The 122,833-nt window shown below is 42.9% G+C and overlaps 1 protein-coding gene and 1 long non-coding RNA gene across 6 annotated transcripts; one reads left to right on the top strand and one right to left on the bottom strand.

Annotated features, from left to right (window-relative positions):
- Positions 1–66,266: 66,266 nt before the first annotated feature.
- On the bottom strand, positions 66,267–81,396 carry LOC111946936 (uncharacterized). 2 transcript variants are annotated; one of them, XR_013653505.1, is made up of 3 exons: positions 81,231–81,396; positions 72,273–80,405; positions 66,267–68,472 (listed from the first exon to the last, which is right to left on the bottom strand). It is a non-coding gene; the product is annotated as an uncharacterized LOC111946936 (long non-coding RNA). The 2 variants fall into 2 exon arrangements; XR_002872766.2 differs by having other exon boundaries at positions 72,273–72,424.
- Positions 81,397–81,830: 434 nt separating this feature from the next.
- lmo3 (LIM domain only 3) lies at positions 81,831–122,181 on the top strand. Of its 4 annotated transcripts, none has more exons than XM_078941656.1 (4): positions 81,831–81,958; positions 84,786–84,999; positions 115,311–115,436; positions 119,612–122,181. In XM_078941656.1, the coding sequence occupies exons 2-4, from the start codon at positions 84,794–84,796 to the stop codon at positions 119,715–119,717; spliced, it is 438 nt and encodes a 145-aa protein (XP_078797782.1). In that variant the 5' UTR covers positions 81,831–81,958; positions 84,786–84,793; the 3' UTR covers positions 119,718–122,181. The 4 variants fall into 4 exon arrangements, with proteins under 4 accessions (XP_078797782.1, XP_078797784.1, XP_004083043.1 ...); XM_004082995.4 differs by lacking the exon at positions 81,831–81,958 and adding an exon at positions 82,825–82,956; XM_078941657.1 differs by lacking the exons at positions 81,831–81,958; positions 115,311–115,436; positions 119,612–122,181 and adding exons at positions 82,825–82,956; positions 89,133–89,322; positions 90,851–91,135.
- Positions 122,182–122,833: the final 652 nt, after the last annotated feature.

Raw genomic sequence — 122,833 nt, 5'->3', positions numbered from 1 at the left:
TTTTATCAATTGTTGTTTCCTTATTAGCAACTTAGAAAAAGAAATGTTCGGGATTTTTAAGTTTTTTTTGCTGTTTTGTAAACATATTGAACCGAAACAAAAATGTGTCCCTGATTGTGCATCCCTAGGTTTTACGGTAATCTAAGAAAGTTGATAACGAGGGCAGATTGTGTGACTTTTACAAGGCTCAGTGTGGGTTCTTAAGCGAGACCCTTCACGCTGCTGCCTAACTGGATCTTCCTGTGCTTTGAAAATACAGGCTTATGTCGGGAAGGGAATCCCGCGTAAAAAACTCTGCCAAACCACCTGTGCAAATAAGTGAAAGCTGATTCGCTGTGGGCACCTTGAACGGGATAAGCTGCAAGGTGAACAACAACTGCATCACTGGTTTTGCACTGCACTCTGTGTGCCCCGCACCCCCGCCCTCCTGGGTTGCCAGATCAAGCTGATCACGCCAGACATGGACAAAAATAAACGCACAAACAACTCAAGATCAGAATCATTAGCAGCGTTTACATGGACAAAAGTAATCAGAATGAACACCTAATCATGGAAACACGCCACTCGGAATACTCTAACCCGATCAGATGCATTCAGATCTAAATTTCCTTCCGATAGTATATTTATTCTGATTGTGGGTTACTACTGTGCTGGTTTTTACGTCACGCGTAGATGGTGTGTCGCTCTAGTGGAGGCTTTGGAGCGGGAACAGGACTGGTCGGCTGCTCCACGTGAGTGAACCATGTCTCGGACAGGGCAGCCGGACTCGTAGCTTCATGTTTGCGGGGATGGGAGGTTGCTTTCTTACAGTGTGGGCTCCGGAGGAGGTTTCAGACCACAGTCCGTTCGACCACTCTGCTTGAGTGAGCTGCCGGACTCAGGAGAACCATTTCTCCCGGGAGTACTATGTCTCTGAGCAGAGGAGCAGCTTTTGGACGGCATCTGAGCTTCCGGAGGCGGCTTTTGAAAGCAGAAATACTGACCGCACATATTTAAAAATTATGAGCGAACAGGCCCTTAATAATAATCATAACAAGAATATCACCTCGCTCTATGGCGCAGCTTTGTCTGTTGGCAACTGAACTCGCTATTTCTTCTTCTATGGCCGGTGCCGGTATTTTAGATAGCTTTGCGCATGTCAAAATGATTTATTCTGATTGAAATTGTGGCGTATGTACGTTTGTTATAGTCAGATGAAGTTTTTCTTGGCCCATGTACACAGTTCAATTCCTATCCGACCTTTGATCCGATCAAAGACACATGTAACCGTAGCTATTGACTCTACATGAGAACTGGACTGAGGGACCCCTCCCCCTGTATCCACTGGTTCCAAGAAGCCAAAATCCCATAGACTTTTATGGAGAAATAAACAGCTGTTACACAGTCATTCTATTGATCACAGCCCCCAATTGCCATTTATAACCTTTTTTTTTAAACATGTTTTTGATAGTTCTAATTTTTTTCCAGGAGATTTCATGTTGCCCACTTTTGAGCTCACTCCTGATTGGTGAGAGTTGTCTCAGAAACAATGACTTGAACCAATCACTACATACTGACATCATCTAGTTCAACTGTATTCCGACAAAATGAGGACTGAATTGACTTCATTGGAGCCATAAGTAAGCAATTTTCTATGGATAACATCACACCCACTTGGTCCAGATCTATACACACAGTCAATGATCAGAAGGGAAGCCTCAAACACTGTAAGTCTGTTTGTCTTTTTTGCTCTTTTCTAGCTCTTTCAGCTCGATCTGACTGTTAGCTACACTGTGTTAGCCCAAGTCATTGGAGACTGAAAGTTAGGCTTGGCTTGGTTGCACTGAGGTCACAGAAGGGTTCATCTCACCATCCTCACCACAGACGGATGGATGTCTGTATCCTTATGGGTCTTAGCAGCTGTGATCTGTCATGAAACTAAGCGTTTCTCTGTGCAGACACACTGTTTTAATAGCTGTATGGTATTAGAGATCATAAACACATTTTGAAGCATTTTGTTGAGTGAAATTTCTTGGTTAAAATATTCCCCTTTTGATATGATTCTTTCTGCTGTAATCCAGAGAGTCATCCAGTGTTTGAAGGAGAATCTCCACTCCTGTTGGTCGGAAGTCTGCTCCCCATAAGTCATGAAACCCCATCTTTACTTTATTACACCCATTTTATTCATTGTTGAGACTAAAATATAGGTTATGCCTGTTATTTATATTCCCTTTCTAAAAGGAATTTTTCAATAGGAAAGGTCTGTGAGCATTCTCAGTGGTCCAGGATGACTGAGCTTCAGAGCAGCTGCATTTTATCAGTCAAATTAATAAAAACCTGTAATGAATGACTTTGATGAATTCCTCCAATATTTTAATCCAAAGTGTGGCTTACTAGAAATAAAGATTTGAACCAATTTAGGACCACAGTGACAACCTTTATTAACACAAACACAGAGACAGTGATGATGAACGTGACACATGTGAGACAAAGTTTGCTGCACCTCGTGTCAATCATGTCCTAGTAACCAATTCCCCCAAAATCTGAACTTGAAACAAAAAAGAAAGAAAAAAAAATCAAAGTGGAGCAACTGTTATTATGAATGGGAGCTTCTCTGTCATTACAGATGGGATCATGTTATGTTGTTCAGTCTGGACAATAACAACAACATTAAAACCTAGCACTAAATAATTTAAAGCTCAAACATTGGCCCAGACTTTGGAAAAGCAGTCGGGTCAGCCATAGAGTCTGGAACTGGCATGGCAAAATCTGGGTCAGACCGGCAATCGGCCGGCATGGAGGAACCGGAGTCGGTAGAGGCCGGGCTGGGGCACCTCCGGGGCCACCACTGGAACAGGTAAAGAAGCGAATAACCTCAGCTGTTGCTTCCAAAAACTGAGGTATGTTTTTAAGGTATGCTTAGTTCCCATAGCAACTCATGCTCTGAACATAACCTGGTCTGGAGCAGGTTTAGTTGAAGGTTAGTTTGTTTACAGAGAGGTGAAGCAGCATGGCGTGTCCATTTGAAGATGATTTAGTGGATGAGGAAGCTCAGATAATACTTTTTCCACCGTGAGAGGGTGATAAGACCACATATGGACATTGGAAAGATAAACTTTTTACATTATTTTTTTAGTTTAGTCATCCTAAAAATAACACATAGTTATCAGACAGTTATTTGACTTTCATTCAAATGAATTCAATTACCGTATTTTCCAGACTGCTAAGCCGCTACTTTTTTCCAACGCTTACAGCCCTGTGGCTTATTTAGCGATGCTGCTAATTTATGGATTTATTTGGTGGCCGACTTGAGCGCTCCGTCGTTATCAGAGTAGAGGTTGAATACATGATCCAACTTACAGCAGTAAGCCAATTTGTTTTCGACATACCTATAAAAAGCCATACAGCATGGACCTCACTTCAGGTCTTAGACACTTCAGTCATGGTTCAACAAAAAGAAACTCGCCTGCCCAGCAGCATCCCACAATCCCTTGGTGCCATTAGACCCAACGTGCACGTGACCGCCACAAAGCCGCTGTGTGAGATGGAGACATGGTTCGCCTGAATTCGGCTGCTCGTTCACATAGAGCTGTGGGACAGATGGCAGTCTGAAGGCTCCCACATGTAACAAAGCATCCTTCCCTCAAACACAAAACTTATTAAGTCCGATTGTTCTGCAGGTACACGGTTCGCTCCGTCCCCCTGCAGCCGCGCCCCGCGTGCAGGGAACGGACGTCAGTGGGCACGAAGCGCTCCTTCCTGGAGCCCCCCTCCCAAGGGTTGTCGGAAAAGATAGGAAGGGAGAGACAAGTAGCCCGCGGGGAAAGGGCAGAGCGCAGAGGCGTCCATTCTTTGAACTGATGAAACCAAAATCAACCTCTACCAGAATGATGGTGAGAGAAAAGTATGGAGAAAGGCGTGGAGAAGCTCATGATCCAAAGCACACAACATCATCAGTAAAACACGGTGGAGGCAGTGTGATGGTCTGGGTGTGCATGGCTGCTAGTGGCACTGGGACACTAGTGTTTATTGATGACGTGACACAGGACAGAAGCAGCCCAATGAATTCTGAGCTGTTCAGAGACATACTGTCTGCGCAGATCCAGGTAAATGCAGCCAAACTGATTGGGCGGCGTTTCATAATACAGATGGACAACGATTTCCTCTTGTGTTGTTGTTTTGCATCAAACCTGGAATTTAAACTCAGTAATTAAAGAGATGGTGGTATGTCAAGAAAATGTAAAAACACAATAGATCTGGGATGTTTTTTTTCCATTTTTTTCTTTATTATCGTTTATTGTGTAGTAATAAAAAATGTAAGAACAATTTGAGGTTAAAATAATTTAATGAGGTGCTTCCCTGTCAGCAAAAATCTTTTTCATATTATTCTGTTTTGTGTTGCTGTTGTGCTTCTGAAAGCTAGCTGAACACTTGATAAGATGCCACAATCTTTCAAACAACTTGTGAGTTGATAACTCTGTAAAACTTGATCCTGACATGAGCGAATACCAAAAGGTCTGTAACAGTTTGGTTCAGTTTGCTTCCCTCCTTTACACCATAAGTTGGCTGTGTGAAGGGAGAGATTGGAGATATGTGATTGAAGCCACATGGAAAGGGTTTTACAAAAGAAAAGGTCCAGCTCTTTTAAACTTGGTGGCTTTTTTTGGTTCCAGTTTTCAAGTTTTCTCCAAGACCTCACATAAAATCACTGCCCTTTTGCTAAAACTGTGAGTGAAGGAATATGAAAAAAATTGATCCAGATTAAACTGACAGGGACTGAAATTACTTGGACCTGACCCATGCCAATTTGCATACAGAGCAGGTCAGCAGGAGATGCTATGGGTCTTTACACAACATCGCAGTTCAAAAACATACATGCAAGGATGCTCTGAGTTTTAGTTTGGCTTTTAAGACAATCTGACCAAATAAGCTCCAACACGAATTACATGAGGCTGAGCTCAATGCCACATTATGTTACTGTAGTTCTGACATTTTAAATGTATCTTTTATTTTATTTTTTTTCTTGGGTGGATGCAAGATGTTAATTTGACAGTCCCATGCTCTGCATAACTGATATAATATTGACAACAATAAAATAAATTTGATTCTTACATTTATAAATTGTGGGTAAAGTGTTTGTTTAACACTTAAAACAGCTTAAGTCTTAGTCACGTAGGCCTGTCTGGGGGGGTTGACCCGTACAGCAGGTGTGGGTTTTTGGGTTATCTGGAGGGTCATACAGGGGAGCAGCTGCATCTTAGGGGGAGTGCAGGTGTGTCTTGCAGTTCGCTTGAACCTTGTGCAGGCACTCATGAAAATGGAACATAACATCGTTTTGCGTGTGGTAACTGTATCGTGAGGTATACGCAAGGATGATATAAGTTAGACGCAGTTGTGACGTATGGATAATGTTTTCGTACGGTGTCCTTACACCACACTATAGTCTTTAGTGAGGTGCGAGTACTGGCTCCGTACCGCCGCACCTACATAACACAAGGCCTTTGACATATCATAATTTCTCAATTGTTTACACAGTAAATGTGAATTGGCTGATTCTGATGTGGAGAACAGTGACTTTGCACTGATATGCATCTTATTACTAACATAAAGTGTTGCGTATCAGTGCTAGGCTGCCTGTCTCCAGTTCAGAATCCAATTGAAATCTGTGAATTGCCTAAACAGTCGAAAAGTTACAGCAGTTAACCCTTGTGCTATCTTAGATGACCCCACCCTTACTTTGACGTGTTCTCCCTACCATGACAAAGGTGGATAAAGGTGGAAAGATTTCATGTAATGCATGGACACCAGTGAAGATCACAAATGTTTGAAGAAAAAAGGTTCAGAGCACTGTCTAGTGGGTCTAGATGACCCAATTCCCAATGTTAAAGTGCCTAGGATAGCACAAGGGTTAAAAGAATGTCAATACAATGTAAGGCGTTAAAGTAAAGGTAAAACAAGATTGTAAATCTGAACAAACGAAATGTAGAAAATTTAAAAACAGTTTTAAACTAAGTATTGTTGTAAACTTGAATGAAATATTAAACATTTTGAAATCAATTGTACATTAAAAAGTTTATTTAAATTAGAAAAAAATTACTGAAAACTTGAAAAAAAATCTAAAATTAAAGAAAATAGCTGCTGTTTTGTATTAAATTTTTATTTTTGAACATGTTTTACTTTTATCCCTCTTTGCTTTCAGTGCTTCATTTTTAGTTTCTATTCGGACAGTGTTTTGGTGCTGCCTGTGCCATCTCACCTCTGATGCATCAAACTTTGGCAGAGCATTATTACTACTTTACACCACAGACAGGAGCAGGCAGCACAAAGATGAAATCATCACAACCTCTATCACTTCGTGTCAATCATGTCCCAGTAGCCAATAGGCTCATAGCCCCACCCCCACATAACATTAGGCTCAAAACTCTATTCTATTCCGTTTTATCCCTTTTGGGATCACAGGGCTGCCAGAGCCTATCCTGGCCACTTATGGCGAAGGCAGGGGGACACACTGGGCAGGTCGCAGGGTAGAATGTTCACAATCACACACCCATTCACTCTCACACTCACACCTAGGGACAAATTAGAGTTGCCAACTGACCTATGAAGCATGTTTTTGGACGGTGGGAGGAAGCTGGAAAGCCTGGAGAGAACCCACGCATGCATGGGGAGAACATGCAAACTCCACACAGAAAGGTCCCCCATCAATGTTCTGTTTCAGGTCCCCCAGCCGGGATTTGAACTGGGGGCCTTCTTGCTGTGAGGCAAGAGCGCTAATCACTGCGCCACCGTGCAGCCCTGGCTCAAAACTCTAAAATTGTAAATTAAAACCATTGACTGTACAAGAGAACTGGACTGACAGGAACCATCTGCTGGCTCCAAGAAGCCAAAACCCCATAGACCTCTGTAGAGAAATAAACAGCTGTTACTCAGTCATTCTATTTGTCAGAATAACCATTTTGGCTTTGATACCTTTTTTTTTTAAAATCATTTTGACGTGATATATATCGATACATTTTTCTCATGGTATTTTTCTGTTGTTCAAGTTATTCAAGTTATAAACTGACCAATCAGATGCCTCAATAAAACTAGGTGGTCTCAGGTTCAACATTTGAAGTGTCTGATTGAAAGATTCTCCCAAGCCTGCTTTCAGTGAAATGGGTGTGGTCTCCCAACAAGCTCACTCCTGATTGGTGATAGGGGTTGCCATAAAAATGTTGAATCAGAACCATTTGGACCAATCACTGCTTAATGATGTCATCTGGCCCTAACCTGTCGGCGTCCATCTCACTAAAAATAATGTCTTTTACACTCAATTAAAGAGAGCGGCAAAACTGTCAACCAATCACCACCTGGTTGTGAGTTAGATCCTCTGGCGGGGGGAAGAGGCCTGAAAGACTTGGCAGGCCCAGACCTTCTGTAAGGGTTTGCTGTGAACGTCTAGCGAAGTCCTCCATTGGCTTTCATAGTAGGTCACAGTACCACTGGACTGGGAAACGACCTTGATCCAGGAGTGTGACTCCTCAGTCTCCTTGGAAAGTGTGGTTTCTGTTCTGGTCGTAAAAACAGTGACCCAGCAAAAAACACTCTTCTAAGGGGTTCATGGGTGATTTGGAGAACGTCCGTAACCCTTGTGCTATCTTAGATGACCCCACCCTTACATTGACGTGTTCTCCCTTCCATGACAAAGGTGGATAAAAGTGGAAACATTTCATGTAATCCATGGACACCAGTGAAGGTCACAAATCATTGAAGAAAAAAGGTTCAGCGCACTGTCTAGTGGGTCTAGATGACCCAACTCCCAATGTTAAAGTGCCTAGGATAGCACAAGGGTTAACAGTGGTGTCCAGTGGAAGGTGCTCTGTAAAGATGGGGTCTGGGAAGACTTACTGAGGTCTACTGTAGGTCTAGAGCAGGAACACTTACTGATGATCATGAGCTTCAGATCCAAATGAAAAGAATGAGGTCCCGGATACAAGCAGTTGAAATGAGTTTTCTCTGCAGGGCGGCTGGGGTCTCCCTTGCAGAAAAGATGAGGACTCAGCCACCTGGGGAGGCTCAGGGTAGAACTGCTGCTCTTTCACATTTAGAGGAGCCAGCTGTGGTGGCTCAGGGGATGGAAATGTCTATGGTTCAGAGACAACCACATGAAGAAATGTGTTTCCCCTAGGATCACGCTACTTGCAAAAGGAATACCCAGCCATAAGTCACTACGGCTTCCCCCTAAAAAAACACCTTGGGACACCACTACAGCTTCAATGGCCCCTACAGTTGGAGTAATAGCGAGGAGCCAGAGGGGTAGGGAAGCAAATTGGATTTGACCCACATCTTTTCACCAGCCTTGGATCACCTCAGGAGTTGTAGGGAGTGGCTGGAGAGGGAAAAGTTCTTTGTTTAGGACTGCTTTTCTTGTGAGTCAGCTCTGGATCAACAGATGAATCAAAGGGTTATTTGTTCTGCTTATGCACATAGAGTCTGTCTAGTCTCTATGTGAACCTCTGACCTGTCAGTCCAAGGACAGGCTGCTGTTTTGTAGGGATGGGGCTCACAAATTTTCTGTGTACTTATAGGACATGTATTCCAGTGCAAAAATTGTTTCTCTGCAAGACCAGGTAGTGAGGTAAACAGTGGGTTTTTCATGGCCTACCTACTGAGTGGAGTGCTCTGATTCATTTATTTTGATTGCTTTTTGACATTTGGAGAGCCGCTTCTGCAGCGACTGTGCTCTTTGACCTGCAATTATTTAATTATACATAATAATGAAAGTCCTTAGTTTTCTTTTACCTTTTTCTTTGTGACAAGGCTGTACCGCCTCTACAAGTCACTTCAGCCGTTCGAGCCTGTAGTGTGCTGAGGGCATTTGTCAGGACCACAGCAACAGAATACAAAGAGGGCCTGTTGTTTGAGTGAGCTGAAACTGTAAATGTCTCATACTTGAACGACAACAGCTTTGACTGGCTTCATGCAGCAGCACCAAAATAAGTATATTTCTAAATAAAAAAGCCACAAACTGGATAGATTTGCTTGTGTGAAGTGCCGTCACTGTGGCGGTTTGCACAGCTCACTGTAGCTCTGAGCTGCCTCTAACTGCTGCTTGTTCAGTTTGTGGTGTATTTTCAGGGGGCCAAGTCTGTCTCCCACCCAGTTTTAATCACTTGGAGAGGAAAGTTTTCTCTTCAGAATGATAAATCACAGCACTTCGCCTCATGCTAATTGACATGTGACAACGTCATTTGCATAATGATTAAGAACAGCTCCAGGGGAGATGCTGCAGAGAAGGGATATATTATGGATTTGCTAATTAGTCATAGTCAGTTCTTCTGCATTGTTGTTGTCATTAGTCTAGCGAACTGACTGGATCAGACAACCATGGCTTTATGACAGTTGTCATGGCTGTTCAGTCATTGTTGTTGATGCTTTTTCTGGCAGTTGAAAAGATCCTGCTTTTATGAGTTTGTCAAGATGTCGTGCTGAAGTTTTCAATCAGAGCATGGATCACTGTCCCACTACGCTTTGGCAGATTTAGTCTGACTGAGGTGACACAGAAAGAATCTCGGAAGGTTTGCAATGTGGAAAATAGGATTTCAGTCAGACAACTCTTGCAGTAAGAAATATTTATTTCACATACTTAATTTTTACACTTTTTAAGTTGGCATTCACATCTTTTTCGTTTGGCATAAGGCTCCGTTCAATTCCATGAGATAATTTTCCATAAAATTTTCGGGTAACAAAAACCCCCGTAACGGAGCCCACCGGTGGAAGCCGGGGAGGAGGGAGGGGCGAAGAATGAGCGTTGGAGGTAAGAAAGAATGAACAACTGCGCACCTGGGCTTGAAATGGACGCTGAGCAGGTGAGTTAATTGACTGAACCGCCCGAGGGGAGTGACCTGTAAAACACTGCCGAGTGTGCCTACCCGAAATTTCGACTAGTCGCCATTTCAAATGCAGTTGAAGTTTACATCAAACTCATTTGTTTGACTGCAGCACCTTTTCTCCGATCACTTGCAGTTGAATGTCAGTGTTGGCTGCAACTAACAGCTGATTTGGTGTTAACTAATCTGCCAGACTTTTTTTTGTATGTTTCTGATTTGAAACTTCCAGAAAGAGTGACCAGAGTGTTTGAGTCCTGAAAGGACAGAAAAACACCAAAAACATGCTCTAAAGTTGAAAACTGCTCAACAAGACACACAAAACGGTTCAGCTATTGAGTCTTTTGTTTGTCTAATACTGCTGCATAGGACTTGATTTAAAAAAGCTGTTTACAAGATCTTTGTAGATGAAGCAAAACCATCAGTTTTCTATCCTTATTGAATGACTTAGATGTGTTCATTTGGTTAGTTTAATTTGAAAATGGTTTTATCATGCGGGTGAGTGTGTGTCAGCACATTAGTTTCTTTTTTTTACCAGATGTTTTTGCCTCTTTCAGCGAAGAGCTTTGATGTTTTTCTGGTGCAGCTTCTAAGTATTTTGTAATAACAATCTTAAGGATTTGATGCAGAAAAGATATCAGGAAAAACCTCTTACTGCACATTTATATTTGTAGTAAATGACTGTAATAGCTGGCTAAAAGGGATAAAAGTCTCCAGTAGGAATATTAAAGACCCACTCTGATGAAAATTGTGTTTTGGGTGTTTTTAACATGCTCTTGTTGCATCTTGTCGCATCCTGTACAGTTTGCCAGTCAGTCACAGGGACACACAGAGACAGAGAACCACGCACAGTCTCACATTCACACCATAGGAAATATTGAAATACACCAATTAACGTATAAATGATGTTTTTGCAGCATCTGGTAGTTCAAAAAATGGACCACCTGATTATCTAATTATGGAAGCATTTGAGTAGCATAATTTAAAAAAAGTCATAAACAGAAATACTTTTTCATTTTCAAAATGAAGCTGCATTTGTTGACTCAAAATTAAAATGAAAAAGCAATCCACCAAAATTCTTTTTCATTTTCTTCTTCAACACCGCTTATTCTGTCACTAAATCAAAATGATAAAGAAAATGGTTTTTGACATTTCATTTTCAAAACGTTCTCTGGTAAATGTGTAGCAAAATTCATTTAGAAATGTCTAATTTGACATTTAAAATGGATTAACAGAAATGCTTTTTGATTTTCAAAATGTAACTGCATCAAATGACTCAAAATTAAAATGAAAAATCAATACTTCAAAATGCTTTTTCATTTTCTACTTTAAAACCGCTTATTGCTGTGTCATAATTAAAACGAAAATACAAAGATGGTATTGCTTTTTCATTTTCACATCTACCCTGCGAACAGTGTCGCATAATTCAATTTGACTTCGCATTTTCAGAGGGGAGGCGGGGCGATGACGTCAGTGCTTTCTCTGTCTGTCCGGCTTCTAATAGACACATGCTAGGAGCAGTGCGGCCTAGCATTTGACTTTTATTTTTAATTATGCTACACAAATGCTTCCATAAGCTAATGTACAATTGGATAAGGTACGACATCATATCTTCGTCTCCATTTCTTTTCGTTTCTCCATTAAAACATCAGACTCTGGGTTTTTGCTAAACTCAAAAACCTTAAAGAACCTGTAACCTTTATAATATTTTCACTTAACTTGTAGTATAAAATTGCAATAGTGTTACTTTCCTTGCTAAAAATGATTACACTGAATATTGTTTGGAGAAATAAAGTACTTTTTAACCACCCAACATGAGTTCTTTCCTGCCTGGGGAAACAATGACCAAGCATACATTTTTTTAAATGTGTGATTTATTTCTGAGTTTTATTTGCCAGCAATAAAATCTTATTAAAAACAATTATAATAAAGTGCCAGAAAGCTTCAAATAAACTTTAAAGTTTCTAAAAAAAAAAGTTTCTGAATCTGTCTTTGGGGAACTTTGCTTTAGCCAGCGGGTTTGACATGAAACAGTGAGCTTGGGGTGGACCCTAAGCAGCTTTTGAAATCAAAATAGCAGCCAATGTATGGTTCTCCAACCACAGAGGATCAGTGGAGAATAAATGAATCCATTCCCCACAAAGTATGCTGCTTGTGGACATATATTTTGTAACTGGAGATGGACCCCAAAAGAACTTGCCTGACCGGTCTTCTAGTCATGCAACAGTACCCGGAAAAAACGGTGGCTGATGGTATTAAAGCCTCACACTCCTGTTCACACCCTTAAAATGTCAGACTGAAAGATCTTCACTATGACTAAAGAGCTGTTCAAGCACACCAGAAACAAGACCAAAGACCTGAATAAGACTGAGATGGACCAATCTACTACAACCAAACATCTTGGTGAGCAGTGATCAACTGTTGGAGCAATGATTATAAAAATGAAACAAAGACAGGATCCCTGAAAAATCTGTGGATTAACTGATTAGGAGCAGAAAAATCTCCATAATGACAAATTGAAGTTTTACATGATGAAAATGAACTTTCTTGGCCAAGCTGTCGTTCCATTAAAAAATGGCTTCCCGCTCTCTTTTATATTTCACTGCCAGCTCTCTAAGTGATGTGTGTAGTGAGTAACAGAAATCAGAACAGAAATCCACCATCCCGTGTCATTATTGTTTAAGGTGGGAATGGAAATGCACCAGGTGACCTTGAAATTTTCAATGTCAGTCCAATCTATCTTCCACAGCACAGAAATAAATTTAAGAGTTCTGTCGGAAATATAAAGTAAAACTACAGAAATTTCATTTCCTGTAGACTCTGTGGTTTGTTTAAGCACTGAAGGAAATTTAGAAGCTAATTCATTTAGTGAAACTTCTAAGTTACTCCCTCAATGCTACAATATCTGAAGAATCCAGCTTAAAAAAAAGTAAAAGATATATTTTGTGCAAATCATCTATCAGTTTTGACAAATAATTTAATATTTTCTACAATTTTTAAAATTCCTTTAGCCACAGTCACAAAATAGGCAGAAGGGTGGTTTCAAATGCAGCAGGTTTAATAGCTCAGCTAAAAGTTCACAAAGCTAAATCATGGTCAGGCAGGGGTCAATCACGAGCATGAGAGCATCAGAGAAGAGACAGGAATAGTCAGGGTCCAGGCGAGAGTCGGGCAGGCAGCAGGCAAACTGAGTCAGAAACGGGGTCAGGAAACAGAAGATCAGATCCAGATATAACGCTCCGTAATGAAGGCAGGGTGGCAAAAAAAATACTTCACGCTGAGTGAGGCTCAGTACAGTTTCAGTGTGCTGTGAGTGATTGAAAATGAGAGTCAGGTGTGTGGCATCCAGAAATTGTGCGCTGGGTTTGCTGGGAGATGAAGTGCACTAAGAACTCTAAAGACTGTTCCCGCCGATGACCAGAGGGGGAGGCAGAACTCTGACTTCTGACACACCCAATTTAATTCAACCAAATATGCTATAGGTGTCATTCAAAAGCACACTGATTAAAATGCTACAATTAAAAACATAAATGTTAAATTCAAATGGTAGATCTTAAAGGGTTTATATCATGTTATTCTTAAGCTTTTCAAAGTAAATTGTAGTAGGTTTAGGGGATGTAATCTGGACTTGGTTTTTAAAGTTAGAAGACGTTTCGCCTCTTATCCAAGAGGCTTTGTCAATTCTGAATTAGCTGGTCTAAGAGCTGGTATATATATGCATTCATGGGGGAGGAGTCAGACCTGAAACTGGAGGTATTGTCCACTTAGCCTACATGGTTTTGGGTCGTTAATAGTCCTTTGTCCTCAGCTGGGGGTTGGGGAGCCAGTGACTCACTCTCCAAATTGGTCCTCTCTTTCAGCGGTTAACAAATCAAGTGGAACTGGTTTGGTTTGTTTAGGTTTCAAGACACTGCCGTAGATGGATGGAAGAATAAACCTGAGACCACCATTCTTATTAAGAGAAGGTTTATCCTTCTTGACAAAGATGGCTTCTTTCACTCCTCGCTCAAACCATCCTTTCTCTCTGGCTAGAATTCGGACTTTACTGTCCTCGAAAGAGTGGTTTGTGGCCTTCAGGTGGAGCAACATATCCACCAAGCCCTCCGAACTTGTGGATATCCCAAGTGGGCATTCACCAGATCCCAACATACAAGAAAACAAGACAAGAAGGAACAAGAGCCGAAACAGAACAGTATTTCAATTCCGTATATCTCAGGTTGGTCGGAAAAACTTAAAAAGGATTTTCAAACAACATAACATCCCAGTTCATCTCAAACCAGTCAATACCCTCAGACAAAAACTGGTTCATCCAAAGGACAAAATTCCCAGCTACAAACAGAGTAATGTTGTGTACTCTATCCACTGCAAAGAGAACTGCAATGAACAGTATATAGGAGAAACCAAACAACCTCTACACAAGCGGCTTTACCAACATCGCAGAGCCAACCCAAGTGGACCTGAGTCTGCAGTGCATCTCCACCTGAAGGCCACAAACCACTCTTTCGAGGACAGTGAAGTCCGAATTCTAGCCGGAGAGAAAGGATGGTTTGAGCGAGGAGTGAAAGAAGCCATCTTTGTCAAGAAGGATAAACCTTCTCTTAATAAGAATGGTGGTCTCAGGTTTATTCTTCCATCCATCTACGGCAGTGTCTTGAAACCTAAACAAACCAAACCAGTTCCACCTGATTCGTTAAACGCTGAAAGAGAGGACCAATTTGGAGAGTGAGTCACTGGCTCCCCAACCCCCAGCTGAGGACAAAGGACTATTAACGGCCCGAAACCATGTAGGCTAAGTGGACAATACCTCCAGTTTCAGGTCTGACTCCTCCCCCATGAATGCATATATATACCAGCTCTTAGACCAGCTAATTCAGAATTGACAAAGCCTCTTGGATAAGAGGCGAAACGTCTTCTAACTTTAAAAACCAAGTCCAGATTACATCCCCTAAACCTACTACAATGGAACCAACCTGGATGAATGAGAGTCTTCATAGACATGTTTTTTCAAAGTAAACTAAATCCATATACAGTATTTAAGGTTGAGGCTTCAGTCTTCATGACACATATCTGCCATCATGCTAACAAACCTCCATTTTAACTCATTTCATTGGGAGAATTAGACATGGATCCAGCTTTGCTAAATGAAGTGAAAGACTTGGAGTTCCTCAGAAGTCACAGTTCTGGTCTGAAGGAATGAATCACATCGCTGCGCTACTTTGAATCTCACCACTTTGTCAGCATTCAGCCTTCATCACACTGCGTGCTGCCGCTCTGCACTGATCTATTAGCACAGCGGAAAGCATCCGTTTGAAATGTCTGTGTGAGCGCCGGATGGAAACACAGGTCTGGGGGGCTGCACAGCTATGCCCCCATTATTGCTCTCTGGTAGAGCTGTCACAGCGCTGCTCTGGACACAGCTCTCTGACAGAAAAGCGCAGCTCAATTATTGGTATGGAAATACACACAAAAGCTCACAATGGCCCGCAGACCCGGGTACATATGCTGTCTATGAAATAACCTTGATAAAAGTAATTGAATTTGGTGCTGATAAGATTAAATAGTGGAGCAGACGAAGCCTGGCCTTCTCACAAAAGAATCGTTCTGGATGACAGCTGGAAAAAAAAATGGACCTGCTCTTTCCATCGCAAAAAAATATGCTCAAGAAGAAGACAGCGATGAGGGAAGAGGCGGTGAAATGTGCCTCTCAGCGGCTAACGCACCTTCTGAAACAGCTGCATCCTAATTAGCATTCACATTCCCACAGTTCTTTTAAATGTGCTGAGATTAGCTTTAAACAAGATCCAAGGCTTTAAACCCCAGCAGACTTAATTAAGGGTGGGACCCAGCACACGCACACTTAAGGGGGGGGCTGGATCTGGGGAAGAAAGCGCCTTGAGGTGACTTGTTGTGAATTAGCACTTTCAAAGTAAACTAGTGGGGAAATTGTGTAGGTGTTTGGCTGCGAGGGGTTGGTGGGACGCCGCAGACCAACCTGCTCCACCTGGGGCCGGCAGCCAAGCTCTCCATGTTCCTGAACATCAATGCAGGTTTGCAGATCACTGCGGAAAAACATGGCTGAGATAATTATCCTCATTTACTTTGGGCTGTGAAAATGTATGTACCGAAAATAAACTCTGCTTTCGATTGGTTATATTTACTTTTAAAAAGTTTAGATGACCTATATGGCTTAATTTTAGGAATTTAAGAAGTCTGATTTCTCACCTTTTAGCTGTTTGGGACAGAAGGCTGTCAGTATTTTCACTCTCTCTACTCTTTTAAGGCCGTATCACAGCCACTATATACATTTTGTGCATATTGCACAGATGAAAATTGGTGATACATGAATATACCTGGAAAAACTGAAAAAGTTTTTGTACTTACGGGAAATATTCACAGATGTACCACAAATGAACCACGTTAAAATCACGAAAGAAGTATGAATAAACCTCGCAAAGAACACGTTAATCAACGTAGAACACGAACCGTCCGGGATTGTTGCGCTGTTTGCAATTTAGTAGTGATTCGTGTGTCAATTACGTAATTTTAACATGTGTGCGCCGTTTACGCAATACAAAGATTCTACATGGCACATGCGTGAAAAGTCTGTTGGACATACGTGGAATGGTCATGCAAAGCCACAAATTAAAAATCACACACAATTGTGCAAGATTTATGTATAATTGAGTATAAACTATGTAAGATACGTGTAAACTGCGTGATTATCAATCGGCGAATCACAAACACAAGAAACACTTATGAAATACATATATCACGCATGTATCATGAAAAATGCACAAAATGTATGCAGGGGCTGTGTGAGACGGCTTTTAGCATGAAGTTTGCAAAAGCTTTGGGCTCAGATTGGCATATTGTACACAAAAACAACCTTGACAGCAGACGGGTATTTGACTTTGTACCTTGACCATCTCTCCAGAACAGGAGCTCTGGTTTCCGTGGTGACGCAGGAAACTCCAAAATGGCTCATCAAGCCTTTGTGAACTTTGTAACACATACTTCTGTCCTGAACTGTGCTTTAGCTCCCTTTCTGTTCAGAAACCAGTCAACTTCTTGCGTGAAGAGCTTTTAACCTTTGATCAAAAAAATATTCCCTCTCTTTGAAATTTAGAAGGTCTCTGTGTCTATGCCCTCAAATTTGCCCCATAGACATAAACCTTGTGTACTGCATTTCAGTGTCCACCCTGAGACTGGAAGGTCGTGAGTTTAAAATTTAGGCCAAGTCATACCAAAGACTCTAAAAATTGGACCCAGTGCCTCCCGGCTTGGCTCCTAGTTTAAAATCCACCTTTTTTGTCACAAATAAAGATTTCATCAGCATAAACATTCGGTTAGTTATGGTTTCAGTCTAAAGTGTCTTGAAAATGTTCACAGTTGAATGTCTGATAGACTGCCGTGGGGGGAGTGTGTTTGTGTGGTTTCAGCTGCACTCATTCACAAAGCAGAAGCTAACTTCACTCTGAGAACAAAACAAACAGACAGGAGGGCAGAAAAATGTACCCTTTATGAGATTAAATTATGTTTACCTTCAAGAATGTCCCCAAAGAAGAACAAATTATTGCAGCATTCATGGGGCTGGACAGCTGAGGGGGTGGGGGGAGGGGATCTCACTGCTGACCAGCACAGAAATCTCAAGTAATTTGAAGGTTAAAAATAAGATTATTGCTCCCTATTGAATCCAGCTGGAAGACATGCAACCTGCAACAGATAAAGACCTGATCCAATCTGTCTTTTCTCTTTCGGAGCCAAAATGGTCCACAAGCGGGTCAAAAATGGGGTCACATTGATATTTCAAACCAAACAGTGCTTCCCTTCCCCGCTTGTCCCCACTAGATTGCATTTTCATACACAAAAGGCCTCTTTTTTTGTAAAGACCAGTACATTTACTCAGACATTAATAAGGGCCATGAATGTAGAGGACGACTCCATCCAGGAGAAAACATGGCTTTTAGGAAAGATGATTTACCCTGATGCTCACAGCAAAAATATCTGCTTTTTGTTACATTTTGGAGACAAGTTTGAAATGTAAAAATGCAGGAAAATTAACATTTATTCCAAAGGGGTTTAAATGGCATTTGACCCATCCCCTGGGGGAGCGGTGAGCTGCAGACACAGCCTCGCTCGGGAACCATTTGGTGTACTAAACCCCCCCAAACCAAACCCTTAATGCTGAGTGTCAAGTAAGGAGGCATTGGGTCCCATTTTTAGAGTCTTCGGTATGACTCAGCCTGGACTTGAAGCTGAGCTGGTAGAAAAAAAATTCACCTATATGTGCTGCATTTACTTCACATTTTGTCAGCATACCTGTGACTTTAAGGAATGTACTTTTAGAACCAAAATACAAATATTAACAATTCAATTAAAGTGCAAAGACCTTCAGGTTGGTGGTAGACAGTCAGGTGTTGCAGGTGAACTTGGTAAGTCTCCAAGTGTCATCAGCACACTTGCATCACCACTCAGAACTGCAGTCTGAGTTTTTGACACACTCAGAAGTTGAGCCCCACCAGTGACAGACCACAACCATGACCAGAACCTAACCCCAGACATGGTTTAGCAAACGCCACACAGCTGCAGGCCTGTTTACCAGATGTGAGGGGTATCAGGGTTTCCAGAAAAACCATTCACACAACTCCACCGCTTTGACTGGAATGACAGACGATCATTGCAGGTGACTCCACTGACACCAAGACACCGCCGTGAATGTCTGCAATACGAGACCATGTGACCTGGACAGTGCAGCAACAGTCTACCGTCCTGTTCACTGATGAGTGTCGGGTAACCTTACATAGATATGATGGTTGTTAGCGTTGCTGGAGAAGGCGAGTTGAGCAATACCCCAAAGTCAATACGGTGGAGGAGAAGCAACAGTCTGGACAGGCATCACCAGTAAGTACAAAACTCAATTGTTTCTTATAGATGGTCCAGTCGCTGCAGGTTCTTATTTCAGAGACGTTCTAAAACCGTCATCGTCTGTTTACTTTAGTTTAGAAATCAGCTATTCTTTTTTACAACTTCATGTTTTGTACAAGTGTAGCCTACTAAGACAACTGTGTTGTAATATTGGGCTATATAAATGAAACTGAATTGAATTGAATAATCATCCTCCAATTCCACCAGAACACCCCTAACTATCTGTTAATGGATAATAATTGGGCGTGGCCTCATATGGTATGACCAGCAATGACCTCTGACCTGAACCCCATTGAGCATGTCTGGAACCAGCTGAAGCAGAGACTGGATGATCGAACCCCTTAAGGGATTTGGTAGAACTACATGTAGCATTTGCGGATGAGTTGAACGCCTCAGAACATCATGAGTCTGGTGAGGAGCAGGAGATGCCGCCGTCAAGCTGTCATTGGTGGAAATACCTGCTATTGACAGGAGCAATGTTTGTCTTCATTATATATATATTACCAAAAGATGGGAACATCAGGAAGAAGGAATTTGAGAAACTGGAGAAATACCAGGGACTCAAAGAAGAACTGGAGAAAGCATGGAAAGTGAAGGTGACAGTGGTGCCTGTGGTAATTGGAGCACTTGGGGCAGTAACCCCCAAGCTGGAGGCGTGGCTACAACAGATACCTGGAAAGACCTCAGAGCTCTCAGTCCAGAAAAGCGCAGTGCTAGGAACAGCTAAGATACTGCACAGGATCCTCAAGCTCCCAGGCCTCTAGTAGAGGACCCGAGCTTGGATGTGATATATATATATGCTGTATATATACTGTGTGTGTATATATATATATATATATATATATATATATATATATATATATATATATATATATATATATATATATATATATATATATATATATATATATATATATATATATATATATATATATATATATATATATATATATATATATATATATATCCTCCACAAAGGCAATGTAAATAACTATATAATAACATTGTAAATAACTGGGTTTGTTATATTCAAATGTTTTCATTTGACTCACATTTGAAGGTTTTGCTGCAAATGTACTTTTACACGACTATTGAATGGGAAATTATTTGTGATCTCTAGAATCTGTATAAGCCTCCAACTCTTAGATACAGCCCCCCTCCTTCCCTCCCTCCCACTCACACACTCATACAGACACAGTGGTGTCCCTACATAATTTATACTTAACTTCAACCTGTCAATTACGGAGAGAGAGGGCAGCTGAGAAGAAAGAAAGAATGAAAGGAGAGAGGGACAGCGAAAAGCAGAGAACTAATTAGGCAACTGTGTAATTTTAATTAGCTGTTTTGATAATTAAACTAATTAGTTCCCTTGTGTTTCCACAATGTGCAGCTGACTGGAGGCTCTTTATTTATTTATTTCTATGAAGGCCTCAGAGCCCCACTCGGTTGGTTAATTAGTCACTTTTGCATCAGAAAGCTGTATTGATAGCCTTAATTTGCAGTTGAAATGAGAAATCTGCTGTCAATAATTTGGATAATTGCCTGCCGTTTGATTGCAGACAACAAAAGCAAGCGGCCTCAGTTTGACACGATCGCAAATCCCCCGAGCCGCTTCCTGAATACTTAGGCTAGATGATCTACATATCAGCAGATCCGCTGCTTTTCCTCCTGACCTCACGAACCAGAAGAGAATCCAGCTAGAAACAACAGATTGATCAGCCACACCCTCTGCCATCCTTATTCCCAAAGCATCCGCCGGAAAACCCACCCAGAGGACTGCTGGTGGACCCCCCCCCCCCCCACTCATGTTTGCTAACTTTAAGTGCTCTGCATGTGCATTAATTGGAAAAGAAGGCAGGGGAGGAAAAAGGAGAAGAAAAGTTACTGCTTGCTTTGTAGCTAATTAGTGTCCTTGGAATTAAATGAGTAGCTGGCTGTGCACCTCCAGCTCCTGCGGCCGTGTTTGTGAATTGAATAATTGATTCTCCTCCACTAATCAGAGAGCAACATAATGAGCCAGTTTAATTAAATGGGGAACTAACCTGGCGAACACTGGGAAAATATTTGCTCATTTACGGTTAATCAGGAACAGCACAGCGAAGGGGGAGGGGCTGTGAAGGATGGGGAAGAAAATTGGCCTGTAAGTGTTCACGCTGCTACTGCTGCTGCAGACGGCTGAGCTTCACTGAGGCCTCCGCAATGTAAAATGAACATGCATCCACAAAGCTGTGGGAATGCTCTGCTTCGCCGCTCTATTTCCTATTAGCTCATTCTGACCTCAAACGTCTAATAGCGCTGCTTAAAATGAATGAACATGCCCAGAACAAAGTGTGTGATTCAAGCATGTAACTGAGTGTTCTGTTTGTGAAATAACCAAAAAAAAAATCTAGATTATGACACAATAAATGGAGATTACTCAGATTGAGAAATTGTGTTGGCATCTGCAGTGGTGAGGACTTTTATGCCTCATTTCCACTGAGCAGTACAGTCTGGTCTAGTCTGGTCAAACCTGATCCAGTCTACAAGGTAAGTGGAAATATTAGTGACCAATCAGCATCCACCTTCATGTCCATGTCTGTGATTGGCTGGCTTTTGTGGCACGTTTGTAACATGGATGTTATATTCTGCACATGTTTAATTGGTTTTTATTGGTGTTTTCCATTTTCCTTCTGTGCAGGCTGACTGTGGCTCCTCCCAGCTGATCCTCACCTGATCTCTGCAGAGGAGTGCACAGCTGTCTGTCCCGATTTAAGTTGACTGCTTTCTGCATCAGTGTTGATTCATTTTGTATGTTCACCCTGTGTTTGTCAGTCCAGCTTGCTACCTTTGGTTGAGCTTTTTTCCTCTTTTTTGTTTTTTAATCAGTAGACTTTTTGATTTGTGTCTGAGTCTCTTTCCCTACATCTGGGTCCTCGCCGACCAGCCAATGACAGCGGTGCCCTTTCTCTAGAGAAAATTGTTTTGTTTGTAGATATTTTTCAGTTTCAGGTGCAAAATTATTTTTTGTGTTTGAGTTTTATCCTCAAGATGGGGAGTGTTGCGGAAGGAATAGTATTGCTGATAGTTTGGAGCAGGAAGCTTGTGGCCTGCCCAGCGTATTTTCTATGTCACAAATACAATCTTTTTCCTACTACGTTTTTTGCATCTGATTCACAACAATGTGAATAAAGAATTGCTCAGTTTTAGGATTCATTTTCATGATGTATGTCTTACTTTGGGCTGCATGATGATGCTGTGATTAAAGCTTTTCCTTTACAGTGAGAAGTCCCAGGTTCAAAACCCAGTTGGGACCTTTCTGTGTGGAGTTTGCATCTTCTCCTTGCATGTGTGGCTTTTCTCCAAGCACTCCGGCTTCTCCGAGAGACGTGCTTTATAGGTTGATGGGTGATTGTGGCCCTGTGACAGGCTGGCAACCTGTCAAAGGTGTTCCCCGCCTCTGCCCAACAGTAGCCAGGTTACGCTCTGGCAGCCCCGTGACCCCCAAAAAGTGGGTTAAAAAAAAATCATCAAAAAAATGCCATGAAAACATGTTAAAAAAAACACAATTTTTATCTGAGCTCAGCTAATTTCTTATTTGCTTTCTTTCCAACGTAATACATTTCATTCTGCTTTTGCTCCTTCCTGCTCAGTTTTTAAATGCTTCATGGCGAAATCATGAGTCTGTGCTGGTTATCAATGGAACAACACGGATTAGTTGACTTCTTGCCATTTAGCATCTGAGCAAATTTGGCATCTGAGCAAATCCGAGCATTTAATCATCACAAACTGAAGTTTTTCAGCTAGTTTTGCTGCACTGTTACTTCAGTTTTACATCCGTTTTTGGGCATCACAATCCTGAAGAAAACACTTCCAAACAAAATTTGCTACCATCAGTTTTTCTGGTTCTGTTAAACCATAGAGGCGATCCTAAACTCACCGTGTCTCTTAATGAACACATCATTTATTTGGAATAATTTCACTTTTGCTTCTCTTCGATAACATCTAACTGCGTCTGCTTCAAGTGATTTCAGACCGCCAAGCAGGCTTTCAGAAATGAATCATTCATGATTTGCCTCAGTTAACAGATTCATTTGTACAGTCAGTCAGTCAGTGTGGAAGAAAATGCAATCTTTTATCCAGAGCAGAGTTTCCAATGAGCTCAATGAAGCATCTAAACGTTAAATGATGCACACTGAAATAAATCCCTTTTAACGCCGTCTCAGTATTTGACCGTAATCTGCTCAGTGAGCAAACGGTTTCAACCAGTATTGGACGGTGGCAAAGTAAATGAAATACAGTATCGTTTTCAGTATTAGAACTTTACTTTTCCTTTACTGTAATCTGCTGGGTGGCCTGGATGAACTCTGTGTCACGTGACCAGAGGAAACCAACAGGGTTGGTTCAATTTAATTATGCTGTCGAGTTGAAGTTTCAGCAGCAAACCAATTTGAGCATTGAGTACATTCAGTTTGGAATATTGTGATACAGAGACCTGTGCAGAAATTAAACACTCTCCACCTTCTTCCCAGGGTCTTCTTCCTCCAACAGCGACTGCAGACTTAAATAGATCGGAAAACAGCTACAATCTATTGTCTGTTTGATAAATCCTATTTATTGTGTGTATTGTGTTGGTGTTTTTGCGTCCACTCTTCACATGTTTTGTGGGTCCTGGCAGAAATGTCGCAAATGCAAATATATGGAACGCAAGCACCAAAGAATGCATTGTGCCTGGAATATTGACCTCTACAATATTGAATATTCCAATTAGGAAATCCGTTAGTAAACCTTTCAGACACCGGGAGCACTTAAATATTTGAAGAATTTTAATCTTACATTTGAGGAAAAAAGTATTTAAACCCTCTTGCTGATTTGGGAGGTTTGTCAACTTCAAAAGAAATTGACAGTCTGCCATTCTAACGGTAGGTTCATTTGAACTGTAAGATGGAAAATCAAGAGATACACTATTTATATACAAGTTATATACATTTATTTGAATTTCATTGAGGGTAGCAACCATCAGGGGTTCTGGTTCACACAGACCAGTCACCCCAAACTTACACCGGTCCGTCTGCAGTTGCCAGAGGAGTTTGTCTCACAACCGTCAGTTGTACTAGCCGCGGTTACATGGGCAAAATATCTTGATCGGATCAATGGTCGGGTTAAAATTCAACTGTGTACATGGGATCAGAAAAACTTTTTCCGATTAAAACAAACGTTCACATGGGCCACACTCTCAGTCGGAATAAATCATTTGGGCATGCGCATTTGTGTTGAAAATACCCTAAGCGGAAATGAGTCCCGTTGTAAACAAACAGCTCCCACAAAAATTGAAGACAATCTTCCAAACGTGCTTTTTATTAATGTAGTGAATATTATGAAGCGCCTGTTCGCTCATCGTTTTATTTTTAATCCGTGTGGTCAGTGCTTTTTTTGTGGAAGAACGGAGCTGGAAGAAGCCAGAGTTAGGAGAGGCTAACACACGGGCTAACATTAGCCTGATTTGATCATGGACACAAAATCCAGGACCATGCGGGAAAAGCTGCAATCTGTATCTGGGCTGCATGTAAATGTGTGGGAATAACATCAGCCTTTATTCAGTCGGGACACAACTTGAAACACAAATCCACGTGATTGTTTGAACGGTTTCTTAGCACTAAGAGAGGCATTTCTGCTTTGAAAAGTTCGCACACCGCCCCAAAGCCGCTGTGTGAGCTGGCGGCCCGAGCTCTGCTCGGACACACGGTTCTCCTGAAGCCGGCAGCCACTAACCCGGACGGTTCGCAGTCCAAGTCTCCCACACATAACAAAACAACAAAACGCACAAGTTACAAAGCATCCTCCTCCCTCCCCTCAAACACACATTATCCGGCTGCTCTGCTCAGAGACTCGGTCCTCTGGCACCCGAGCCTGAACAGAGCGCGGGTGCAGGGTCCCGACGTCACTGGGCACGAAGCGCTCCTCCCCCGCATCCCCGTCGTGAGGGTGTAAGATAGCGGAGAGGCGAAGAGCCAGCAGGTTGAGGGCGGAGCGGCGCTTTTCACGGGGCGTCCGTAGAGCAGCTGGTTGGTCCCGTATGCGCTCCAAAGTTTCTCTCAGCGAAACATCTGTCTATGCATGACGTAACCCAGAGAAGAAGTGACACACGATCGGAATGAACCGTTTACATGACCAACGATCGGATCAACAATCGGCATAACCCACCTATCTCGATCGGAAAGAAATTTTGATCGGAACGAGTCTGATCGGGGCAGACTATTCCGAACGGCGTGTTTACATGATGCATTTTTCTTCCAATCAGGCGTTCTTTCCAATTACTTTTGCCCATGTAAACGCGGCTATTGACTCCGTTGCGTCTCCGGTCCGTCCCCCCTCCTCCCTGGATCGCGGAGAAGTGGTTTGGCCTGTCACCCCCGTGTCAAATAGTTCGTCCCGCTCTCTTTGCTCACCTCACACTTGAACGATCAAACCCGATCCTCTCTCCTTCCTAACTGAGTCCTGGTAAATACATGCTTCATGTCATATGATGATGTTATGCCTTTGTCCATGGTGTCATCCCCAGTGTTATTTCCTCCACTGATTGTCCTCACCAGTTTCTAAAAATTGTTGTTTTTTATTTAAAATAAACGTTGAAATTCTAACAATCACAGAGGACGGCGGACAGCTGTGCTGTAACAGTGAACCAAAACATGTTTGCTGTGCAAATATGTGTACAAACAGACAGGATTTCATCTGGAACCAGTGTACTGTGACGGATCCACAGAAGTCTGAGGTCACACAGAATGATGGTCACTATCATGACTCGCATGTTCGGCCCGCTTGGTGCTGCCGGGAACGGCGACTGCGGTCGACTCCAGCCCTGAGCTCCTTCTTCTCCGAGTCAATCGTGGAAAAATCCATCGGCCTGTTGCAGTGTGAGGAGTAAGCTGACCTGGAAAGGCTGGCATGATTGGTCCCACTCTGTCTGCACTGAAGCACAACGGATGCAGGGAAAAGCTGGGGAGGGATTGCAGCCTGGAGGATAACAGGCAGCGGCAGAGCTTCATCCTCCCGCTTCATTAGAGAGGAGGAGTCCTTAACCTGGAGGGGAGAGGGGCTATTCCCACCACGCCCATTCACTTTTTAACAAGCACTAGTCTGAGGCACAGTCCACCATGGATTTATGCAGCCCAGCGATCCGGTTTGCTTTAAAGGTAACATCATATCTTACAGCTCTTCTGAACATTTGATCACAAAACTTTAAACTTGAACTTTCAAGCAACATCATTGGTGACAAAACGGAGTCCGGATATTTAGATGGTAAAAGCTGAACAGGAAGGTCTTCAGCTGTTACACCTGTTCCCTTTGAATAAGTTCAGATTTGCTGATGATATTTGTTAAGAACACTGATGATTTTGTTGCATAAATAAATCTAAAGGGGAATTCAGAAGTCGGTGTCTGTTCGCGCTGCAGGATCTCATCTGCAACTGTTAAGGTGGACGGGTTCGAAGGGATAAAGAAGCTTAATTATTGTGAGAGATAAGTTTCATTTTCTTCTTCATTCTCAAGTATATTATTTTAATTCATTAAAAGTCTTATTTTTGAAAATGTGTATTAATCCAGATGTGTTTAGTGTGGTGACCCTGAAGTGCAAATCACACGAGCAAACATTTTAAAGATCACAACACCAATTAAGAAAAGTAGAACAAATAATGAAAAAAAACTTACATTTTAGAAATCAAAATGAAATCCTATTAAGTGAGACGAAAAAAACAGGAAAAGTAAGCATTATGGGAAATCACTGATTAGATGATGACTGAGTTTTTAAGAAGAAGGAAAACAAGGATTTTTTCGCCTGAACTGTGGTAAAGAGTTGCCTGAGCAAACACCCTACTATTTCCCTTATTTACGTGGATCAGGGTCAACCCCCTGAATGGTTTCTGCAGGCTTTTGGGTTGTCTAGACCTGTGGAGGGTTGTAGAAAAGAGTGGCTCCATCTTAAGAGGGGCACAGGTGTGTCTTGAAGTTCCTTTGAGGCTCGTACGTACCATTGTTGTGCGTGTGGTAAGTGTATCGTAATCGTATCATGATTAATGACATTCTTTTTTTCTGTGTTCCATTAACATTTAGGAAAATCTTTCTCTTAACTCCTTTACAGGGAGTTCTCATGGCTGATCTTACTTGTTGGTCAATCTTACTCCAATAGCCCTCACAACTGAACTGAACGAGCCCTTTTTGGACAGAAGGTGCAAACAAGGTAGGAAACTCCTGAAGGAAGGGCTCAAGTAACTCAGAGAGACAGGGGAGGAGCCAAAGAGGAGAGGTGGGGCTTCATGAACCACACATTTTGAACACTGTCATTTGTTGACACACAGTAGACCAAAAAAGTATTTAGTCAGCCACCAGTGGTGCTAGTTCTCCCACTTAAAAAGATGGGAGAGGCCTGTAAATTTTTTCATAGGTATACCTCAACTAAGATATGAAAAATAAAGCCACAAAAAAATCACACCGTCTGATTTTTAAAGAATGTATCCATAAATTATGGTGGAAAATAAGCATTTGGTCAATAACAAAAGTTCAACTCAAAACCTTTTTATATACTTTTTGTTGGCAATGACAGCGATCAAATGTTTTCTGTAAGTCTTCACAAGGTTATCACAAACTGTTGCTGTTATTTTGGCCCATTCCTCATGCAGATTCCCTTCTAGAGCAGTAATGTTTTGGGGCTGTTGCTGGGCAACACGGACTTTCAACTCCCTCTAAAGATTTTTTTATGAGGTTGAGATCTGGAGACTGGCTAGGCCACTCCAGGACCTTGAAATCCTTTTTACAAAGCCACACCTTTGTTACCAGGGCAGTGTGTTTGGGATCGAAAGATCCAGTCATGTTTCATCTTCAATGTCTGAGCTGATGGAAGATTTTCACTCAAAATCTGACGATAAATGGCTCCATTCATTCTTTCCTTTACACGGATCAGTCGTCCTTTGCTAAAGAAACAGCCGCAAAGCATGATATTTCCACCCCCATGCTTTACAGTAGGAATGGTGGTCTTTGGATGCAACTCAGCATTTTGTCTCCTCGACAAGTGGAGTTATTACCAAAAAGTTCTATTTTGGTTTCATCTGACCATAGGACATTCTCCCAATCAATCCTCTTCTGGATCATCCAAATGCTCTCTAGCTAACTTTAGACGGGTCTGCACATGGACTGGCTTTAGCAGGGGGACAAGTCTGGCCCTGCAGGGTTTGAGTCCCCTGGCAGTGTAGTGAGTTACTGATGTGTTACTTTGGTCCCAGCTCTCTGCAGGTCATTGACTAGGTCCCCGGTGTGGTTCTAGGATTTTTGCTCACCATTCTTTTCATAATTTTGACCCCATTGGGTGAGATCTGGCGTGGCGTTGCCTTTAATACAGTGGAGGATACTAATGAGTGGAGGGCAGAGTATCCTCTTACAGAAGAAGTTACAGGTCTGTGAGAGCCAGAAAGCTTGTTTGTTTGTAGGTGACCAAATACTTATTTTCCACCACAATTTACAAATACATTTTTTAATAATCAGATAATGTGATTTTTCTGGATTTCTTTTTCTCATTTTGTCTCTCATAGTTGAGGTATACCAGACATTGTTTAAGTTCTCCCACTTAAAAAGATGAGTGAGGCATGTAATTTTGTAATCACAGGCTGATTAAAACTTTTTCTGTCTGTTCCAGCTTTACTAGAAGAAACAAAAATCCACTTAAGAACACAGAAGACTTATTGGTGTGTTTGACAAAACTCAGGAGCCGATAACTACTAAAAACTATGTAGTGCCTTGGATTTTAGACGCAATTGAGACATCAATTTAACCTTTGTGCTCTCCTGGGAACTTTAACATTGGGAGTTGGGTCATCTAGACCCCACAAGACAGTGCACTGAACCTTTTTTCTTCATGATTTGTGATCTTCACTGGTGTCCATGGATTACACGAAATCCTCTTCACCTTTATCCACCTTTGTCATGGTAGGGAGAACACATCAATGGTCATCTTGACCCCATAGGATAGGACAAGGCTTACACAGCAAATATGACATCACCGAAGTAAAAACCTAATGATTATGAACATTTTAAAAGTCGAATTCACCATGTTTTGATAATAAAAACTTGGATGGTTTATAAAAAAAAAAAAGAAAGAAAGAAAAATTGTTTGCATGAAATGTTCTTTAAACGGAATGTGTTGTCGTCTACATTTGACAGTCTAGTGAGCAACAATGCTCACTCGTTTTTTACAGACTTTAGGGATATTTCTAGGGCACTGGATTTGGAAATTGTAGATTCAGCCAGCTCTACAAAATGGTGAACACAATATATATAGTGTACTATGTAGTGAAGGAATTCAGACACAAGCGATGTGTCTGGAATTGCAAGTTTGATTACTTTTACCTCTTCAAGGAGCAGCCTTTATTGATCCTATCGGAATGTCCTCTGATCCCCTGCAGGCCCGTCAGCCTGTGAATTAAAGTGGATTTTGTGGAGATCCGGCCTGTGCCATCCCTGCAGTGAAAACTGCTGCTAGTTTTAGCTCAGCTGCTAATCAGCAATAAAAGTTGACTGGCACAGAATATTGCTTACGATGAGCTGAAGGTAATTTGCTGCTTAAAATGAACTAAACCAGCTTGTCTGGTGTCCAGAAGTCTAATTAATGCCTGCGGGTAATGACAGTCACTGAATGGAGATTAAGACCAGGCGAAAATGGAAATATGCCATAACGCTGAAATGAGCTGAGTGTGGCTGAGTCTTGTGCATCCGCTGTACCCCTCCCCCCACCGTGGAGTCTCTGTTTCTGCAGGACAGCATCAGAACCGACACTTTGGAGGTGCTCTTAGTCGTACGTCTTTGACGATCCAGGATCATTCATGCGATTGATGTGAATTTACTGATTCTGAAGCTGAGAAAAACAGCTTCTTGAACCAGCTTTGCGCCGTTATGTATCAGCTGATTTACGTTGATTGTGTAAGCGCTGTGTTGTACATGAGTGCAAAGCTGCGTTTATAATGTAAATGGTCGAAGAGTAAACACTAGAGCTAAAGCTCTGGTGGTAAGGGAGGGAGGAGAGCACACATGCATGCAAACCTGCAAGCACAGCAGACTGTAGGTTTCTAATCTAAACACGGTCAAAGTGAGCGCTCCCCCATAACTTTCAACAAACTCTATGATCATCTTTGATCCAAACAGCCAAACAACCACAATGTGGTTTATGTGAAACCCGAGGGCTCACACAGAAACACACACAGCGTTTTGGTTGCTGTGATAAAGAGCTCAGACTCTTAGTTTTAATGGCGGAAACAAAAATGCAGTTCATCAGTCTGGTCTGTCCAAAACCAAAAAAATAACTCTCCTGTTCATCTGTAGACAATCCAAACTGTTTTTTTCAGACAGTTTTGGGAACGTTACTCTTTACAGGAGGTGCAAGAAAACGACCCATGTGAACAAAAGCGCCATCGTCAGCCTGCCATGCTGCAGACCACTCCTGGTGTGCACGTGTGGGCGTGAACGTCTGTCATCTGCATTTCAAAGACCAGAATGGCTTCAAACCAAAGCGTCCGCCGGCAGCTGTATGCTGGGCTGGTAGGAGTAAGTGTAATTATCTCCTATGTTAAACCCCAATGGTTGGATCCCATTGCCATTCAATCAATACGTAGTTATAGATTATAATCATATGAAGCACATAACCACCTAACACCTATCAATTATAGACAGAGAGATAGCAAGGGCCTCCAAATCCTGGCCTGCAGTCCTCTTCCTCCTTGGATTAGGATCTGAGATTGGATCAGGATCACAGGGGCTGCGCCCAGGCCAGCCAGATATCAGATTAATGACCACTCCAGGGGCGCAGAGTCCAGCCAGCAGTTAGAGTGAGAGGGAGCTGCGAGCTCCAGCCAGATAAATAATACATTATTTGGTCTGGGAGCTGCCATAATGATCACCTAAGACACGGCTCTGTGGTCTGCGCACGGATACCCGGTCTGTTTGGCAATTATTACCCTGATCCATCCAGTCTGATGCAGTAACAGAAGACTTCATTAGCTCCACTCGCTCTTCAGCATCTTGTCTGTGTTCGAACAAATGATTTTGTTGCTCATCAAAACCTGCTTTCATAAATGTTGCATGCATGCAGCAGGTCAGACAGATGAGCTTCTGCGGCTGTGTGCAGCTGCATTCACTGCAGCAAGCTGCACATGCGCAAATTCCAATTTACCTCGCACTCCTAAAATTTACAAATACATTAATCTGAGTCTTTTTGAGCCAAAAAGGGCATGTGGTTCAATTTCCTTAGTTTAGTTTGTTAGAGGATTGGTAGGCTTGTGGAGTCCTATCATGATCACAGCAGGTTTCAGTTCTCGACCTGATGGCAGCCTTCCATTATGTGGGTCATTGTATCCTCAGCGGTTGGACCTATTGGTACTCTACATCAAGTCCAGTCATCCTCACGCTCATCCTCTCAGAGCAAAACAACTCCTTTTCATGAACAGTCACCAACCTTGGTAGGATTCTGGACTCACAGCCTCAAAACCCACATCAATCTGTGTAAATCCTTTCATTTCTGGGTAGAGAACGGCACCAAACTCCATCCCACCATCACTCTGATGCAGAAAAGGGTCTTCTTGCATCTCATTGTCTCCTCCAGACCCAACTCTTGCTGCAGCCTATAAAATATTCAAAGACCCACTCCAATGAAAATCCTGTTTTGGGCGTTTTTAACATGTCCTTGTGGCATTTTTCTCATGATGGAGGACATATTTGAAGAAAATTAAGTCTAAAATTGCATTTCAGAGTATTTCTTTTTTTTAAATGTTTGCAAATAAATGAAAGAAATTTTTTTTTTTTTTTTTTTAAAGTTGTGGTTGTTGCTTACCAACTACAATCGGCAGACCACAAGCTCCCTGCTCCACTCTATTCCTATGCATCAATGGTCAAGACTGCATGTTTGAAGTCCAGTTGGACACATACGGAGAACGTGAGATATTTCCACGGCCAGTTGACGAGGAGGGATGAACTTGTGATGTTAAGAAAGCTAGGGTTTATCAGAAAAAACTTTGGTTATAAACTCACAAGAGATGATGACAGTTTCAGGATTGCTTTGGTTGCTAAGGGGCTGGGATCAGATCCACAGTTCAGAGAAGAAACACCAGACATTTAGACTGACAGAGAGCGCACGTGAGAGTGCACATGGGCCCTTTTCACGTACATATCAGCTGTTTTTAAAGCGGATGACCAATTTGTTCAAATGATCTAATCTAATCTTTAAAGTGTAAATCATGTTGGAAAGATGTATTTCTGCAATTTTAAGTTACATTTTATTTATCTGAAGGTTAATTGATGAACTGAACATATTTGGTGTTTTAGCATCTTCTCTGATGATCTTAACATCATTTTTCTGATGATGAAGGACATGTTTGAAGAAAGGTGAATTTAAAATTGCTTTTCGGAGTATTTCCTTTTTAAAATCAGTGTGCGTCAGGAGCAGACGAAAAAATGTCATTTGAAAAAGATTGTATTTGTGGCGTAGAAGCTACAAATATCGCCTAGCCTCAAATTCCCTGCTCCATTCCATTCTGATGCATCCACATGCAAACAAATAGATCCATGGGCGTCTTTGTTTTCCTCATCTGAGCTGGAATCTGGATCAAAACTGTACGGCTGGATGGCTTCAATTTTGCTCACCATTTTTGTTGCACTGCTAATGTTAGGTTAGGGGTGTGAAGGGCTATGAGCTAGCAAGAGACTGTAAGGATAATGGGAAGGGCATAACAACGTTTCCCAGCATGCTTACCGGCAAATCATTGGCCAATCATTGGTCTTGTTGTTAAACCTTGGTCACAGGGACACGGTGATTGGCCAATGATTGGCTGCAAAGCATGCTGGGAAACGTGACGTACTGCTATTGTTGTTATGCTACGAGCTAAAGGTAAGTGCATTAGGCGAAGCAGCCAGCTTAATATGATATTTTTCAGATTTTCATCGAGACAATAACAGATCGACCATTCTTGCTTTTATTTTTACCCCTATTGAATGCTCACAGAGACACAGAAGTAGCGGCAGGAAGCGGCTTTTGCAGCAAGATGACCGGAGGGCGTACCAGATCATCATCATGTGAATGAACGTGAATACGATGGATGCTTTTGTGCTTTTTAAAATAAATAAATCTGTTCTCTAAACATCCTCCGTGTCTTCAATGCAATGTAATGAGACACACACAGACAGAAATGTGAAGGTATCTGCTGTAAATCTATGACGTAAATTAATAATAGGATATGATCGGCTAGTCAGTTAGCATGTAGCCTAATAGCCTTCGAATGTAAAGCGACTGACTGCTAAAGTTAATAAAAGACAAGTCCTGAATATTATTATTCCTATTCGACCCTAAACTACAATATCAGCTGTCTGTCAACCGACCAGCCAGTTGCCCAAATGCCGGCATACATCAAAGAGCTCTGCGGCGGCGCTAGTAGTAGCCTAGCAGGAGCTATCGTATGACAAAGCAGCCTAGTTATTATAAATCTTTTGATATTTTTCTTATATTCATTGAGATAGTAATAAAGTGATCATTTTTGTTTTTCATGTTCCTTTTTTGAACGAATGTGGGTCACAGAGACACGGAAGTTACCGCTGAAAGCGGCTTTTGCCGTCGTACAGAGAGCATATCCGCGTGAATGATTTATGACGTGAATAATTATTGCGTTCCAACAGATTAATTATTGCGTTCGAACGACATAATTATTGCGTTCGCACGAGTTAATCATTTCGAGGGAACGGAATAGTATTTTGAGGGAACGCAATAGTATCTTGTGGGAACGGAATAGTATCTTGTGGGAACGGAATAGTATTTCGTGCGAACGAGATAATAATCTGTGGGAACAAGATATATTTTTATATCTTAATGTCAGGACACGGGCTCCGTAGAAATGATATATTCTATGTAAAATTATTCTTTAAAAAAAACAAGTTTGAATTTTAAACTTGAACAACAAAAAATATTGGGCTTTTCATCAACATATATCTAAAACAGTGCTGCCTGGATTGTAAGGGGAGTGGATAAATCTGAACATGTTACACTTGTCTCATTGGCTCTACATCTCCTCCATACTTCCCCATCATCACCTAGCTTTGCTTCAGGAACTTATAGGGCTGGTTTGATAAAATCGATTAATTAGTCTTAATCGATCCAAACGTAATAAATCTATAATCAATCCATAGAAGTAGAAATCAATCTTTTATGCCTTTCCTTTTCCGGTGACCTAACAGCACTCTTGTAAGATTTGGTGAGATTGAGTGAGATCGAGTTTTGAAGCAATCATAGTGTGCTACTGTAAAACTGCTAGACAGTTTACAAAATACAATTGAAAGGTTAATGTAACATTACTAATATACTCTGATACATTTACAGTTTAATTTTAATAATAACAGCAGCAAAAGTCTGCTAGCTTGATGCTAACATAGAATGGAATTTCCCACAGGATGGCTAATGTTAACGCTTGGTCGACCTAAACATATATTGCTGACTAAATGAACAGCTTTATATACTCACAGGCAGCAATTTTCCAAACTCTTTTTTAGTAAACATATTTTAAAGAAACCATTTGTGGTCTAAAGCAGTTTTTTGCTCAAGTCTTCTGGAATAAAGTGTAATGCTATAGCGCGAAGTCCACCTAGTGGCCAAACTGAAACGCCCTCCAGGAGAGGCAGAATATTTATTTTTGTAATGTGTGACACTTTAACCCTTGTGCTATCTTAGATGACCCACCCTTACATTGACGTGTTCTCCCTACCATGACACAGGTGGATAAAGATAGAAAGATTTCATGTAACCCATGGACACCAGTGAAGATCACAAATCATTGAAGAAAAAAGGTTCAGAGCACTGTCTAGTGGGTCTAGATGACCCAACTCCCAATGTTAAAGTGCCTAGCATAGCACAAGGGTTACAGACTTTACAATGTTAATGATCTGCACATTTTTGTTGGAGCTTCCCTGTTTTAGAAACCATGTAACACTGTATGGTGTTAACAATCTAATTGGTTTATTTCACTAATACAGAATGTGAACTGTATCAGGTTAAAATGAATGAACATGCATAGGTTATTATTGTAATTCTATACAAATATATCTAAATGAGTAAACCGTCAAATCGAATCTAGTGGATCGAAAGAGTCAAAAATCTAATCGGTTCTGGAAATTATTGGCGATACTCAACCCTAGAAAGTTATACCCTTGAAAGATTGCCCTCCCCTCACAACCTTCTTCTGCCTGGGAAAACCTCCTCCAAACCTCTAAACCAAAGCTCAAGATGATGTCAGAACCAGCGTTTCCCTCAGCTAACCCCCCTAATTCTGATGTTTTATAAGACTTAGAGATTCTTTTTTCCCCGAAAACATTAAGTTCACTTTAACACTGTTTTTATTACTGTTATGAAGTGACACACAAGTCCAGCGTTGTGGGACATCGTTTTAGATCCTCATGGGTTCTCACTGTTTCTGGAAAATTTCAGGTTTTCAGGTTTAATTTTAGGTCGGTGAGTTTCTTAGCCCTTGTGCTATCCTATGGGGTCAAGATGACCATTGACGTGTTCTCCCTACCACGACAAAGGTGGATAAAGGTGGAGAGGATTTCATGTAATCCATGGACACCAGTAAAGATCACCAATCATTGAAGAAAAAAGGTTTAACGCACTTTCTAGTGGGTCTAGATGACCTCACTCCCAATGTCAAAGTGCCTAGGATAGCCCAAGGGTTATGTCCTGTTTGGTTTTAATGCTCAAGCTTAGTCACGAAGGACAAAGGACAATGCTGCTGCAACTAACCTCTCCCTGATGCTACAGTCATTTCTGTGATAGAGTATTCTGTATCTGTCAAAAACAATCATGAAACCATTGAGAACAGGGTTTAACATGAGTAGCTCCCAGAATGCATTTGGTGCTGCATTTACAAACACTCAGATTTTCAGATTTTCTGTTTCTGATGGTTTCTTACTTGACCTTGAACCATCCACACAGTGAAACTTTGGAAGACTTGCGGCAGTGTAGACATGGATCTGTAGAAATTTATTTTATATACAATGTTTTTTCTTGGAAAAAATAATGAATTTATTGAATTTGAGGGTCTTCTGTCTTGTTTTTAATTCATCAAGTTTTACTAAAGACAACAAGGAAACAAGAATACTTAGAGACCTGCTCTGATTAAAATTTGATGCATCTACTTATAGACAAGTAGATCCATCAACGTCTTTTTTTACCTCATCTGAGCTGGAATCTGGATCAAAACTGTACAGCTGGATAGTTCCAATGTTGCCCGCCATTTTTGTTGCACAGCTAATGTTAGATTGGGTTGTGAGGAGCTGTAAGCTAGTGGGAGAGTGCGTAAACATGAATGATGAAAAAATGAGGGCGGATTACTCTGCGCCAACGGTCCCAATCATGTCAAAGAAGTGATATGATGCAGAAACTGTCCAAGAAAAAGATCCAGGTTTATTGATTTTGTCAAAAAATTTCCTAATCACAAATAAAAGACCACTGAGAAAGCTTTGAAAATAATTCAGAAGATGGAGTGGGATTTAAAAAAATATTGGGCATGGAAATTACATTACTTTTAATACTTTTCTATTAAATATTCAGTCTTGTGGCGTAATGGTTATTCCGCCCCTGACAGTAAGATTTCTAACAATCTGACGGTGGCAGTGGGACGGCAGCACGGGGGCAGCTGGAGGGTGGCAGTTTGAAATCGACCGATCATCAGATGATTTGGGGGACCTTGGAGACCCTCGTATCAGTTAATTATCGCGCTGCTGCGTTCTTCCCACCTGCCAGTTTGTCATGGCTCGCTAACTTGGCGGACCCAGTTGCTGGAACCCGAAGGAGGACAGGAGGTGAATGGAAGTAGGTAAGTAAGTTTAATAGTTCCAGAAAGGTGACATAGTATGCTGTGGCAGGAGGGCGGCGAAGCTGGAGGGACGTCGAAGTTCCGAAGCGAGACGTGGAAGTGCGGCTGCGGCTCCCGACGTGGTTTCGGCTCGGCTGTGGCTCTTGGCGTGGCTTCGGCTCGGCTGTGGCTCTTGGCGTGGCTTCGGCTCGGCTGTGGCTCTTTGGCTTGGCTGGAGGTACGGCTATGGCTCTGGACGTGACTGAGACTCCGTGACTAGGTAGGTGGCTTCTGGTGATGTTCTGCTCGGTTGTCTCTTGATTCGAGGTGTCCACTCGTGGGCATGAAGGTCCTGGAGACAGGAAAACGTACGTGAGGCATGGACGAGATACTAGACATGAAAAGACAGAGAGGAAGACCAGACTAGCACCATCAGGGGTAACGATCTGGCGATGAATCCTGGTCTTGAGGCTCCTTAAGTAGGTCGGTGAGGTGATGAGATGAGTGGACGCAGCTGGGATGAATCAGAGGCCAAGCAGAGAGGGGAGGGGGAAGGAACCTGACAGAGGCACCATGACAGTACCCCCCCCTCAACGACCGCCTCCAGGCGGTCCAGGGCGGCGATCAGGATGGGCCCGGAAGAAATCCTTGATGAGGGACGGGTCCAGGATGAGAGAGCGCGAGATCCAAGACCGCTCCTCAGGACCGTAACCCTCCCAGTCAACCAGGAACTGGTGCCCGCGACCCCGACGCCGGACGTCCAGAATCCGGCTAACCGTGAAGGCGGGGGCGCCGTCGATGACCCGGGCGGGTGGTGGGGAAGCGGACGGCGGGCACAGAGGATTGTCCTGAACAGGTTTGATCTGGGAGATGTGGAAAGAGGGGTGTACCTTGAGCGCTCGCGGAAGGCGAAGGCGGACACAGGTAGGATTAATGATCCGTTCAATAGTGTAGGGTCCGATGAACCGTGGAGCCAGCTTTCGGGAGTGGGCTTGAATGGGTATGTTGCGCGTAGAGAGCCATACCCTCTGACCAGGCTGGTAAGTGGGTCCCACCACCCTGTGTCGATTGGCGATGCGGCAGTTGCTCTCCTTGGTGCGGAGGAGAGCATCCTTGGTTTGGCACCAGACGCGTTGGCAACGCTGGAGATGTTGCTGGACCGAAGGCACCGCCAAATCGAATTCCTGGGACGGAAACAGAGGTGGTGAGTACCCAAGAGCGGCCTCAAAAGGTGACACCCCAGTAGCAGAGGAAGGATGCGTGTTATGAGCATACTCTATCCACACTAAATACTGGGACCAGTCCTTCTCATTCTGTGCCGCCAGGCAACGTAGAGCTGCCTCCAGTTCCTGGTTGGCCCTCTCCGCTTGGCCGTTGGACTGGGGGTGATATCCGGAGGTGAGGCTGACCGTGGCCCCCAAGGCGGAGCAGAAAGCCTTCCAGACTTGGGAGATGAACTGAGGGCCACGGTCGGAAACAATGTCCAATGGAATGCCATGATGCCGAAAGACCTGGTCAACCAAAACTTGAGCAGTCTCTGTAGCTGAGGGTAACTGGGACAGAGGAATAAAGTGTGCCATTTTGGAGAAACGGTCTATGACGGTGAGGATGACGGAATTACCCTGGGAGGGAGGTAAACCAGTGACAAAGTCCAAGGCGATATGGGACCAGGGACGACTGGGGATAGGAAGGGGTTGCAATAATCCAGCAGGAGCGGAATGGGAAGCCTTAGAGCGGGCGCAGGTGGTACAGGCAGCCACAAACTCACGGACATCCTTCTCCATGGAAGGCCAGAAAAATCTTCTGCGGAGGAGATTGAGTGTTCTTCGTACGCCGCCATGACAGGATACTCGAGAGGTGTGCCCCCAGGAAATGACGTCGGACCTGAGGTTGGTGGGTACAAACAGGGTACCGTTAGGACATGGGGGATGATCGGGTTCCTCACCTTGAGCTTGGAGGACTCGATTTTCAATATCCCAGGTGAGGGCGCCCACTATACAGGTGGATGGGATGATGGTGGTAGTGGTGTTTTCCGTGGAGCAATATTTTCGGGAGAGGGCGTCGGGCTTGATATTCCGGGTTCCGGGTCGATAGGTGATGGTAAAACGGAATCTATCAAAGAACAAACACCACCGAGCCTGCCGTGAGTTAAGCCTTTTAGCCGTTCTCAAGTAAGCCAGATTCTTATGATCAGTCCAGACGATGAAAGGTTGTTCTGCCCCCTCCAGCCAGTGCCGCCACTCCTCCAGAGCCAGTTTAATAGCCAGCAGTTCGCGGTTTCCCACGTCGTAGTTCTTTTCTGCTGGTGACAATTTCTTAGAGAAAAAAGCACAGGGTTTAAGTTTACCTGACTTTTGCTCCTTCTGGGACAGGACGGCTCCCACCCCGGAATCGGAGGCATCCACCTCAACTATAAACTGGCGTGAGGGGTCGGGTTGAATCAATATGGGAGCAGTGACAAATAGTTCTTTAAGATGATCAAAAGCCCGTTGAGCCTCAGGGGTCCACTGAAAGTTGAGGTTAGTGGAAGTCAGGCGGGTGAGAGGAGCAGCTATGCTGCTGTAATTTCTAATAAATCGTCTATAGAAATTGGCAAACCCAAGGAATTGCTGTAGTTTCTTCCGATTGTTAGGGGGCTCCCATTTAGATACTGCCTCAAGCTTGGAGGGATCGGGTCGTATACGACCAGCCTCAATGATGTACCCCAAAAACTGGACGGTTGCCACATGAAACTCACATTTTTCTGTTTTGACAAACAGTTGGTTTTCCAATAATCTAGTGAGTACCTGACGAACATGTTGCTCATGCTGAGTTTGGTTGCTGGAATAGATGAGAATGTCGTCCAAATAGACGAAAACAAACCGGTTCAGGAAGTCTCTGAGGACGTCATTCACGAGTCTCTGGAAGACGGCAGGGGCATTCGTCAACCCAAAGGGCATAACAAGGTACTCATAGTGCCCTAGAGGCGTTGTGAATGCCGTCTTCCACTCGTCTCCTTCCTTGACACGTACCAAGTGATAGGCGTTGCGCAGATCCAGTTTGGTGAAGATGCGTGCGTCCTGAACAGAATCAAATACGGAGGTGATTAGAGGCAGGGAGTATTTATCCTTGATAGTTATTTGGTTGAGTTCCCGATAATCAATACAGGGACGGAGAGATTTATCCTTCTTTTCCACAAAGAAGAAGCCTGCTCCAACTGGGGAGGAGGAGGGACGGATATGACCCAGGGAGAGCGCCTCCTGGATGTAGCTCTCCATTGAAAGTTTTTCAGGTCCGGAAAGGTTGAATAATCTCCCCTTAGGTAGTGTGGAGCCGGGCACAAGGTTAATAGCACAATCGTAGGGACGGTGGGGGGGTAGTGTGTTAGCTTTAGTCTTACAGAAGACATCTTGAAGGTCATGATAACATGCAGGGATCTTTTCTAAATCAACCTTACTTGACTGCACAGTGGAATGATGGTGAGCGGTGGGTATAGCGGACGAAAGACAGTTAGCCAGACAATAGGCACTCCAGTTAGTGATTTGACCTAGGCACCAATTGAACTGAGGGTTATGACGTTTAAGCCATGAAAAGCCTAAGACAATAGGAGTGTGAGTAGATTGAGTAATAAAAAATTGTATAGTTTCCCGGTGGTTGCCGGACGAAAGCAGTTGAACAGGTTTGGTGCGATGCGTTATCCTGGAGAGGTGTTGACCTCCTAGGCCAGAGGCTTCAATGGGGGTATCCAAAGGTTCTGTGGGAAGGCAGAGTTTGTTAACCAGATCATGATCTATCAGGCTCTGTTCTGCTCCGGAATCAATAAGGGCCTTGGAACAATGAATTTCGTTCTTACAAACAATCTTGACCGGGATGTAAAGAAAACTCAAGGTACAATGAGTGATAGCTTCTTCCCCCCGCGACCTGTCGCTTAGCGGAGGGGTTCGGGTGTTTAAACGCAAAGGGCACTGAGAGACTAAATGTCCTTGAGCCCCGCAATAGAAACATGAACCCTCATCCCTGCGTCGTTGTCGCTCCTCTGCTGACAATGTGGAATGACCTATTCGCATAGGTTCCTCCGGTGTTTTGGAGGTTGTATTTAAATTTGTTCTGGGAGACGACAGGAAAGTGGTGGTAGATTTTTTTGTGTTCAGTGGACGTTCGTTTTGACGTTCTCTGAGCCGAATGTCGGATCTGAGAGCTGCTGTGACGAGATCTTCAAAAGTATTAGCTTCAGGTTGGGTACACAAATGATCTTTTATGGACTCGTTCAGTGACTGATAAAAGATGCCTTTTAGCGCCAAGTCTGGCCAGCCAGCTTCTACTGCCAGGATACGAAAATCTATGATGTGTTCACTGACAGTTCGGTTACGTTGTTTCAAATTTATGAGGCGTTTTGTAGCCTCCTCCTGTTTTCTGGGCTGATCAAAAATCAGACGAAACTCTGTTAGGAAACGGTCATAACTAAGGTGAGAGAAGGGATTAGCCGAGATAAAGGCTTGGGCCCACTGTAGGGCTTTGTTTCTAAGTGAATTAATGACAAGAGTGATTTTGCTGAGGTCCGTGTGATAGTACCTGGGGGCTTGCTGAAATATGAGTTCACATTGCAATAGGAAACCGCCGCAGGCTTCGACGTCACCTAGAAACAGTTCCGGTTGTAGCCGGAAGTTCTCCGGTAGGTCGGCTGAACCGGAAGCGGAAGCGGAGATGTTGCTGGAAGACGGTAAGGCTAAACCTGTAGCAGACTTAGCATGTTGTCCGGTTAATTCAATCAGAGTTTGTGTCATACCGTCTAGTTTGCGAAATAAGTCCTGCTGAACTGATGCCATCTGGGATAGAGCGTCAGCTTGATGTCCTAGCAAGATTCCCTGCTGGGTTACGGCGAGGCGAAGTCCCTCCGGGTCAGCTGGGTCGGGTGTCTGGCCAGATCGTTCTGTCATGGCTCGCTAACTTGGCGGACCCAGTTGCTGGAACCCGAAGGAGGACAGGAGGTGAATGGAAGTAGGTAAGTAAGTTTAATAGTTCCAGAAAGGTGACATAGTATGCTGTGGCAGGAGGGCGGCGAAGCTGGAGGGACGTCGAAGTTCCGAAGCGAGACGTGGAAGTGCGGCTGCGGCTCCCGACGTGGTTTCGGCTCGGCTGTGGCTCTTGGCGTGGCTTCGGCTCGGCTGTGGCTCTTGGCGTGGCTTCGGCTCGGCTGTGGCTCTTTGGCTTGGCTGGAGGTACGGCTATGGCTCTGGACGTGACTGAGACTCCGTGACTAGGTAGGTGGCTTCTGGTGATGTTCTGCTCGGTTGTCTCTTGATTCGAGGTGTCCACTCGTGGGCATGAAGGTCCTGGAGACAGGAAAACGTACGTGAGGCATGGACGAGATACTAGACATGAAAAGACAGAGAGGAAGACCAGACTAGCACCATCAGGGGTAACGATCTGGCGATGAATCCTGGTCTTGAGGCTCCTTAAGTAGGTCGGTGAGGTGATGAGATGAGTGGACGCAGCTGGGATGAATCAGAGGCCAAGCAGAGAGGGGAGGGGGAAGGAACCTGACAGAGGCACCATGACACAGTTACTGGACTGCCACTGTGCGACCTCCAAATGTGCTCACGAAAAAATCATCTGGTCAGCGTTTTATTTAAACCTTTTCTTTAAAAAAAACAACAACTGTTTTTTAGGTTGCCGCTTGGTGGAAATTTGGCATATTTGGTCAAGTCAGGTACGCTTTTTTCTGATTTAAAGATTTGTGTTGCCCTTCCCGGTGAAACCAGGATTTGATTGAGTTCAGATAACACAAGTACATGGCTTACCATGGTAAACAAGCTCTAAATGTGGTTCCAACAGCCAACATTTAGAATCCCAGGAAGTCATTTCTGACTCTGCAGTCAGTTCCTCGGGTTCCTTTCATTTCCTGCAGCACCCCCTTCCTGCTTCCCAATCGCCACCACGTTTTCTAAACCACCTCAGTCTGATGGTTATGATCCAACTTCAAAAACAAATATGTATATTTTCCATTTATCTTGCCTGCCATACCTGTCTGTGCCCCCACACGCCTCGCCCGGCATCTCTCCAAGCTGCCCCTCCAATTCTGTATTTAAATTCACTTTTCCTAAGCGGATTCTCTCAGTGGAGCCATACTTTTAATCTTCAGCAAAATGAGTGATGACTTCTTTCAATAAAAAAGGAAAAGAAAAAGCCTGACAGGCTTATAGCCCACACCGGCGGATTAGTTTCCTGTGGAGATGAGGTTTTCCTTTGTGCCGCTGTGTGTCTGTTTGATGGGCTTTAACAGGAAGCGTTGGTGCTGGAATTGGATGCAGCAGGGATCGTGGGTAGATGGCCCAGGTTTGATACAGAGCCACACACCGCAACTCTGCCCTGTGACTTTTCTTTCATTCGCCTTTCCTCTGACTGAGTCTTTAAAAAGTCATGCCACAGTCACAGCGCCTCCACACAAACATCCACACCAACAGGCATGTGCTCGTGAACATGCAAAACTCAGCACAGGCTGGGCTTCCATTTCTTCAGGAATGATTGTCTCCCAATACTGCTCTGTGTTTGTTCAGAATGAAGTTTGCTCATCTTCATCCCTAGATCTCCCCTGCATCTTATACATTCCGTCACCTTCCTTCAGGTCATTTCAACCGTGTCAACACACCTGATTCGTTGCCCTGACATCAGCTTACACACATTGGAACAGTTTTGGTCAAAGTGGGTGTATTTGTCTTTAAAAACGAGCACAGAAGCACCAAACTTTACATGAGACTCGGATCAATCTCTGCAAATAAAAACAGCCCAGCCGACAGCCCAGCATCAGCTGTCAGAGCAGCTGCTGCAATGGACAGTTCTCTGACCTCACCTGTGTTTGGGTCGAGGACTTTGTCTCTTCCATTTAGTTACATAAAAGCCGTTTTCTGGCCTGTAAAAATGAGACAAATGTCTTAAAAATAAAGAAAAGCAGCAAACAAGACGGCGTTCAAAACATTTCAGGAACACGTCTGTGAACTCAGAGCGATTTAGGTTTAAAGATCCAATCTAATGAAAATTGTGTTTTTAAGATGTTCTTCTGGAATTTTTCTGATGATGGAGGACATGTGTTAAGAAAATATCTTTTAAAAACTGTATTTATGAGTATTTGTTCAACTTGTTGTGAACACGGAGCAGGTGCAAGATGTCTTTTGAAAAACAGCTGATTTGTGATGTAGAAAAAACGCTGGGCGGGCCATGGTCCTCCTGCTCCGCTCCATTCTAATGCATCCACCTGCAGACAAATAGATCCATATACGCCTTGTTTTACTCATCTGTGCTGGAAATTGGATCCAATTTGTACGTCTGGATAGCTCTCATATTGCTCGCCATTTTTGTTGCACCTGGAATGTTAGGTTGGGGGTGTGAGGAGCTGTAAGCTAATGTGAGAGCATGTAAACAGATGGATGATGGGAAGTGGTGGCAGGGTTGCTTTGCACAGACAGCCCCGCCCACAATTTATAGGTGAATTTCTAATGAACACTTCCTGTTCTGCAGACACTGCAGAAGTTTTTGGATTTTGGCTAATAACGGCATCGTCGTAATGAAAAGACCACTGGGAGCGCTTTAAAAAGACATCAAAAGATGATTGCAGTGGGACTTTAGCGACTTAGTCGAGCCTCAAAGTGTCCGCTAAAGACTTGTAGCAATCTGTGGACCTTGCTAACACGTTTTGACACTTTTACAGTACATAAAACATTCAATATGAACTAAAACAAGAATGGAGACCACAGAGAAAACCATCCTGGTCCAAAAGAACTTTGCCAAATAAGCCTACAAAAGGCTTGATGTTCTTCACAACACAACAACAACACACACACAAAATCTTTGGATGGATGAAACCAAAATAGAGTTGTTTAAAAAAAACATTGGAATAAAGGTTCAACACACAAACATCAAACTTGTATTCCAACTCTGAAAATGGTGGAGGGAGCATCATGGTTAGAGGCTACCTAAGGCCCCAGATTGATTGCTGTTATCAAACTGAATTTGCAGGAAAAGCTGAAAGACCATTTCTGTGGCGAGTGACGCTCAACGGGGGGCAGGTGATGCAGAACGATGACCAAATCATGGAAGTAAATCAAAAACAGCAGAACTTCTCTTGATTCTGTACTGACCCACTCAGAGTCCTGACCTCCAGCTAAACGGGCTGCTGTAGCTCATCTTCCCAGGAAAATGTCTGCACTGAAACAGTTTTGTGAATAGTAAAGGTTGACAACTCCTGACATTTGATTTAGATTTGGTTTATCAATGGAGGGTCGACTGCTTTTAAAAAACATACTGTATACCGAATCTTTTTCACTCATCATTGTTCATTTCAATTTGGGTTTATTGTAAACAGTACCTAAACATGTGTACAGTATTAGTACAAGAAAACTGTTTTCTTTTGTTGTGACTCAGTCATCCCATATTAATCACATACTTTTCATTGTAAGTGCATAAAATACAAAGTTCAAACTCCATTTTCTCTCAAAGATCTCCTACTTCCATGTTTTTTGAACAGAACATTTTGTTCTCAGTCTGCAGGATTACAGCCCTTCCTAGAATTTTTTGAATTAGAATGGGGGGTCAGAACCTATAGCTCTCAGGCGCCGCTTCAGTGGAACCAACTTCCTGTTTCAGTTTAGGAGGTAGACTCCATCTCTGACTTTCAGGCTTACAGCTTTCCTTTTCTGTCGAGGCTCACTGTCAGGCTATTGTAACTCGCTGTTTTCAGTTCATCTGATTTTAATTTGTTGTAAATTTACATTGTTATTAGTTTAAACTCGTACTCCGATCACTTTCGATCTATTCGAAAAGTGTTCCCAGAGGTATTTTCAATCTGATTATGCCATTAGCCAAAGTAAAAAAATAATCTGTATCGTTTTCTAGGACACAGTTTCTGTAAGGCAGGAATTCATTACAGCAGTGTTTTTCAACCACTTTTACCTTGACAAAAATCCCGCGGCACACCAGCATCTAAAAATGTAAAAAAAAAGGAGAAACTCATAGTCTGTATTGATCTACATCCCCTCTGCAATCTCACATGCATTTTTGTGATAAATGTGGCAGAAAAAGCTGGAAATTGCAGCTGTTTTTTCAAAAAAATGTAATAAAAGTTAAGTTAAAAGATTTAAAAACTGTTTGATGTGTGTTTATCGTTGTTTCAAGACGTTTAACAGGGAAGACTCATTGTGCGCTAAGACGCTGTCACTTTAACCCAATGCCTCATGGGAGATGTAATGCAAACAGCCGCCGAACGCAGAAAGACTAGCGTCTTAGTTTAATTGTTTTGTTCACTTGTTCCACGGTCTGATTCCAGATTCTGTGGAAAGCTACACCGCTAAAGACGAGTTTTAGCTGGTATTTTTGTTAGAACTGAGCGACTTTATGAGCAGAATCAGAACAAGGAAGTAAAGTCTTTAAACACTTCTGATTGGTCAGACTGATGACGTGTGATTAACCCTCCAAGAATGATTGGTGGAGACAGTTAAAGGGGCGGGACTTTTCAGAAAGCATTTATAGTTGCAGCTAAATCGTGGTACCGTCATTCTTATTAAAGTGTCTTTAATAGAATCAAACAAACACAAAGAAAAAAGTATTTTATGATCTTTCATATTCCTAACTACTCAGTGTTTTATCAGGACCTGTTTGGATGAACACAGAGCTGATATCCTGGAGATGGAAAATGATTTTAGATCAGTTAATGAGTTATTTCCCACGGCACACCTGACCATCTCCCACGGCACACTGGTTGAAAAACACTGCATTAAAAAGTCCCCTCTGAGTTGTGGGCGGGACCATTGGTGCAGGCAACGCCGCCCCTTTTCCCCTCCCTGTTTCTAAGTCTATCTAGTATGGTTCCTTTGTCATAAATAAGCTTGTTTTCCAACAGCACTTTTTTGTCTGCTCCTGATTTTCCTCAATTTGAATAAAGAAAAACTCAGAAATGCAATTTTAATCCTAATTTTCTTTAAATATGTTCTCCGTCATCAGAAAAATGGCACATGTTAGAAACAACATTTTTTTTTTGGACTGGGTCTTCATCAATCATGTTTTATGTAAACCAATTCCTTTGCTCGTCTTGGGTCTCTGTTCGAAGTTATGCCCCGCCCACACTGATGTCAGATCTCCTCTTATTGATGAACATCTTCCGTACTTACAGACTTCCAGCTAATGAAAACAGATGCTGATTTTGAAGCAACATCATGGTACATTTGCCTTAACTGACAGTTTTCAGGTGAGGTCACGTGACCTGGAGGTAGAACATTCCAGATTTTTTGACCGCGACTCCTGCTGCTTCATCAGCGCGGTGATAAAAAATCCCACACTGTCACAGCTCTAGTTCAAATCTTGTAGGACACAAAAAAAGCAACTTCTCTGGTACCAATAGCAGAACCGTTGAGGTCAGATCTTAAGGATATTGTGGTCTTGAAGAATGTTGCCCCGGGGCTCGTTCAATACCGGGGCTCGGTACCCATCCCTAGGAAAGGGGCACGTTGGAGAACAATCACCGAAGCGGTCGCTTTGCATACAGCCAAAGAAATGGTACCAATATATACTGTGGAGAAGACGGGGTTCATTAATTTAATTAAAACCTTAGACCCCACATTTGAGCTGTATTGTTAATCCTTTAGAAAATGCTGCTACTCTCAAGGTGAATGTTTGTCTCCTTTTAGTCTAGACTACAAAGTGTGACTTAAAACTCAGCTGAGACTTTGATTCCAAGAGTGTGTTCATTTATTTATTATTCATCCCAGAAATGGGGGTTACATTTGTCTTGCGTTTGATTAAATACAAACAAAAATTTGCTTTAATCTGTCTGCCGTTTGTACTTATTGCTTTTCTTAAGTAGGGGGGGAAAAATCGGAAAATCGAATTAAAAAAAATAAAATCGGAGCTCACTATTTTTTTTGCAGAGACTTCTGGAAAACGTTTGGTTCACTGGATTTTGGAATCTTAGATTTGGACAAACGCATCATATATTGCATTGTGTAGTGAGCAGTGAAAGAATTCAGATACAACCAAAGTCCTTTCACCAGACGTCGTCATTACGCTGTGATTGGTCAGAATCAGTTCTATGGCAACCACAATCACCTATCAGGAGTGAGCTTGTTGGAAGGCCACACCCCTTCCACTGCATTTAGGTTGGAGAGATTCTGTCAATCATTGATTGATTTATGGAGGCATCTGATTGGTCAGTTTGTAACTTTAATAACTTGAACAACAGAAAAAATGTCAGGAAAAAAAGAGGATTAGAGATGTTTAAAAATGTATCAGAGCAAGAACGGTTATTCTGACTCATAGAATGAGTAACAGCTGTCTATTTCTGTATAGAATTAAAAAATCAAAATCAAATCAAACTTTATTTAGAAAAGAAAGTGTTTCTCCTTCCTTGCACAACTCAAAGTGCTTTACATTTAAAAACAGAAAACACACAATATTACAATAAAAAACCCAACCCACCTCTCACCCGTCCCACTCCCCTCTGTTAACACATTTGACCCCACAAACAATGAATACTGATAAAAATAACTTCTAAAAGAAACTTGAGGTTTGGCTCTGCCGTGAGGTAACAGCATTTGGGAATCTCTTCATATCAGCCAGCCTGGCCATAGGAACATCGCCAAAGTGCCACCCAGAACAGGACAGGAACGGTCCAATTCGCAGCCATGAGGCTGCAATGTTAAACTCCAGACGTCCCAAGTAAGGCAACAACCACCTACAAAGCCAGAAAGCCCTGTTAGAAAAGATCCCCACAAGAAACACTGTGGCTAAAATCCTAATAAGATGCTAAAATTAAAGACGTTAGATGTATATTAGACATAAATTGAGAACAAGATTAAATGCATAAAAAAATGAAATACATAAAATAATATGTATTAAAGAAATAAAGAAAAGCCAGATAAGATCAACTAAAAGCTAAATTAAAAAGGTGGGTCTTAAACCTCTACAGTCTCTGCGACCCTGAGGCTCTCCGGCAGACTGTTCCACAGACGAGGACCGTAATGGTGGAACGAGGCCTCAACCTAAGTTTTGGTTATCACCTTAGGGACAATTAAAATGCCAGCGCCAGAGAACCGCAGGGTCTGCCAGGGCTCATACTTTCAAAAGTAGATCACTTAGATAAGTAGGCCCAAGACCATTTAAATATTTTTAAACAACGGTCCTTGTAATAGTTGTAAGTTGAAAGAGACGTTTTTGGTGAAAAAGAGAGCAGGGCATAACAGAAGTCTATGGGATTTTGGCTTCTTGGAGCCACTTCCTGTTTGGAACCTGAGCTGCCAGATTGATGTTACTGATTCATGTGAAATTTTGGCGATGGAAAAAAGAAACAGCTGTTTTATCATTTGAACTTGGCGTTTTCCCAGGGTGCCTTTTGTTTGGTGCTGTTAATAAAAAAGTTGGGGGGGGATCAAACACATGTTCGATCAAAAACGCCCACAACCATCTGTGCTTGGACACCTTCCTTGAAGACAATGATATTTTCACCCTTTACTCATTTTGGAGCATGTCCTCAGGCTTGCTGGTCTCAGTTAAAGGACCATCCATCATGAAGAGGTCCAGAGGTTGATGCAGACATCAAACCTCGTGGGGTAGCATGACCAGACCATATGACACATTCGCCTCGGTGGGACATAGGTGGGAGGGGGGGTCCAATAGCATATTTGCCAGTGCACACAATCATTCCCACACCCCCTACCATAACAGAAAATGTAAGCTCCTTTGTTTGCTCATTTGACTGTGTGGGTGCCATATCCTAAAGCTGGGCGCAGGATTAGTCAGGCATTGTGTCAGCAGTGTGGGATGCAGCATGGAGACGGGGGGGGGGGGGGGGGGATGCTTGATCAAACATCATCAGCTTTCATGTGCGAAGGATCTGTGAAATCCTGGGGATAGCGGGCGTTTAAAGAAGATTTGTTGACTCATGTTGTTTTGCTGTAGCTGCACTCATCAGCAGGGAAACAAGCGAGAGAGGGTTCTGCGAGCCGCTCTTCGCATCACTTCCTTTGATGTGCACCACAGTATAACACGAGCCAGAACAGGCTGGGGGGGCAGCGACATGCAGGGTTCACCTGCCAATGGGTACACTTAAAGGTTGTTGCTGCTTCCTGTTTAGGCAGATCAGAGGCAACGCATAAAGATCCCCCCACCACCCAAGCATTTTGGTTTTTGTTTGGAAGGGCTTTATGCCTTAGTCACGCGCACCGGTACGGGTTTTTGGTTGGAGGTTTTTGGATTGTCCCGCAGAGGGTCATAGAGAGAAGTCTTAAAGTGAGCCAGGTGTGTCTTGCTGCTACCTTAAGGCCCGTACAACTACCTTAAGGGACATCATGAAAATGGAACGTAGCATTGTGGAGCATGTGGTAAGTGTATCATCAAGTATTTGTAAAGTTATATGTTCTTGAATGTTTATTGCAAAGCACGCATTCTTGAATGAGCATTTAGCACATGATGTTGACACTACCTCATCCCACCGCATGACCGCCTCGGACAGTTGGAAGAGGCTAAGTCTGAAATGTCAAAGCGGTTCAAATCTGGTGCATCTTGCTCCAGGCTTTTTTCTGTTCCAGTATTTCAAAGACTTGGTGTCATAGAATACTAGCAGGACACAAACCTCAATAAATAATTTCTCTTTCATGATTACATTTTAAACGGTTGGCACTTGCGTGAATTAAAAGGGACACCATCCATACGTCACTACCAAATCAGAGTCCCTGATTGGTCAAAGTTCAACTAGTTTATCTTTCAACGTGCATTCAGTGGTTTCTAGGTTTGCAGGCAGAGTCTGAAAACACTTGTAGAATTTTGTGTTACACACATTCATGACCTCCGGCTGATGCTGTCGTAAAGTGGCCTTACGCTACGCATTAGCAAGTAGCGAGTATTTCCTGTTCGCTGACCGCGCCCAAAACCTGCACAAACAGGGTTTTTTTTTTTATGTAACCCTTTAACCCTTGTGCTATCTTACATGACCCCACCCTTAAGGCCCGAACAGACCGGGACGAATTTCGCGCGCGATTTTCGCCGACCTTTAACGCCTCGTGACTAAACAAAGGGCACCAATGTGAGTGTGCACACCGACGCGAAAAAACGCCACGCGTCAAAAAAAAAAAACGCCTCGGGTTCGCTTTTTTTTTTTTTGACGCGCCGCGTCGAAATCTATTTGACCAATGAGAACGGTGCTTTTGCACATGTGTCTGGAGCTTCTGAAGTTACAGTAAAACACAACTTGGCATACACAAAAATGCCTTGCTGAGCACACATACCAGCGAAGAAGATAGACGCCGTGTTGCATCTACACTGCCGCGAAGAAATAATGACGGACATTCTAAAATATCCCCGAACCAAGCACCAGTTGGAGCAACTGGTGCTTGAAATATTCATGTTTTCTTTGAGTATGATTCTGACAAGCGCGTAAATACTTGGTCTCTTCTTCTGAGGGAAAAGCGAGTTTAAGAAGCGTAAAGTTGCGCAGCGCCACCTGGTGTACAGGAGTAATTCTGTTTACATTAAGCGCCATCTAATGTCAGGGAATGAAATTGCATGTTCGCTCGGCTCATCGTCAGCGAAAATCGCCTGAGTGTGAACACAAAAAACGTGGCGAAAAACGCTGGCGAATAACGCCTGGCGAATATTCGTCCCGGTGTGTACGGGCCTTAACATTGACGTCTTCTCCCTACAGGTGGATAAAGGTGGAAAGATTTCATGTAATCCATGGACACCAGTGAAGATCACAAATCATTGAAGAAAAAAGGTTAAGTGCACTGTCTAGTGGGTCTAGATTACCCAACTCCCAACGTTAAAGTGCCTAGGATAGCACAAGGGTTAAAGAGAACTAATAGCTCCTTGCCCATCCACAAGGTTTGAGGTGGTTGAACAAAAGAAAAATCTCTATGACACGCCTGCGTCTCCCCTCCTTCTCCTTCCTGTCTTTACTTGTTGTATAAGTGTCCACTACGACCTGTCGCCCGTAGCACGCCCTTGAAAAAATATGCTTGAACATTTTGTCTCTATGGGCTCACCTGGTTGTCTATCATCTGTGCGGGTCACCTGTGTTCCCCGCACAGGTTTGTCCATTTTTCACCTGCAGACAACCCGTATCCACCCATAAGGGCAGGCGTGACTAAGGCCTTAGTGAAAAATGGGACGGTCCTGTTAAAAAATGACTAATGATCAAAACATTTGGACGTTTATTGCATGGAGACCCTCCTCATTTCTCAAACCAAGTTCACGGCGTTCCTGGCAGAGGATGGATGAAGAGGGTGGTCTGTTTTTAGTTAGCATACATTACCCTTATGTCTGTGCTTTGGCAGGTAGCATTAAAGGTTTGGCATTCGTTGTGTGAGTTCAAAGCAAACTGTTTACCGCAGGTAACGCTTTTCTGACTGAAAGATGTAAAGGAGCGTGCAGACGCAGCCTTTCCTAGGGAGGCAACAGACCCCGCCATCACGCTGTGTCAGCAAAAACACTCATTGAGAAAACAAGTAATCATCTGGCCATGACAGACTCGTGTTCAGTCAATAACCAGCAGTTTTCCTGCAAATCATTTGCAAACGTTACATCCAAACCACAGTTTCTGCTACAGTGGAGATTCTTAAATGTAAGTTAAAGATGCATCTTTTTAAATTTGCGTTTAAGTAACTTATTTAAATCAACTTATTTATTTATTTATTGGTCTTGTATGGTTTATCATTTGTATGTTTCCACCCTCTCCATCTTTTAGTCTCTGCAGCGTCTCCTCAATTTTTAGCTACAGCCTTTCCTTCCTTTTTGTTTGTCTTTCATTGTTGTTGCTTTTGTGTCTTATGACGTTTTATGGTTTTAACTTATACTCATATATATTTTTATGTCTAAGTAGCTTGTTCAATGTATTTCTAAAAATCTTAAACAGATTAAAAAACCTTCATTTCTGTTCAATTTCACTTATAAAAGCATCATTTCGTAGCCTGAGGGCTGTAAGGACTCACCCTGGGCCACTTCTCTGTGGGTTTGCACAGGAAGTCACATAAAAAAAACCACAATTGCATTTCTTCTGTTCGTTTGAAAAGTCACATCAAATGTCCTTTATTAGAGCAGTATACCTGGTAACAGAAATTCTCACTTAAAATGATTCAGGTCTGAAAAGGGGGGGGCGGGGGACGGTCATCTTCACCTCATGGATTAAAGGCCGTGTCGTATGACCATGTCTGAAATTCCGGTCTTCCGTGATACATACCTAATATTCGTAACTCAAAAGTGTTTTGTCATTCGTCAATGTACGCAGATGTCCGTGAGGGGTTTCAACCGATGGTTCTTTGCGTGAATTTGGTTTTAAGCTGTTGAAATTTTTTGTATGTTGAGAACAATGTAGTTTATGCATATTTTATGTAGTTTATACGCAATTATTAAATGAATAAAGGAATTATTTTAGGCAATTGTGCGGGATTTTTGTGAGATGCAAACGCAAATTTGTGGCTTTTTAAGACCGTTCCTGCCTCACAGACCTTTCACGCATGTACCATTGATTTGTAACTTTCATATCGCGTAAACAGCGCACATATTAAAGTAAATTTACGTAATTGATGCACAAATGACTAATGAATTGCAGATAATTGACACAATAATAATACACAGCTCATGTTCTACGTTGATTTACGTGTTTTTCACATGGTTTATTCTTACTTATTTCGTGGTTTTAACGTGGTTCATTCATTGCACATCTGTGAAAATTTCACGTAAAGACCACAACTTTTCTCTCTTTTTCCACGTGAATTCACACAAGACCAATTTTTATCTGTGCAATATCCACAAAATGTACGTAGTGGCTGTGTCACTCAACTTTAAGATGAAGAGCTACATTGTTTACCTCTCACAGAGGTGAAGAAATAAAGCTTTTCTGTGATTGTACTCACAGAGATAAGAACCTTTTTTGACCTCGGTGAGGTTAACGTCATGATCACTTTCTAAAATAAACACCATGCATTTGAATGTATACCCAGGTGATTAAGTGGACATGTCTTTCTCTGCAACAGCTTCAACAGCCTTTTTGAAAATGCAAACACAAAATGTGACTAAATTATATTGAAAATACTTCATATCTTATGTGTCCTAAGATACTCTTCTCTTTATGACAAAATCCAAAGAACTACATCAGTGAAATACACTGATTGAATTGTAAACCTGAAGCAACAATGTTTAGAGGTGCTTTCGTATGCCTGTCCCAAGTCAGGGTAAATGAAGAGGGTTGTGCCAGTAAGGAAAACCAAAAGCAAATTCAATTCAATTCAATTCAATTTTATTTGTATAGCCCAAAATCACAACAACAGTCGTCTCGATGGGCTTCGAAGTAAAACATGAAATCAAAAGGATCACGAATACAAAGAGTTCAATAGAAAAATACTAAAATGAACTAACAAACTGACTAAGCTATACTGGCATCCCTGCCCTTAGACCCCCCTTCGCGGTAAGAAAAAACTCCCAAAAAAAACGGATTCCGGAAAAAACGAAGAAACCTCAGGGGTGCCCACATGAAGGAGGGATCCTCCCCCAGGACGGACAGGCGATTTACCAGAAATCTTAGAGAAGAATTAACTTATCTAAATCTACAACTACATATATAAAAGTCCAGCAGACGAGCTTCATCCAGCCGTGGTTGTGGGGACAGTCAAAGGCGCGAGTCGAGCCGGAGACAGGAACAACAGCCAGGTGTAGGAGCAGGAGCAGAGACGAGGTACACGGTCAGGTACAGAGCAGAGACGAGCCAGAGATGAGCCAGAGGCAGGATCCACAGCCAGGTGTAGGAGCAGGAGCAGAGACGAGGTACACGGTCAGGTACAGAGCAGAGACGAGCCAGAGATGAGCCAGAGGCAGGATCCACAGCCAGGTGTAGGAGCGGGAGCAAAGGCGAGGTAAACGGTCAGGAACTGGAGCACGGATGAGCCAACTGGGGTCTGGAAGCACTCCCACTCCCCAGGAGGGGAGAGGAAAAGAGGGACAATACATGAATCGCACTGCACCAAACAGAGGCATGGAGAACTAAATGATAAATTATGATCAAGAATAGAGGAGAGGAAGGGTAGAAGTAAAAACAGGAAAGAGGACAGAACCCCAGTGCACCATAGTTACCCCAGCTTCAACTTCTAGCAGCCTTTTAAAAGAAATAGTTATTATTAAGTTTAATTTAAACAAATTAACATTAAGTTAAATAATCTCTGAATACTAACTAGTCTGACAATAAGCCTGTCCAAAGAGGAATGTTTTCAGTCTAGCTTTGAATGTAGAAACTGAGTCGGCCTCTCTTACATGAGCTGGGAGTTTATTCCATAAAACAGGGGCTTGGTGACTAAACGCTCTACCTCCAACCGTACTTTTACTAATTCTAGGAACCACAAGCAGTCCTGCATTTTGCGAGCAAAGTGTTCTCATTGGATGGTAAGGGACTATGAGGTCCTTAATATAGGACGGGGCCATTCCATGTAAGGCCTTATAAGTTAACAGGAGGATCTTGAACTTGATTCTGGAATCAACTGGGAGCCAATGGAGCGAAACTAACACAGGAGTGATGTGATCTCTTCTGCTAGTTCCAGCTAACAATCTAGCTGCTGCGTTCTGAACAAGCTGGAGACTTCTTAAGGAACTCTTAGGACACGCTGCTAACAAGGAGTTACAGTAATCCAGCCTCGACGTAACAAATGCATGGATGAGTTTTTCAGCATCACTCTTAGAAAGTATATTTCTGATCTTAGCAATATTCCGCAGGTGAAAAAAGGCAGTTCTGCACGCCTGAGATATGTGAGCCTTAAATGATAAATCCTGGTCAAGTAAAACCCCAAGGTTTCTAACTGTGGAATTGGGGGCTATACTTATGCCATCTAGGGAGACTATCTGAGCAGACAGAGCATCTCTAAGGTTTTTAGGACCAAGTATAATGACCTCAGTTTTTTCTGGATTCAAGAGGAGGTAATTAATTGTCATCCAGGTCTTGATGTCACTGATGCAGGCGTTCAGTTTCTCTATCTGGTCATTCTGGTCAGGCTTCAGGGATAAATACAACTGCGTATCGTCGGCATAACAATGAAAGTTAATGCTGTGTTTCCTGATTATGTTTCCTAGGGGTAGCATATAAAGCGTAAACAGGATCGGTCCCAAGACTGAGCCCTGTGGGACTCCATAGTTGACTCGAGTGCACTGAGAGGAATGGCCATTTACATTAACGAACTGATACCTATCGGACAGATAGGATTTAAACCACTGGAGAGCAGATCCTCTGATCCCTATGTCCTGCTCTAATCTATGGAGTAAAATACTGTGGTCGATAGTGTCAAAGGCAGCACTGAGGTCCAACAGGACCAGAATAGAAAGTAGTCCCTTTTCTGAGGCCAATAACAAGTCATTAGAGACTCTAACTAGTGCAGTTTCCGTACTGTGGTGAGGTCTAAACCCCGACTGAAAGTCTTCAAAGTGGCTGTTGTCCTGTAGGTGGCAGTAAAGCTGCTTAACTACAACTCTTTCTAGGATTTTAGAAATAAAGGGCAGGTTTGATATCGGTCTATAGTTGGCCAAGATGCTAGGATCCAAACTGGGCTTTTTCAGAAGAGGTTTAACAACTGCATATTTAAAAGACTGTGGCACGTAACCCGTTTCCAGAGAGGCATTTATCATTGTTAATATGGGATCATTAATTAGGGGAAAAGTTTCTTTAAATTCTCTAGTGGGAATTGGGTCTAACAGACACGTTGAGGATTTGGAGGACGTAATAATTGATGTTATTTCCGCTTGATCCACAGCAGTGAAGCAGTCCAATGTTACAGAGGTTTCTATGGATGCCTCCACTTCTACCGCTTCAGCCTGCTCTGGGCTGATAGTAGGAATAACTTGATTTAACTTGTGTCTAATATTTGAGATTTTACTGTCGAAAAATGTAAGAAAATCATCAGAGCTGAGAGAAACAGGAACATGTGGTTCTACTGAGCTCTGACTGCGAGTTAATTTAGCAATAGTGCTAAAAAGAAATCTTGGATTATTTCCATTCTCTGATATTAAGGTTGAATAGTACTGGCTTCTAGCTCTACGCAGGGCTTTTTTATAATTTAAAAGGCTATGTTTCCAGGTATTCAGAGACTGCTCTGAACCGGAGCGGTGCCATTCCCTTTCCAACTTACGGGTTTCTTGTTTAAGAGAACGAGTTTCAGCGTTAAACCACGGTGCTACTCGGTTTTGTCTGACGAACTTAGGTTTCAAGGGGGCAACAACATCGAGTGTACTCCTGAGGGCTTGTAAGGCATCATTAACAAACTGGTCATTTATACTAGGACTGATACTATGGGAGCTGGTCTCAGAGTATTTTCTCAGAATATCACTAAGTACTGGCTGAACTGTGTGTTTAAACTCAGACACAGAACGGTCAGTTAAGGTTCTTCTAAGCTGTTTCTTATTCACTGGGACAGAAAGATGTTCCAGTGTAAGCTGGAAGGTAATCAGAAAGTGATCAGAAATGATGGGGTTAAGAGGAAGGACACTCAGCTGGCTGATCTCTATACCATGGGTTAGAACAAGGTCCAGGGTGTGCTTATGACAGTGAGTGGGTTCATTCACACTTTGGGTGAAACCAACATCATCTAATAAAGCTGCAAAAGCCTTTCCTAGGCAGTCACTGGGGTCATCAACATGAATATTAAAATCCCCTAATATTATAGTTTGATCAGAATCTAAGACAATAGTCGATAGGAAGTCGGAAAACTCAGTTAAAAATTCTGAATATGGGCCGGGGGGGCGATAAATAATTATGAGTAAAACAGGTTTTGGAGTTTTCCTGTTTGGGTGACTTAAAGACAATATGATGTTTTCAAATGAATTATAAGCATTTTTAACTTTAGGGCTGAGAAGTAAGCTAGACTGTGATATTACTGCCAAACCACCTCCTTTACCTGAAATCCTGGATTTCTGATAGTTAGCATAAGTGGGGGGGGTTGCTTCATTCAATCTAACATAGTCATCCTGATGGAGCCAAGTTTCTGTTAAGGCTAAAAGACTAAGATTGTTATCAGTAATTAACTCGTTGACTAAGAGGGACTTGGAGGAAATGGATCTAATGTTTAATAAACCGCATTTAATTACATCATAATTCTGCTTGTGAGAACTGCTGTCTGTCACTTTAAGGTTTCTATGACGCGCTCCTTTCATTTGTCTTTCAGCACATAAGCTAAAGCTAGGACCTGCTTGACTTTCCCTGCATGGGTTTTGCACCGGCACTAACCCTAAGGGAGGCTCAGAGGAGCGTTTTACACTGCTGCTCTGCGCCCGGGTCTCGTCTCTGGATTGTCAGGTTAACAGACTAAGGCTAGCAGAAATGTTTCTAGAAAGAAGAGCGGCACCGTCCCGGGTGGGATGGACGCCGTCTCTCCGCATGAGACCGGGCTTCCCCCAAAACGCGCTCCAGTTATCCACAAAACCAACGCCGTTTTCTGGGCACCATCTAGAAAGCCAGCGGTTAAATGATGAAAAGCGGCTGTACATTTCATCACTGACTAAGTTCGGCAGGGGACCAGAGAAAATTACAGTGTCGGACATCGTCTTAGCCAGTTTACACACCGAAGTTACGTTTAACTTAACCACCTCTGACTGTCTCCGTCGGGCATCATTACCGCCTGCGTGAATCACGACTCGACGGAACCTGGACTTATTCTGAGCTAACATCCTAAGGTTCCCCTCGATGTCACCAACTCTGGCCCCCGGATAACACCTGACTGTAGCCGCTGGGAGCTCCACGTTTCTAACTTCAGAAGAGCCTATAACCAGAGTTGAGTGTTCAGCGGGTGTGTCGCCGAGGGGGGAGAACCTATTACTAAAGTGGAGTCTCGGGTGCTCTAAGTTTTTGCGTTTAGCACTATGTTTCCTCCCAACCGGTACAAACCCCTGACTGTCTCCCGGCTGTTGGGAGGGCGCTGGGGTGCTAGCTAAGTTAGCCCTGGTAGCGCGGCCCGCGCTACGAGTAACGACCTGGCTAGCCGGCTTAGCTTCCACTGTGCGGAGCCGCGCTTCTAACTGCTCCAGCCTGGCCTCCAAGTCTAACACAAGACTACACCTAACACACCTATCGCTATCTTCACTAAAGGAGGCAGGGTCATCACTAAACATATGGCACATGGGGCAGGAGAGAGGAGGAGAGACGGAAGGAGTGGTGGCCATGCCAGGTTTTAAGCTAAGGCTAGCGGTGTTTAGGTAAAGAGAAGTGGTCTATTTAGCAAAATGAGAAAGTGAACAGCAAGCGGTTTAACAGTGGTGAATTCGCTAATAAAAGGTACTAGATGTGAATATTAACCCAGATAACCCTTAGAGTAAGCAATAGTAGTAAGGCTAATGCCAAACAAGAGGACAGCAGTCACACACGACTAGCACTGGGAATAGCTCACCCGGAAATGACGTCACAGGAAAACCAAATCAATAATCAGCTGTGATCGTGGCTAACAACAACCCCCACTGATACTGCTGACCCACTGAGATCCGGTGGAAACTGGACTACTGTTGGTGGAAGAAGGAGAGGAAGGAAGGAAGTTGTGTTTGGAGACAGAATGGAAGTGTGACGTCAGAGTGAGAACTCTGAATGTTGAGACAGGAAACCTAGAGAGGTGTTTGATGTGATGGCAAAAAGAAAAGTGTGTTCAAGAGAAAGAAAGGTTTGGAAGCAGCTTCAAGATGTTTTATGTTGATGGATGAGAAGATCTAGAGTAGAGGAGAGGGGTAACTGGAGCAGACTTCAACCGGCATTTGGCTGAAGGAAACAGAAGATGAGGAAGTGATGGAGAAGTGATGGTGGTGGATTTGAATGAAAATGACGATGGTGGTGAATATATTTTTCCAGAGTGACAGGGTTGACCACATCTGTTGTAATCTGAAAGACATCAGTGACTCCAAAGTTATGGCTAATGGGAGTTTAGCCAAATAGCAGAGGATGGTGGTGGTAGAATGACTGTGGTGGGGAGGCAGATGAAAAGGAAAGGAACGGAGCAGAAAACCAAGCGGCGGAAGTTGAAAAAGGATAAGTGTGTGACTTTTAAGGAGAAGTTATAATAGACAAGATCAGGAGGTTTATCTACATGATTGGACAACTAGAAATAAATTGATGATGAAGACTGAGAGGAAGGGATTTGGTGTTTCATCTGGGATGAGGGAAGCAGATCAGGAGACTTGGAATGATGAAGTTCAGCAGTGTGATAAGAAAATGGCGTGCAGGGAGAGGCACTGCAAGGTGGAGGCAGTGAGGACTTTTTTGGAGGTGGAGCTACAGGTGAAGCAGAGAAACACAGACAGGGTTGCTGTGTGGTGGGGGGAAATTGAGCTGAGCTGGACTCCAGGACACAAGACAAAAAAAAAGAATGACTGAAACCCTAAAAATCAAAACTGACCTGCTCTGATTGTGTAATCCTCCACCCATAAACTCCTGAGACCCCTCCTCCCAAGGTCATGTCTTCACTGTTAAAATGGATGTCTTCGACTAACAGTATTGACAGTTGTAAGCACTTCCTGACGCCTCTTCCTTCCTTTCTGATTCCGTCTCATGCTCGCTGTCTGGCTCTCATCCCTAATTTGAAGCAGCTTTTAGTCTTTTAACAACACAGAAAGTGGCTTCATTGAAATGCAATGAAAACTGCACAGAGAAGGCAAAGTTAACTAATGGGCTCAAATTTTCAAACGAATGCAAGATTAAAGTCAATTGAATCTCCCATCGGGTTTTGACTGAAACCCTTTGAAAAGAAACCCCACAGTGGGTTTCAGAGATGAAAAATAGGGCTTGTTCTGAAATATTAATAACATTTTATACCCTCATTACAGAGTGCAATAACATTTGTTTGAAAACTTGGCTGTATCTTTTACCTTTAGGGTGTTTACGTGCTGCAGATTGTGGACCTTCACCTGTCAGGCCTGCAGGTCCAAATCTGGCCCACCTTCCCTTCACACTTTCAATTCAGCTATGACGCCCTCTAAATAAAGCACAGGCGATATTAGGGCATCCCGTCTGACAAAAGTCAGGCAGTTCAGTTCAGCGGCAAAGCAGAAGGAAGAAGGGGAAAAGGTGTCTGAGTCAAAACCACAGAGACGACCGCACATTCCTTAGAGAGCTCCTTTTTTTTACATCCTTTGCACCATTGTCTAAGGAGTGCACGCAGCATTTGAAGTAAGATGGCCTAGTTTTCTGACTTTACATATACCATGAATTAAATATGTTTCACTTTTAACACCAGGTTTTCTATAAATGAAGTGTTAAAGGAAAAACACAGAGCACATTAGGGAAAATCGGTTTCATTTTTCAGTGACAGATTCAGCATTTCTTTGTCTCCAGCTCGCACTGATGTGCACGCCTCCTCTCCCTGCGAACGTCTTTGGAGGATACAAAATGCGTCAAAACTCATATCCCAGCCTGAGACGAAGAGCAGTGGGCCCACAGGAGTGACAGGAGGAAGATCTGAAACTCTTCTGTCATCTGTAATGGGCAAGAAGTCATTAAAAACGTCACTGACGGCCTAATTAAGACGGGACATCTGGTCTTTCCTCACAGAATGGATCGCAGCAGAGTACAAATAACTCCTCCATGACAAGTTGAGGGGTGTCATACATCTCAGTGATCGTCAATCAACGTGGGACTTGTGGAGCTCTTTCATCATTAATGAGCGACTGCTTTGTTTTTTGCTGGATGAGAGAAACAGTTCCAGAAAATTTAAGAAATAAAGAAAACCCCCGTGCAGAGGCTGGTTTGTCAGTTTGTGCCGCTCCGTCTCCCTTTCATCTTTCTGCCAATTAGGTGCAAAAAAACCTTGAGGACACGACTCGGAAAGTGCTGCAGATGTTGGACGATGTCCTCTGAGCTGCAGTTGGACATTTTGGATTAAATGGGTCAAACACTGATTTGCAACATGAATTATATATTGGAGGATTGAAAAAAACAATTCCACAAAAATAAAACAAAGGAGAAAAACTTATGGATCATCTCTCACCAAATAAAAGCAATTCGTGATAGATGTGTGAGTCGCCCCAGCGCCACCTTCAGACCTTAAAGTCTCACTTCAATCATCTTTTGATCTATTTTCAAAGTGTTCCCAGTGGTCTTTTTCAACTATGATTATGCTGTTTTTAGCCAATTTTTTTTTTTCAACTAGTAGTTTTCTAGGACATAGTTTCTCCAGAGCGCCAGGAGTTCATTAGAAAATTCACCTCTGAGTTGTGGACGAGAACGTTGGCGCGGAGCAACCCCAACCCTCTTGGAGCATGGAGCTTGTGGCTCTCCTGTTGTATTTTCTACGTCACAAATAGCATCTTTTTCAAAAGGAAATTTTTTGTCTGCTTCTGATTCACAACGGTTTGAATAAAGAAATGCTCAGAAATGCAATTTTAAGCATACTTTTTATCATGTATGTTCTCTATCAACAGAAAAGTGCCACAAGATCATATTAAAAACACCAAAAACAAAGTTTTCATGCGGGTGGGTCTTTAAAATTTCATAAATGTTTGTATTGGCCCCCAAAAGGTTTAGCAGCGGCCTTAACTATCCTGTACAACACAAAAATTGACAAAAGGACCCAGCAGGAGAAAAGTTCTGCACGTCTCCTGCAGCCTCAACCCATCTGCCCTGAAGGGTGGGCGGGGTTTGCCAGTCTACCTGCCTGTTGGGGGGGGGGGTCTTCAAGCCTTCACCTAGCCTCACCCTGTCCTATCTAGAATGGAGTCTTGGGTTGAGACTTTCTGAATCATCTTACAGACACTCCCATCCTTGGATGGTAGTCACTACCAACTTTTACAAACAGCTTAAAGGTTTTTTTTTTTTTTTTTTTTTATCAATAGAAAGAAACACTGCAGCGTTTTAGAGCTCACACGTGACTAAAGATCTCTTTGGTCATTGGTCAGGATTATGAGGGCGGGGCAAAGCAACTAGAGGCCAAAATTATGGAAGTCCTACTCTTTGCAATCCTTGTCGGGATAGTTCATTGATTAAAACTTCATTTTTTCGCTTTAGATCATCTAGGAAAATCATCAGGAACAACACTGTTTACGTTGTTGCGGTGGAGGCATGCTGCAAGGCGGCTACTGAGGAGGCAAAGAATAAGAAGTTACTCTGGTAAGTGTTTATGAAATATAGATTGTCGGGAAAACAGTGAGATGCAATGTGGATCACGTTAAAAGTTGTTTTAGCGGACCTGCATTCACGGGTTGCTGTGTTTCATTATCATGGTTGCTTTCTTTCTACTGTGTTTACATCCCATAATGCCTGGCTACGGTGGCCGTTTTGGTCCAGTTGTTCCGCTCCCAGCACTGAGCCTGTTCAGACTGGGTTTGGGTGTATTCAGACAGAAAATTTGTCCTAGATTGTTGGGGGGAAACAAACTCCGGTTCACTTTGAGTGGACCAAATGTGTCCAGTCTGAATACATCCTATGAAATCAGAAAATGAGAAGTCACTTTGATTGTGTGATCCACTTTACTACAAAGCAGCAAAGATGCAAAAACCTTTAGGCCAAATTCAGTTAGATGTATTCACCAATAAAGATGCATTATTTAACAGGAATGTAAATGGTGTATACAGCGCTTTAACCCTTGTGCTGTCTTAGATGACCCCCCCCTACATTGACGTGTTCTCCCTACCATGACAAAGGTGGATAAAGGTGGAAAGATTTCATGTAATCCATGGACACCAGTGAAGATCACAAATCATTGAAGAAAAAAGGTTCAGAGCACTGTCTAGTGGGTCTAGATGACCCACCTCCCAATGTTAAAGTGCCTAGGATAACACAAGGGTTAATGCCTTGCTTTAAGGCCCAAAGCACTTTACAGTCACAATCCATTCACACACTGATGGCGGCTCCCTTGCCAAACACTGCCATCAACCTAAAGCCACCAGGAGCAACATGGGGCTCAGTGTTTTGCCCAAGGATACTTCAACACACGGACGGGCAAGGCAGGAACCAATCTTCTGATCAGAGGTTGACCGCTCTACATCTGCACCAGATTGTCCCTAGAGGAAGTAATGCTATTTTCTTTCAAACGTTCCAGAAACAACCGACTTCAGATTAAGAAGTGATTTAGAAAAATTACAAAATACAGCAAAGACAGTAGTTCAGATAAAGGACAGACAACCGTGTGTAAATTAAAAAAAAAACTTCCAAAAGCTGTTATTTAAAAGAATGAATTATTCATCAGAATTGGTTAGTGTGGCTACAGTGATGAAATCAGACTTTGAGATGTTCTTCTCCTCCCTTGTTAATGCTTACGCCATAAACATCCAAATCAATTATTTAGAACTCGTGATAAAGACCTAATTGAACCAGAGTCATAAAAATGATGAGCTTTGATGGAATAAAAAAAGAGAAGCTGTTATTGTGACAGGCATTGGAGTAGATGTTGAGAAGTAAACCCAACAGAGCTAAAACTGATTTCAGAACCTGATCTTTTCTTGATGATTTCCCTTTTCTTATTCAGATAAATTCTACAGAATTCATCCCATTTTTTCACCAACTGTTCCTCTTTCTTCAGGTTTCAGACCTGGTTAAAACAGGAGCTCTTCTGCTGTCTCCTGTGGCTCACGTGTTTGCTTTTCCTGTATTTTCTGTTGTCCGGTGTCTATGTTTCAGTAAACTCCAGACCTAGATTAGACATTTCAGTTTGATGTCCTGCATGGAATCCACAGCCCTGCGGGCCAACCTCCTAATCACTCGCTCAGTGTTTGTTGTTCACACTCATGATTCCAGCAGAAACAGTTTTCTTTTCATCATTTAAAATCATGTATCTTACACTGAAGCAGCCAATGCATGAAAATAATTGGAACCCAAGGGTGATATTTGTTGTCCTGACATAATTATTTTGTGGTTCTTGTGTGCTAAAACTGATCCACAGAGGGACAGCACAGTCCCACTTTCCGTTCAATCACAGACAACCTGACGGTTCTCGCGCACGTTTCCAGACAGTTTCCACCACTCAGGGATTCATAGAGCAAACATAGACCATCTCTCTGATCTGACCAGAATTTTGTTCTGTCCATTTGAAATATCACACAACCAAACCATTTCCCTGCTTCTTTGGGATTAACCAAGTTTTTTTTATTAGTCTCAAACTTGGTTTTGTTCTGGAAGCTACTAGAGGTGAAGGTACATTCATATGACTGAACTGCCTCGCCTGTCCCATCATTGGTCACTTACTGCGCTGGCATCATAATACAGTTTAGGAAATCTGGTTTCATCAAAATAATCTGAACTAAATTCATGTTTGGAATAGAGAGGAACCTCTGTTTTATAAGACGTTTGTTTCTTTTTGGGTAACACCTTGTGAGTTGGCCGCCTTAGAGAGCCTATGTGTGAGTGAAAGACTTGTAATTTTAATTGAGGATGCACAAGAAATCTGGATTTATAATTTGATAATTCCTCTTGAATATAAGTATTTGGTCACCTGTTACCTCCTCCTAAAAGGGACCTGCCGACCCTTAACCCGATCAGTTTGAAACCGCGGATTCTGACGCAGACAAAAGCGGCTTTGAGAGCCTTGGGCAAGTCATAGGGATGTCTGTTTAGTTTTGCTTTTATTAAAATTTTTGTTTATTTAATGTTATTTTTCTTCTCCGCCCAATATAACCTTAAAAAAGCCCTACCATTCCCGGATTTCTGATTGTTTTGTTCTCTTGTTGTCTGTTGTTTCATGTTTGTTCCTTCTGGATGCAAATGTTCATTGGTTGTTTTGTTGATTTGCTGCGAGTGAAGCCAGGTGTTTTGTAGAGTTCAATCTTTCAATTAAAAAACATAAATTCAGCTGATTTACGTTGATTGCTGAAACAGTTGCAGAGTTACGGTAGTGAAAAGAGCTCTGGTGTTGAAGAGTTAAACAGTCACACTCCAACCACTTTGGCCAATGACAAAGATCTGTCAAAGGACACCAGGGACAAAACTGTAGACCTGAAGAAGACTGGGTAAACTGAATCTTAGGCTGCCTTTACACTGCATTGTTCAAGTGACCCAATTCCGATTTTTTCCTCTCATGTGGCACAGATCGAATATGACCGGTGCACGTGTAAGCAGGACAAAAGCGCATGGATTCCGTTTTTCTAAGATCGGATACAGGCCTCTCTCATATGTGGAAATAAATCGGAAATAAATCGGATACGTGCATTTGCGTGTGCCATGTAAGCAGACAAATCGGATATTTCCCAGTAAATGCGAGTCGTACGTCAGTGATGTCAATTCAGGATACCACCAACTGAGATCACATGACTTGTTAAGGTGCTTTTTGTGCGCTGATTTTGCTGTCAGCGTGTTACCTTTCAGCCTCAGGCTTCAGACCGTAGTTGGAAACCGATGTTATGTCCGGTCCGGTCCCGGTCGGGACGCAAACGGTAACTAATCAAGCGGGACACCGTTGCTATGGAACAAGCTAGAAGCTGTTTATTTTTTGTATGATGGGGACAGTGTGTGTGTGTGTGCGCGCGCGCGTGCTTGCATGTGTGTGCGTGTGACTTAAGGAGAGGAGAGCGGGTGTGAGCGCGGAGCGGGGGACTGTCGGAGAACCGTAAATTAAAAATAAGGTGTCTCGCCCAAAAGTTTTGGAGTCTTTCTTAGCCCACTGGAGGCTGAGGGTTCAGAACGGAAAAGAGAACCCCGAGGAATTCTCCCGTGTGTCATTGCTCAGGAAAGGTTCAACACTTGGATCAAACTGTACTGTTAGTACAGCACAACGTCTGCAAACACTTCCTCATTCAAAACTCAGAGAGAGCACATAAGACGGCCGACCAGCCCTCCTTCTTTTCCTCCCCCGTGCATCCCGTCTGGAGCACCCAAGGCAACGCCTCCTTCCGTCGCCGCCTTGCCTCCATGACAACCGCAGTCACAAAAGTCCAAAGGATGTCCGTGGAAGGCGGAAATGCTGCTACGTAGTCCTCAGAACGTCTACGTTTGACAGTTTCAGCATTGTATAGTGTAAAAGCAAAAATCAGATACGGGTCACTTTTAAAAGATGATGTAAGCGGGTCGTCAAAAAAATTGGATATAGTCAGAAAATCGGATATGGGCATCAAGACCTGCAGTGTAAAGCCGGCCTAAGTGGCTGTATGACTTAGTTGGCTGCATGTAGGACTGGTGCTTGGGAAATCAGGGTTCAATTCCCAAGGGGCGCAATGAGCTTCATCCACTGTGGCTCCTTGGGCAAGACCTTTTGCGCTACTGGCTAAACATGCAGCCACAAGTGGGCCCAAGTCTGAGCTCTCCTGTGCCAGTCCCCAGCCCAGATAAAATATAGGGTTGTGTCAAGAAGGGCATCTGGTGTAAAAATCTTTAGCAAACCACCTGTGTGAATCAGTGAAAGCTGATTCGCTGTGATGACCCCTGAAGGGATATGTTGACAACAGCAACACGACCTCAATTAAAACCTCACACTGTGAGGTCGAAATAATCACAGCAACCGTGAACAAACATCCCAGAAGGAGGAGCTGGTGAATGACCTGCAGAGAGCTCCCTTTCTGTACCTGGAGAACCCCCCCCCCTTCTTTAACAGTGAAACCACAATCTCCGTTGTAGCAGATCACTTGCTTTAATATGGTGCTGTTATGTCCTCTCCCCAACTACCTCTTTGAGATCCTCTTCCAGCACACTCCATGGACCACCTCCACCCTAGCTCATTGATCCTGCACAGATGGTCCATTGGCTTCTTTGTTTCCGCTGTGGGAGATGCGCACTGCTGAGAAGCTCCATCCTGGACCTCTCAATCCTTGATCTCAGACTTCAGTCACCCCCATGATAGTCAGCATGGTGAACTGGAATCTTGCTCCTTTTTGGCCCTGCTGTCGTATCGTCCATTGATGAAGCTCAGGATGAAGCTCATGCCTTTCCTGCTACATAATCTTGTATATTAGATAGAAATTAATAATTTACTCTCCTGAGTTCTTCTGGCTTATCCAATATTGTGAACACACAGAAAATGGATGGGAGAAGATTTTGCTGCTTCTTCTTTTTAGTGCCTAACAGATTCCAGAGGAAAAATAGATCCAAGCAGGAAAACCACTGGCAGCAGAGCTGGGTAAATGTGTTTTAGTTCCAGTTTATTAAATGGGAAGGCCTAATCTTAATGCTAAAAATGAAGCCACATGCACAGTGCACGTACAGAGCACTCAAGCAATATCCTTTCATGGACCTTGGAAAATGCAGTGTGATAAGTCAATGAAAGAGCTTCTTATTTAGTCCAAAATAAGGCAATTTCTATGTAAATCAGCTGTAGAGCAGGACTTTCTGGAATGCATCAAATTTTCAATTGTTAATATGAGGCACTGGAAAATAGTTTAGCTTCTTAATATCAGACATATTATCTCCACAAATATTTTGTTATATTTCTATAATATTAATATTCCCTGCAGTGTTATACCATTCTGCCTGGGGATATATATCTGCTCTGTGGCCATCACTGGTGTGATAACAGTCTTTTATAGTACTGGTTGATTTCCTCACAGATGCAGCAAAGCAGGGACTTGACAAACTGCAAGAATATCAGTTTCAGTTGAATTGTTTATCTTTACAAATGTACCATTACATGAAATGACATGAACATAAATGTAAAGTTGTTTGTTTTTCAATAAAGATTGTCTAACATGTGGAACAAACACACAAACTTGTGTGTCATAGGACAGACGTTTCCGGTTCCCTGGCTTTTGCTGGTCTGTCTGTCAAACAAAGCCCCACCAAGGGGTAGAATGTCAACTGCATCACATGGACACTGCTGACGAGGTCAAGCTGGTGGCGCCATCAAGTTACAGACTCACCGGGGATGTGTGAATGCACGTCACCTCCTGAACACTCATTTAGCCCGTGTGTTCACACTTGACAAGCAAGGGGGGGCTTCTTCTTGTTTTTCTTTTTCAATTGTTAACTAGCATGTCCGCCATCTACAGAAAAAAACAGGGTTAGAGTGAAATGTCAAAGCGATCCAAACCTGTTAAATCTTGCTCCAGGCTTTTTCTTTCCCTGCTCTATACCGATATGTAAAAGACTTGGTGTCATAGAATTTCGGCCAGGCACAAACCACAATTATTAATCAATGATCAATTTTCAAACGGTTGGCTTGCACTCTTTGTCCTCCGGTGCCTCCCCGCTCTCTGCCTATGGGGTCCTCGTGGCGGTCCTGCTGGCCCTACCATGGGTGGCAGATGTGATTGTCCGGCGGGTGGTTGTTCTCTATTTGCTGCCGTGCAGATTTTGAGGGGGAGGGATCCTGGCTGCCGCTGGTGCCACGGCGGGGGTCTCGGTGTGGGGATGGCTGGGTACTCTCCCTTCTTCTTTTTCACCCACATTAGAAGCACAAATAGTTTGCGTGACTAAATGAAATATTTCATGTGTTGGTCCGAATGCATAAGTATGCGTGTGTGAACATCAGTTGTATTGTGATGTGAACATGTTGATATGTTTTGTATTTGGGATTTTTTGGAACCCACAGGTATGTTTTTGGCATTTGGGTGTGTGTGTGGACAGGCCCCACTCCCTTTTTGGATTTATATTACTTATAAACCTGACAGTACGGTGGCCGACAGGGCTCACACTACATACAAATGGAAAAACGCAACGGCATTACCCGAAGCGCGACGAAATTACCCGCAGCACGACGACATAACCGCAGCATTAGCATTAAGCTCAGCACAACGGAAATGAGGACTTTTTTTTCCTACCAAAAAAAAAAAATCAGTTTCAAATTATTCAGCGCTCTTGGGAGCTACGTGATATTTGGACAAGATTAAGGTGTTTTCTTACTAGATTACTTACAAATATACGTTTGTCTAAAAAAATAAATTTACTCAGCTCTCCACAGTGACATCTGTATCTAAAGCTCTTTGTCTTTTTTTTATTAAGACTTTTAAGTCGTAAATGTACTAGGAAAAAAACTCGTAAATTTACAACTTTTTATCTCGTGAATTTACGATTTAAAATCTCGTAAATTTACAAGAAAAAAGTCATCGATTATGTGGAGCCTTTTCTGAAGTTTTTTTTTGGATAGGTTTAAAAAAAACAATGAGATTCTGAACCTTTTGGCGACTCAAAATCAGATAATTTTCAGTGTAAACCGGTTTTCCGGGGTTCGGTGTCAGTAAAGCGGAGTTTCATAGGTAAAATAAGGAGCTCAGAGACACATTTGGGTGTAGAGGACCGCTGCAGCCTTTATTTTCCGTTTCATTCACATATCCTGAAGTTTATCTGTCACCTTACGACATGAACCTGTCATCCGAACACCAATGCAGAAGTAAACAGTTTTACATACGCCCCCTCCTCCAGATGAAACGTCCCGTTATAACATATAACAAAAGAGGAATGAAAATAGTCTGTTATATTAGCATTAGAACGTTGAAAATGCCAGAAAGTGCTCCTCCTCAGACAGAAGTGTCAGACAGACGTAGAGATATGATCTTTAATGGAGGAAGAAAGGATTCAGGTGGACAGCTGCAGGGATACTGTTGAACCTGCGCGATGACTTCTCTTTTTTTCTTTCTTACTGTGGTTGGAAACGCAGGGGAGATTTTCTCCAGGGCCGAAGACGGATCCTCGTTTGGGGTTCACTTTCCCGTTCGGATCCTCAGCCTCCAGAGCGAGTTAATAAGACAAAATACTTCTTCTGTGGAGGGACACCATCTTTTTATTAAGGTTCTCAGTCCTCGATCACACAATATAGACGCAAACTCTCCCGCTCCGCGCTCTCACCCCCCTCTTTCGCCCGTGCTCTCACACATGCACGCGGGGTCTCCAACACACACACACGCACCCACGCACGCACACACACACAGCGCGCGCACACTCCATAACTGTCGCCGTCGCCTTCATCGCCTGCAGAGATCCTGCAAACCACCCATCAAAAAATAAAACATTAATAAATCATAAATCAAGCAAATAGACTTCCAGACATTTGGAACGTTATCAATAAACATTCAGCTCACCTGTTCAACTAAGTTTAGTCGGTCTGCTCTGCTGCTTTGCAGCGTTCACTTGTTGCTGCTGCTGCCCTGTATGCTCACTTCCACTTTAATCTCGTAAAAATACAATTTTTTTCTCATAAATTTACGGTTTAAAATTTCATAATTTTACTTTTTTTGGTGGCCCTAAAATTCTGTCGTACCGAATAGTTTGAATCTGCCAGGCTTTTATTTTCCCCCCGGAAAAAAAGTCATTACTTCCGTTGTGCTGAGCTTAATGTTAATGCTGCGGTTATGTCGTCGCGCTTCGGGTAATGCCGTTGCGCTGTCTCTTAATGCCGTTGCGCTGTCTCTCAATGCCGTTGTGCTTCGGGTAATGCCGTTGCGTTTTTCCATTTGTATGTAGTGTGAGCCCTGTCGGCCACCGTATGACAGTAATGATTGTAAACATCCAGCAACTTGTTGCCTTATGCTGCTTCACAGTTCTACCCCCCCCCTCCTTTTCAATCACCCTCCTACCACCCCCACCCACCCACACACCCACCGGGCATCCCTTTCTCCTCTTCCCTTCTTTTCTTTTCTGTCCGGTCCAACAAAAGACCGTTACAGGTGTGAGTAAGATCAATAAATTTTAGCCTAAATTACAAAAGCGGTTTATTTAAATATACACCTAGTCTATCAAATATTTCATAACCCCTATTGTAACAGTAACATCTGTCCAACAAAAGGGGCTTTCAGCTCTCATCTGTCTGCTCAGCTGGTGGACAGGACAAGTTAGAAAAAAATAAAAAATTCAAACGGTTGGTTCTTCCGTGAATGTAACCCTTGTGCTATCCTCGGCACTTTAACATTGGTAGTTGGGTCATCTAAACCCACTAGACAGTGCGCTGAGCTTTTTTTTCTTCAATGATTTGTGATCTTCACTGGTGTCCATGGATTACATGAAATCTTTCAACCTTTATCCACCTTTGTCATGGTAGGGAGAACACGTCAATGTAAGGGTGGGGTCATCTAAGATAGCACAACTGTTAAAGGAACGTCATCCATACGCCATTACCAAATCAGAGTCCCTGACTGGTCAAAGTTCAACCTGGTTAAACGTTTAACAGGTGTTCAATGGCTGCGCATTTTGTACAGAGAGACAGAAATAAGTTGTAAATTCTTGAATAGCTACCAATAAATAACTGTATCGGAGAACTGGACAGACTGGCCCCCATGTCAAATGTTTGATTGACAGATTTGGGTAAAGGGGTGTGGACTTCGAACAATCATACTCCTGATTTGCGACAGTAGTTGCCATAGAAACGTGGACTTAGACTGATTCGGACCAGTCACTTTCGTGGCACATGGTGACATCTGTATCACAGTAAAATGGTGACTGAATTGGTTTCATTTCACTGGAGCCATGGCGGATGTCACCGCTGCTTAGTCTATTTCTATATGCAGTCAATAATAGTTACGCATAAAAGCCAGAATTTTGAACCCGGAGGCCCAAAACACACTTTTACGCTTGTTTAAATAGACCTTCAATTGGAAGTGGTCGCTTAAACGTGCGTTGCTGAGGGTAGGGAGAACATAGCTTCACTCATGGGTGGCAGTTCCAGCTCAAACAGTACTCCAACCCTGTTGGTTGTTCTTCCAGTGCTGTTGTTCAGGTCTCTGTTGGACAAATGAGCCTTCACAAAAGTCCTAATGCTTTACAGCCAGCCTATGAAAATTAACCCTTAGCAAACAAAACCAACTTAGTCCAGGAGACAGGAGATGTCCAGAACCAAGGAACCAACACTTACGCTGTCTCCCTAGAATGAGCAGGTTAGGAGCCTCCAAAGTGACTCCATGGCAGACAAGTTGAAGAAGACCCTTCCAGGAACCAGCTAGTGGACAAGGATCTCCTGCTGGGTTCAGAGGTTCAAGTCCTTCTGTCAGGAAAGGTGGAACCCAACTGCAGAAAACAAAACAATGTTTAATAAACTCGAACTGGACCATGACAAAGCAAAAACCTGAACTGGACAGAGCGAGTTTGACGTCACCCATAGAAAATGGGTTACTTCCGGTAAAGTAAATTAATTCCCCATTTTTCAATTATATGTCCGTCGCCATGTTGGAACCAGATGTCCTCTGTAAACCGTAATTGGTCCATGTTGATCTTACTCTACCTGTCCATGGCAGCCACTCTCTCTAATCAGTAGTGAGTATGTTAGAAGGCCACACCCCTTCCACTGAAAGAGGGCTCAGAAGAATTTGTAAATCAAGCGCTTCGAACATTCACCGTGAGGCTGCCTACTTTTATTAAGGCATCTGCTTGGTCTGTTTATAACTTGAATAACTTTCACTACAAAAAAAATTATGAAAGAAAATTAGAATTATCATGAACATGTTAAAAAAGGAATCAGAGCAAAAATGACTGAGTAACAGCTGTTTATATCTCTATAGAAGTCTAAAGAATTTTGGCTTCTTGGAGCCAGCAGGTACTTCATGTTTGGACACCAGGGGGGAGGAGTCACTCAGTCCCGTTTACATATACAGTCAATGCCAAAAACCCAAGAACTATAGACAGTTTATGAAAGTTTTGTGATGAGCTGCATTTTCCAAAAGGACACTGGTTTTCTCTCAAACAAACACATTTTGAGTTGGAGGTGGGCATTAGGGATTTTGTCGCTGGTTCGCAAACTGAACTGGGATCAGTGAGTTTGTTTAATGGGGGCGAGGTTTATATATTCACAATAGGCTATAAGTCTGCAATTTTTTTGAACTGAAATGATCTATCAGGATGTCAGTGCAGTGAGGGGGTCACGTCTCACCTTGTTGCTGCCTCCTGAACCAGCATTTGATCAGCGCGGGACTAACTGCTCTTTTATCCATCCCATTTAGAGCTCATTTTAGACAATAGCAGTCTCAAATATGCAGCTGCTGGAACTCCTGAACCAATTTCAGTTACATTTGTCTTCATCAGCTTGTCATTTTGTATTTGAGGTTCTCCGTGTCTGCCTTCCATGAGTCCATCGGAGAGCATTCGTGTTGGCTGCAGGACCTCAGAGCCCTTGAAGACCAATTCAAAGAAGTTCAATTTCCACCTCATGCTGCCTACATTATTCTGCCTCTGTCCTCAATTGTGTGAATTTTTCCTCTTGCTCCACAGGTTTGTTGAGCCTTGGAAAGCTCTATTAGCTGCTGCCATATAAATCTGTCTTGTTGTCATGGTTACTAATCAAAGCAGCTGTCAAAAAGAGCCAGAATTAAATGGAGAAATCACTTAGCATCCAAACCAGAACCTTTTTCCTTTGTTTGATGGAGACATGAACTGGATGTTGTATGGGAAAGACAGACAGAAAACCCGCGTGAAGATGCCAAGCCACAAAACTTTCTGCGTTCTTGTGACTGGCTGTTGCTAATGAGAAGCCATTCAGATCCAGTTGGGGGGGCTGTGATGCTATATCGCTGCATTCGATTAAATCATGCCCACACAACTCATTAGAACCTGGCTGTATTGTGTTAACGATTGAAAGAGACCTTGATAATAGGCCTCCTTTAAAGTGCTTTCCAGGGTTTCATGGGGGTGAAATGAAGGAACTCTGCATTTCTGGGACTGGGAAAAGAACACTGTTACCTGCATGTGCAGAAAGCTTAAAGACCTGACCAAATAAATACATAGTTAGCAGATTAAAGTTTTTAATAAAGTCTCTTTAAAATAGAGCCAAAACATCTTCAGATTACGGCATATGGTCCTGTCGCCATGATGGCCTGGTTTTTTTGTCCCCTCCAGCTCGTCTGTTCGATAAATCCAGTTATAAAGCATTGATTCATTGTTGCTGTTTCCTTGCAAAACATACATGATGTTGATCCATGAAAAATTATATTTCTGCCAAAGCAACAGTTGAGGCAATGCAAGCTGAAAGACCAAAGGAATGCCTTTAGAAAACATTTCCCCCACAACTAGATCCACTGCCACCAGTTTCAGAGCATTGATACAAAACTGTTCCCTTCATGGCATTAGATGTTTTCCTACAGTCTCACTATCATGTGACCTTTTTTGCTTTCATTCACATCAAAAGATCAAACAGATAAGAAAAAGGGGTTCCAGCTTTTTTACTTCAGAAGAAGAAACCAGTCTAGAAACGGAAAGTCAACTCTGGGTGGTTGTGTCAACTCTGATTGTGGTTTGTGTTGCTGATGTACTTTTTACAGAATCTGAACATGGAGATGGATTCTGAGTATCCTCTGGTTCTTTTCCATCAAACCCCACTGATCTCTGCTAGATCACATTTGTCCTCCAAGTCTGACATTTTCCTTTCCAGACAAACCAACCACACTTTGGGTCAGTGACCAGATAGTGACACCTAAAAGTCTCCAGGTCAAGCAGAACAGGTACAGTCAGGACCATAAATATTTGGACAGAGACACATTCTTTCTAATTTCGTTTCTGTACATTACCACAGTGAATTTTAAATAAAACAACTCAGATGCCATTGAAGTGCAGACTTCCAGCTTTTATTCTATGGGTTGAACAAAAAGATTGCATGAAAATGTGAAAAACTAAAGCATTTTTTAACACAATCCCTTCATTTCATGGGCTCGTAAGTAATTGGACAAATTAAATAACTGAAAACAAAATGGGCATTACTAATATTTGGTTGAATACCTTTGTTGGCAGTGACAGCCTGAAGTCTTGAACTCATGGACGTCACCAAATGCTGGGTTTTCTCCTTCTGAATGCTCTGCCAGGCCTTTACTGCAGAGGCTTTCAGTTGCTGTTTGTTTGTTGGCCTTTCTGTCTGAAGTTTAGTCTTCAACAAGTGAAATGCATGCTCAATTGAGTTAAGATCAGGTGACTGACTTGGCCATTCAAGAATATTCCACTTCTTTGCTTTAATAAACTCCTGAGTTGCTTTGGTTGTATGTTTTGGGTCGTTGTCTATCTGTATTATGAAACGCCGTCCAATCAGTTTGGCTGCATTCACCTGGATCTGTGCAGACAGTATGTCTCTGAAAAGCTCAGAATTCATTGTGCTGCTTCTGTCCTGTGTCACGTCATCAATAAACACTAGTGTCCCAGTGCCACTAGCATCCATGCACGCCCAGACCATCACACTGCCTCCACCGTGTTTTACTGATGATGTACTGTGCTTTGGATCATGAGCTTCTCCACGCCTTCTCCATACTTTTCTCTTGCCATCATTCTGGTAGAGGTTGATTTTGGTTCCATCTGTCCAAAGAATGTTTTTCCAGAACTGTGCTGGCTTTTTTAGATGCTTTTAGCAAAGTCCAATCTGGCCTTCCTATTCTTGAAGCTTATGAGTGGCTTGCATCTTGCAGTGTACCCTCTGGATCTACTTTCATGCAGTCTTCTTTTTATGGTAGACTTGGATATTGATACACCTACCTCCTGGAGAGTGTTGTTCACTTGGTTGGCTGTTGTGAACGGGTTCCTCTTCACCATGGAAATGATTCTGCCATCATCCACCACTGTTGTCTTCCGTGGACATCCAGGTCTTTTTGCGTTGCTGAGTTCACCAGTTTTTTTTTCTTTCTCAGGAAGTACCACACTGTTGATTTTGCCACTCCTAATACTGTAGCAATTTCTGCCATGATTTTTTTCTGTTTTCTTAGCTTAATGATAGTTCCTTTCACCTGCATGGAGAGCTCCTTTGACCACATCTTGTCTGTTCACAGAAAAATCTTTAAAATGCAAGCACGAGTCCTCTAATCAAATCCAGACCTTTTATCTGCTTCACTCATAATCACAGAACAAGGGAATTGCCCACACCTGCCCATGCAATAGCATGGAAGTCAATTGTCCAATTACTTAGGAGCCCATGAAATGAAGGGAGTGTGATTAAAAAATGCTTTAGTTTTTTTTTTAGGTCCAGACCTGATCTGTCTGTCTGCTTCTGTTTTCTCAACACAGGAATTAAACCAAAAACTCTTCCATGCAATTTGCTGGTCACCTATAAAGGCTGGTAATCTGGTATTCTGGAATAATCTGAATTTTATGGAAATATAAAAATCACCATTATTCAAGCTTGAGGTTTTTGATGGTGTATAGAGCTTTGAGACGACATTTTCCACGTAAATACTGCTCTACGGGGGGGTGCTTTCATGTGTAGAATAATGTGGAATGAAGAGGGCCACCATTAAGCAGAGTAAAAAAAACAGTCATGTTTTCTAGAAGGGTTCCTTTTCCAGTCTGATGAAGTTATTTATGAAAGTGTTACTACTGAATTAGCACTTCAGAAGCTGAAATCCTTCCCTTTGTCTTTTGGAATCCAGCTCTGAGCCCCTGATGTTCTTATAAAGTTTAACCCTTGTGCTATCTTAGATGACCCCACCCTTACATTGACGTGTTCTCCCTACGATGACAACGCTGGATAAAGGTGGAAAGATTTCATGTAATCCATGGACACCAGTGAAGATAACAAATCATTGAAGAAAAAAGGTTCAGAGCACTGTCTAATGGCTCTAGAATACCCAACTCCCAATGTTAAAGTGCCTAGGATAGCACAAGGGTTAAGGTGTTCATGGCTGTAGTAAGACGTTCCAAAGTAGTTTTTGTCATAGGTCAACATTCCTGCAGGAAGTACTGGAAAGTCTGAAGCAAAAATACCAAAAGCAGTTCAGAGGAAACCTTGTGCGGCCAAGAGTTGGCTGCTAACTGATGAACTCGTGTTTATGTGAAAAAAGAGAAAGACAGAAAAAGAGATTCCTCCTCTCCTAGATTCGCAAAGTAATGCTCCTTCTCGTAATTATCAAATATGCATCTCGCAAAAACGATTTACATAACAATTGAGTGTAAACTGCGTAATTCTCAATCCCCCAAAAATTCTTAACAACTCCAAGCCAAATTTACATAAAGATCCATCAGCTGAAACCCTCGACAGACATCTGCACACATCGATGAACGACAAACGCAAGAAACACTCATGAATGACGCATATCACACATGGATCACGAAAGACAGAAATATCCTACGTGGAAAATGCACAAAATGTACGGAGTGGCTGTGTGACACAGACACAATGGTTGCAGATGGGACTTTCGGTTTAAAGGAGTTCCTGATACAGAGGAGGCGAGTAGAGAGGTTACTGATCTGTTCCAGAAGATTTCTGTTCCTGACAAAGAAAAAGGTTTGACTCAGAATTGTCCCAAGTTTCTGAAGAACTTTTTCTTTACTTCTGGCCATCTGGGAATCTATAACAAAAGGATCTTACCCCGCCACAATGCAAATCCGGAATGAACCTGGCATATTCTGTCTTTCAGTGTTTTCTCTGATTTCATGTGGGGTTTATCATTGCCTGGTAGCTGTAGCTGTGACATTGACAGAGTTCCTGTAAAACTATCCTCCTTTCATTGCCAGGCTTTCCTATTATGGTCACTAATTTAAAAACATTTTCTGTGCACATAATCATTTCATCTGGAACATCGAGGTCATGGTATTAAGCTCAAGTCTTTAGTTCTGGAAGATTGGTTTGATTATAACATAACACTTATAGATCAGCTATTCAACAAAAATGCTAATGTCCTTTTTCATGAGTTTATAAGCTAACATGAAATCTACTCCAAAGACAATAAAAACATTTAAAGCTGCGAACATCCTTGAATGGCCCATAGGCACTACTCGCCCTCGCCACCCCTGGCTCAAACCATTTTTAGGTTAGGGGTTGCTATAGCAACTGCAAAATTTGGCAAAGCAACCCCAAATATATTATAGCCCAAATCTAATGTTTTGTTTAAAAAAAATTTTCATTCTACAAACTTGTATTACATGTCATCCCTTTCTTAACATTGAATGTATTTCATGTTTGTCTTGTTTATTTTGTTTTTAAATGTGACTTAAATTCGCACTGAAAAGACAGGTACGCAGTAGCACTGTCTGAACAGAGAGGGCGCTCGTGAGTTCACGTTCGTTACACATTTGTTACTAATTAAGTTTATTTAAAAAGGAGCTCGTATTTTATGATTAGCTTTGACTGACTTGAAAAATGGCGGATCTAATGTCATTAAAAAGGATTCAAAGGTTCAATGGATGACCAATGCTGAAATGCTGAACAACACATCTTTATTGAGATTTCTATGAGTAAAAGAAGATAAGGAAAAGGTTTTGTGAGATGAGAGATGAATGGATTTCATTTACAGGGAAAGGTTTCATCAGTGTCTGTGTATGGAGTTTCTTTCTGGTTTTCTTCTACATCTTCTTCCACTTTCGGCTTCTCCCATCAGGGGTCGCCACAGCGAACAAGTCGCATGGTAAATTTTGGCAATGTTTTACGCCGGATGCCCTTCCTGACGCAACCTATATTCATCAATAATAGGATCAATGTCTAACTAAAAGCAAAGGTTGTGGTAACGGGGTTGGGTTTGTGTTGTGGGACACATGTTCTATGGATAATTATTTGAAACTTTTGTAAATTAAAACAAATGGTAATTTGAACTTTTATTTAAAATTCAACACAAACACAGCCACAACCTGCACCGCAAATCACCGCTCTAACCCTTGTGCTATCTTGTGGGGTCCAGATGACCCCCACTCCCAACATTAACGTGCCGTTAACGTCCAGATGACGTGGGGTCATCTGGACATATTAGGAATCACATTCCTAATATGTTCATATTGTATGTTATATAGTTTTGTTGAGCTTGACCCAACGCTTCCTGTATGAAATTTTCCCAATATTTTAGTAGAAAATGTGTGAGCAACAGTGGAACGCCACTTTTGTGAGCTTGCCACACTAATAACATTAAAGGGTCTATATCATGCCCTCTAAGTGAATTATGATCTTAATTCCTCACAAAAACACCTCACAAACCCCAAAACTGTACTTTGATCCATTCAGGCATTTCTGAGTCCTGCTCTAAAAACCTGTGTAGGTTCCGTAACCATTCGGCCTGCATTAACCAGGAGGATAACGTCACACTACGGTAGCCCCACTTGGACAAACTACATAGCACTGAGATCTACTCAGGCTCTACATATTTTCATTTTCATTTCACGTTACCTTTTGTAACCTAAAGTTCTTTTCCTTCATAAGTTTTGTCAGACATTATTCTTTGTAGTGTTTATTGACAGATTTTGCTACAACCCACTTTGTAAAAAGATCTGTGGCTGTTAAAATGAACCTGGTGCTCTACAGAGTGAACCGTGTCTCTGAACAGAGCAGCTGGAGTCTCGTAGTTTCGTGTTCGCAGGCAGAGAAGGTGCTTTGTTATAGTGTGCGGTTCAGAGAAGGGCTTGGACCGTTAGACGGCAAATGCTCTTAATAATCATCATAACAATAATGAAAGCTCGTTTAGAAGATAATCTCGCTCTATGTCGGAGCTCTGTTTGTTTACAACGGACCACATAAATATTCTTCTATGGTAGTACTGTAATTTGTCCAGACCAATCACTATCTGACACGTCATCGGACCAACGGACAGCCGATCACATAATATGACGTCAAATTTAGTCGAAGGATCCCGAACTGTTGTTGCAGGCCGAATGGTTATGGCACCTACCCCTGCTCTCTGAGCACCAGCCATTCCCAACCCGCAAACCGAGCGGGTTTTCACAACGGAATCTCAGAGATCGAGTTGACTTACATCCAAATGAACAGCCAAAATAACTACTTCGTAAAAATGTTGTTCTTTAGTCTGCCAAAGGTATCATATGTATGGATATAGTTTCCTCTGGAAGTCTTAAGAAAAGCAGAACATAGGCCCTTTGAAAATCTACAAGTTTTAATTCCTACATTTTTTTCCAAGTAACTTCCTGGTGATGCACAAGGAGTTAGGAGGCGATAAATCGACATCCTTATGGAGGAGTTTAAATTTGCTCAGGAGACGATTGGCAATGTAAACAAACCCCAGAGGAGTAGCTTCGTTTAGCGGGTTAAGTCCTGTTGTTGCTGCCACGTTGGTCGGTGAGGAGATCTTGGACGAGATGTCCTTTGCTTGAAAGAGAACGACTAGAAGAAGAAACATTACAATTATACTAGAAACGTTTTTGCTGCCACTCCGCCTTTGTCTGTATAGATTCACACCGTTCATGTCTGTTTGGGCTTTTCCTTTCCTTTTCTTTGAGGCTTTTTGAACCTTTTTGAGTTTTTTTTCATTGTTGTGAAAACAAAAATGGTCTTTGCAGTCAGTGACTGCTGTGTGCCATGATAAACATTACGAATGCAATAAAGAAGATTTTGCAGCCAGTTTGTGTGTATTTTCTTCGTGCTACACACTGTTTGTGTTTGTTTGGGCTTATTCCTTTCCTTTGAGGACTTTTTGGACCTTTTTCATTTTTGTTTTTCTTTTGCTGCGAAAAAATGTGGTCCTTGCAGTTGGTGACTGCTGCAGGCCAAAATATAATAATAATAATAATTAAAGTAATAATAATAATAATAATAATAATGTGCTGATTATGCTCCTCATGCAGGTTTTAGGACTGGATTTAACCATCAGAAGTATTTTAGTGGCAACACACTTTTTTATATTAATAAAAGTATTAAACTAAAATTGTCCATATTTAGTACCAAAACTGTTTTTGTTGTGTTTCTGTAATCTTTTCTAGGTTTAGCATTTATTTGGCTGCTGTTTGTATATTTCACGCTTCTTTGTAGTTTCCTTATATTATATGTTTCTGTAAAGGATGTTCTTAACTGCAAATTAAGCTTATTGCAACCGAAAAGAACGTTTTTTTTTCTAAGAAAAAGCTTTCCATGATGGAAGTCTTTCAGATGAAAGCTGTTAGCAAAGCAGAAAGCCGCCCTGGTGGATGTGATCACCTGTGGGATGCTCTGAGAGCCGGTCTTCTCCCCTCCTGTCTCTGTTTGGGTCCCCAAAGGCGCACAGAAGACTGAGCTCCGTCGGTCTGAGTGCTGCTCAGTCTGGCTGCACTACAAAGGTTAGCAGATCCGACTGTCAATAGTATGGTGTGGGTGGGAGGAGGGAGGAGACATGGAGGTGAGACGGTGGAGGTGTAGGGGGGGAGGGGTCGCTTTGAGAGAAAGAGATACTTTGATATTTCGGAATGTTAGAAGGGTGAATGTGGAGAACAGGAGGTTGGGGATCTAATTACCGGGCCATAATTGGGGGCTGGGGAATAGGTTGCCGTCCTCTCAACTCGCTGCAGATCAATTATGTTAAGAGAACATCTGTAAGTAGTGCTTAATGAGGTCCATTAGAGCAACATGCGCTGCCTTCCCTAACGGTGCTTGTCAGCTCCTTGGATGAGCTGGAGTGTGCTGCTGCTGCTGCTGCTGCTGCTGCTGCTGCTGACTGGGGACCTTCTGCGGGGTTTAAATACAGGAGGAGCCGCTTTCCTCTGTCAGAAAACCGAGGAGACCCACAGAGGACCGCGGGAGGTGCAGAGAGGCTGCGCGGCCAGAGCCGGATCCTCCTGCCTTTACCTGCTCTCCAACTTCCGCGCGGAACTTTCCCGCGTGGGATCAGGAAAAGTTGACCAAGTCCTGCGGAACCGCTGCAGATTCCGGCTCATCTGCGCCACCGAAAGGTAGGAGTCCTGTCCCCGCGCGCGCGCGCCGTGCCCCGGTCACTGGTCTGCGGGGAGCTGTCCTCCCCTGAGGCTGAGCGCACGCGCGCGGCGGCATCCCTCCACCCGCGGCCTCCGTTTACGGCGCGGGACTCAGACACGGAGCAAGAGACGAGCAGCCCCACGCGGACCCCCAACTCGCCAAACAGGGGTCCTAACATAAGTCATTGATCACCTCAGGTGAGCCTCCCGCAGGACTAATCCCGTGCGGGGGGGGGGGGGGGGGGTATGAGCCAATTCCTCCAGCTTCAACCTCCTGCCCCCATCAACCAGTAATAAGTTGGCGTCAAAGTTAGGTGCAGGTCACGGGGGTGTGGGTGCCACATCCGTCCATCACCCGTGATTGAGATGCTGCAGAACGATAACGCTCCCTACAGGTGAGTCCACGCACGAGACCTGCAGGTGTCACGCGCATGTTGGGAGCGGAATCTTCATCCCCGCGGATGGGTCGGGTCCGAGTGAAGAGATGAACCTGCAGCCGCAAGTGATTTCTGCGGAGCTCCCGGAGCCGACTCACGACCATTAAACGGGGAATAAAGGCGCAAACCGGAACTTGTGGATCCGTGGGTAAACGTGGATCCGGAGCGGAGCGGCGGAGCCCGGTGTTCGGTCGGTGCGGCAGACGCCGCGGTGATTCTGCTGCCAGTCAGTCAGATCAGATGGCCTCTGCGTCGCGGGGGGGAGGGGGAGGGGGCATCTCTTTGTCATCTTGTCATTCGCTGCCAGCGTCTCTGCGCGCATAAATACGGCTGCAGCTCGGCGCGAGGCGCGCTCTCGCCCTCAGTGACGCTGACGCCAACAACTCCGCCGCTCCGCCCGCTGATGTTCGCCGCTTCCATTCATCCGCTGGATTGTCCCCCCCTCTAACAAAGCCCGACCCCCGCTCCGTGGCTGTCGGTTGCATGGTGCTTTGGCGGCTTCAGCGGCTCAGCAAATGCAGAAAAGGGAGCAAAGTTTCGGTAAGACGCCTCATCCTCGGTGTTTTTGTGACTTAGTTCCGGCGCATTTGCGCTCTGACGCGCCGCGGTCGCGGCTCCGTGGCCGGGATGACCCGCTATGAGACGCGGAGCATTCTCATCCAGCTCGAGGGTCAGCCCCGCGCGCGTGGCTCCGAACTGCCCGAATCGGAATCGGAATCTCTTAAACCGCCGCACATAGCCGCGCGTGCTGCCATGGCAACAGTAAGTAAAGCTGCGAAATGACAGCATGTCGTCGGCGATCATCTCTGACGGAAATAGAAATTTGTACCAGCTGCACGAGGGGGGGGGGGGGGGGTCAGGGGCAGAACGGTTGCGGGTTCCACTGCCGTATAGTTCTTTAAGGAACTTTAAATCTGCACCCCCACTCCTTGCCCCCCTGCGGCGGGCAGGGAGCGGAGGCTTTCTTCTTCTGGGTCGGTAATAATGAGCCGCGGGGGGACTTTGCAATGCCTTCTGGGGATGCTGGGGTACAACAAACGGGACTGTCATTTGGAGGGGGGGGGTCCACGCCTGCGCGGAGGACCTCACAAATGCTGCTTCTGACCCCAAAGTTTCCCCCCGTGGAAACACAAGCACCAGACTCCGGAACAAGTTAACAGGCAAAGCTTTAACTACAGCAGCTCCTCCAGGACTGACGCGCGCGCGCGCGTGCATACGCCGACAGGGGACAAAGGGGCGCGCGGCTCCGCGGGGAATGGAAGGAGAATACTAATTTGGGCCCGCTGCGAGGCTTATTGTCAGGCGGCTCCTCTCACCCAGAGGGCCAACAAAGGCTGCGCACGAGGAGCGCAGGCCAAACAATGTGCGCGCCCAACATGTGAAAGTGTGTCTTTGTGTCTGATCCACTGAGGACAGAGTTTGCTGCTCAACTCTGAGGAGGACCGAGAAGGTTTTCAGTCAAATGAACTTCCGGTCAGGAGTGGAGCAACGACGCTGCTTTAGGAAAAACTCTCCTCAGAAAGTCTCATCTGATCTGCTCTGTTGTTCTGCAGAGTTCTGTTGGTTCCACAGGTTCTCAGGGAAATCTTTCACATCAGAACTCATTCATTTGTTTTTAAATATCTCTTTTTTTACTGTCAGCATTTTGTTCTTGATGGGTTTAATTTGAGCCAAAAACTGAAGAACCTTCTCAAATAGAAGGAGAAGCATCTTTTAGATCTGCCTTTAGCGCAGCTGCCCTGAAGAACAGAATCGCCTGAGTTCCAGATGAATTTCCGCAGACATATATTCAGCTAAAAAATGTAACTAACAACGGCTTGATTATATCCACATATATGGCTATATGTAGCATATCCAAATAAATCTCTGTACATGTCCAGCGTCTTCCATCGAAAAGCTGCTCACCATACAATGAAGTAATTGTAACTTTTTATACACATTTGGTGTGACTTTTGTTTCATTGTATTTCATATTGAAACATATCCAAAGCAGAAAAACTTTAGCCTATTAAGTCTTTATGAATGATGTTCTCCGAGTCCAAGTTTTACATGCGGACCTCAAAGGCATCTTTTTTCTTTTTTTTGGTAATTTTTATTTCTTTTGTTAATTTTGGATTTATGTGAGCTATCATGTTTGAGGGGGCAGTCACAGCATTTGGGTGTATTGCCCCCCCCCCTTTCCCATGCCTACAATATATCTGGCCTTAAGGAAGCGTTTTCAGACTTTTTTTGCAGCCATATTTATGCGTCATTCCATTGTCCAGCCAAAGGGCCAGGTCAGGGTTGGGAACAGAACCAGCAGCTTGTTGGTTTGCTTCCCCCCGCTCTGTCTTTGCAGCTGTTGATGAAGTCTGTCTTTGCCTGTTCCAGGTATACAAATGCTTTCCGTCCAGCCGGACACCAAGCCAAAAGGCTGTGCCGGCTGCAACCGGAAGATCAAGGACCGTTACCTCCTGAAGGCCCTTGATAAGTACTGGCACGAGGACTGCCTGAAGTGTGCGTGCTGCGACTGCAGGCTGGGCGAGGTGGGCTCCACGCTCTACACCAAAGCCAACCTGATCCTCTGCCGGAGAGACTACCTACGGTAAGACCGGCGCTGGGTCTGCGTGTGGGGACAGTTTTGTTGATATGGACTCCATCCTCTTCATGAAGCTTCTTCATTTGTTCCTCACTTTGTACAAATTAAGGGCTACATTTAAAAAAATAAAAAGATGTTTGCCCTTTTTATCCATTCCTGATGTTTGTAGAAGCTACAGTCTCTGTAAGGATGCCCAGACCTTTCAGTTATTGTTTTACATTCAAAAAGTTTTTTTTTTCTAATTGTTTAGACATTTTTATACCAGTTTCCCAAAGTCTTGATCTAATTCTCAGTTTTTCTGGTTTGGATCTTAGATTTTAAGAGTGCAGTTTCACTTCAACTGCATTTAGGCTGAAAGTCTGCAGCCTTTTAGCTCCTTTTCCAATCAGAATCATTGATTTTAGATTGATCCGTGACAAGGACCAGAAGAGATAGAGGATGCTGTGATTATTGAAGAAGAGCAGAAGCAACATTTTTAAGTTTAGAGCAGCCGTGGATCCAAACGACCTGCAGACACTGATGAAGACTCTGGATGAAGAAATCCTCTTTTCCTTTTCCGACTAAGACAAATAAAGATCCAGGCAGTCAGCATATGTTTCAGTGGTAGAGTGTCCCCCTGCTGGGAAACCGGAACCTGTTTGAAATAACAGATTGGACTTTAACTTAACCAGAACTCATAGATGCTAGTTAGCTATTTGCTGCTGAGTACTGCTGGGTCTTTGTTTTCATGGTTTTCTTCATACCTCTGTTGTTTAAGTTACAGTTTATAACTGTAACTAAAATAATTAACGTATTTCCATAAGCCGCGTTTAAAAGCCTGAACCTTTTTCACAACACAACAGTTTTCCACATAACACGGCGTGCCTCATAAATGGATTCATTCTGATTTTGCTTACTGATGTCGAAGCGATTTTGAGAGAAATGGTCGTTTGGGTGTTGATGTGAATAAGCTAACGCAGCTAGCCTTTAGCGGTGTCGGACTGTGTGTTATTTTTACGTGTTTCTAACAAGGTTGGGAGTCAGCGTAGTCACGGTGACGTTTGTTTTAGCGTATCAGTCTGGTTTTTATGTGTTGCAAGCAAGGTTAGAAGTTACTCATATTGTGAATAGGCAGCTAACGTGTAGCAGTGTTATAAATTAATAATAAACATAACTGTGTTTTTTACGTATTACTAACAAGGTTGAGTGTTAGCGTAGTAAAAGTGACGTTTGTTTTGGGGTACTAGTCTGTTTTTTTACATGTTTAAAGCAAGGTTGGTTATTACAGCTGTTGTACATGTCGAGCGCCTCTAATGTGGCTAACGTGTTTCAAACAAGTTCCAGAATTACTTCTATATGACATCAGTTCAAAAATGAACCTTCATTTGTGATGCACCTTATGATCCAGTGTGCCCTACAGAGCAGAAAATATGATATTAAAGGTCCAACTAAAAGCTAAGTCATGAAATCCTCATTAATAGCACCAGAGGATGCATCCATCCATTTTTTAACCTGCTGAATCCCTTTAGGGGTCTCAGGGTACTGCTGTTGGGTGAAGGCAGGGTAAACCCTGGACTGGTGGCTAGTTTGTTCAGGATCAAACACGCTCACAGACACACCTAGGGACAATTTAGAATCATCAATGAACCTCTGAGGGATGTCTTTGGACTGTGGGAGGAAGCTGGAGAAAACCCACACATTGATGTCACGATTGAAGGAATCAAAAATATGTTTTCTGTCCGTCAGAGCTCTGAATCCATCTCATGTCAGTGAACATGAATCTGAAAATGTTCCATGACTGTCAACAAACTTAATTTCAACTTTCCTCACTAAGTGAGTTTACAAAACAGTCTAGTAGAGATAAACACTGAAAAAGCGTTATCAAAGGAAATCGCAGCATTGCTCCAAAATGAAGAAGCTTCTCATGTTTTAATGGAAAAGAGATTTTCATAAACAGTTGTGTGGGTTTTTCTCGGTTTAGGTACGTGACGTATACACACGCCTGTTCTTCATCAGTAACGTATGAAGAAAGATAAGACTCAAAGAAGAGCAGAACATTTGAGAACGATGCACTTTCTTATTTCAACAGAAAGACAAAAGCAAATGGTTTCTAATCCTTTCGGGCTGTCGATGACAAATTTAACATTCAACCTGGAACGTATGAAGTCTTCTTCCTCAAAGCGACCTGAACAGCGTCTGTTCTTGGAAGGAAACCTGGACCTGCTGCTCCTTTTATCTTGTTTTATTTTTTATTTTTTAATCCAGATTTGGGTTTATATGCTAGACTAAATTTCAATATTTCCTCTGCTCATTTATCATTTTTCTGATGTGCTAACATCCTTTTTATCAGCAGGGATTCGGTCGGCTTCCTTTCATTTGAGTCCCGCGTCAGAAATGCACATCTGTCAGTTTAACAAGTCACTCTGCAGGAAACCTGCAGGAGAAATGCTGCTGTGTTAAAGCAACATGTTTAATTCCATATAATGAAAAAGCGGTTAATATTCAGTTTGAAAGTGATCAGCGTCGGGGCCGCCATGCTGCTAAAGTGTGTGTAATTATCTTTAGAACGGCAGGAGCCGTGGGATTTTTGTGCCTCCAACCAGGATTTGACCCTGCAGAAAGTTTCTGATGAAAAACCGTGTTTGGACAAATGATCGGCGTCCAAGTATCGACTCGCTGCCAGAAACGGGAAGAGGGCGTGACGGACGCTGAAATGTTCCTGCACGACTTCTCCATGTCTTCTGCTGTACTTTTGTCAGAGCAGATGGTGGTTTGATCCTGATGCCTCTCAGGTGTTTCTCTGATGAATGCTCGCTTAAGGAGTTCAGCTGAGTTTGTGTTCAGGAAGCCTGGCGGACAGTCTAGTTCTGCTGGAGTTTTTCCATCACCGGCGTTAATCTCTACTGTAACAGGATTTTTTGAATTTCGACTGAGCAGGACTTTCCTGTGGCTTCTTTAATCTTTTTTTTATTTTTTTTTGTTATCCTGTCCAACAGCTGAGCAAACACATCGGAGCTGAAGACCTCTTGTGTTGGACAGATTTTACTGTTACAAAAGAAGGTCATCAACCTTCTGACACACAAGATGTATATTTGTATAAACCCCTTTTGTATTTGAAGCTAAACTTTCTTTTTATTATTTATGTTTGTCTACTTTTTTTGTTGGACTAGGACTTATTTTATATTCTTGTGTACCAGATTATTTTCCACAGTATAAAGAACAATCAAAGCCCTAATTTTTATCAAAAAACATCAGTGCGCCTTATAATACGTTTTCAGAGAATTAGTCACTGTTGTTTAGTTAATTTAGTAGAGGTGTGACTTACATTCAGGTGCAACTTATATGTTCCTGATATCCTAATTAATCGATGTGATATAATATGATTACATTTTGTTTTGGACATTTATCTTTATAGGAATAAAAAGATGAAAACAACTAACATCCAAATTGATTCAATGTTCATGATATTTTTGTATTCAAATTGTTGACTATATTTAAAACAAACTCAGTTTTTCTTTAAACAGAACTTCAGCTTTTCTTTTTCCTTTTTTTAATCTATGTATAACACTTGCTACTTTTACTTTGAAAATGAGAAACTTCACTGACACTTTACTTCAAAAAATGTATTTACTTTCTGTTGCATTAGTGAATTTGGTTTGTTTAATTAATGTACTTTAAGTCCAACATTACTCTACAAATTTATAGCGATAAATACATTGCCTGAAGTGTACTTTTATCATAATATTTAAATATATATAAATATAAAGATCGCAAATCGGCGATCTTGGACTCCAAAAATAGTCCTGCTCGATTTTTCTGGAAAAGATCGCGGTTATCTTAGCATTTGGATACCTGCTACGGTCCTATCCAGTATTGTGTGCGTGTGCAGGTGTGTGTGTGTGGGTTAAGGTGTGGGAGTATTCAGCTTTGTGTAGGTTTCTGAAGTTCGAGCATAAAAGTGTGTTTCCAGGAGTGTGTGTTCAGGTGTGTGTGTGTGGGTTACGGTTGTGGGAGTATTTAACTTTCTGTAGGTTTCTGAAGTTTGAGCATAAAAGTGTGTGTTCAGGTGTGTGTGAGTTTATATTTGTGTTGGTGTGTTAGTGTTGAGGCGTGTACGTGTGTGCAAATGCTTCAGATTGTGCTGTTTTCTGTGACATCAGCTTGAAGGCACTCAGCTCATTACGCTGTAGACTCTGCTGCGGAGCAGCCTTCATCGGTGCTGATGATGAACAATACCGCCCCGCAGGAGGGATCAAAGATGGAGTACAGGCGGGGTCAGGGCTCTCTGCTGTCCCAGAGCAAAGGAGGCATGTTTGAGGGAGCAGGCTGAGCACCAATGACCTGCAGGAGGTAAAGATGTAGCATCAGAGAGAAGGGAAACATAGTAAGACATAATTAATGTCAGCTTTAGTTACAAACACTAGCTCCATGGCTGCGTTAACTCATTCCAAAGAATAACAGACACGTATCAAAAATCTTTGCCTGTGGTGTTCATGATCTCCACTACACCTTCTTTTGTGGTGTCTCCGTCTCCTAGAACCACAACTGCAGACTTCTGTGGATAAAGTTGTTCCTGTTTGCATTTGCCTTTTTAAGACGTGCAAACTGTAGACACTAAACAACCTTAGATCTCAGTGTTTGTTGATTTATTTGAATCTTCTCCTCCCAGTTTTTACACGTATTGCTAGAAGCGCCAAACCGTACGATTCTGTCTGTTTCAAATGTGCAATTTGATCAGTAAAAGACAAAGGCTGTCATTGTATGAGATCATAGCCTGAATCCGCCCATCAAAGAGCTTTTTCTCTAAAGAAAAATGATGCTGCAGTCACAGGGGTGTAACAGCGACTTGATTCATATCACAAGGTGTGGTTGACGGGACGATTGTCTGACCTAAAATGAATCCAGGTGAAGTGGAAGTTAGAAAATGGATCCAGGTGAAGTTTTCCCAGAATCCTTGGATTCCTTTAAGATAATCCAGTGTAAATGAAATATGCGTACAAACAAACGAGTAGGGCTGCACGATATGAGGAAAACTCGCGATATGCGATATTGGTGATTAATATTGCGATAACGATATAATTCGCGGTATATAAACAAATAGCAAAGCAACCAAAAACATCATTTCCATTTCACTGCAACAGTTTAAAAATTATACTCCAAATGACCCCTGGCGACATAGGAGGCAAACATCAAACATAAAAGGGCTCATCTGATTCATCAACAACGTAAACGGGTCCTTCCGATTGGTTAAATGCATAAGGGGATTTATTTCATTTGTTCAATATTTCAAGCTGCCATGAGATTGTTTTAGCACATTTATCATAACCATTTATTGTGATTTTCGCCGTCTTTTGCGGTATGCATATTGCACAGCTTGATGTCGCGATAACGATAAATTTGCGGTATATTGTGCAGGCCTACAAACGAGTAAAAAAGAATGAATCCATTCACATGTTAGTTGCATAAAGTTCAGCCCTTTGTTGTCTTTCCACTAAGGATGGGTGATAAAAATGAGTTGTCAATTGAGAATTGCATATTAGTTTGAATAATGACTCAAAAAAACGTCCATACTGCAGGATTTAGTTTGTAAATCTGACTGATGATGTCACTGCCTCACCTCTGACCACAGTTTAGTGGGTGTGTCTTTTGTTCTACATCAATTTCTAAACGACCTTAAACCTGAAGCAAACCGAGGCACAGCATCCCTGTCTTTGAGAGTCCATATCTTTGTAGCGGTCGATCAGTTTGGCAACATTTCAGACAGACTTTGGTTTCCAATTTTACATACTTGTAAGTTTAGTTACTTCTGACTGATTCTATTTTTCAAGTGCAGGTAAAGACATGATTGGTTTCTTGGTTTGTTTACTTGTTCTTTTAGGGTCTCCTTAACAGTTTCAGGCACCTTCATTGCTGCTCATCAGGACAGCCTTTCAAATCCAGCATTAACAGAAAATCTCTGGGTCTGCTGGGTCGTGATCCCGCACGAGAAAAAGCTCCGAATATGCGTGACAGGAGGAAGCATTAGTCTGCAGATCCCTCAAGAAACCTGCAGCTGCAAACATAATTACGGCTTTTCTTTTGTTTGTGCTCTGCTCTTTCTCAACACAGAGGAATGAAGTGTGAGCATTTCATCAATAAATGATCCCCTCGAAGCCCCCCAGTGATGATGCTAATAGAGCTGTTCCACAGTTTATGCTGATGTGAGCTTTTCAGTGCAGAGCCATAATGTCTGAAGACCTGCAGGAGGGCTGGGAGCAGCCAGACTGGTACACACACGCGCACGCACACTTGCACACACATGCAGCAGGGCCGGCCTCGAGGCCGAGGCGATGGAGACGGGACTCTTTTACAGGCAGAAGAGAAGAGCTTCGTTCTACATTCATCTTATGGTTAACAATGGTAAAGCTCAGGCATTGGCTCAGATGCCGACAGTAGCCAGGAGCCAAGTTTTAAAGTCACCTCCCCTGGGTTTTACAGTGTTGCACACACATCACAAAGTTATGCAGTTTTTATCGCAACTGGATGCTGACAGAAAAATACGACATAATTACTTTAAAGTCCCTCTCCGATTATCTTTTGATCTATTTTCAAAGCCTTCCCAGTGCTTCCAACCCGGAAGTAAGACGACTTGATCTCTGAGGCTCCGCCTCCTTTCACTCCTTGTGGGTGCCGCCCATTTCATGACATCAAGCTAGAGCCGGCCTCTGCATCTGTCTGCATCTCACCCACAAAAAAAACAACCAACATCCGGACAAAAATAGATGTGCAGATTGTACATATAACATAAAAGAGTTTAGCCGATCACAGCTAGCTCCACGGAGAAAGTGGGTTTGTCTATTTGCCTGGGGGCGGAGCTGGCAGTGCAGACTCTTCCTGGAAGGGGCTGTTCCTCACTTTGTGATGTCACAATGTGAGGACCCACTTGTTTTTGTGGATTGGCAGAAGCTTGTGCTCAGAGAGCCAGTTTTTAGAGGAAAACTCAAAAATGCGTTCAGGTTGTTTTACCAAATTGTTCAGCCGCTTTAACAGCTGATATGTGAATGAAAACAGCTGTGTGCACTCTCACGTGCACTCCTGCCCTCACACGTGTTTCTTCTCTGAACTTTGGATCTCAGCTCAGCAGATGTTGTCATGGTCTCTGTTTTACTGATGCTAGGTCTCTTCAGCAAACAAAGCAATCCTAATACTGTCATCCCCTCCTGTGAGGGAGAGGAGCAGTGATGTGGGGAGGAAAGGGGGAAGAAAACAACGATTCAAACTAACAACCAAAGTTATTCTGATTAAGCCTAGCTTTCCTAACATCAGAAGTTCATCCCTCCTCATCATTGGGGCGTGGAACCAGCACACATGCTCAGTGTGTGCACTGCTCCAGCTGGACTTGGAACATGCAGTCTTGACAATTGGCCCCAGTTCTTTCAGCGTTGACTCATCATGGATTTGGCAGCATTGGAAGAGCTTAAGGGCTGAAATGCTGCTGACCTGTGAGCCTCTGAGCAGCTTTCAGAGCTCCATCTCGCTCAGCTGTGGTCAGACTGCTCGGGTCCCGGTGCCGGTTCTGGTCAGGGACCACATGACCCACATTCTGTCTGATTTCTGAGTGCAGATTTTGGAATCATCTCTCTGCACTGTTTTGTTCTTAGCCTAGAATGCAGTTTTGATCCAACCATTTGATCCAGAAAGAGACTCTGTTTTTGTTCATTTATCATTTTCCTCTTTTTTAACGATCTTTTTCTTTTGCTGTTTTTTAATACTGAAACATAAAGTGAACAGAACTTTGTTTGTTAGTTTTGTGTAAACAAAAGTGAGTCTGAGCTTCAGGTAAAATCCCAGAGGTCTGACACCAATCCCCATAGCTTCAATTCTAAGAAACAGAGCCAGGAAGTATTTTGCATTCTGAAATTTGTCAGCGAGGCTCTCGGGGAACGGCGGTATCGGAGCCCCACATGCTCCTGTTTCTTTTAGATATGCCTCTGCAATTTCTTCCCTGTAACCTTTCATCGTTCAGGCCTTCCTGCGTGTGCATCAGCAATCCTGCTTTAAAATTCTCGGCGCCGCGGCACGAGTCACTCCTGCAATCTCCCAGAATGAAATTGGTTTTAGTGGGGTCATGGTTCACAGAGTGGCCCGTGTTATGATTTGATCTGATCTGTGGCGAGGAATCGAACAGGGTAATCCTCCCCGTGCAGACATCACTCCTACAGCTTCATATTTCCTGAGTCAGTTTGAAGGGCAGAAACGGCCGCCGCGCGTCTTTATTGGCTGTGGTGGGGACGTTGGAGGGGAGCTGAGGTGTAGCCGGTTATTCCCGCTGTGACGAGCGCCGGCTCAGAGACTGTGTGATGAGGAAAAGCGTCGCCTTCATTCGGTTAACTCTTTGATCCTGTTGGGGAATGTCAGCTGATCCTGCATGGAGTCACGTTTTCTTCAGCTAATGCAGGTCCAGAACCCAGCGAGCCGTGAACAGCCCGGTTGCTGTGGGCAGTCAAGCTAAAAACCCTTTTTTGGCGCTTCAGGTCCTCATCACACTCAAGCCGGTTTGAGCTGTTGTGTGTTCACTAAAGACATTTAGCATCTTTAGATTTCAGTTCAGGATTTGACAACTTTTTAACCTCAGCTGGGGTTTTTGAAGAATTCCTGAGGACCTCTGTTCAGTTGCAGATGAACTTTGGTGTGGTTCACTGCAGTGGAAATAGAGTCAAAGAAGACGTTTTTAATTGTGACCAGTGGTTGAGCTGAATCATCTGTCGGGGGCTGAAAACTTTGGAAGGGTGGCAAAAGAGAACAGCAGGGTGAAAGGATAAAAAATACATAAGCAAATAAAAGAAAGGGCTCAGGATTTTATTTAAAAATATTGCCTTTGTGACATATTTGAAGGCTTAAAGAATCTTGCATTGGTGATTTCTTAATCTTTGGCAATAATGATGCTATTATGGACTCAAAAAGTGGGGGGACAAAGCTTTTTGGTCGGGGGGCAGAAGCCCCAACCCTGCTCTCCTTTAGCTCCGCCCCTGATTGTGGCAAATGTTTCTAATCTTAAAGCGACAGGGCAGTGACCAAAATATGACCCAAGCAAATGCTGTTTGGAGACTAGTGGTGGGCGATTCTGGGAATCTGATACCAGGGCCAGTTTTACTGATACTTTTCCCATAAACTGTTGTTTTTTGTTAATTCGGCAATGAAAATATTCCCTAATTACAACAATCCTAACTGAACATCCATCAGATATAGAACATGTATGAAGAAGAAAACGGTAACTAGTGCAATATTTTAAAAATAGCTATGTGTAACAAAAATGGAAGTATAGCAGCGGCACGAGCGTATAGTTTTTTTTTTTTTCAGTTAAGGTTGTAATGTTTTCTGTTGTGTGAAAAGAAAACAAAGGCAACAATATAATTAATTTATGAATATAAACAATACAACAAAGAATCCTGCCATTGGGTCAAATATGTCCTTAATGACTCTCTCCACTCTCCACTCTCCAATAAAGCAGGGAGGGGAGGGGCGGGGCAAGGTGCGCTGTTTAATCAGACAGCGTTGCCAGATTGGGCAGTTTTCTGCCCAAATTTGGTGGGTTTTTTATTTTAATTTCTGTCTTCATTCAACTTTTTGTTAAGAATTGTAAAGCTCGTGCATTGCCTCAGATGCCGACATCAGAAAATCAAACAGTAAAGAGATGAGTCAAACTTTATTGTCTGTCTGCAGCGTTGCAGACAGACGCCCGGCTTGCATGAACTCAAACCAAGCTCTTTGCCGTACGTATTGAAGAAAAACTGCGACCCAAGTATCGATCTCATCATGCTAGAATCAATACTTCACCTTGGTATTGATAATATCAATGTGTGTGTGTTTTCTAACAGGATATTGTGCCTGTGCAGTGACGTGCGGTGAGGTTAATGGCTGGTGAGGCACTGACGTCATCAGTCAGATTTACAAACATATGAACCATGAGTATAAATAACTGAGTAGCTTATTCACCATTTGATTGACAACAGTTAACGTTTTGTTTAAAATATAATTTCAACATGTTTTTTTTCATATACAAACTGCAGCATAGAAAAAAGCACAAACGTTATTATCGTCTTACCTTTAGTTGTAAATAAAGTCCATACGCCGCTCCTTCTGAAGAAAATGAGTTGCCGCTTCCTATCACTTCTTCTAGTATTTTTTAGCGTCATAATCTCAGGGCTCACCGGCGCCCCCTAACATGAGGCACGAGAACTGCAACATGAGGCACGAGAACTGCTGGCCTCACCCAGCGGCTTTTTCGCCGTCGTTTAGCGCTCAGCACAAGAAACACGTCCCTCACATACAGTTATTTATAAAAACAAGCACTGTGCATCATATACATCTGCTAAATTATTTAAACTCAGCTCATATAGTACAAGTGATTGAACCGACATACAGAGAGACAGCAGTACCGTCTGACTGCATAGGTATTGCGCAATCCAAGGTGAGGCTCAGCGGGCTGGTGCCTCATCGCACGTCACTTAGTATCTGAACGGCAAATGCGGAAATTCAGCGATTTTGAAAAGAAAAAACACCCAAAAATGGTACATTTAAATGGAAAATGACCGCAAAGCACAACTTACTGATTAAATATAATAATTGAATTTATTTGTTCTCTTTTCTTCCCATAATGACAGGTGAGGCTGTGCCTCACCTGCCTCTCCTGACTGCACGTCACTGTGCCTGTGTGTTTAATGGATGCCACACGCAGCATTAAATGTGTTATTTGCTCGACTCTTTACAAAAGCATTCACTCAGTTGATTTAGCATCATTCCTTAACTTCATACCTGTGTCAGTGTTGTTCGTTTTTTTGTTTCAAGAATTGATTCGATTCCGGTTGTAGCTGCAAGAAATGACAGATATTTAAACACCAAAGGGTCTGTGCTTTTCTTTTTGTGGTAGCAATCCCCAAATTACCATCCCTCTCTCTCTGTGTGCTTTACAGTTAACGATGTGAAATTTGTGAGTAAAATGTCAAAGCTTTTTATTAAAACAAAGGCTGTGCTTTGCATGATGACCAAGCAGCTTTGGAGTCGTCTTCTCAAGAACATTCCATCAGGATTTTAATTTATTTTGTAAAGATTTTAACACTTGGAAAAAAAAACATTTACCTGGAAACATTTATGTGGAAACAGTCTAAAAGCAGAGAAGGTAGAAGCTTGTTCTGACACGTTCTTCTCCTCAGATAAACACATTTTTTTCCAATTTTGGCCAAAATGAACTCCGAATCCTATAATCCTGGTTCAAGTTTAAAAGATCAAGACAACTAAGAATTCCCTTATAGTTTTGAATTCCTTTAACCCTTGTGCCATCTTAGATGACCCCCCCTTACATTGACATGTTCTCCCTACCATGACAAAGGTGGATAAAGGTGGAAAGATTTCATGTAATCCATGGACACCAGTGAGGTTCACAAATCATTGAAGAAAAAAGGTTCAGAGCACTGTCTAGTGGGTCTAGATGACCCAACTCCCAATGTTAAAGTGCCTAGGATAGCACAAGGGTTAATGCATCATCTTCTTTACTGCTGAAAGGGGTGAGTCTAAGGAACATCTCTTTCTGAACATTTAACAGGATTTTTGCCTTAAATTCCAGCGTGCCACAGGAGGTCGTGTCAAACCAAACTCTGAAGACAAACCACGCCTTTACCTCCTCTTAGGTCCTTCATCTGCCTCACCAGGTGCCATAAGCCCAAATCTTTGTGAGCACAGATGAAAGTGGGGATGCTGAGGAGAGCACGGCAAATCTCTGCTCACCAGAAAGTAATTGTACCTGTCCACTCTGAAGCCACGCCGTTCAGGGCTTTTAATTACATTCACGTGCATTTTGCCGGTTCTTTAACCTTTGCTGCCCGCTCCTTATTGGGTGTGCTGCAGGTCATTTCCATGCATACATTAACAGCTTACCCTCCTCCTCATCTTCAACGCCATTTATTCATGAGGCTTTAAAGATTATGGTTTTTAATCTAACCCAGGAAGGTTCTTTGATAGCGAAGAGGAGAAATGTCGGCTGTATGGAGACATTCAGGATGTCTCTGTTTGCGCTAGAACGTCGTGATGACTGAGGTTCTTCTCCAGCAGTTTATAGTTTGTGGGTTCCTGTTGCAGGTTCATGCTGACTCCAGAACGCCTGTCCGCTAACGGATGAAGGTTTTTCTGAGAAACAGATGGAAATCGGAACATTCCCCCTGAAAGTTTTCTGTTGGAACCCCCTCTGGCTGTGCGCGCTGCGCCCATGGAAACCTGCCAATGCAGTTTCACGCAGCGACGGAGTTTAGCCCAGTGTGGATGCCCTTCATGCATCACTACGAGGACTCGGGATGCTGGTGTGAGAGCTGCAGCTGATGAGCTGTGTGCGCGCTGAGCGGCCTGCCGCTGCCTTCTTTGGCTCTTTTGATGTAATTTCAACCTTTATTGAATTTGCTGGGCGCAGTGTGATGATCACGAGCGCCGCACCCACAGCATCTTCAGCATCAGCATGCAGACCAGCAGCTCTCTGCTTTTGGAGCTGCTCACGGGCATTTTCAGGATGAGAGGAATTTCATTTGTGATCGCACTGGACAGGAGGATCATCTTTCAGTTCAGAAGAAAGCTGTTGGGAGTCCATTCAAATGTCCCGGTCTGATGCAGGTCTGGCTTCCTCTGATGGCCCTCCTGATTGGTCAGGCATCAACTCTCACCTGAACTCTGGTCAACGTTAAGCTCTAGAAACCCACTTTCAGCTGCAGAAGACTTTTTTTTTTTTTTCGTGGAAGATAAATTGATAAAAAAAAGGGCATGCAGCTCCTTCTCTGTGTAGGAAGGAGGGGGGCATTAAGGCCCGGATGGTTCAGATTAAAAGAACCATTCAATTCTATGGGGATGAGGATGAGGATGTGAGGTGGACTTTGTGTAGTCTATGTAAACGCCGTAAAGCTGTTCTAAACTCTCACCCTCAGGTATCACTACGCACTTTTTGATGACCGTTTTCGTACAAAAGGCGCCGCCGTTGAACGTGTGTTAAACGTTAAACCAGGTACAAATTTGACCAATCAGGGACTGATTTAGTAGTGATGTATGGATGACGTCCCCTTTTATTCACAGAAGGACCAACCGTTTGAAACGGTTTAGGAGAAAGTAATAAGTGTCCGGCTGGAATTATATGACCCCAAGGCAGAGAAGAAATTTCCCACTCAGGTGGGTGACAGCTGATGGGAGCGTGTCCAGACGCCTGTCACACGCCTGATCCAGGAAATCATCCGTGAGGATCTGACAGAGCAGCAGGATGGTGGCCCTCAGGCTCTGGGTGATGTTTGATGAGTCAGACGTCCTAAACTACGTCCTGTTCACCACCTTCACAGCTGGGGGGGGGGGGGGGGGGGGGGGGGGGGCAGAGCTGCAGAGTCACATGATGTCTTGAGCATTTTATTATTAGAGAAAGGAAAATCTTCAGCTTGATTTGATTTTCATTTAGATGATCAACAAGCACAGATAGTTTCCAACGTTCTTCTGTCACTCAACCCCCCACATAGTTCAGCTTCAAAGAAGCTCACCTCCTGATTGGAGAGAGCGGTTGCCGTAGAAACGTAGACCGACTCAGATCAATCACTGCTTACTGATGTCTGCTGGTTCCAACGTCCGTATCGCAAAAAAATGGCGACTAAATTGACTTCATTTATTGGAGCCGGATGCAAACCATTCAAATCAAATCAAATCAAGCTTTATTTATATAGCACTTTTACAACATTCTTTGGATGACGTCACACCGACTCAGTCCAGTTCTCTGATACAGTCAATGGTCTGTAAAGAACAGATCAGCTGCTGGAGCCCCCCACCGTTCGGGCAATTTTGCTCAGCTTAAGAGAAACAAACGAGGAAATGGGTGCAGAGCATTGGGGGGTGTACCTGCCTATGTGGTTGTGTTTGGGGGGCCGCTGTCATAATTTGACTGAATTTAGATTGTCTCATGCTGGCTGGGATCATCAGATGCCTCTGTTCTTGATGGAAGGTGGGGGCACCTCCAGGACCTGCAGCCAAACGAGATCTGGATGGAGAAGACAGCCGTGATCTGACAAACCTTCAAACCCTTTTCCATTGTTCTGCAGAGAGGGAAGGGCTGTGGTCAGCGCTGTCGTGTCACAGCAGAGAAGGTTCCTGGTTTGAATCCCGTCTGGGTCCTAAGTGGAGTCTGCATGTGCTGCTGTGTGTGTGGTTTCCTCCCTGTCCATGAGCACGTTTAACAGGTTTACTGGTGTGTGTTTATGTGTGTATGTGGGCACATGTTTCCACGTGCCAAACATGAGCCAGGCCATCTGTGAGCTCCTGGCTGAAGAATCCCCTATTGGAGATGAAAGGATGTGGGGCCTGCAAAGCACAGACCTGGTGGAGTAAAGAGGAAAACAGAGGAACAAGGAGGATCTTAACCCTTGTGGTATCCTATGGGGTCAAGATGACCATTGACGTGTTCTCCCTACCATGACAAAGGTGGATAAAGGGGGAGAGGATTTCATGTAATCCATGGACACCAGTGAGGATCACAAATCATTGAAGAAAAAAGGTTCAGAGCACTGTCTAGTGGGTCTAGATGACCCAACTCCCAATGTCAAAGTGCCTAGGATAGCACAAGGCGTGCGGATGGGTGTTTTTACTATTAAAGAATTTAGATTAAACTATGTTTTAGTGCCTGGAATAGCACAAGGGATAAAGGAGCAGACAGGAATGCAGAAGAGCAGAGATGAACATAAAGGAGCATAGAGGAGCATGGAGGAGGACGACATCTCTGTGTAAAATGGAGTTCAGACGGATCAGCATCAGTGTCTCTTAGGGGTGTTTTACGAGGGGGGGGGGCTGTGAGGAGCGACTTCTCAATTAACGGGCAGCGTAGTGGAACCACCAGACACTATTGTGTAGCCCCTCCCCCCAGTTAGAACGCTGCTGACTCCAGAAGGAGACACCTCTACGGGGAGACTACGAGGCTCTGAGGTGTTTTCTTCAAGACTCTGAACCACAAAGCAGCTCTGTGCTGGTCAGAAGGTCCAGCAGAGGTTTGACCCACTGCTGGTGTCAGGTTCACCTCAGTGTGAACGCTCAGGAGCAAAGAAAGGAAATGACGTAAACAGGGCAACACTTCCAGAGTTTCTATTCATCCTCAAGGATTAAATGGATTGTTTGTTTTTATTTGTGTAAATTTTGAGCTGCTCTCACTCACAACTTAATAGAGAGCCCGGCGTCTGCTCAAAACAAAAGAGTTTTATTTTTTTTAAGAAAGACGATCCTCCAGTCCTACAAAGTCCAATGAAGAAAAAGTGTGAAAATATTTGCTGATCCGAACATGCATCGACAGAGAAAGGAAGCATCGGGTTCTGCCGTTTCCTCTCATGCAGATCTACTTTCAGCCAGTGTGTGGAGGGATCTTTCTGCCATTATTCCAAGCTCAACACTCACTGTTTTGAGCTCAAAAAAATCTTCATAGGAGTGCTGTCTACGGAGGCCCTTAAGTTCAAATCACATCAACAAATCTGTTGAAGCAAAAACGTGTTAAAGATCGCAACAGCAAACCTAATAATAAAAACTAACATTTTAGAAATCAAAACAAAATTCCAAAAACCAAAACTTAAAACAACAAACAAACAATTCCACAAACAAAATAAACAAACAAAATAAAAAAGGAAATATTTCAGAAAACAGGGAGGAACAACAAAGGAATTTACAGAAATCTAAACGAATTTTTAAAAAAAGAGACAAAACAAGAAACTGAAAAAGATTCAATCAGTGACATCCCATAATACCTACTTTTTCGGGTTTCTTATTTTGTTTCATTGAACATTTTATATTAATTTTTCTAAACTTTTTTTTCCAATTTTTCTGTTTCTGAAATTTTCCTTTTTAATTTTAAAGTGGAATGTTTTTTAGTTTTTGCTTTGCTTTTTTAAATTTTGGGCTGTGATCAAATGTATTTGTGTTGAGTGATTTGCACCTCAAGGCCACCGTAGCTGCCCCCCAAAGGGCAGCTGTCGTTCCTGCACGATGTGTTCATGACTTTTGCTTTTCTGGGAGATCAGAACTAAAGAGCGTGAGGGGAAGATTTATTTTCACTGTAAAACCGCAAAGACGAAGGGTTTGCTTCTTTCAATAAAATAATTTTCAAAATAAAACGCTCTTAAGTTTATGAATTCTGCAGGACAAAGGAGTAACACCAACATCTTCTATTTCTCACTGGCTCCAGCATCAGTTTGCAGACTTCTGCTTCTGGATTTGGGCTCTGTGTTGACAGTAATGATGATCAACGTGTATATTTCTAAATGACCATCAACACCAGTTTTGGAGCGCTAAAACCACAGGACTAAACTTCCGCGTGGAGCAAACGGTACAAAGATCTTCCTTTACTTTAAACCTTCAGATATTCCAGTTCTGTACATTTTACAGGGAGCCGCTGAAAAGTGGAATCTTGAGTTATTTTGACTAAACTGGCTATTCCAAACACATTTGCAAATATTCCAAGAATATTTGGGGGTAAAAATGATTGAAAATAACATTTTAACTACAGGAAATGATTCTTTTATACATTTGGGAATATTTGGAAAATTCCTTTGAGGAGGGGGATGAAAAGTTTTTTTTTTTTTCTATTGCACATGTAAGGAGTTTCTTGGGAATCCTTTATTCAGAGTGCGGTGCACATGTAAATGTAATCATTGGTGCAGCAGACGGGGGAACCGTCGGTAGCGGCCAGTGAAGCCACCACTCTGAAGCCGCTTTGTCCTGTGAGTTTCCACAACCAGGCGTTTGCAGAAAACATCACGGCTCGGCTCGGCTCGGCTCGGCTAAGGGTGCGGCTTAAACAGGTTTGAAGACATCATCCCAGGACGTTTCCTCCAGCCGAGCTCCTGGAATCTGGAACAAATCAGTCGGGCCAAATCCATACAAAGGCTCATTATTAGCGGGACATGCAATCCATACAACTAGCTGTGGGAATACAAAAGAATCAATGCGGCGCAGAGGTCAAACCTTTCTCTTGTGTTTCTGATGCTGATGTCAATCTGAGCCGGGCTGCTGCAGATGCAGCAGAGACTGCTGAGCGGCTGAATTGATTGCATCCTCCAGCAGGCCGATGCCTTTTAATCTGTGAAATGCTAAGCAGGTAATTAAAGTGATTTTAAAGCGTGCTGTCAGAGCGGCGTCCATGTGCAGGCCTGGTGATTTTTCAGCTACTTCGCTTGGATTAGGAAGGCTGGATCACGGGGGAGGGAGACGTTCTGCACACAGATTTAGGCAGGAGTTTCCATCGTCAGACATCCATGGGCTGATCATTGTCAGGGAGCAAACCCCGGTAAAAAAATGTTGCTAAATATTAACCTGGAGGAGTTATACCCGTTTAAAGTTTGAACTGTTTACGAGTGGAAAAGCAAAGGAAAAAAGTGGATTTCCATGAAATCTTTGGGCCTGAGGAGCTGAGACGAATCCCCTGAGTGACAGCTGTAACTACAGGAAGGTTGTAGAACTGTGGATGCTAAACCAATGAACAGAGTGCATGCTGCCTCCTGCTGTATGGGGTGACAGTGTGGCCTCTCTGACATACTTGATCATCCTTCTTGAAGAAAGATTGCAGTAAAAAAACACCACCATGTGTTTGTTTGTTTGATTGACTGATGCTAAAAGTCCTACTCCAACTAATTTCTTCTCCTCTAATTTTCAGTGTTCCTGGTGGTCTTTTAACTGTGATCACACCGTTTTTAGTCAAAAATGAACAAAAAAAAAAAAAAAACCTGTATTGGTTTTAGGACATAGTTTCTGCAGAGCGCCAGGAGTTCATTAGAAAGTTGAGTTTTGGGCTGAAGAAGCCCTACGTTGAAATCCCAGCATGCCTGCGTTTACACTCTCCCTTGTTATCTTATAGCTCCTTACTCCAAGCTAACATTAGCGTAGCAAATAAAAATAATCGCGCAATATCGCAGCTATCCAGCCATACAGTTTAGAGCCAGATGGCAGTTCAGACGAGGAAAATGAAGGCGTTAATGGATCTAGTTTTCTGCAAGCAGAGGATTTAGAACTGAAGTGGAGCAGGGAGACTTTGGCCCATCCTAGACAGCTGCTGCAAACCAGAGGGTTATTAAACCACTACAAAAACATTTCTTTAAAGTTTGAGGAAGGACCAGTTTCTGGGACTTAGTTTCTGCAGAGTTTCTGCATGACCTCTGAGTTGTTGGCGGGACTGCTGGCACGGAGCAAGCCCGCCCCTCTTCCCCTCCCCATTGCTGAGAGCTCAGAGCAGTGAGCTAGCATATTTTCTACGTCACTAATTAGCTTTTTCAAGAGGCATTTTTTCATCTGCTCACAATTTGAATAAATTTATGAAATTGCAAGCTAAATTGTCTTTATACATGTCTTCTATAGTCAGGAAAAACGTCACAAGAAACCGTAAAAAAAAGAAATTAAACATCATAGTTATCGGAATGAGTCTTTAGGATTTTAAGTTCTGTTTTTTTTCTTTACAATAAATATAGTTTCTATTTCTAATTCAATGTCATGATGCTCTCTGTCAGTCATGTCCCTTCATGAAGTCTTTAGCTTTTCAGGTGCTTTGCCTGAAAAACCCTTTAACAATATGGGAAAACTCAATTCGTGCATATATGTGTGTGTTTGTGAAATAAAGTCAATTAATACTTAAAAACAGTTAAACAAGTTATGACTATGTATCAGGTACTATAGTATAAATCTCAAGACAATTTTTGTAATACACTGATAGTCCTGTAATAGGGCTGAGCTGTGGTGTAGTGGTTAACCCAGCGGTCTGCCACCTGAGGTTGCAAAGGCACATGCAGCTCTTTTATTCCTCCATGGTGGCTCTTTGGCGTTAAAGCAAAACGCTCATGATTTGAATAAATAATGGGTTTGTCAGTTACATTTTGTCATATTTTTCTTTTAAATGAGGTGATCCTATAATAGTATAATAAACTTTTTTTAACTTCTCCTGTCATGTCACTAAATAAAGAGCCCTTGTGTTCTTTATAAATTCTCCAAAATGCGCACCAAACCAAGCAAAATGATGGTTAAATCTATTGTCACAACTGTTTATTAGTAGAGTAAATTTAAAGCCCATGTTCTGCTGCAAATCAGTGTCTAGTTTGTGTTTAGAAGCACAGGTATTATTTAATTTAATTTAATGTAATTATAGAATTGTATTATAATGAAAGCAAGTCAATCTGCTGTAGCAGGAGGATCTCTTTTGTGTGTGTTTTATTTTGAAAGGAATTTGTGCGTGCTGCTGACTGAGTAAAATAAATAGAAACTGTACTTAAATAATTATAATTCATTTGTTGTAAATATTTGAAAAGCTATATTTTACAAATAAATGGCTTAAAGGCAAAAAAAACATGAATAAAGTGTATTGTTAGAAGCAGTGCGGTGCGACTTTGTGGTCGTCTCTGGGTTTTGGTCATTAAGGCTCTGACCTAAATTGTTCATGTCGTGTTTTGTCATTCGTCGATGTGCGCAGATGCCCGTCGAGGGTTTCAGCCGACAGGTCTTTCAGTGAAAAGGGAATTCTGAGCTGTTCAAAATTTTTGGTTGAGATTTATGCAATTTATGCGTATTTTACAAAGTTTATACACATTTATTACGCAAATATAACGCAATTCTGCTTGATTTTTGTGAGATGCATATGGAAATTTGTGGCTTTCCACGATGGTTCCACGTATGTCTAACAGACCTTTTACGCATGTACCACCGATGTATAACTTTTATATCGCATAAATATTACGTTTAACTTACGTAATTGACGCGTGAATCATTAATGAACTGCATATCAACAGTGCAATAATCACGCACGGTTCATGTTCTACATTGATTTATGTAACTTTTTGCTTAAGTCTGAATCCGTTGGAAACCTGCAAGAAAAGTTCAGTCACTGAGTCAGAAATATCTAAATCTATATTACTATAATAGTCTAGTATGCTGTATACAGGTTTAGCAAAATAAAATGTACATTTATGTCGACAGCAAATTATACGTACATCATGCAGCATGTTGATAATAGCACTGCAGAATCATGCATGTCAACATGTGTTCTTTTAATGAAGCCCCTGCAGCATTAAAAGGAAAAAATTAAAGTACTTACCTGTGATTATGCCTTCCTCCTTCATGGACTCATTTCTCCGATTTTGGCAGTTGAAACCTGCACAATGAAATGGTGTTATGCAAAAAATGTGTTCACATGCATTCACTGCAGTAGTAACTTGACCTCACCAAGAGGGCGGCGCTCTACTCCCATGAGGAATCACGTGATGTCTCCTCTAGCGATAGAACTCATTGGGACAGACCCCTGGGTTCACCTGTCTCCGCACACATAAAAGACTGGTTCAAATCTTGGCTAGGACCTTCCTTAGTGGAGTTTGCATGTTCTCCCTACACACGTGTGTGTGGGTTTCCTCCTATAATCTAGAAACATGCTTATTTTGATTGCAGTATTTTGTCTCCATCTTTAGTGATATATCCATACACTGAAAAAAACACCAAATCTCATCAAGTATTTTTGTCCGGTTGCTAGTTTAAGTATTGGACTATTGAAATATTGCAAAAACTAGCGGCTTGTTTTAAGACAATAATATGTTGTTGAGTCATTTGATCTTAAAAACATCTTGTTGATGAGAGCTTATAGTTAATTTTAAGATTTCATTTTGTCTTAAAGGGGCAAGGCGCTAAAGTATTAACTAGGGAAAAACATCTTGTATTCTAGATTCTTAAACTTATTTTACTTTAAAACACTGACTAAAAACACGGCTTCTGCTGTAAACCTTTGTCAAATGTGAAAATGTTTGATGTCCTGCAGTGAAACAGGAGCTCAGCATGTCACCAGGATGCTAACATGCCCCCCCCCCCCTCCCCAAGGATGATTGTGACTGTGGAGCAGTTTATCTTTGAAGATGGATCACATGGAACAGCAAGTGTTTTCCAGCCTTTTGGAGGAGTTTCTGTAGGTGTAATTAGATGGCAGTGGGGGGGGGGAGTGTGTTCGTCCATATGGTCGGCCGCTCCTCAGAAAGCACGCCATAATTCATCATTAGGACATCAGAGTCCAGGTGCAGATTAAAGCTGATAGAAGTGGCAGGCGGTGAAGTGAGGGCACTCAAGGAGGAAAATCTTATCCCAGTCTCAATTCCCGGGTCATGGCTGCCGTAATTGAAATCATTTTGGCCCTGGAGTTGTTTAATCACTGACAATCTCACATGCAGGGGGGGCTAAATTGAAAAAAGCATGAATCTGATTACATCTGCCACCCATAACTGTCTCCCCGCCTCCACTCCTCACTCTGGTACTCCACCCCCCCGCCCCCAATGCAGACTCCGTGGCAATAATGAACATATCTGTTCTCCTTCTGTCCTCCCGCCGCTCCAGACCCGAACTGAGGTCCGATCATCATGGGGACAAAAGCAGGTGGAGCTGGGAAGCGTCATTTGTCTGTTATTAACCCCCAGCCCGTGATTATGCAGATGACCATAGATTTTCCCCAGATCCAGGGGTTGTTCTCCGTGTGGCAGGCGGACGAGGAACGGTCATGCATTACTGGACCTGCCACATTCATCATGTTGACTGATGGCGCAGGAGCCGCTCCCCGGGTCCCGCTGGTTAATGTAGTGGGTAATTAACTGTCATTTGCCTAGTAATAGGCCGATGATCAATGGTTTGTGGGGAAACAAATTCTAATCCCGAAGCTGATGAATGCAGGCTGAAGCCGGAGCCTCTGACGTGTGGGGGGAGGGGACAGCTGGAATGGGGGGGGGCACCAACAGAATCTGTCTGTTCTGCCCCCCTCCCAACATGTAGTTTCACTCCGCAGATTTCCCTGAAAGTAAAAGCGCCGATAATTCATTTAGTTTTTAAAAAAAGCTTTGCGTTTCCGAGCAAATCTCAATCCTGCAGTTTCAGCTCCGCTGCTGAAGACGGATCACATGTCCATGCAGACCAACCAGTTTAGCCAATCAGAACCACTCGTAAGAAATGAAGGAGGTTCTTCAGATTAGAAGAAAACTGGGATTTAAACTTCAAACAACAGACTCCAGTTAATCCAGATCCAGGTTATTATGATGGTAAAGAAGATCAGGATAACAAAGAAGACAATATCTTTTAACAAAACCCTAACACTTTAAAGTCCATCATCTTTTGATCTATATTCAAAGTGGTCTTTTAAATGTGGTGAGGCTGTTTTATGATATTGTAGTTTCGATCCAGGTTCCAGCTCAGACGGGGAAAACAGAGACGTCATGGATCTTTTTGTCTGCAGGTGATGCATCAGAACGGAGCTTGTGGTCTGCTGCTTGTAGCATCCACGGCACATTCGACATCAATTTTCAAACAGCCTTTTTTCATCTGCTCTTGATTCACAACAATTTGAATAAAGAAATACCCGGAAAGGCAATTTTCAGCTTAATTTTCTTTATATATGTGCTCCATCATCAGAAAAATGCCACAACAGCGTTCAAAATAAGGAGCTGTTTCATCAGATTTCACGGAGGACAACCAAAAATGAACCTGATGGTTGTCCGTGTGACTACCTGGTCTTTTATTCAACATTTTGGCATTTTTCGACTATTTTTCAAAGTTTTTGGTCAACTGACGTCCGACTCTTCAAGATAAAACTGAGTGTACACGAACGATGTCACGTGACTTCTGAACGAACCGAGTACGCCCGAAGACGTGAGCGGCTTCAGCCTCAGCAGACTGAGTCGGACGTTGATGATGATGACATACCCCTAGAGGAACTTGTCTGAAATGACTTGTCAAAAATGACAACATTGCACCTGCATGTCTTGTTTAAAAGATCAGGGATATTAGTTTTTACTGCTGCTGCAGCCACGTGCAGTTTACTGCAATGTAAACATGGTATCATTTACACATGTGTTTATTTGAAATAGATGTTATATTATAACTTTTCATCACATATAAATATTACTTTATATTTGGAATGCTGTACTAGTCCCAGTCCATACAAGTATTCTAAATTTTAAAAATACTCATTAGGCTACAGTGTTGGTTAATGTAATTAATTTTCTGATATATTATAGGGTAAGATAAAGTATTTTTATTTGACCGTAACAGTATTTGATTTACATGGGAATACTTTGTGTAACCAGATGCTTCAATATTCAGTAAAATGTTTGTTTTTATATTTAAAGAGTTTTTTAAATGTCCATCATAAGAGGCAGTTGATATTAGATGTATAGAAGAAATAAAGATGTAAGTACTGACATCTGAGTAGGTTTCGTTGCTGTTGAATATTGGTATCAAAGGACAACCAAAAATTGAGGAGGACAACCATGTTTACTTGCCAGGTTGTCCAGAGGACAACCATTTTCTTTTCCTTATTTTTAACCCTGCACAAGAACATGTTACAAACACCATTTTCATTGGTTTGCGTCTTAAAAGACAAAAATCTATACCTATCATCAAACCACAAACCAGGTTTTAGGGCTTCTATGGCTTCAATAACAGAAGTTTCTAAAATTTTAGCACCTTTTAGCTGTGAACTGAGGAAGTAGTTTGTTTTAATGAAAAAGATCTTCTACTGTTTTTACCTTGGGTCCTCCCAGGTCAAAGCTTGGACTAAAACAGTCAATTATCAGTGTGTTCCCTCTTGATGGTTGTGAATTCTTTCTGCTTTGCTTTCTATGGAGGGAATAAAGGAGAACACAGAAAATGTCAAGAAGCCTAATTTCAGATACATCTAACTAATTGCAAGAGTTGTAACCCTGATAGATCAGCGGTGGATTTATCCACAGCAGTTCTGTCAAATCTTCTGTTTATCAGAAAAAATCTTTTTGAGACCCAAATCCCCCAATGAGGAAAACACCCAATAATTCCCTTACATCCAAACTAAATTTGACAGTTTAAATTTCAGCAAAAACCTGGCACTCATTACTCCCCTAACCCATAAAGGACTGCAGGACTATCCAGTATCCTGAATTTGAACGTAATTCAAACACGTTAACTACTTTATTTTAAATATGTCACGTCACCCATTTGTCAAAGTAAAAACCTAATAAACGCAAAAGTTTTTTCAAAAACTATGTTCTGATGATGAAAACTTTGATAAATTCTAAAAAATAAATGTCCGTACATATTTTTCAGATGCCAAATACCTCAAATGCAATGCATTGTGGTCTATATAAGCGAGTGGACTGATCGAGTGAGTGGGACGGCCTGCATAAAAAATGGTTTACTTATGTCTTCAACCAAATGAATTCAGTTTAGGCGCTATTTAATCCCGACACGGCTGTCGCCATGTTGGAACCAGAAATTGTCATTAAGCGGTCCAAGTTGTTCATTGTTTCTATGGAAACCAATCTTGCAAATTTGCAACCTTGCCCTTCTGTAGCTCTGCCCCTGCCTACTGCATACATTGGAAAGTGGCTAACATTTGCTGTTACCCACTATATTTAATATTGTTTTCTGACATTACAGCAGGCTTTGTGTGAGCCGACTGAAAGGTTTTTCTTCATTGTTACTTGTTTATTGGAAAATTAATAAAAGGATTTTTCGGAATTGTTTAGTTTTTTTGTGAAAAAACATTACCTAAAAATCAAGGTTTGAATCAAATCGTGGGAAAGAGAATTGTTGCGTCGCTAGTGTCGCCTAGCTGAGTCCTAAAAGATAATCAGGTTAACGGCACAAAAGCCTCTCAGCGTCGCCCCCTGCTGGCCTCACCCACATTAACAGTTAGTGGAGAGTAAGGCAACCTGCTGGGTCTACGTTTGTTACAGGCATTTTAACATTTTTTACAGCCCACTTGTGGCAGCTGGATGGAAATAATCCTGAAAGGAACCCCTCCTGGAGGACAGCCTTTTGTGTGTCAGGAACCCCCCCCCACTCCGTCGTCTTAGGAGGGTCCTGGTTTTAAAAAGGGTCACTGCAGCGTGGGACAGAGACTTAGCCGGAAAGGAGTACCTGTGTTACCATGGCAACATACCTGTGGTCAGAGCTGTGTCCTCACAGTCAGAAATGATCACGAGAGTTCATGGATTTCAATTGAAGGTCTGGCAGAAGCTGTTCTCTCCTGTCGTTGAATTCATTACTAACAAATCAGGCTCTGCTTGCCTCTCCTCTGGAGAGCTATTATCATGTGTGGCATCAAACCGGCAGTGAGGAGTGAGGAGACAGGCATGTGGACTGCAGCCATCCTACCCCCAGAAGGGAGGGCAGTGGGCAAGGCAGCACTGACTGCGGCTTCCTTAGCGAAGGCAAAGTTTCACACACCTGCTGAGAACTGCTGTATTCGTCAAAAGACACGAAGTAAAGCTGCAGAAAAACCAGCACGTCCTGTTTGGTTCTGCTCTTCATCCATCGCCAGTGTGAAGCTGCGTTTACACTTGAGTTCAAGCGGCCGCTTTCAATGAAAAGTCTACGCAAACGCGCTTGCACCAGAATTTCCATATTCAGAAAGCTCGCGTTCACGCGTCGCTATTGAGGGACTCAGATTTGGCAGTTCAGGTAGACTCCTTTTCAATACACGGAAGTGCTCACCGTTGTGAACATGATCACTGAGGAGAAATGAAACCTTGTGGTTTGTGCTCGGCAGGCAGTGGCGGTTTTTGATATGTGCAAGGTGGGCGGTGGCCCAGGGCGGCAATCATAGGGGGCGGCATTTTCCGTGCCCGTTGAGTTACACTCAATGTATTATTAAATTCAAAGAGGCAACTTTGAGCTTTTATTTTAACATACCTGCAGCTGCCGACACTTTGCACTCTTATTTTGACGCATCACACCCATGTCTTCATCCTCTCCCCTCCACACTTATGGTATAAAAAATAAATTTAAAAAAAGGAAGAAATAACTCAGAGTGAAACAACGTAAAACAGGCACATGAAAAGGAATTAAGCAGAAGAAACACCCGTGCTCAACCCAATTTCGACCAAAGCAGGCAATGGGGATTATTTCCCACAATTCCCTGCTCCGACACAGCAGACCCAACGCGCACGTGACCACCGCCCTCTGCTGGAGCCAGGGGTAGTTGCTCTGCTGCAAGACACTTGCACCCACACCTCTTTGCGGTAGTCTTTGGAACATAACAAGTCAAAAAAATCACACTAACAGGTGATTGGGAGTCTTTTTCTATCTGACAATCAACTCTGGGCGACAGCTGCGCCTCCCGTCATAAAGGCAGAGCCGCGTGTGTCAGAGGGAAGGGGAGGGGTGGTGGGCGCAGACCATTTTTTATGGATTGAGGTTTTTTGGAGGATTTCTACTGTTGGTGTTGCACAAAAATAGGGAAATGCCAAATATTTTTGGAATAATCCCACTGATGAGTTCTATGATTTAGTTTTTAATTGTTTTATTAGACTTAAAAATAGTATTCACAATAAGTATCTATTTAGATCTAATCTGTCTGATATGTTTCACAAAGACACACACAGGACGTCACACACCAAGAAATTATTGCTAAAAATGAAGCAGGAGTCCAGCTCTAAAAATGATAAAAGAGCAAAGAAAACGGAATTATTTGATTTGTTATTTCTTATTATTAATATTTACAGGCTTTCTTTGTTTTGTTCTGCAGCATGTTGATATTTGTATAATTTTGACAGAATATATTTTTATGGAGAGCAAAATCTTATAAGTTATTTAAGGTTTAACTTGAGTTACCCTGGAACAATGTTCCGGTTTTTATTCATATTTATGTTCAAAAAGTTCAGTTTAAAAGGTTCAAAAGTTTAGCTTTAGTGTGTTCAGTAAATGTTTATCTTCTTCTGCCCAAAACCTTAAGCGTGTTTTTAATTTAGGCCCCTGTGTGACTGAATTGACCCCCCTGTAATAGGAGTCTAGAAAATTCATGCATTTTTTGTGTAAAATGGCTAAATAGAAGATAGGGAACACAACAGGATGTTGTCAAATTTATTATGTGTTGGGCGCTGGTGGGGTTACTCAGGGAGTAAGTTAGTGCAGAACCGCCACTGTCAGCAGGAATAATATGACGGACATTTATAGAGATCGGAGCAAGATTTGCAGGATTTGTACCGCTTTGACATTTCACATCAAGGCTCTACCAGTTGTAGGTGTCGGACACTCTGGTAAAAAGTAAAAAAGAAATAAAATTAAAGAAGAAGCCCTTGCCCTAAGTGTGCTCACGGAACCGTGGATAGCATGTTGTTGAATGCACCGCACGTGGCATAAAGCTACGTTCACACCGACCACGGCAACTGGTGTTGGAGCTGTCACTTTCAATGAAAAGTCTACGTGAACGCAGGTAAAACTATGTGTAACCCTTGTGCTATCCTAGGCACTTTACCATTGGGAGTTGGGTCATCTAGACCCACTAGACAGTGCTCTGAACCTTTTTTCTTCAACTATTTGTGATCTTCAAAAGATTCCATGGATTACATGGAATCTTTTCACCTTTATCCATGGTAGGGAGAACACGTCAAAGTAAGGGTGGGGTCATCTAAGATAGCACAAGGGTTAAGCTTCCGCTTTCAGAATTCTCGCATTCATGCGTCGCTTTGCAAGTTTTTATGTCCGTTCTCGGGTGTTCATTGATCGATCATGCACTCAAAGTTTAACCAGTTGAACTTTTAACAGCTAAAATGCAACACAGCTGAACTTTGACAAATCAGGAACTCAGATTTGGTAGTACCGTATGGATGGCATTCCTTTTTTTTTCTAACTTTATTGAACAGGGCACATGGGAGCCGGGTTAGCTCTAGCTGGTTTGCAGCGCCTTCCGTCCGTGAAACCAGGGTTCGACTCCGGGCTGCTCCCTGTTCCCTTCTCTGCTTCTGTGCCGGTCCCAAGCCCAGATAAAATTGAAAGAGTTGCAGCAGGAAGGGAATCCGGCGTAAAACATTGCCAAGTTAACCACGCAACTCATCCTCAAAGGAGAGGTTGTTTCGCTGTGGCGACCCCTGATGGGAAAAGCCACAAAAGGCAGATCAAACAGAGCACATACAACAATGTAAAATGGATTTTACATAAAAATGTACATTTTTATCCCTTGTGCTTGTGATGACCCCACCCTTACATTGACGTGTTCTTCCTACCATGACAAAGGTGGATAAAGGTGGAAAGATTTCATGTAATCCATGGACACCAGTGAGGTTCACGAATCATTGAAGAAAAAAGGTTCAGCACACTGTCTAGCGGGTCTAGATGACCCACCTCCCAATGTTAAAGTGCCTAGGATAGCACAAGGGTAAAGGAATTGAAGAAAATATGGTGTTGTATGATTATATTTACAATTCTGATTACAGAATTTTGCAAGAAGACTTAATTAGTTAATAACTCTTTAAAACTCTTATTGTGCTTTTTGTGTTTCTTAATCCAACAGTTTACTTCAGGGCTCTAGAAGTTAAATAAACAAATTTTGTTTTTCTTTTTTCTTTTTCAGAAGCAGCAATTAACACCAGCCAAAATCATGCAAATAAAAACCTAATTTTTTTTTGAGACAAACAAGGACCAAATTTGACCCCGTGGGTTTTCCAGCATTAAATAACATAAAGTACATCCTCCCATTGGGTGTCCTTTTTAATTTACAAATATGAGAACAGAGCTGTGAAGGAAAAATGCTGGAATAGGGTTCACCAGATGTGCACCGCTTCAACATTTCACACCAAACCTCTTCAGCTGCAGGTGGTAGCTGCTAGCAAACATTAAAAAAGAAGAAAAAACTGTTGTGGGGCTCCCTGCTTGTACAGTGTCAACACCACCAGCTGAATGAATGAAATACAATTTAAAAAAGGTGTTCCTTAAACAACTAGATGAGTATGTTATTCCCGAAAAAATTCCAAAAAGGGAATTTTGAAAGAACAACTCATTAGTACTTTTGTGTACTAATATTTGATGATGTTTTAGTATCTGATATAAAGTTTTATGAGTTGATTTTAATGTGGAAAATATACATTTAAAAATAAAAAAAACATCTAAATAAATTTCCAGAATGTGTGTATTGTCATCCTGAGAGCTTTTATCTCAGAGTTTAACAAAATTCCTGATCGCACAAAAAACCCCACAGTATGAACAAACCAGACTACAAAACTACAAACAAAAAAAATAATTATTATATGTCTGTTTGACTCTATCTTTTTCCTCATTTGGTTAGTCCCAAGGAGAAAAGTGGTAAACTTGTATTTGGTTGTGTAAAGGGGGGTGATTCTCTGGAAATGTGCAGCCTTTGTCCATCTGGAACCTCGTCTTAAAGATTCCTGAAGTGAATACTCTGCACCGAAGCAAATCCTGATCTGATGGAGTGTAGTCACTCTGTTTTACAATGTCAATCTGATCTAAAAGATTGCACAGTGCACAGTCGAATAGCTGGTACTCATTGGATCAGCTGGAAATGAGAAACGTTTTGTTGTCAGGCTCAGTGTTGTTTCTCAAACATATAACCTGCAGCGTTTAGAATCTGTGACTTCAGGTTCAAATGATCAAACCCAGAAGCACCTTCTGTAGATCATTCACTCAGCTGTAGGAGTGACCTCCTGGTTTCATCCGATGATGGTTCCTTAAATATACAGGAAATCCTTCAGTGTCTTCAGGTGGGGCCAGTTGAGGTGGCTTGGGCATCTGGTCCCAAAGTCTCCCTGAGAAGGTGTTCTGGGTATGGCCCAATGGGTGGAGGCCCAGGGAAAGAACCAGGACATACTGGAGAGACTATGCCTCTCAGCTGGCCTGGGAACATCTTGGGGTCCCCCCAGAGGAGCTGGAGGAAGTGGCCGGGGCATCTTTGCTGAAACTGCTGCCCCTATGAGCAGAAGACGGATGCATGGATGGATAAATGGGTGGATAAATGGGTGGGTGAGTGGATGGATGGAAGGATAGGTGGGTGGATGGATGGGTGGATGGATGGATAAATGGGTGGGTGAGTGGATGGGTGGATGGATAGATAGATGGATGGATGGATGGATGGATGAATGGATGGTGGTTTTACTATTAAAGAATTTAGATTCATCTATGTGAAAAATTGACATTTGAAAGCACATGAAAATCATTGTTGAACTAAAGAGTTTCTGTGATTAGGAGACGCTGAAAGCTTTTTCCTTCAGATTTCTACTTATAGGTTAATGAAACACACAGGTTATATTTCAGTCAAAGCTGGACTTAGAGTCAAGCAAGTCCAGGTGGACTTTAACTTTTCATTTTAAGAAACATCCAGGTCAAGCAAGAAAAGAGAATATTCTAACTCATTGATGGTTTTTGATTGAATATCAAAAAAAGAATTGAGGAACCTGGAAGGAGCGAGTTCTGCTAAAAGTCAGGATCTAGAAATCCCCAATCAGAGTTGTAGAGAAGATCAGCTGTGAGGGTGTTTATAGGATAGTCTTTGCTCCTCTGGACGTCTGTGGCATTTCTGAAAGATTCTCTCTGCCTCTCAGGTTGTTTGGAGTCACAGGAAACTGTGCCGCCTGCAGCAAACTCATCCCGGCCTTTGAGATGGTCATGAGGGCAAAAGACAACGTCTACCACTTGGACTGCTTCGCATGCCAGCTGTGCAACCAGAGGTGAGTCCCTGAACGCAGCGGGGAAGTGAAAATGCAGAACTCTTGATGGAAGTCAGGACTTCCTCTACAGGAGGCCTTTAGGCTGCTGCTCAGACACACAGCAGTAAACCTGCTGCACCTGACAGACTGAGACTCCAGTGCTGCGCATTCATGCAGCTACGCTTTCAGGCTCCTCCCTCTGCTCAGCTTCATATTCAAGCCCAGTCCAAAACCCCCGACCGGATCCCCACACCCAGGAGACATGCCAGAAGATTCTCTGAATCACACCTGGATTTTTGTGATAGAAGCCTGAAGCCTTCTGGGTCATTCTTAAATGCGGGTGTACCACTTTGTCTCAGCCACTTCTACAGGAGGGCCCAGTTCAAATCCTGGTGGAATTCTAAAGTGTTACAGTTCTTTTTGTTCCTCTAAACGTTTAGAAAAATGACGCTTCTGCAAAGAAAGTTCCATGAGCAGGTCCAGTTTAGGCGGAAACTGTCTGAAAACGTCCTCCTGGTGTCGATGAGAATCTCATCCTTCTTTCCTGATAGAGAACTTGGAGCTCAAATGCTAAAAGAAGTAATATTACATTTCGTTCATTCATTCATTCATCTTCTAAACCGTTTGTTCCCTTTTTGGGCACGGGGCTGCTGGAGCCTATCTTATGCTGGCAAAGGCAGGGGACATCCTGGACAGGTCGCCAGTCTGTCACAGAATATTAAATTAAAAATAATACATTAAAATGATCTGCTAAATGACTAAATGTAAATAAGTCTGAATTGAATTATTACTAAAATGAGGCTAAACTGTATTGTCGGAATGGTCAGCAGATGCAATTGAAGGGAGTAATCATCCTAACTCCTAGACTGAGGAGAGAAAAACTCCAGCAGAAGCAGACTCACTTAAAGGGGGGTCTGATGTGAGCAATTGGGGTCAAAGAGGACCCCCGTCCTCGTCATATTTTATTGAACTGCCATCAGTCTGCCCTTTCAAAGTACATAAAGCCTTTAGAAGGAAGCCAGCCTCAGAAACAAGAAGACGGCACATCTGTGAGAAGTGATGAAGGCTGGTTATCATCTGTCTTGATCTGAAATGGAATCAGACTGGGGGAGTAGCTCATCTCCACATGTGTGATCATGGATTTGGGTCTGTCTGCCCCCACTGTGGCCTCACTCTGTTCAAATGGCCATAAATCTGATGTTGTGACCTTCCCACTAGTCAGATGTGTTATTTCCTTTCCTGAGCTCAAAGGCAGAGCGGCTGTGTGGTTGGAGCGGAAGGCGGCGGACTCTGGGGACAGCCGCCGAGGGTGGGGGTGCTGGAAAATAAGGAAGGGGGGTATGAGGCTTCATCCCGGGAGCAGTTAGCCACAGATCAGCCCTGGGGGACAGCTAATCGATGAGGCTGTCGTCCAGCCTCATCGTCTCGCTGGTACCAGCCCAATTTCCCCAGAAAAGCTGCAAGCCAAAGTCCACGGAGACTGGAGGAAGGTCGGAGCGGGGAGGGCAGGACGGGGTGACAGTGCGAGCGGGGGGGGGGCAGGACCAATAGAGGAGGAGGAGGACTCCATGCCGAACCTGTGAAGGAGAGACGGACATCAGATCCATGGACAAAAGGTCAAACCAGTTTCTGTTTAGAGGCCCAGGATGTGAGGCTGTGCAGATCACAAGGATTAACGAAACAAACAGCAGAAATATGATCATATTTCTGCACATAGAACAATATTTGGTAGGAAAAAAAGCCATTTTGACTGTTTCCTAAACTGATATGTACACAAAAGAAAAAGATCAGATATTATAACAATAAACAAAACGTCTTCACTAAACAGTTCTCACTACGTAAACAGAACATATCCTCCATTCTTTTTTAGGTAGCTCGATGTTCTCCTGAAATTAAATTTAAGCCTTTTCTTTGTTGATGATTATTATTCAAACAATTAAAAGAAAACCAGGAAATGAATCTAAGGCCTTAGACACATCCGCCCGGTGACCTGAACGGGTGTTGGGGATTTTTGGGATTATCTAAAAAACAAGCTATGAAATCTTTGCAGTAAGTGGTTTTCGGTGTACATTTCTGCTGACAGGTGTATGTGATCAGTAGGATGAACATTTGCTATAGTTACAATCTATTAGAAAACAAATTTAGGATTCTTGCTAAACAGAAACCTTTTCTGCAAAATTCAAAGAAAATACTGTTAGGGTGGACAACTCGCTGCGGTCTGAGGGATCCTGGAGTTCTTGGCCTCCACAGCATCTTTTATTAGTTGCAGGGAAAGCCGTCAGCCCCCCCCCCCAACACAGCCTGTTCTTCCCAGATCTTAGGCTTTGTTTTCACAGACACCCCATTCACGTAGTATTTGCTGGTTAGTGTCAGCCCCTGCGGTGTAGTTGAATCTCTCTAATTGGTCCCAAATGATGCAACAAATCATGGTCTCCACCTGCCCTGCAGGCCTGATTAAAAGCTGTGAGCACACAGACTGCAGGCTCATCAGGCGCCTCTTTGTGTGCAGCTCCTGCCTAGCAACACCCATGGAAGTCAAACAGGGGCAGCACTCGCTGCCAAGCTGCCCACCCACCCCCAGGTGCACATGGGTACTGCTGCCGTGTCTCACCTACCAAAAAAAAAAAAACAATAAGACAAGGTATGCTGAAGTAGAAAGGTCAGAGGTGGAGCTGCAGGTGGAGAGGAGCTACCTGCATCGCCTAAACAACAGATTTAGGAGCAGACACCACTCAAAATATAAGGCATATTTAAGCCCCACCGCCACATGCCCTGTCACCCCACTGAGGCCCGACAGTCACTCCACCGACACACAGATGAACCTGAGAACAAGAACAGCTGCTGGGGGGCCGGGGTTGACCCACGTGACTGGATTGTCGTCACAACACTAAATGTTGTAGGTTTCCTTGGCAACCATTTTAAAATAACCACGCCCACCTCACTGAGATAGTCACATGACATGTTTCAACATATGCAGCCTCACCGAACATCGCACGGATGTTTAGATCACTGTAGTTGTATCCAGGTTGCTATGGTAACAACCGTTTTTTGGTTTGTTTTTTAACTCAAAAGTCCAGAACACCACAGAGAAAGCAGCAGCTTTACCGCTGTACTGCGACTCCTGTGAATGCTCACCTCCTTTGCCTTTGTAAAGGCTTTGTAAGGTCAAGTCAAATGTTGGGGTTTTTTGTGTGATATTCGTGTGTCGACAGAAACCGTGTTCACCAAAACCCCCGTTTTGAGGACATCATCCGTCAACAACATCCTACAGTACATTTTTAGAAAGTATGTTTTCGTTCCGATTTGGGGGAATTATTCTGAAAAACTAGAGTAAAATTGTAGAATGACGTTTCTAGATAGAAGCTCTCTGCTCTTTTATGCAGTATTTTTGCTTTGGTTCACCTTTTAACCCCTCAAGGCCTTAATCCAGAAGAGCTGGATTGATGGGACTGTCGAAATAAATCACAACTTTTTCGGTCAGGCAGTCATTTTTCCAGTCATTCCAACAGCACACGAACGCAGCATTTCCCTGAGGAACATGAAACAAAAAATTCCACTAAAATCCATAAAATTCCCAAAATGTTCTGCTTTAAAATGTAAACTTTCTTTAATCAAAATTAAAGCACCTTTTGATCCAGATTCCATGGTATTTGGTTTCTCATATGAGAGGGATTACTGAGACCCGCCACTGATCTGCCCCTGGTCCGGCCCTTTTGTCAAATTTTAGAACCTTTTGTGGCCCGGGAGTCAGAAAGTTTGCCCACCTCTGCAAAAATATTATCTTAAGTATATTTAAACTGAAAAACATGTTATCATTTTTATGATAAGCATCTTGAAAGTCTTAAAAAGCTGTCATATGAACGCATGTCTTTACGCTTACATGGCGTGCTTCGCCCTCTTTCTGCGGCTTGGACCCATCCATTTCCCTGCTGAAGCTGACATGCTCTCTGATGCCGGCAGATCCTCATGGAGGGAAACGGAATGGAGGTGATTGTATTTCAGGGGGTTTCCAGAACCGCCTATAACTGTTCTAGCTTGGACTGCCCTGCTGCATCCAGCTGAATGGAGATTAGGACCAAAGTTGAAGCAGCTCAGAGAGGCTTTGCATCCAGTGAGGAGGCTCGCCCACAGAGCAGCATTAATGAGGAGGTTCCTGCTTTTGTGCTCATGTAACCCCCCCTCTTTGTGTTCTCCAGGTTCTGTGTGGGAGACAAGTTTTTCCTGAAGAACAACATGATTCTTTGCCAGACGGACTATGAGGAGGGGCTGATGAAGGACGGCTATGCACCCCAGGTTCGCTGAACCTTTCAATCCAAGAGGAGGAGGAGGCCAGGGAGAAAGAGACAGCCTGAAGGAGAGCATGCAATCACACAGCAAAATGCACTATTGCCTCCCGCGCTGCTCCTGTACCCCCACATGTACATAACCGAACAGGCCTCCTCCTTTGGGGGCCGCTGCTGTACAGAATAGCCGTAGAGACGATGAGGCGGGGGGGGGGGGGGGGGGGGGGCGGTAGAGCCCACAAGTTTCCTCGTGTAAAGAAAGGTGTTTGTATATTCTGTCCTTTGCTGGTTTCCTCTTTTCTCCAGGTCTTCACGCTGTGTCTGAGAGCTCGTTCTCAGTCCTGAAGCGGCTCTGTTCTGCCTGGATTCAAAAGAAAAATGATGTTTCAGAAAGTCAGCCGCAGAGGCTCCTCATACAAGATTCACATTTCAGAAAATATAAATGATCAGTCTGTGAGTTAAGGGACAATTCTTACAGGAAAATGTTGAAAAACTGATACTATGTCCTGTCACATGACTGTAGTCCCCCCATAAATACACCTGTCTGTCAGGTACTGTAGGTCTGTCCTGCTCTGCTCTAAACACAAAGGCCGTGTCACACAGCCACTACGTACGTTTTGGGCATTTTCCACTGTGAATTATAATTTGTAAATGTTTCTTGCGTTTGTCATTCGTCAATGTGCACAGAGGTCCATCGAGGGTTTCAGCCGACGGGACTTTACGTAAATACGGTTTGGAGCTGTTCAGAATTTTTGGTTGGTTGTGAATTATGCAGTTTACACGATTTTACACACAATTATTAAGTAAAGCTTACGCATGCGTGCGTGATTTTTGCCAGATGCGTACACAAATTTCTGGCTTTCCACAACTGTTCCACGAATGTTTAACAGACTTTTCACCCTTGTGCCACCGATGTATAACTTTTTAATTGCACATACGGCGCACATATCATGTTACCATGACTTAATTGACGCACAAATCACTAATGAATCTCACATGAACAGCGCAATAATCACGCACGGTTCATGTTCTATGTTGATATACGTGTTCTTTGCGTGGTTTATTCGTACTTCTTCCGTGTTCTTAACGTGGTTCATTCATGATACGTCAGTGAAAATTTCATGTAAAGACCATCACTTTTCTCACTTTTTCCACATATATTCAAGTATGACCAATTTTCATCCACGCAAGTGGCTTTGTGACACGGCCTGACGAGCCCCGCTCTTAGTTTTTATCATTCTACTGCAGGTATAGTCCCACTGCAATGGCTCTTTATCAAGCAGAACAATATGGGAAAAGCATAGCAAAGTCTGGGTCACGTTAGTTTACGTCAAAGAGGGGCAAATCCACTGTGCAGCTTTTCAGCAGGGCAACTCATTCTCTTTAGTTTTGGCACCTTAAACTTTGCCAGGACGCCGTTCACATAGAACATGTTCATTTTCTTCATGTTCAATGCTGAACTGCAGCTATATGAGGGACTCCGTGTGCATTAAGTTTGCCATGTCAGATCCTGTGCTCCGCCTCTCTGATGGTAAAGTGCCATCTCACAGTTCATTGGAGGCGTTTTCAGTTGTGTTCCTGGCATTCACAGGTCGTCTCCTCTGTTTCGGGCAGTTTGGTTGGTTTAAAAAGTGACTAAAACACAAAATCAAGTGTTCTTTTGTTTAAATTAACAGTAGGACTGCTGGGACGAGCCCTTCCCAGTGGAAGGAGGCTGGTTGCTCAGTTGGCACTGTCTAAGTTCTGCTGCTTGCCGAGCGATCACAGAACCAGCTGGTCTTTGCAGGGAAGCAGGCGTGGATATGGATTGTCTGGTGTGAGTGAAGCAGGTTCACTTCCTGCAGCCGCACAAACAGGGTTCTACCGCATCCTGGGAATCGGTCATCTCCCACAAAATCCTTCAGTTCAGATAGACGCCCGACCAAAGGCAGTCCAGCCTCAACTCTTCACGTTATCAAACAGATCATTGGTGTGACTGCATTTGTAAAGAGAATAATGGATTTGTTTGTAACCTCATAAAAGTCCTCAGTGTCATCTCAGTTTTGAAGGAATTCTGTCTCCATGGGAAGCTTCAGCTCATCGGGAGGATTTGAACCAGCAGCTTTAGTCTCGGCCCAAATCACACCTCAGAACATTTGTAATTACTGTGCACTCCTTCAAACAGCTGGTGGCTCCGCCCCTGAACCGGACAGCCTGGACCTTTTCTAAGACAGTCCTCCTCTTCAGCCAGGATGGTGCTGTTTCAGCAGAACTTTGAGTCCACTTGGCTGCTTCATCCAGCATCAGAGGACCACCCTCCATCCCCCGAGGAGCAGCATCTCTGCGTTCATTTGTGACATGTACAAAGACGGACCTTGGGCTTGCATTTCTCTTAGTGTGTCATCCAGCATGAGATGTTTATTTTTAGGACAACCTGTAAATACAACAATTGTAACAATTTTAAGCACAAATGTAATACAGTTTTATTGTGTTACTAACTTGTACGTTGTCTCATCAAACTGTTTCTTCAGTTGTTAAAATTGATATCTCTGAAAGCCTTTGGTAAAATGTGGCTGTGTTTGCTGACACAACAGCTGGAGCTCCAGACTGACGGCCTGAAGCCGAAGATGCAGAGGTGGAGATGCTTTCAGACTCCAAAAAGCTTCAAGAGGACTAAAATGAACGCCTTTGGGTCGTCCAAGCAAACATTCTGTTTAGAATCTTCTCATAAACTCAGAAAAAGTCTGATGTTTGTACATAAGTTAAAGCCGCAGTGAATTTTAAAGGAGCCCAGTATTTGCAGCAAAGACGAGGTTTTGAAGGACTTTTTCAGATGAAAGTTTTTTAAGAGTTTTATCCGTTTATTCCAAGTGATCAGAAAACATCGTAAAGTCCCACTCCTATCATCTTCTGATCCATTTTCAAAGTTTTTCCAGTGATATTTTAATTATTCTGATGCCATTTTTAAAACCCCAAATCAAAAAAGCTGTTGTTTTTCTAGGCAGAGTTTCTGCAGAGCAGCAGGAGTTCACTCATTGTGGGAGGGACTTTTAGCGTGGAGCAACCCCCCCCCAATCCCATCACCCATAACTGAGAGATCTCTGTTTACACGCTCTCCCACTAGCTTACAGGCCCTCACACCCCAACCTAACATTA

This window comes from Oryzias latipes, chromosome 23 (genome assembly GCF_053564925.1).
Source record: "Oryzias latipes strain Hd-rR chromosome 23, Olatipes_Hd-rR_3.1".
Lineage (NCBI taxonomy): Eukaryota > Metazoa > Chordata > Actinopteri > Beloniformes > Adrianichthyidae > Oryzias > Oryzias latipes.
Note: the sequence above shows the minus strand (reverse complement) of the source record. Positions and strands in the feature narration are given on the sequence as shown.

Coding starts and splice junctions, on each gene's coding strand:
- lmo3 (XM_004082995.4), top strand. CDS start 82,932: ATGCAGAAAAGGGAGCAAAGTTTCG. Junction 82,957..84,785: donor GAAAAGGGAGCAAAGTTTCG/GTAAGACGCCTC, acceptor TGCCTGTTCCAG/GTATACAAATGCTTTCCGTC. Junction 85,000..115,310: donor TGCCGGAGAGACTACCTACG/GTAAGACCGGCG, acceptor TCTGCCTCTCAG/GTTGTTTGGAGTCACAGGAA.